This window comes from Hemicordylus capensis, chromosome 5 (genome assembly GCF_027244095.1).
Source record: "Hemicordylus capensis ecotype Gifberg chromosome 5, rHemCap1.1.pri, whole genome shotgun sequence".
In the NCBI taxonomy this organism is placed as follows: Eukaryota; Metazoa; Chordata; class Lepidosauria; order Squamata; family Cordylidae; genus Hemicordylus; species Hemicordylus capensis.
In genome coordinates this window covers 105,989,103-106,133,281 of record NC_069661.1, presented here as the reverse complement: position 1 = coordinate 106,133,281, position 144,179 = coordinate 105,989,103, and the positions used below count along the sequence as shown (strand labels likewise).

At 44.2% G+C, this 144,179-nt stretch overlaps 1 long non-coding RNA gene across 1 annotated transcript; it reads right to left on the bottom strand.

The window, feature by feature from the left end:
* Window positions 1-23,959: 23,959 nt before the first annotated feature.
* On the bottom strand, window positions 23,960-136,003 carry LOC128327049 (uncharacterized). Its single transcript, XR_008308426.1, has 4 exons — window positions 135,729-136,003; window positions 44,644-44,755; window positions 30,977-31,112; window positions 23,960-24,042 (listed from the first exon to the last, which is right to left on the bottom strand). It is a non-coding gene; the product is annotated as an uncharacterized LOC128327049 (long non-coding RNA).
* Between the last annotated feature and the right edge of the window lie 8,176 nt (window positions 136,004-144,179).

Genomic DNA, 144,179 nt, shown 5'->3' with positions numbered 1-144,179 from the left:
TTGTTTGCATTGGAATTGTGGTTTTTTTCATCATCAAGGTAAAGAAGAAGAATTCTTAGTGATTTGGTTGAACTTCAATGAACTGTTTGTGCTTCGAAACATAAGTCAATATCCTTGTAAAGGTGGATTTAAAGAAAATAAATCCTCCCCCCCCCCGCCGCCCACTTCTCCTGCGTTGGTTGTATTCTATCATGTTAAACTGTGTTAAGGGATTTCTTTTTCTTTCTTTTTTCTTCTAGTTATATTTACATGTATTATTATCATCCTTGATTATGTCTATATACTGTAACCTTATGGCAATTTTAAAAATGTGTGAGGGAGATATAGAACCACTAAAAATGTGTGATGAAATCCCTTCTCCCACAGACTACTCTTTTATGAGAGTGTCAGGCCATGGAGGCATGCATGCAGATGCAGAAGGCAGGTGCCACGCAGCCTGGTTGCTTGAAACAAGTGAGTCACAGGGACCTTGGCAACTGACATGAAGAAGCAGTCAAAGCGAGCCCTCTACCAGCCTGTACACTTTATGTTTTACCAGAATGGCTATACTGGGGTCACGGACAACTGGGGCTCTCCTCTCCCATGATTCCCCATGGCGGCAGATCTGCATATGCCACAACACTGGTCTGAACCCAGGAAATTTGAATGAAAGTAAAGATCTGTTCCCAGTCCTGGGGTTTCTCCAATCTGCCCACCCAGCTATGGCTGGAGACTTTGGATGCATGAAAGGCATCCCTGGAGAGGAGGGGGTTACAACATAACAGTTCTATCATTAACCAGAAAGAACAGGGGGCCCATGCCAGCAGGGACCCTTTATTTTTGATAGCTCAACTCATAAGGGTGAAGTTCAATGGAAGAACAAAGGTTTTTGAGCCAAAGAAACTCCCCAGTAGACTGGTCCTCTCATGAGAGTGCTAATCCTCTGGCAGGAAGCCGCCATGGGGGCAGGAGTGTGATTTGGTCTCCATGGACTGCTTTGCTGGGATGAACCATCACACAAGCATCCTTGGTCACAGCCCCTCAGCATCCCCCCCCCGCCAAAAATTGACCTTGTGTGAGATTGTTTTGTTTTCTCAGTGTGTCAGTGCAATCAGTTTTGTTTTGTCAGTGTGTCAGTGCAATGAACGGCTTGCATGGCATTTAAAATTATTTAAATGCCCTTTCCCTGCTATGAGTGGGGCGGACCATTCCATAAAGGCTTGGCATGACAGCTTGAAGTTTGTGGCCTATGGCCGGAGACATTTTGATGCCTTGCCTACAGTCTGGCGATGTGAATGGGAAGTGGCCTTGGCGGACCAGGAAGGGGGAGGGGCTTCCCTGTCCTGAAAACTGAGGTTGCCAGACTGTGGTTGGATGAACATCTGTGGTGCGATTCATGGTTAGAAAAATTAACTGCAGGTTTGGGAAGCTCCAGTTTCACTTTATGACCATAGTGTTGTTCAGTCTCTTAATGGCCATATCTTTGTCCAAAAATATCAGAACATGTGATTATTAGTTTGTTGTTGTCAGATTTAGCAGAGAACAAAGATCAAAAGGGCATGACAAACTACCTGTAGTTGCCTTTAATTTAAAAAAGAAAAGAAGGGAAAATAGGATTTAGAAAGAAATCCTAAGAAAGAAAAGAAAGGATTTAGATGCATTAGTGAACATTCTGGTGAATTTGAAGCATCTGTTACTTTTTCAGGACCTTACCTATTGATTAAAAACTTTTCTCCTCTCAACTGACAGCTAGCTATAAACACCAAAATTATCTTTTAAAGATAAGATTTATTGTTCAAATTCTTAGAAAGAGGTGAGGAAATACTTTGGCAGATACATGAGGCCACAAAACATTGCGATTTTTTCCGCAGATTATTTGCTGTTCCCTGTTAACATGAAAGTCACAGAAAAGCTATTTCATGTCAAGACTGGAGTGTTTGCTGCAACACTAAAAAAATTTAAAAAAATCCAGAAGGGGGGAAAAAGATCACAGCCTTGCTTGCACTTGAGCTGGAGGAAAATTCATAAACACCTCTGGTTTCAAATTGTTCCTGAAATGGAAACACTCTAGAAGGTGAGACTCTGAGAAATTAATTTACTTTTTAGAAGAGCTTAGAGAGGAAGTTCTCTAGCTTCATAGTTATTTTATAGCTGCTTCCTTTGTAAACAAGAGGAAAACATACTAGTTTAAGAACTGATTCAGACGCAACTCCATTTTGTTCCTTCTCATTTTCCTTCCTTTTCTTTCCTACTCCACTCACCCACCGCCACCCCCACCCACACTCTGTAGGATCCCCACTGGGACAAATATCCAAACAACAAAACACAAAAGATTACAAGATTAATACAACAATAGTAAACCTTTGTACATGTAAGGCCCAAACGAACTCTTCTAGACAGAGACCTACAGTATCTTATATTAAAATTGTGTTTGCCTTATTTTGCTATACAAAGCACTGTTCTTCATAGTAAGACCTGGAGGCCTTAAAGGTGGGCCTTAAAGGTGGACCTAAGTGTGCACTCCTGACTATTAGTTTATTGGGCCTGTGTGAAGCTTTGGCTGAAGCAGAATAACCTGCACAGCCCCCCTGGCACCATGTGGAGATAACCATTCCAACAGCACAGTGCTATGCTTTGCCCAGCACAGGTGGGATTCCTTTAAGGGAAACAGAGCCATCTCAAATCCTGCACCATCTTGGACGGTTATGCCACTGAGAGAATAATTGTTATAGGGCAGCTAACAAATTAATGGGACTCATTGTTCCACCCCAAGACTGAACATAGAATAAATGCCCAATGATAATCCTGAATATGTAGAAAATCAAATCCGCCTTCTTCATTAGGTAGTTGAAGTTTACCAAGTGAAAATCTGGATGGGTGTCCTTGCCATAAGAAGTCATTGAGGGGGGTCTCACAATCAGTAAGACCCACTTTTGCCGGTTTTGCAGGGAGAGCGGGCTAAGCCCGGTCTCCCCGCAGATGATCCGCACGGGAGCCCTGGGCGGCCAGATCAGCTGCCCACATGATTGCCAGCTCTGTAACAGAGCCGGCGGGGGCTGGGGGGAGCAGGGGCCGATCAGCCCCCAGAAGCTCCAGCATGTTCTGCGTGAGCATCAATCAATCAATCAATCAATCAATCAATCAATCAATCAATTTGTGCTCAATCCCACCTAGTGTAATACTTTTTATTTTGTCTGAGTCTCTGATAGCACAAGCCTGGGGTTCTAACACCATATTGAAAAGCCACATCTGGCTGTGGACATGGTATTCATTTCTGGCCTTTTCCAAATCTGCCCACCCAAAACTGCTCGGACACATCGAGTGGTCTGGACTCCTTTGAAGTCTGGAAGGTTTGAATTAAGCAGAGATACTGGGAGCCCCACATCAGTGGGTCCCCCTTTAGTTGGATGACCTAGTGCAGTCCAATGGAGAGACCTGAAGCTCATGGTGCTTCTGGTTCTCCCCAGTGGACCGGTTCTCCCCAGTGGACAGTTCTCCCCAGAGGTCTAATCACCGGTAGGATTGTGTACAAAACTGGATAACCTGGTTTGGTTTGAATAGAACCATACGCGAACTGAATTGGGTCCTGTCCAATTCTATGCACACTAGAGCTGGCCTGGTCTGCCTTAGTCTGAACCAAGGCCCAGCTCAGTGGAGGAAATTTTTTAAACATTTTATAAAGGTGGACTTACCACCATTGCTGGGCTCGGGGGAGGATGCTGTCACAGCTGCATGGGAGGTCTCCTGATGCCCCCCCCCAGTCATTTTGGCACTTTACAGGCCATTTTTGGTCCATTACGGGCCTGCCTGTGGTGGCAGTGGCCATTTTTTAGGTCATCGTGCATGACCAATGGACATCTGTGTGGCCTGAGTTATGGCATGAGTCATGGTAAAAGATTTGATAAGGGATTGCCAGTCTCTGGCTTATGCCCTTGTGGTGCAGACCTCCCTGAAATGGTTTCTCATGTGTTGTTATATTGCTCTCTTTACTGTGATTCCAGGAAAGAACTTATATCCCCTTTGCTAGAGCAATTTCCAGAGAGCCGACCCCTTTTATTTGAACTTCTGCCTTGAGGACCAAAATAATGAGGTCACTAAATTGGTGGCGAAATTCTTCTCTGTTGCTATTAGATTAAGATCTTGTTTAAAATCTAATTTATAGGAGCTTACTTTTTATTCTGTTTTATTATGTTAACTATGTATAATATTGTGTTTTAATGCTTTTTAATGTCTTTTGTATGGACTATGGCTGTAATAAAATTGATTGGTCATGGGGAGACCTCCCCTGCAGTTGTGTTGGTACTCCTGGACCACAGCTATGGTGGTAATGGTGATGACTTTGAGCTGAACCAGGCCCGGTCTGGCTTGAGGGCAAGCCCTCAAGCTGGGCCAGTTCAATATCAGACCAGCTCAAGGTCGAGCCAGTTCACACATCCCTAATCACTGACCAGCAAGCCAACATGGGGGCAGGAGTGTGTTGGGGCTTCCTGGACTCTTTGGCCTGGGTCTACAAGTCCAAGAGCATCCTTTGTCACAGTGGACCAAACCCCAGGATCCTTTGCCTGCCCTCATATACATATTCCCTCCTAGAAAGTCATCATGATCCCTTTCCAGACTAACAGAAAACTAGTGCCCCTCTCCATTCCCCCAGTACCAGTAATTGTGCTTGTGCAAGACTGTATGGCTGCAGGCCTCTTGCAAGGTGCAAGTAGTGTGAAGTGGTGCAAGTAGTGTTGGAAGCAGTGTGAAGAAAGAGTTTAAATGCCTTTTCCCTGCCGAGGGCAAGTGAACAGTGCCAAAAAGGCACAATCACACTGGGCACGCCCCCTCTAAGACTGTGGCCAATGGTTGCTGCTCTACTGATGCCCTGACACTTTGCCCGCAGTCTGGCAATGCAAACAGCATGGAGCTTGCTGGGATGCAGCCTCGGCTAACCAGGAAGAGGGAGGGGTTCCTTGGCCCAAAAGCCAGAGGTTGTGAAACTGCATCTGGATGACTGTCTGCAGGATGATTCCCAGCTTCACAGATTAACCACAGGTTCATCAACATGAGGTTTCATGCTATTTCTGAAGGTGCCCTCTGTTACATTCACCTGCCTACTGCAGAATTGCCCACTCCCAGTGGAGATGGGATGGAAGAATGCTAGGCCTGAGCCCTAAATCATCCAGAGATGTTGTTTTCAGTCTTTTCTATGGGTGGATAAGAACATAAGAACAGCCCTGCTTCATCAGGCCCAAGGCCTATCTAGTCCAGGATCCTATTTCACACAGTGGCCCATTAGATGCCTCTGGGAAACTCACAAGCAAGAGCTGAGGATATGCTCTTTTCCCTGCTATTGCTCCCCTGCAACTGGTATTTAGAGGCATCTTGCCTCTTAGGCTGGAGGTTACATATGCCCTCAAACTAGTAGCCATTGATAAACCTTTTGAGATATGTTGACCAGAACTGTACACATTACTCCAAATGTGGCCGCACATAGTTTTTTATAATGGCATTATGATATTAGCAGTTCTATTCTCGATCCCCTTTTAATGATTCCAAGCATGGAATTGGCCTTTTTCACAGCTGCCACTCATTGAGTAAACGCTTTCAGTGAGCTGTCCACCATGTCCCCAAGATCCCTCTCCTCATCAGTCACTAACAGCTCAGACCCCATCAGAGTATATGTGAAGGGGGGTTGCCCATATATGTGTCACTTTACACTTGCTAACATTGAATATCTTCCATTTTGTTGCCCATTCCCCCAGTTTGGAGAGATCCTTTTAGAACTCCCCACAATCGTTTTTGGATTTTATTATTTTAAATATTTTGGTGTCATCTATAAGCTTGGCCACCTCACTGCTTACCCCAATTTCTAGATCATTTATGAATACATTAAGAAGCACTCCCCTCAGTACAGATCCCTGGGGACCCCACTTATTATTTCCCTCCATTTTGAGAACTACATCCATTTATTCCTACTATCTCTTTCTTGTCCTTAAACCAGTTACCAATCCACACATGAACCTGTCCTTTTATCCCATGACTACTATGTTTTCTCAAGAGTCTTGGATGAGGACCTTTGTCAAAGGTTTTTGAAAGTCCAAGAATACTATGTCAACTGGATCACCTTTATCCACACTCTTGTTGACACTCTCAAAAAATTCCAAATGGTTGGTGAGGTGAGATTTACCTTTGCAGAAGCCATGGTGGTTCTCCTTCAGCAGGGCCCCACAGCGAGTGACTGATGGTTCCAAGTTCAAATTCAAGGGGTAGGAGGAACATACTAACCCCTTCACAACCCTAGACAAGTCAGCTGGATGTGAATTTGCAGAAACAATGCAGGCAGAAAAGAACCACTTCTTTGCCACCTGCACTGCCAGAACATAGATCTTCAAGTGTGTTCTGTATTGCGATCTGTTGGATTCACACTGAGTCTTCCTCCACTTGTGCTCTAGTAATATACCTTGCCACTTCAGCTCCCCTAGCTCTTCTGAATACCACGGGGGTCATTGTGAAGTAGGTTGGAGAGGATACTTAGGAGTGATTGTGTCCACTGCTCTAGTGAGTTCATTATTCCATGTTTGCACCAGAGCATCAACAGCATCACTAGCAGAGCCCATCACTAGCAGAGCCTACTCTAAACCCTTCCAAGGCTTTTTGGAATTCTATTGGATCCAGTAACCTTCTTGGTTTAACCCCCATATGGAGAATTAGGTTACATTTAATACCTCACCTGATGATTTGCAGTTTAAGAGCAGCTGTAGTTAGAGTTTGAATTTAAGACTAGCACTCCTTGGAATTACTTTTTTAATTATAAAGCTCTTTATCATCAATTCTATGTTGATATTTTATTCTTAGCCTATGTTTTGTGCTCTTTATATGCTGCAGTAGAAGCTAGAAATAAAATAAAATAAATATATAAGTAAACAAGTATTTTGTAGAAACTAAAGGTTCTAAAACTCTCCTCAACATCAGTTAGGGTACTTCATTTGGTTAACCCTTTCCTACCCCGGTTTCTCATTCCTCCCACTTCTTTAGGTTTAAGGTATTATATTCCCAGTCCATATGGAGTACACATTAAATCATTTAACAGATAAAAACATAATCTCTAACATAAGTTATGTGTTAATGCCAGAACATGCATTTCCATCTTGCATGTTTTATGACATGCAGAAACATCCTGCGTGTTTAGAAGATTCTAGCCTCTCTTTGTATTTAATAAAATGTATTTAATACAATTTCTTTGTATTTAATAGATTTTAAAATCTGTGGGTGTCAGTTTCTGGGGTTGCCTGTTTTATAAACATAGCCTCAGGAGCGTAGGGAAGCCGCCACAAGCCCTGGTTCAGTTCGCCGGCAGCAGACACCCCCTCAGCCACACCCCCTGCATCTGACATCAGCCATGTGCCCCATTTTCAAGCATATTTACCCCAGCACCACATTTGCAGTGAGGCCTGGAGCAGCTCTCCCTACTTTAAAATGCCGGGAACGCAGCTCACCAAACTGGTTTTGCTTTGCTATTTGGGGACTGAACTGCCATTCTTCCCCTACAAGATGCAGGGGGTGTGGTCAGGGTGTGAGCCATGGCCCCTGAGCGTGGCGGCCTGGGTTCTTTGAAATACAGTGGTGGTTCCACCTCTCATAGCCTCAAAGGTCCCAAGTTAGGTGTTGTCTAATGGCTCCCCATTTTCCCACTTCCTAACAGCAGATATGCCCAAACTGAGGCCTATCAAGTAAAAAACAGCTCATCAGATTTATGGTGGACTACTAGGTGATAAGGCCACTTTAAGGGGCGCAGCAAAGAAATGCTTGACTAACAAGCAGAAGGTTGCTGGTTTGAATCCCCGCTGGTACTATATCTGGCAGCAAAGATATAGGAAGATGCTGAAAGGCAATAGTAAACCCCTCCTGTATTCTACCAAAAGAAAACCACAGGGCTCTGTGGGTGCCAGGAGTCGAAATCAATTTGACAGCACACTTTACCTTTACTAGGTGATAAACCTCCTTGTTTTACTGTCCTGACAAAATTATGCAGACACACTTGTGCAATGGTACAGCCATTGGAAATAATGACTGTACCACCACCTAATGGCACAGTGGGGAACTGACTTGATTAGCAAGCCAGAGGTTGCTGGTTTAAATCCCTGCTGGTATGTTTCCCAGACTATGGGAAACGCCTATATTGGGAAGCAGCGATATAGAAAGATGCTGAAAGGAGATGATGCCTTTCAGCATCTTCCTATTTCGCTGCTGCCTATATCACTGCATGGGAGGAGGCATTGCTAAACCCCTCCTGTATACTACCAAAGACATCCACAGGGCTCTGTGGTCACCAGGAGTCAACACCGACTCAACGGCACACTTTACATCACTGTAAAACTTCTAGGTTTGTATAACAACACTCTTGTGTAACTATATGAACACTGCTGTTGTGAAGCACATAGTAGCTCCGTCATTGCTGACAACATCTACGAGACACTGCGTAGTATGTCAGCCACTGCCCCAAGGAATACTGTCTAAATTTTGACAGTGGGGGCAGGGAGAGGAAAAGGTAACAAACTGGAAAGATAGTAGAGGAAAGGCAGATGCAAGAAAACAGGGGATGAATGGTGAACAAGTCAAACTATTTAAAACTTCATTTCAGTTGGGAATAGCACTGACTGATTAAATTAAAGGCTTTATGGAACGGGGGGTTCTGAGGAGAGATTTACCAGGTGAAAGAGAAATTTTGCACTGTATAGAGATATTCTGGGAAGAAGTTCAAGGCACAAGGGGCAGCAGCGGATACGTAAATTCATCACAAATGTATCTGATTCTGATTGCAAATGAAATGTGCCTTGGGTGGATAATATTGTGGCTCAAGAAATGCTATATGTGGATTTTTCTCTTAACTATTTTAACATATCTTCTCCAGCCCACATTTGAGGATTGCTAATCATATCTGGAGCTGAGAATGGCTTAGTTTAATTTCTTTTATTCAGCCCTGGGGCCTTTTTAACTGCATGTAATTTCTTCAGCCTCCAGAGAAAGATGAATCTTTACCTTTTTGATTTGTTTCTATTAGCCCCCAGAAAGGCACTTTCAGATTTATTATTTCATCCTATTAATTAATGTAATTAATATATTTACTTCCATCCGGAGAAATGTATAAAGACTTTTTAATTATGCTGTGCTTCATATATTTTTCAGTCTTGGGAGACACAGACCTTATTTGAATAATGAAACTTCATCAATCTTCAAAGGACTGTGTCTCAGCAATGTCGACTGATGTTGTCAACACCTCAGATCCCACAACTAGGTTTGCATTCAAATTGTTCTTATGTCATCACCATATGCAAAACCCTAGTGGCCTGATCCAGATACACTCTGGAGTCTGGATTAATTTTCTGAGCATGTAGGGGATGTATCATAAATTAATTAAGGAACTCAGGATCCTAGGTCATGCTCTAATGGCACATGATACAGTTCGCTGGCTGAAAGTAAGCTAGTCTAGGCCTGGTCAGTGCCTAGATGGGGGACCATTTGGGAACTTCATATCTGCTACCTTGAGTTCCATTACAGTGATATGCATCGAAATGTGCATATCAATGTAATAAATAATAGCAATACTGAATCTTTGACTGAGGCCCCTGATTGTCCCTCCAAAACTTACTGTGGGGTTGAATCCTGGGACATATAGATACAGGTTAGTATGGCGCACATACTAAATGGGTAGTCATCTAGGAATCCCATGTATGCCACACTGAGCTCAATTATAGATAAAAGGCAGGGTTTAAATGTGTTTATGTGTTTACTAGGCCTTATTCCTGGAGCAAATTTGGAGGTAGTGGTTTGTAAATAAGAAGGCGCACTGAAGTTCACTCTTTATCCACAATCCATTTTACATGCTCAGACCGGAGGAAGAATGGTCAGAGACAGTAAGTTCAGATTCTTGCTTGTAGAATGACAGCTGCATTGACAGTTGGCAACATAGTATATCAGGCCTGCATAACATGTGGCCTACCAATCCAAGAACCTGCATTGTGGCCTGCTAGGTGCCTGGGTGCCACACACCACCTTTCCTGGTTTGTAGTCCATGTAAGGCAGGCCTGCTCAACTTTGGGTTCCCAGATGTTTTTGGACTACAACTCCCATAATCCCCAGCCAGAGTGGCCAATAGCCAGGGATTAAGGGAGTTGTTGGCCAACATCTGCAGGAGGGCCGAAGTTGAGCAGCCCTGCTGTAAAGCAACAAAAACAAAAGATTTATTGAAATCCTCAGGTAATGAAAAGGTAAAGGTTTAGCATTCAGGTTAACTTCAGCAATATGAGGCTGAATACCAAGATGGGCTGGTCTTTTAGAGCTACACTAAGTAGTCAGTTGAAAGAATGTTACTGGCTGCCATCCAGACTAGTGCTATGCTGGCACAACATAATTTTCTGCTGAATGAGGGTGTGTGTGATTTTCAGAGAGCCCTCCTCTCTTTAGCCCTCTGTGCCTTCTAAAAATATGTCCCCAAGCCTCAGAGACTGGGGCAGGGTTGGCGAAACTTATGGTCTCCGTCACACAATGGTAACCTTGTTGGATTGGTGTGGCGGTGGTTTGAAAATTCGCAACACTACAAAGTCAAGACAAATATTGGTTTCTTCATGTCATCTTCATACTTCTACTAGAGAGGGAAAGGGAGGATTGAAGAAAATATTTGGGGCTGTGGGATTCTGTCCTCAAACATCATTGCCAGTTGTAGTAGGCTGCTATTTTGCATCACAGATACTTCTGAGTACAGAAAACAATTATGGGGCGGCTAACAAATAAAGTTGGTTGTTGTTGTTGTTGTTGTTGTTGTTGTTGTTGTTGTTATCATCATCTCTCTTGTTTACACAGTCAGACAGGTGTTATTGACTGGTTTGTTTTATCCAGACATCGAGTCCTTCCCAAGGACCTGGGATGGCCGAATTTTATCATCAATACTGTTGGTTATTATAGATATCGTCACAAGATATAGGCTGTTCCCAGTAAAGCTGCTTTTTGTAATTGGCTGATGGTGATTTCTGTGGCTCCTATGGTGTTGAGGAGCTCTTCAAGGTCTTTTGGGACTGCACCCAGGGTGCCAATTACCACTGGGATTATTTTGGTCTTTTTCTGCCACAGCCTTTCAATTTCAATTTGTAGATCTTTGTATTTGGTGATTTTTTCTATTTCTTTTTCTTTTATTCTGCTATCCCCTGGTATTGCTATGTCGATTATTTTGACTTGTTTTTCTTTCTTCTCGACTACAGTTATATCTGGTGTATTGTGTGACAGATGTTTGTCTGTTTGTAGTCGGAAGTCCCATAATATTTTTACATCTTCATTTTCTTCAACTTTTTCAATTTTATGGTCCCACCAATTCTTGGCTACAGGTAGCTTGTATTTTTTGCAGATGTTCCAGTGTATCATCCCTGCTACCTTGTCATGCCTTTGTTTGTAGTCAGTCTGTGCGATCTTCTTACAACAGCTGATCAGGTGGTCCATCTGCTTCTTTACAAAGGCAGCACTTGCTGTTTTTGCTGACACCAGTTGTTTCTAAACACTTTAGTATCCATGTGTGAGGCAATGAATCGAAGGCTTTCTTGTAGTCAATCCATGCAACACTTAGATTGGTTTTTCTTCTCTTGCAATTTTCTAAAATCAATTTGTCAATCAGCAGCTGGTCTTTTGTGCCTCTGGTGTTCGGGCAATTTCCTTTCTGTTCAACTGGAAGCTGTTTGTTAGTTAATAAGTGTTGCATCACTTCATCTGCTATTATTCCAGTTAATAATTTAAACATGGTTGGCAGACAGGTGATCGGTCTATAATTACTTGGAACTGCACCTTTTCCTGGGTCTTTCATGATGAGATGAGTCTTCCCAGTTGTTAGCCATAGTTCAATATCACCACCTTTCATAATGTGATTGAACTGTTTTGATAGTTGTTTATGAAGGCTTGTTAGGTGTTTAAGCTAAAAGGCATGCAGTTCATTGTCGCCTGGAGCAGTCCAATTTTTAATTTTCTTTGCTCTTTCACTTATTAATTCTGGAGTTATTATTAGATCTTGCATTTGTTGGTTACATTTTTGACCTCTTTCATCCAGCCTGCCTTTTTATTATAATCTATTGGATTGTCCCATTATTTCCCCCAGAATTGCACTGTTTCTTCTTTATTTGGTGTTTCTAGGTTTCTTGCAGTTTTTCCTTCTATGCTTTGGTAGAAACGTCTCTGATTTGACTGGAATTGGAGATTCTGCCTGTGTTGTGTGATACTGGCTTCATATCTGCTAATCTTCTTTGACACTGCTGTTATTTGCTGCTTTATTATTTCCAGGACTTCTCTAATTCTCCTTGAATCTATGTGGTATTTTTGGATCAGATACTGTTTGGTGTTTTCATTCTTCAGCTTCTTGTCTTTCATATCTTTCAATTTACTAGCATCTGATCTAAGCCTGGAGATTTTATTTTCTAATCTAATCTTGCATTTAGGTGATGTACTACTTTCTTTTTTTACAGGTCCATTGATCTTATATCCGAGCTCTTGTGTTGTTATTGTTGCTGCACTGTACATTAGTTGGTTTGTTTCTTGTGTACATTAGTTGGTTTTTTTCTTGAGTCAGATGATGATGATGATGATGATTATAGCAAATAATGTATTCATTTGCCTGTGATTTGTTCTACACCACAGAGCAAATCTTTTCCTGATACATTATTTTTTCAGCACTGTGTTCTGTGGAATCCAAAGATCCCTGCCCAGAGATGAGACACCACAGAGATCCGGGATGTTTTGTAACTAATCAAAGGTGAGCTTTGTAAGGCTATCACTGGGCTGGTACAAATGATACAGAGTTTGAAAGATGCTATAAGGAAGAGTTCACACCAGTGTTGTACTCCAGGTCTCCTAGGGCAGTCTGTACATGCTCCGCATAAGCTCTAGGAGTCTGGCACAGTCTATCTTGGGTTCATATTTGTGTTGGCTGTTGAGAGAATTGAAAGAAACACACAGCAAATTCCTTTATTCATTTATTTAGAAGAAATAGAGAGAAGTGTATAATAAAAAGCCATCATGATGATGATGATGATGATGATGATGATGATGATAAGTCAGCTTGCAGTCCAACTATCCAGAACCAGGATGGGGAAAATACAAAAAGGAGGGAAAGAGCGATGAGGATAGATTAAAACATATTCTATTTCACATATCATATCAGGGCAACTGCTGGGCTGTTGATGCTTTGATGCCTTGGGGTAAGCAGCTTCACAAAAAGCGGGGCCTCTGGAGTCTGCAGCTTGGCAAAGTGATGAGGCTTAGCTTCCCCCTTGCTTCATTCAGGGATTCTCTCTCTCTCTCTGGTCCTCTACTTTTCCAATCACTCTTTTTCATACCCTTCTTCTATGCCGTATATCACAGTCTATGCCCACAGAGGTTTTCCCTCTGTTAGCTCCAGCATGCAACCAAATAAAAAATGCCCTTGAGAATAAAAAGTTCCTGGTATATCAATTCAGTGAGAAATTTGGGCAGAAAGGTGGGAGGGAGGGGTGTGGATTCCAGGAGTTGGGCATCTTGGCATGATGGCTCTGATAAGGGCAATAAACATATCAAAGAGGTGAAACCGGCCAGATGGCTTGGAGGCAATTAGGCAGTCACAGAGGCATTTACAGCCATCTCTCTAAGCAAGCAGTTTTCTTGACAGACACATCTATTTCCAACAACCCCCCCCCCCCCAAGGATCATGCTTCTAGCCATAGTTGAAATGATTCTGTTCACTTGGGGGGGGGTGTATGGGCTGGTCCATTTGTTCATAACACAAGAGACACCAGTGGAGGAGGTCCTGATTCAGTGCATCGCTGTATGGCATGGGGACTTTTTATCTGAATGGCCGCTCTACATACACTCCAAATATGCATTTGAACAGGGACAGGAATTTCAGGAAAGAGTCGGAACATCCTCTGTCAACATCCCTCCTCCGACATCATGATGGGCATGTTCTCAGCACACAACCCCTTCCTTATCATGTGTGCTGGGCTCTGTATTGTCCATACCAGCTCACTATGGTTCGGCCTCAAAGCTATGTCTGATCAGGGTCAGAGATCTGAAAGAAGAATTTTAATGTTCTTTAATGGTCAGTAGATGTTTTCTTAATGGGAGTGAGTTGTTCAGAGTAGTATTCAAATTATGAGGGGAGAGGTGGCGAGGCACTTAATGAAATCTGCAGGTCCTCCAGTCCTGCTCCTTTCCCCAATGTATACAAAATTTTACCCTCCTCTGCCATAGTTTTCTGAAAACAGTAGCTAAGCAGGCCCATAATTTGAGCACTATAATTTATTTATTACTTATTTTATTTAACATATTTCTGTATGGCCCCAAACGTGCATCTCTGGGTGGTTTACAATTAAAATCGTTTAAACATTAAAATCATTAACCTTAAAATCATTTAAAACTCAACCTTAAAAATATTAAGACTATAAATTAAAACCGCCCTGAGCCATTTTTGGAAGGGTGGTATATAAATCAAATAAATAAATAAATCTAATTAAAAGCCTGGGTGGATAAATATAAATTAAAAGCCTGGGTGAATTGAATGTTATTTCAACAGGGAGTGTATTCCAGGGGCAGCAATGGAGAAGGCCTATTCCTGAGTAGCCACCAAACAGGTTGGTGGCAACTGCAGATGAACCTCTCCATATGATCTTAACAGGTGATGGGGCTCATGGTGAAAATTTGGAGTCTCCAAATTTGAAAGATATTTAAAGATTTCTCTTGAGTGTTCACCATCAGGAAGTGACACCTATTCAGGGGAGTGATTGGTGTAATGTGCGTGGTGTGTGTGTGTGTGTGTGTGTGTGTGTGTGTGTGTGTGTGTGTGAGGGAGTGATGTCCTCCTGCCCTGAATGTCTGATGAGAGCTACTAGAAGTGCTTCCTGGTAGGAATGCAGAATCAGCATCATCATTTATTACACTCCATGGCCAGCCAGCAATTATAATAATCAACAGTTACAAACAACAAACTTAAAATACTCTGATGCACATGTTGCTTGTCTCTATCTACTGTGTACTATTATGTAAATGTTACTAAAATGCCATGAGTCTCCAATATTCTCTGATGAAAGGGAAATCAAAATCCAACTAGCATCCTAAATGCAACTACCTGAAACTTCTCACTACTTAGGGAAGTGAGACGCAACAAAATTATGGATGAAGCTGTGCAGAACTCCTCTTCCTCTTGGCAATTTCATGAAAACAGGGAAATAAAGATGCAAAATTAAAATAGGTGTAAACTGAACAAAGTTCACACTAGATGTGTATGATGTTGTCACAGTCTGGTAGTAACCGGCCCTTTGAATAAGGCGGAAGGCAAGTGAACCAATCTCTTGCTTTTTCCACCAAGTGGAAGTCTTTATTCCGACTCTGGCTGCCTCTACCAAACAGCCGATAGTTTCTTGTAGACCCCAACAACTCATGTAGAGTGGGATGGCAAGTAAGCATGGGCTGGGGAACAAAACTCAGACCCACAAGATATCTGAACAAAGTTATGTCTTTACTTAGAAAGAAAAATGAAATAATCCCATTTATATTCTTAGTCAATATTTTCTGAATATTTTATTTTTTAAAAAATAATGAGCAAAAAATATGAGCAAAAGGTTATAAAACAAAGTAGGAAAAGCACATCCTGCTTTTCTGTATAAAACTGTGTCTGAAATACAGCCAGCCTCACCAGTTCCTCCGACCTTTCAGCAGTTCTCTTCTTCCTGCAACATCTTTGATCCTTCTTCCTCTGGCTTTTTTCCTCTGAATTCTTCTAGCAATCTCCAACTCTGTCCTACTCAAACCCCTCTTCAGCTCTGTCTTTTATACCCTAGACCAGTATTTCCCAACCAGGGTTCCTCCAGATGTTGCTGAACTGCAACTCCTAGCATCCCCAGCCACAATAAATTTCAGCTGGGAGTGATGGGCGTTGTAGTTCAGCAACATTTGGAGGAATCGTGGTTGTGAACCACTGCCTTAGATACTGCATTTTTTGTTTATCTTTCTTGGGCTAACCTTTCCATCTCAGGAGGCAACTGGTTTCCTGGACTAACCTTTTTACTTGAAGCTATAACTGTTTTCCTAGGCTAACCTTTTCGCCTTAGTATATAACTAATTCCTAGGCTAACCTTTCAAACTCAGGCTGTAAACTATTTTCTGGGCTGCCATTTTGAAACATACAACAGAACCATAACAGAATGGAGGAATTAATCTCAATCCTTCACAAGTGCATCCTAATGAGGGCAATTAAGGCTTTATTTTTTACAGTTAGCAAGGGATAAAAAATGAACCAGGGATAGGCACTATGTAAACCCTAAATAATTAAATTTTTAAATAGTGATTCAGTTACTATAAAAAGTGCTAAATGTTTTTAAAAGAATATGTTATTATTTTCCTTTCATGTACTTAGACTAGGTTATAATATGGTAAAGGAACTAAGGGGTTGTGTGCTAAATAATGGGAATGCACAGCCCAACTGTTTAGAAACAGAAAGCTATTATGCCACACAAATAGCTATAAAGTATACTTTCAACCAGGGCTGCTATAGTTCAGGGTAGAATACTGTTCATGGTCTGGTGACTGGTGGTCAATATAGAAAACTGACCACTTTCTGTTGGACTGCATGAATCAAGCGCAAACAAAAAAATGGAAGTTCACTAATACTGTGAAAAACTATTCTAGTACCATGTATTTTGTAGATGTTAAAAATTTGAATGAATGCAATTATTGAGGCAAAAATTATCTTTGCTTACAATGATTTGATTTTGGGGTGGAGGCAATGGTTATTCTTGCTGTTTACCTCTGTTTCATTTCCTCTTTAGATTTAGATTGTGAGCACTTCATGCATGCATGCATTCATTCATTTTATATCCCACCCTTCCTAAAGTGGCTCAGGGCAGTTTAGATTAAAACCAAAAACACACAATAAAATAATTAAAATCAGAAAACATTTAAACCAGATTAAAACCCATTAAAATTAAAATTAAAACTAGACATCATCAAAAGCCAGGCTAAAAAGGTAGGTCTTTAAGGCTCCCCTGAAGGCCTCCAAGGAAGATAATCCTCTCATGTCTGTGGCGAGCAGATTCCACAACCTAGGGCTGACAACTGTGAAGGCCCGACCCCAATTCTCCTCAAGGAACAGGTGGAGTTGTTGAATCAATCGCAGCTGGTAAAAAGTGCTCCTGGCCACAGCCTCAACCTGAAACACCAAGGTAAGATCTGGGTCTAAGAGCACTCCCAAGCTATGAACCTATTTTTTTAAAGGCAGCGGGGGGGGGGGTATAACATCATCCAGAACAGGAAGTTCTATCCCATATTGCAGATTATGACCCCCAACAATGAGCACCTCCGTGCTCTGATTCGGCTTCAGTTTTTTAATCTTTCAGATTATGACCCCCCACAATGAGCACCTCTGTTTTGCTTGGAATCGGCATCAGTTTATGATCCCTCATCCTGCCCATTACTGTCTATAGGCAGGCATTTAAGGGGTTAATGCCATTTGGATCAGGTACCTGTCTTTTCATTTTTTGCATAGCACCCTGTATATGGATGGTACTATAAAATAATGATGATGATTATAGTCCTCATTTTCGTATGCGGAGACAAATTACTAGCATATGAATATGAACTGATTCATTTAAATTTGTTCTGCACATGCCTCAGAGCTGCAGGAAAAAGCATCATTGTTTGAAATAAGTTCTTCATAAGTGCCTTCATTACTGCTCCAGGGAATGTAAGTCTGTATAACATAGATTTTATGAATTTGAACTAAGATTAGTGCAATTTTCACTGCAGTGCCAATGAAAATGCCCTCATCTTAAATAATAAATACTTAATATACAGTTTCTTGTGCAGGTCATGAATGTAATTTGAATAAAATTTAACTTGCAGAGGACAGCTTCTTGGCGCTGAAATGATAATCACTATGAATGATATGTAATTTGTAACTGTAAGGACTTTTTATCCTTTTAATTTAAGCTAGATGCATAACCAGAATCATAAAACGAGCAGAAAGACTGATGAGCTAGTGTCATGAAACTTGGAATTCTGGTATGCTCCTTTGAAGTTCTCCTGATTAATACATTTATTTATTACATGCATTTATTTTGTTTATGAAAGGAAGATTTTTCTGCACTTAAAATGTTGCTAGGTTCTAAAAATATACAGAGTACCTAGCATATTCTTCACCCACACATCATTGCCAGTAAGCCTTTGTCTAAATAAACTTTCTCAGATAGATTGGCTATGCATTGGGGGGGGGGGTGTTGTACTGCTCAATGGAAAAGTGGAAAAATGATTTTGATTTTTGTGTGTTGCGGCTAATGACAGCCACACTGGAGAAACTGTCATCAGTATCCTTCAGAAATATGACACTGACATCAAAATTGTAGAAGACAGACATGTGAAAATGCAAGGAATATGAATGGTCAAGGGACTACAAGCTCACATAAAAGGAATAACCAACTACAATGGCTGACATCCTCACTGATGGTGCAGATGTGCTGTGTGCAAAGTGTCTCTTAGTAATCCAGAGTCCCACTCCTTGTGCAAAGAGAGCAAATTTCACTTAGCTCACTTTCCCCCAGAAACACTTTTCCACACACAGAAATATGTTCCTGAGGGCTGTGCAACCCCACCAGGGACACATAATCACGTGTTAAATTGCATTTCTGAGGGAAGGAGAGATCAGCAAAAATTGTGCACACTGCCTTGGCACTGTTATTGAGGATGTTGGTCCTTGTGTTTATGCCTTGTACAGTACATTCCTTGAACCTGTTTGGGAAGAACAGTGGCTGACATCCAGACTAGAACTGCATTGGTGCAGCAGTGCTGACTTCCACACTAATACTGTGGATGACCTGAATCGGGCTTGGAGGCTGTGGGCTAGTAATGGTGCAGATGAGACTGAATCCAGATAACTTGGAGGTGCTGTTATATAAAAAGAAATAATGCTGTGATGTGAAACAAGTGGGGAAAGGGGATGATTTTCAGCATCGCCCCACAGGAGCCAACTGTGCATCACAAAATTATGTCCCTAAGCAACCCTCAGGGACATATTTTCATGATATACAGTCAGCCTCAGAGGGAAGAGATGGCTGAAAGTCACTCCTCCTTCCTCTGCTCATGTAATAGCACAGCATTAATGTGGAAGTCAGCACTGCTGCACCAGTTTAGTGCTTGATTGTTAGCCACTATAAATGATAACCTTTATGCTGTGAAGCTGTTCAGGTTTCTTGAAGCTTTATATGCTTTGTTTTCAGCATGTACCCAAAGATGGAGACAATATTGGCCTTGCAAAAATGCTGGCTCACATATTGTATTCTGAAGTTCTGTGCACTGCAGGCACTGCAGCAGCTTCCAAATGCAAGTTGTGCCAGAGTGCAGATTGCAAATGCCAAAATTGTGTAAGGGAACAAAGGAACATGGGAAGCTGCCATATACTGAGTCAGACCATTGGTCTATCTAGCTCAGTATTAGGGGTGTGCAATTCAGATTTTCGGTGTTTCAATTCGGATCCGAATCGAAACACCCCTGATTCATTTTGTATCCAAATCTGGCCCTTACGAATCACCCCGATTCGATTCGGATCTGAATTAATCCAAATCCAAATCCAAATTGATTTGGATTAAAAATGGGTCCTGGGGCCAAAATAGTGGGGTGGGGTGGTAGTACCTAATGGGTGGAAGCCACCACCCAAATTGCAGAGGGATTGGGCAAAGGGCTGATTTTTGGTGAATTTTTGAAGTTTTAGTGTCTTTGGAGCATATTGGGGGCATAACGTGGGATCTGGGCCAAAAGAGTGGGGTGGGGTGGTAGTGCCTAATGGTTGGAGGCTACCACCCCAATTTCAGAGTGATTGGGCAAAGGGATGATTTTTGGTGAATTGTTGAAGTTTATGCGTCTTTAAGGTTTTCCCCCATTAGGTATAATGGAGGGTGTATCGCTTCATGTCAGGGGGAAAGGGGTGGCCTAGAGCAGTGTGGGGTTGGTGGTAGTGCCGGGTAGGGGCAAGGAAGCTACCTGAATTTTTTCAAAGGATTTGGGCAAAGGGCTGATTTTTGGTGAATTGTTGAAGTTTACGCGTCTTTAAGGTTTTTCCTGATAAGGTATAATGGAGCTTTCAGCAGCTCCATAAGTGAACTTGGGGGGTGCTGGGGTGGCCCAGAGCGAGTGGTGGTGTAGTGCACATAGGGTGCCAACCACCCCCATGGGATTCTAACCCATGGGGTACAGTGTTCTGTTGTTTCTGAGGTGTTCTGAGTGTAGATTCTATGATAGCAAATGAGAGTGGATTCATGGTGTCTCATTGAAAATCTCATTTGCTATCATAGAATCCACACTCAGAACAACTCAGAAACAACAGAACCCTGTACACCATGGGCTAGCAACCCATGGGGGTAGTTGGCACCCTATGTGCTCTACACCACCACTCTCTCTGGGCCACCCCAGCACCCCCCCCAAGTGCAGTTATGGGGCTGCTGAAACCTCCATTACACCTTATGAGCAAAAACCTTGAAGACCCAAAAACTTTAACAATTCACCAAAAATCAGCCCTCTGCCCAATCCCTCTGCAATTGGGATGGTAAACTCCACCCATTAGGTGCTACCACCCCACCCCACTCTTCTGCCCCTGGTCCCATGTTATGCCCCAAATACACCACAAAGACACTAAAATTTCAAATATTCACCAAAAATCAGCCCTTTGCCCAATCCCTCTTCAATTGGGATGGTAAACTCCACCCATTAGGTGCTACCACCCCACCCCACTCTTCTGCCCCTGATCCCATGTTATGCCCCAAATATGCCACAAAGTCACTAAAATTTCAAATATTCACCAAAAATCAGCCCTCTGCCCAATCCCTCTGCAATTGGGGTGGTAGCCTCCACCCATTAGGCACTACCACCCCACACCACTATTTTGCCCCTGGGACCTGAAATTCGAGTAGATGTCACATCAGACCTTTTTGCATTGAAGTCAATAGGAGGCAAGAAGACGGGAAATTCAAATAGACGTCATTGCTCAAAATGGAGGGGGAAGAAGAAGGCATTTATTGGCCACAAAATGGAGGGCCGAAACAACAGATATTTCTGAGCCAAAACGGGGGTGATTCGTTTCGGCTCCGAAAAATTCTGGAGGGCTAGAAGGGTGATTCGGTTTGGATCCTAATCACCCGAAATTGGCTGTTTCAGGTACAGATCGTTCTGTACCCAAAACGTTTCACATATCCCTACTCAGTATTGTCTACACAGACTGGCAGTGGCTTCTCCAAGGTTCCAGGCAAGAATTTCTCTCAGCCCCATCTTGGAGATGCCAGGAAGGGAACTTGGAACCTAGATGTTCTTCCCAGAGTGGCTCCACCCCTTAAGGGGAATATCTTACAGTGCTCACACTTCTAATCTCCCTTTCATATGCAAGCAGGGCAGACCCTGCTTAGCTAAGGAGACAAGTCATGCTTGCTACCAGGAGACCAACTCTCCTCTCAGGGAGTTAGGTGATTGCAGGTCCATTATTTCCAATGGCTGTTCAATTGCATGGCTGCCTTTCATGATTTTGGCATTTGCACAAGTGCGCTCTAGCTCAACTTGCTTTTGTAGGTGGGGGGGTTAGATTATGCAAAATATTGAAAATATCCATATGAAAATAGGAAGTCTGCAAAAATATTCATCATCTCTGACATGTATAATTGTGTACTGATCCCCGTGTTATGCTTTTGTATATACAGGTCCACACATATGTGCAGGGATCTGTGCATTCTTCTCCAGTCACATGTATCAAGACATGGATGTGGGATACCAGAGTTCTTATGTGTGCATTGAGAGAGAACAATGCACTGTGGCAGTTTCAAACTAAACACATCCTAGCATGCATGTATAAACACCTAATGTGATAACTGGCCCTAATTTAGAGTTCATCTAGATTATTGTTATTAATTCCCAATCTTTGCAATGTTTTGCACTAAAAAACTAAGTCCTCTTTTCTGATGAAGTATCCTTGCCACATCCTGTTATCTTGAGGAAACTTGGCCCACAAGACCTCTGCTGAGAATGCTACCGTAGTCAAAAGAAAATTCATAATGAATGCTGATTAAGGGGGTTTATCAGTTCATTAAAGATGCTCATATAACAAGTTTATGAACATCTTTGATAAACATTTGGATTTGTTGTGCATGACTTGCTTTTGAATAGTCATTAAACTGTCCCTAAGTTTATTCATTATGAATGCTTATTAATTTCTCATGAATTATTATAAAAATCAGGCTGCTCTGGCAAGCATTCAGATACAAAGAATAATATTCCATGGCATGGTTCACTTGCTACTAACATGAAATAATATCTTAGTCTATGTTATTATCAATATGAATTAGCTAATTGAAATATATATTATTGATGCAATAACATTATTGAATCAGAATTAACTTGATAAGTTGTAACCTAAACGGAGGCATATGGGGGAGTCTTGAAATAGCAATTTTGTCTGAATTATAGTTGAAAGCTAAGAATCAAAAACAAGGAAAAGTCCCTTGCACATGTTGTTATATTGATGCTCGTTCTCATGAAGGAGCTACACACTCCTTAGAGCTGTTCCCTGATTTCCATACACAATAGAATGACCACTGAAGTCTGTGCAAGATGTTCTATTGACTTAGAACTTAATATAGGCATTAATCACCTGAAAAAACTATTCACTATGGCCAATATGTTCCAGTGCCTTGTGGTAAGGCCCACTTTAAGGTCACTCACCAGTTCCAATGAATTTTACTTAGATCCGGTAAACTTCTCCATAATTTTTTTAAAAAACCTAAGTCAGGTACAGAAAGTGTCTAAATCCCCCTGCTCCCAAATTTCTTGATTCTTGAGATTTGTAAAACTGGAATTATGGGCCAATAAATAGAACCTCATCTGAAAATGCTGTCATTGGTCAATTTCATGAGGTCCAGGCACTAAACGTAGTCCTGACTAACAAAGTGCCCATGTTAGTAGGATCTGCAGGGGTGCAATGGAAGCCTTTGAGTGACTACCCAACTCCTCTTGCATGCACGGTGCGGCATGCTTAACACCTGCCTGAGCTCCGGAAGTGCTCTGTCAGAAGACATTGCTAAGGGTCAGTGACATGTTTCCACTCTTACCAAGCATTTCTATAGCACAGGTAGTGCTTGGAAGTGTTTGTGCTGTTGTGCAATACTGTGAGTGCAACAGGATGGAGAGAGTTGCACAAGGGCTCCCAATGCATCCAGCAGACTCTACTAACACACACATTTCATTAGTCAGGTTATCAGGCAATACCGTATTTTCGTACCAAGAACCTACAGGGAATATGATCTTTTACAAGAGTAAGTGGGGTGGGAACTTAAAACAGTGTGAGCTGTCTAGCTAAACATAAACATAATTTAAGAGAGCACCTTCTTCGGCATGAATCCCATCGCCCATTAAAATAATCAAGGGAGGTCTGGTTGCAGCTGTCACTGGCTCGTTTGGTGGTGAGCAGTGTTCCCTCTAACAGGGATTCCGAGATGTTGACTACAGTTCCCAGAATCCCTAGCTATAATGGCTTTTGCTTGGGCATTCTGGGAGTTGTAGTCAACAACATCTGGGAATCCCTGTTAGAGGGAACACTGATGGTGACCCCAAACCAGACCTTCTCTAAGGCTGTCCAGAGGCTCTGGAACACACTCCCAAATGAAGCTGGAATCTCCCCATCTCTGGTTGTTTTAAAACAACTTTTGAAAACACACCTGTTTTATCAGGCTTTTTGTTTATGATGTTTTAATTTAAAGTATTAAAGTTGTATTTATGGTAATTATATGTTTTTTAGGTTTTGGTTGGATTGTAAACCACCCTGAGATTTTATATAGACAAACAAACAATTTATTGTTTTATTTCTCTCTTTAGATACATGAATAAACACACAAACATATGATTCTCTCCCCGCCACCTCCATTGCTCTCCCCACTTCTTTGCTGTGGAGAGCAGCTGGATGGATGCAGGATTTCAAATTTCCTTTCTACGAGGATCCTCCTGAAGTGTGGGCTGTAGGCAGGTGCAGGCAGTTGACACGGGTGTGGACTATGTGCAAAAATACAGTATTGGGTAGACAATGAAGTATTGTGTAAAGACAGACCTATTTTCTAAAGTATGGTGGGAGAGTCCGGAGTTCAGTTTGAACCCTGAACTTGCATTAGCTACATTTCTGAGGCATCTGTTTTCAGGGTTAACCATGTTTTCAAAAAACCCATTTTGCTCATATTTACAAAGCGTGTGTCTACACTCTTACTCCAATCCCAAATGGAGATTTTATAAATCTACACTTTCCAAAGCAGTTGTGTGTGGTTGTAAATAAGGGCCCCAAGCCATCGTGTTACTGGCTACATGCTGTCATGCTCAGTCCTTGCTTCTTTGCTTCAGTCTTTGCTTCTCACCACTTTCAATGATGATAAAATTGAGATTAAAAACATCAGGCTATAAGCCCCATTTATGAGTCTTTCACATGGTTCGTAAATTACTCTACTCTAGCTTGTACTCTAGCTTGTACAGAAAGTTTGCCTACCTCTAGAAGCCTGATCTTGCCCCACTTATTTGTAGGGTGTACTTATTAATTGCCCCCCACATGCTTGGTGTCCTGGTTCTGTGTACAGAAAATTGGTAGGATAAGATACTGGATTTGCTGCACACCAACACCATCCTGAACATGTTCATTTTGAGCTAGGTGATCTTACCATGAAGTTGCTGGTTACATAGGAACATAGGAATCTGCCATATACTGAGTCAAATCTTAGGTCCATCTAACTTGTCTTCCCAGACTGGCAGCGATTTCTCCAAGGTTACAATAGCAATAGCACTTACATTTATATACCGCTCTATAGCCGAAGCTCTCTAAGCGGTTTACAATTATTTTTAGCATATTGCCCCCAACATTCTGGGTACTCATTTTACCGACCTCGGAAGGATGGAAGGCTGAGTCAACCTTGAGCCCCTGGTCAGGATTGAACTTGTAACCTTCTGGTTACAGGGCGGCAGTTTTACCACTGCGCCACCAGGGGCTCTTTACAGGCAGGAGTTACAGGCAGGAGTCTCTCCCAGGCCTATTTGGAAATGCCAGGGAAGGAACTTGGAACCTTCTGCATGCAAGAATACAGATGCTCTTCTCAGAGGGGTCTCATCCACTAAAGGGAATATCTTATATTGCTCAGATGTAGGGGCTACTCTCACAACCAGCCAGAATCGGGCTAGGAGAGCCTAGCCCGATTTTGGCTGGTTGTGTAAACCACCAGGCTCGTAGGCGAGCCCGGTGGCTTAAAAGCGGGTAACATGTTTTTTAGCCCTCCCCTTAGCCCAGGTTTGCGGAGCAAGCACTCCACAAACCCGGACTATCTGATCATGAGTAGCCACAGCGTGGCTCTGCACTGTGGCTACTTCTGAGTAGACCCCCGGAGGGGAGGCAAAAAGCTGCCTCCCAGCTCCGGGGGTCTCCGCAGTATGCCCTGCGTGTTTGCACGGGGCATACTGGGGCTTCCGGGGGCCGTGTGGCCCCTGAGCTCCCCAGCCTCCGCTGGCTCCATGGTGAGCCGGCAATCATGTGGGCGGCCGATCCGGGCTCTCTCCCCTCTCACGATTCTAAACCGGTTCTCACTGACCGTGAGACCCGGCTCGTAATCTCACATTCAAATGCAAGACAGGGCAGACTGTGCTCAGCAAAGGGGACAATTTCATGCTTGCTACCACAAGACCAGTTCTTTTGGATTAGTTAGTCCAGTTAAGTCTAGTGCAGAATTTTTATTAATTAATTAAATGTATATCCTGCTCTTCTTCCAAGGGATTCAGGGTGGCATATATAACTAAGAACAATTGCATTTCAGTTCCTTTCACATACATGCACTTTCACATACACTTTATCCCAATAATAACCCTGTAGGTTAGTGTTGTATTCTATTCATTAATCTTTTGCAGTTTGTTTGTTTGTCCCAAGGGGAATCCTGTAGGGAGTGTGGGACAGGAGTCAAAAGGAAAAGTGAGGGAAAGGAAGAGGAGGAAATAGAGTTGTTGTTGAATAAACTTTTAGTTAAATCTACCTCCTTGTGTTTATGAGGGTAACAGCTATAAAACACAAGGGTTAAATAAGAATGACTTATTTACTGAGGGTATTCTCATGATCAGTGGAAAGTGGGCTAAGGGAGCTTAGCCCACTTTCCACGGATCGTGGGAACCAGGCGAGCCCGGTTTCCCCAAAGTGGGTAACCCGCTTAAATACCCCTCCCCTGAAACGGGGTTAGCAGAGCGAGCGCTCCGCTAACCCCTTTTAAAAATTGTGTATTGCTGCAATGAAGCTCTGCACCGCAGCAACACACAAGCAGCCTCCCAGGCTCAGGGGTTTCTCCAGCATGCCCTGTGCACTTGTGCGGGGCATCCTAGAACTTCCGGGGGCCGCAGCCCCCACTGGCTCCATGATGGAGCCGGCAGTTGCCCAGGGCTGCAATAGTGGTTGTCTGTGGGGAGAGCGGGCTAAGCCTGTTCTCCCCACATACCCGATTCCCATGAGTCTCACTGATCGTGAGACTCACCTCATTGTATGCATTGGCTTTATACCCAAAGCAGATTGGGATTTCACAAAGGGTATCAGAGGTTGCCCTTAAATTTCATGTGTAGCAATTTTATCTCTTGATCTCAAGTTAGTAGAAGATAGTGAAAGAAAGCACGAGTCATTGCTTCTGCTTGATGGCCATTTAATAGTGTTTACTGGACTGTATCATTGTTACACCTTATCAAATAGCCTTTTAGTGCTACAAATGTGCTACTTTTACTATGTAAATGAGGAATTAGTACTTTAATATACTTTTAAGTATATAGGAGTCAGTTGCAATAAATATGTGGAGGCTGCAGTCAGTTGTGTGAACTGGTGGCAGAGGGCCAGTTCAGATGAACCTCAGCCTGCCACCCCTTTTACATGTGATTAGGCTGCAACCTCATCATGAATGCACCCACCTACATCACTCAAGGACATGCATAGACATTTTCTGTATATCCTTTATTCACATGTAAAGTGTGATCATCTGAATCACCACTCTACAAGCACACACTGCAAAACCTTGTTTAAACAGGGTTTTGCAGTGCATGTAGAGGGGCCTTTCAGATGATCACCCCTTCCATGCAAGTAAAGGACATGCTGAGAATGTGTCAGCACGTACTTGAATGATGTGGGGCAGGCATGTTTGCAATGAGACTCCAGCCTCATCACTAGGGATGTGTGAACAGGTTCAACTTTAGTTAAGTTCTATGTCAATCCTGTTTGGTTCGATGGTCTGGGGTCAAACCGAACAATCCCATGTTGGTCCAACCCCAGACCAAACACCCCTGACTGTTGGGGTGAGGGTTACAAACATTTTCAGTTAAAATAAAAAATAATAACTTTTTTTTAACTTACTCCCTTCAGTGGAGTTGCTGGAGGCAGCAGGGTGGTCTGCAGAGGTTCCCCCTCCCCCTGCCAGGCCATGCAGAGGCCAATCGCACAGGCTCACTGCCTCCAAAATGGCCACCACACCGAGCAGGGAAGGTCGAAAACTGGCCAAAGAAAACTGGCAGTACCGGCCAGAGCGGGCCATAAAGAAAGCTGGCGGGGGAAGGGGGATCCTCTGTGGACACACACACACACACACACCCGCCGCCACCTCCAGCAACTCCCCTGATGGGAGTAAGGACACACACACACACACACACACACTCTTAACAAAAAAATGTTCACAAAGCCCCCCCCCCCCGACTGGACTGAAACCGGGGGGGAGGGTTTGAGGGGCTGCCTAACTGGCCTGGTTGGGTTCGAGTCTGGTCCGGACTTGAACCGAACCAGGCCTGCTGGTTTCATGCACACCCCTACTCATCACATGTAAAAGGGGTGGCAGGCTGAGGTTCATCTGTATCAGCCCAGAGTCTGTTAATTAAATATTGAAAATGCTGGATGAGGGCTAGATTAACTCATAGGCCTATAAGGCTATACATGTAGGCCATCAAATCTTTTGGCCCTACTTTTTGTTCTCCATTCCAGAATTTAGGCCATGCATTCCAGTCCTTCTCTCTCATTAGCTTTAGGCCCCTCATAAGCTTAATGCCGCACTGATTAGCTAGAGAGAAATTCTTCTCCCTCTCACATAACACTAGAACCAAGAGTCATCCCATGAAATTGATTACCAGGAAATTTAGGACCAGCAAACCAAAGTACTTTTTCATACAACACATAATCAACTTGTGAAATTCTCTGCCACAAGATGCAGTGACAGCCAACAACCTGGATGGCTTTTAGAGGGGTTTGGACAACTTCATGGAGGAGAGGTCTATCAACAGCTATTAGTCAGAGGGCTATAGGCCACCTCCAGCCTCAAAGAGAGGATGCCTCTGTGTATCACTTGCAGGGCAGTAACAGCAAGAGGGAGGGCATGCCCTCAACTCCTGCCTGTAGGCTTCCATCAGCATCTGGTGGGCCACTGTGTGAAACAGGATGCTGGACTAGATGGGCCTTGGGCCTGATCTAGCAGGGCTGTTCTTATATTCTTATGATTAGGGATGTGCACGGAACTGGCTGGCCCAATTCGTTTTGAGTCCAGACCGGATTCGAACCTGACCGGGCTAGTTTGGTCCGGCACCTCTTCGAACCCCCCCGGTTCGATTAAGTCCAGGGAGGGGCCTCTGCGGACCCCCCCCCGCCACCTTAAGGAAATACCCCGAAGGGAGTAAAGGTACACTTTTTAACAAAACCAAACCAAACCCGAACAGTCGGGGGGTGTTCAGTCCAGGGTCAGACCAAATGGGGGTAGTTCAGTTCAACCCCAGACCGTCGAACTGAACTGGCTCAATGTTAGATTTGTTTGATGTCAAGCTGGTTTGCACATCCCTATTTATTATTACTGTTTATAGAAAGAAAGACTGACTGGTGATTTATGGACCAGCCTGAGTCTCCATATCAATCTAGACTGACTCCTGTGGCCCTGAAAATTTTGGTCATGATATCTGGTACATTTTGCTCAGAAGTATTCATTAGTATTAGGTATGTATAGAGAGTCTCTGATGTGTTTGTTTCATGTACATTTTGTTTGTTTTGTTGTCTCATGCACATTCTGCAAATTTAAAGGTTCAGTGCAATCTGCCAAGGTGTGTCTTGAGTGATCAGGAGGCAAATCTGTTCCTCATTCCCACCCCTTCACCCCCAGCTGGTGACCTCATATTGATGGCCTCATCCATCTTAGATCAGGTGTTCCAAACCTACAGTATGAAGCCTTTACTGCTAGGTGATGCGAATTATTACAGAGCCTAACCATCTGTAAGGTGGTGGTGGTGAATTGTTCCATCCCCAAGTTAGTGTTTGGAACAGTGCAGCCCCTGAATATACAGAAACTGGCCACACCTGATTTTTATGGGTTTTAGTTTTTTTAGGGTGTTCAATACATTATTGTGCTAATCCTTAAAACAACCTGGTAATTCGGCTGTCTCCATATTACAGATGTGTGGACGAGGCTGAGAGAATAATAGTTTGTCTAAAGCCACTGAGAGAGCTCAAAACTGAGGTGAAAATTTCCAGCCAGGGACTTCTGACTCACACTCCACCGCCACCTCTCACCCCCGTTTTAGTGTGTAATAAAGAATATATGCTGCAAAGAGGTAGCAATGCTGAACATAGACTGCAAATGGGCAGCAATGGCTCTTACAAAGCTCCAACTGTGAGATCACTTGCAGACTTTGTCTCCGTACATATGCCATAAATATGCTGATTGCCAAGGTTCCCTCTGGATAGCATGAGCAGATGCAACAACCAGTGATGTCGTTCAGACTGCATAAATACTGAAGTGAAAGGAATATGTCTTCCCTTAATGTTTGAGCTAAACATCCATTAATGTTAATGAGAACAATCCATGCACATCGAGGGAATGATTTAACCCAAAGCTACCTAATTTATGACATCGGGATTTTGTCTTATTATCTAATTATCTGTGTCTTATCAGAAATGATAATTGCACTTTGGTAAATGAGAAGATAGCTGAAAACTAAGAGCATGGATTAAATGCTGTTCTCCAACATTCTGTCTGCTGGAGGGGATTTCCTCGGCCCCCACCCTGCTTCCCCAAAGTAAATCTAAACTATTTCAGGCAGTGCATAGACAAAGGCCATGAACTAAACAGATTTAAAATAAAAATTAAGCTAGTAAAGTATGCAGATAGACTTGGTAGAAAGAAGAATGAACATTTTAAAATGAACTGTTCACTTCTTTTGGACTGTCAGGACTGAAGCCTGCACACAGAAGTCCCTGAATCCAGGATTGTAAAAAAAGTTAACGTTGGAATAGTGTTTGGAGATCTAGTCCAACTTCTGAGTCTGCTACAACATCCCTAATGGGCAGCTGTTAAGCCTTTCTTTGAAAACTCCTAGCAAAGTACAGTCCACGCTGCATGATGCAGACTCTTTTGCTGTTGAATGGCTCTTACCGTGTTTTTTTTTAAATCCTTCCTAATGCACAATTCTGCTTCCTTGTAATTTCAATCCATTGATTCTAGTCCTGCCCTCATTGGAACAGACATCAAGTCTGTGCCTTCGTGTTTGGCAGCCCTTTAGATATTGGAAGACTGCGATCCTACCCTCCATTATTCTTCTGTCCTCCAGGCTAACTATACTTAGCTCCTTGAACCATTCCTCATATGATTTGGTTTCCAGACCCCTCACCATCATTTTTGTCATCCTTGGATCCTGTTCTAGTTTATCAACATCCTTCTTAAACTGTAGGGCCCAGAATTGGATACAGTGGCTGACCTACAGATCAAGGAAGCACCAATCCAGGGAGAAGAGAGGCTTACAGCACTCCCCAAATAACTGCACCAGTGTACTGGGAAATAAGCCTGACCCCTTCCCCATGAAACCCTCTGGGCCACTGAAAAATATGTCCCCAAGGGCAGCCTGAAAGTTTCATCCTATTCTGACTTACAATAAAATATCTATAGACACTTTGGTGATTTATCATTCTTACCTATGGGACAATGAATTTGTTCAATAATGATGTACCAAAAGATTCATTCTGGGCTGGTACAGTTGTTAGATGCATGATTCGATCATCGCTTGCAGTAGAGTACAGTGGGATCCGATAATTTCAGCCATGGACAACCCTAATGATGATATCATGAAAAGAGGGAAGTTCTACTAGATGTAATGACAGCAGATAAGGAAACTGGTATATATGTGTGTATTTTAGTTGGGGGCGGGGGGTCGGCTGCTGTACATTTACCAGAACATCCAGTTTGGCCCTCACTTAGAGATCACAGACCCCAAAGCTTTGGTATCACACTACCACATCACTGCATTTGAGATGTTTCATTCCACTAGTTAACATAAATAACAGATACTAGCTGGGCCGGGCGCAGAGCATCTGCACCTCCGCTGGCCCGGCCAGCCTGCTTCTCCCTCCCTCCCCACTTCTCCCACCCACGCCCAGCCCGCTTCTCCCCTCACCTGCTCACTTCTCCTCCCGCTTCTCCTTCCCTGCCTGCCTGCAGTTTCTGGCCAGCCAACCAGCTTTTCCTCACCCCCCCCCCACCCGGCTGGAGCTTTCTGGCTGGGGGGCTGGCCTATTTTCTCCCCTGTCCCCATCACTAATTGGCAGCTGCTTGTGAACTCTTGCAAGAGCTGCCACACATGGGATTAGCGATGGGTACGCCTAGGAGAAATACATATAGAGATACTGAAAATTATCCAGAGGGTGGTGCCAGAGAAAGGTTAACAAAATCAAGCAATTGTACAGTTTTTTGGTGTCCTTTCTTATACCACAGATTAATGTACTTTCTGCCATTTGTTTTAACATTGCAGGAAAAAAATATATTTACATTCATACTGTTTGTTTCTTCAACCTATTTATTGGATAGCTTAGCCTCAAGTTGTTTTTAATTAGTTGATAAGGGAAGCAATGACTCTAAACTCCATGAACATTTTATTACAGCATGTTTGAGTATTAATTGCTGCCTATTCATCTGCCCCAAAGCACTCTACTGCTGTGGGGAAAGAATGAATTTATTATTGTTTGCTCTATATTTATGAGTGCAATCTCAACATCAGCATATTAGTAAACAAAAAATATCTTTTGAATATGAATTTTCACCCTCTTTTATTCACTGCTTGAAAAACAGACCCTGGTTGTTATCTTGTGCATTTAGCACCCAGAAACTGAATTTCATTAAGATTTCTTGATTCTATGTGCTTTGTGCCTTTGAAAACTTACTGATTGTTTGTTTTATTTGCTCTACACATGAGAGCCAGTGTAATCATCTATTACATCAGGGGTTCTTAGTGATAGGGTAATTCCAGGTGGCCCATAGAAAATCATTGCTGCACTGAGTTTAATTTGCTACCTGGTAAACCAAAACAGAGTTTGTGAAAATAACTCATGAGTATTTATGGTTTTTTTTCATAGATTTGCTGAACTTATGGAAATATATTATATAAATGAGGGGGTGGAGGTGATGGGTAATTCTTGAGGATCTGTAGGTACAAAACAGTTATGCACCCCTGTATTACATTAACCACAATCTGTTTCTGCAAGCAGAAGACACAGTATTGGTGTTTCCGGCTGCTGCTGTCCATTGTCACCTGTTGTATTTTTCCCCCCAAATTCAATTTTTATTAATTTTTAACAATAATATCCATAACAATCATAATAAACAAATGAACTTCCTGCGTACCTCTCTTCGTGAAGCAACAACTATACAGTTTACCCTTGCTATAGTATTAGTACAAGAAAGAGGTGTATTGTATTAGGATGCATGAAGAGGCTGCATCTTCAAGGTCAAGTGCTTTCTGAGCAGCAGTGCATGTATGCGTGGGGATGGAAGAATGAATTTCCCTTGTCCCGCCTTCCTCCAGAAGTGTTCTTTGTCTTCCAGAAATATGCCCCTGAGGGTCATACAGTCCTCAGAGAGATATTTCTAGAAGAACACTTCTGGAGGCAGGAGAGATAAGTGAAGATCTCTCCCCTCACACATGATCTCCATTGCTTGAAAGTCTCTGGCTGCATTAAGAGCAGCCTGTTGCTGCAAGGATGCAGCTCCTGCTACATCCTTGGTATGCTGTTCTGGTCATCAGCCAATGAAATCTAAAAGTGCATCATGATGAGCCTTTTATACAATTTATGTGAAAGCATATTTCTTAGGAAAGTGGGAATAATATATTGTAGAATAGTTACCGAGCTGTTTTATAAGGCCATAATCATTTCCTTACTGAACAAAAAATGCCTGCGAGACAATGCTTTCATATTTTATCCTGATTGTAGGAGGATTATTATCTTATGAAATCTTACAAATGGGGAAGTGAATGGTTTGTGGGGGGAGTGGGAGTAGTTTTTCTTCAGCCAAGATTTAAGTGCCATGCATTTTGCAGATACTTTCTTTTACCACATTTCCTTTTTTGTCTACAACTTCTATAGAGCTTGAGGATGCTCTTTCTTTTTAGCAAAGAAATTTCACATCACAAAAAAGACATGTATTAGAAAATAATAGTGCCTCTCCTCTGTGATCAAGAAGATCAGAGCTTCCTGATCAGTGTTGACAGCAGTTGAAAAAGAAGCAGCCGCCTCCTCAATCAAATATGGCCTCTCCCCTTAACTAGTCTGCTTACTTCTGTGCTTAAAATACCATATGTCAAATGTGAATATAATGTATGGTAATTTTTACCTTCTTCCCTATGTTACTCCTAATTCCAGCAAGACATAATTTGTGCCTGGTAATTTTTTAATAACTGTTAATTTACATATATATACATTATACATGGCAGGGCATACCAACACCCCAAGATATCTAGTCGATATATCAGCATCACTTCTCCTAATTGCAAACACTTGTGAGCAGGTTCTGGCAAACTTGTAAGCAGGTTCTTAGCTACAGCTATTTGGCATGTGTCCATGTATAGCAGACCCCTGCTAACTTGGCAAAGAGGCAACTTTTAACATGGTAATTCTCTTTATTTAGCAGGGGAGAGTAACTGGCCCTATCCACCCACAGCACAGTACCTCCAGTGACTGTGGCTGGTGTGTATCTCATGTTCCTTTTTAGATTGTAAGCCCTTTGGGGACAGGGATCCATCTTATTTATTTGTTATTTCTCTATGTAAACTGCCCTGAGCCATTTTTGGAAGAGTGGTATAGAAATCAAAATAACAACAACAACAACCCCAGTGAGGCACTACCTTGGCATGGTTGTGGGGCTTGTGTGCTCTGAGGAAGGTGAGAGCTATGCCAGAAGTCCAACCATACTGGACAGGTCTCACCAGAGGAGCCAGACAAAGAGTGCCTCTCCCATCAACAATATGGTGAGACGTAACTTTAATAGATCTATACCCGATCGGTCGTCGCCCGGATAAACAAGGACCGTGTCAGGTGCTGGAGTCCCTGGACATCTGGTGGCAGGTGGGCAACAGGACTCAGGATCTTCAGTTGAGCAACCAGGGCTGGAGACTGCAAGGTTACTGGAAGAAATGGCACTTAACCGAAAAAATATATACGAAAAATGCCAACAAGGAAATAATGATCTGCTATTACAAGTCTAATCCAATTAGAAGAGGTTATTTTAAAAGAATGTACCAAATTTGGAAAGAGAAGCATTCAGATACAGAAATAACAGAACAAAGGCTAGCAGACCAGAGAAGATTCATAATAAGAAATAAAGTATTAACAGAAGTTGAGCTGGAAGAACTGCAAAGAGCAACACAGACTCAAGATATGGAAGAAGAATTACCAGCAATTGAAGAAGTTACTCAGGCGCAGGTGGAGGAGGTGTTGGAAATAGAGGATGCCACTGTTGCTGAACTGTTTCAAAATCAAAACCAGGCAACCTTCCCCTTTGCCTTCACCTAAAAAACCCAAATGCAGTTTAACAGAAAAGCAACAAGAACTAAAGCAAAAAATAACTGAGCACGTGAACCAAACAACCACCAGGGTTCGACTTCCAGCTCTAAAAACAGTTGCCAAAAAACAACTTGCTCAGGTATTAAAAGATGTCAATGCTGCACTTGCAGAAATAACAACCAATAATTTGCAATAAACAAACCAACTAATGTACAGTGCAGCAACAATAACAACACAAGAGCTCGGATATAAGATCAGTGGACCTGTAAAAAAAGAAAGTAGTACATCACCTAAATGGAAGATTAGATTGGAAAATAAAATCTCCAGGCTTAGATCAGATGCTAGTAAATTGAAAGATATGAAAGAAAAGAAGCTGAAGAATGAAAACACCAAACAGTATCTGATCCAAAAATACCACCTAGATTCAAGGAAAATGAGAGAAGTCCTGGAAATAATAAAACAGCAAATGACAGCAGTGTCAAAGAAGATTAGCAGATACAAAGCCAGAATTACACAACACAGGCAGAATCTACAATTCCAGTCAAATCAGAGACGTTTCTACCAAAGCATAGAAGGGGAAACTACAAGAAACCTAGAAACACCAAATAAAGAAGAAACAGTGCAATTCTGGGAGAAATTATGGGACAATCCAATAGATTATAATAAAAAAGCATTATGGGACAATCCAATAGATTATAATAAAAAAGCAGGCTGGATGAAAGAGGTCAAAAAATGTAACCAACAAATGCAGGACCTAATAATAACACCCGAATTAATAAGTGAAAGAGCGAAGATTAAAAATTGGACTGCGCCAGGCACCTATGAACTGCATGGCTTTTGGCTTAAACACCTAACAAGCCTTCATAAACAACTATCAAAACAGTTCAATCACATTTTTCAAGGCAGTGATATTGAACAAGGGCTAACAACTGGGAAAACTCATCTCATAATGAAAGACCCAGAAAAAGGTGCAGTTCCAAGTAATTATAGACCAATAACCTGCCTGCCAACCATGTTCAAATTATTAACTGGAATAATAGTAGATTAAGTGAGGCAACACTTATTAACTAACAAACAGCTTAGAGTTGAACAGAAAGGAAATTGCCCGAACACCAGAGGCACAAAAGACCAGCTGATGATTGACAAAATGATTTTAGAAAATTGCAAGAGAAGAAAAACAAATCTAAGTGTTGAATGGATTGACTACAAGAAAGCCTTCGATTCATTGCCTCACACATGGATACTAAAATGTTTAGAAACTACTGGTGTCAGCAAAAACTTTCAGATATTTATAAAAAAAGCCACAAGCATGTGGAGTACACAGTTAACAATCAATGGCAAGACACTTGGACAGGTTAGCATTAGAAGAGGCATTTTCCAAGGAGACTCACTATCCCCTCTGTTGTTTGTAATCACCATGACCCCACTTTCACAAATTCTAAACAAAACAGGCCTCAGATACCAAACATCTAAAACATCAAGTAAAAGCAACCATCTGCTGTACATGGACGATCTGAAGTTGTATGGAAAGTCCCAGTCAGAAATCGAATCACTGCTAAACACTGTCCGTATATTCAGTAGCGATATAGCAATGGAGTTCGGACTAGACAAGTGTGCTGCATTAATAATGAACAGAGGAAAAATAAGAGAAACAGAAGGAATAGAACTGCCCAATGGAAGCAACACCAAGAACCTGGAAGAGAAAGAACATTACAAATACTTAGGCATTCTCCAGGCTGATAACATTGCACACACTGAAGTTAAAAGAAAAATTGGAAGTGAATACATCAGGAGAGTTAGAAAAATCCTCAAGTCCAAACTCAATGGCGGGAACACCATATAAGCCATAAACACCTGGGCTATACCTGTTATCAGATACACTGCAGGAATAATAGACTGGACCCAGGCAGAGCTAGAGATGTTAGATCGTAAGACCAGGAAAATCATGACCATCAATCATGCTCTGCACCCCCGCAGTGATGTAAATAGGCTATAGCTCCCTCACAGCTCAGGTGGAAGAGGAATGCTGTAAGTCCATCAAACAGTAGAGGAGGAGAAAAGAGGCCTTGAAGAATATATCAAGGAGAGTGAAGAAGATGCTCTTAAAATGGTCAATAACGCGAAACTTTTCAACACCAATGAAAGAAAGCAGGCCTACAAGAAAGAACAAGTCAGGAACGGAGCAGAAAAATGGAAAATTAAGCCACTGCATGTTCAATATTTGCACAATATAACTGGAAAATCAGACCTCACCAAGACCTGGCAATGGCTTAAGAATGGCAACTTGAAGAAAGAAACAGAGGGTTTAATACTGGCTGCGCAAGAACAGGCACTAAGAACAAATGCAATAAGAGCAAAAGTAGAAAAGTCAACAACAAACAGCAAGTGCCGCCTTTGTAAAGAAGCAGATGAAACAGTGGACCACCTAATCAGCTGTTGTAAAAAGATCGCACAGACTGACTACAAACAAAAGCATGACAAGGTAGCAGGGATGATAGACTGGAACATCTGCAAAAAATACAAACTACAGTACCTGTTGCCAAACATTGGTGGGACCATAAAATTGAAAAAGTTGAAGAAAATGAAGATGCAAAAATATAATGGGACTTCCGACTACAAACAGACAAACATCTGCCACACAATACACCAGATATAACTGTAGTCGAGAAGAAAGAAAAAGAAGTTAAAATAAGCGACGTAGCAATACCAGGGGATAGCAGAATAGAAGAAAAAGAAATAGAAAACAATCACAAAATACAAAGATCTACAAATTGAAATTGAAAGGCTGTGGCAGAAAAAGACCAAAATAATCCCAGTGGTAATTGGCGCCCTGGGTGCAGTTCCAAAAGACCTTGAAGAACACCTCAACACCATAGGGACCACAGAAATCACCACCAGCCAATTACAAAAAGCAGCTTTACTGGGAACAGCCTATATTCTGCGACGATATCTAGAACAACAGCAACAACATTGACCATAAAATTCAGCCATCCCAGGTCCTTTGGAAGGACTTGATGTCTGGATAAACAAACCAGTCAATAACACCTGTCTGACTGTGTAAATTAATTAATTAATTAATTAATAATAAACAGAATGCACTTACATTTCCCCTCCCCAGTTCCTTCTTGCCAATGAGATGCAAAGATTCTGTCTCCTTTCTACTTTCTAATTGTTTCTGTCTAACCCACACCTAAGCAGCTGACAAGTGCAGAGGTGCAGCAAGATAATTTTGGAGCTGAGACCTAAAGGCTTTGGAGACCCCTGCAAATTAAGTATCATCATGCTCCGCTTGTTGACCACACCATCCAGGGCAGACTAAAGATTATTTGGGGTGCCCCAGGGGCTGTGGAGGCCCTGGACTTTGGCCCTAACCACTACATGATCTCTGGACAAGTGTGTATTAGCTAGTATTCACCAGCCATCAAAGACCGTCAGTTCTTATTTAAGCAAGCATCTTCTAGCCATTAGTCTAGCTGTTATTGAAGCATGTTTAGTCATTAGATCATCCTGATTGACCATAGTCCAGAGCTAAAATTGTGCAGGATTTACATCCCCAAGAAATTTCCCTTGTCTAACTGATACAAGCTGACATACAGAGCAGGGATACACCAGTACAATGAGAGAACAGCCTAACAGATCTTCCCAGCTAACTGCACTGGTGATGTGGGGAAGTAGCAATTTCTGGTGCCCTTTCCGAGGAAGCCCTCTGTGCAACCCAAAAAATATCCCCAAAGCCTGCATAACCTTCAGGGACACTTTCACATGGCACAAAGGGTTTCTTGGGGAAAGTGAGGCATTAAAAATTGCCACATCCCTCCTGCACCAATGCAGTTAGTTGGGAAGTTCTGTTAGGCTGCTCCCTTGCTGCATCGGTGCTTCCTTGCTTTCAGTATCAGCCACTCTCTTTGTTTTTGGTGAAATTCCTTGGATATTACACCCAAGCAGGTACCTCCAACTTTGTTTCAAAGTATTGCTTCAGATAAGAACCTGAGGACCTTCTTTAGGGCGAAAGTGCAATGCTCCCCTGAAAAATCACATTGTTTGCAGACAATGGTTTACATGTTGCACACTGTTACAGATCTGTAATGCTGTGCTCCAGGGTAGGGATGTGCCCAAACGGGTTCGGGCAGTTGTGGGTGGGTCAGGGAGCAGGTCCCTTAAGAAGCAGGTAAGCAGGTCCTTACCTGCTCCGCTGCTGCCCCACAACTTTTCCAGGTGCATCACTTACTCTACCAAAGGCCATGTGTAGCTGCGATGCTGTGCTCAGTGGTGGCCATGTGCATGCCGACGCCATGAACAGGCTGCAGGCAACAGCACCACAGCCACGTGCGGCCTTTGGTAGAGTGAGTGCCATGCCTGGAAAAGTGGTGATGCAGCAGTGCAGCAGGTAAGGACATGTTTACCGACTTCTTAAGGGAACCACTCCCCGCCCCGCCAAACCAGTTCAGCTCTGAGTGACCTAGCCAGTTCGGTGCTTACCTAAGGAGGTGCTGAACCAGTTCATGCACATCCATACTCCAGGGCTTCTGCAAACTCTGAAGGCAGCCATGATGCTATTAAGAATAGGTAGTTGTGCAAGGAGTGCTAATATAGTTTCCCCCAATGCTGTGAACAGGAAAAACTCAGTGTGTACAGATGGCCATTCTTAACAGCATCAGGGCTACCTTCCAAGTCTTTGCAGCCCTGCGGGCCATGCTGCACTTTCATAACTGTAGGGAAAGAATGGCAGTTCAGACCCCAAGTAGCAGAGCAAAACTAGTTTGGTGAGAAAACAGCAAAGCAAGAGTTCTTGAGACAGTTCTTTAGTACTGACGAAGCATTTATTTAAAGAAAAGGTTACAAACAAATGTTTTAAAAGCCTGCAGCTTAATTTCAGCTGTAGCTCATGGCTGAAGAGAGAGACCAAAAGAAACAGCCATCTCTGGAGAGACAAAATGGAGACTAACATTGGAAGAACAAAGAGGGGAGCAGTCCAGCACTTTTACCCATGACCCTAAACGCCCCCAGTGGTCACTATGAGAAATTGCAGCTGAGAGCCCATGCTGCCAGGTTCCTAGCTCCAACAATAACACTGAAAGTGCACACCATGTAAGCCAATGGATTTGGGGGTGTTTGGAAGGATTTTCAAAAGTTTTCAGGGGACAGGGCAGTTTACTGATTGATGGTGATAGCAAAATGTCTCTTTAATTTTCTTTGAAACTTTTTAAAGTACAGAGGAGGTCTTTTTTCTGGATTGAAAAGGAAAATAAGGTGATTTCCACAGTGGGGGACACATTTTTAGTCCAGAATGCCCCTGGATCAATGCCATGCCATAAAGTAGTGTTGTCCTGCTAGCCATCTGGGATTACAAAAAATGGCAGCCACCAGTGCAGCCACCACCCTGAGAAGAGCCGCACTGCTTCTAAATAGTGAAATAAAAAAGTTAAAGAAAAAATAAAACAAACTGCTTCTACTGCTCTTGTCATCATTAATCAATAAGCCATCTAAGACCCCCATCCAAAACTTTTATAAGGATTTGAAAAAGCAAATATTTTTTTCTACCCCTCAAAATCATTTCCTTGGATTCAGGCCCCCACTTTTGTCCCACAGATGTCAAGATCAAAGTCCAAATTCTCCCATTTTTGGATGGGCCTGAGATGCACCCACATATTGAGTAGATTTTTTTTTTTACTTTTTCTTGTCTTGGAATGCCCAATATCAATTTTTATTTATTTATTTATTATTACTATTATTAGTTTATTTTATTCATTATATTTTTATACCTCCTCATCTAGATGGCTCTAGGTGGTCACAAAAACTATTTTAATACCCCTCTATTTCCAATTTGCTTTGATATGTGCCATTGAATGGATTAGTTTTCAGCAACACAAGTCCGTATCTCCAATGGGCATAAGGAATTAATTACATGGCTTTCTGGATCTAGGCCCATATATATAGCCACTCTGATCGTGCTTCATTACGGGGCCATCTAGATGGCCTTTCTGCCCCTGCGTAGGTGCCACTTTTCAAATGAAAATACACAGAAGTCCCAACCATTTGCTCTAACGATTATTTTCCCATTCCTTGCAATTGATACCATCACCACCACTCTGAGTATTATGCAAGCACCACTTTCACAAAGTATAGCAGTGAATCCTATTAAAGAAGACAGCATGCATCGACTGCAAATCTTAGACACCAGTCTACAGCTTTTCATTATAAAGTTTTCTCCACAAAACAAACAAGCAAAGCCAGGAAGAAGGGACATCAAAACCCAACATCATAGAGCTGTACAATGAATACCAGAAGGAGAGCAATTCAAGACAGCTGAAAAAAATATTATTCCTTATAGCTGACCTTGTGCAAATGTTATTTTCTATTTAGAAACAGTTTGCTTTGCAATCTCATTATGGCATGTGAAGCATTATACTTTTCCCCTAAGACTATGATGTGTTCAGAGAAGGATAGTGAAACTATGTTTCTAGGCACGTAAGAAAGCCAAATTAGAAAAGTGGCAAAGCTAAGCATCTCTGATGGGTACTATCAAAAGATTTTTTACATTTACTAGCTCTAATGAGCTAATGATTTCCTGTAGCACTGAAAAATGACAAGACACTCCAATGCAGAAAATGCAGCAGATAAGAATTCAGGGTTATAAAACATCAGAATAGTATTGCACACCCACCACAATCCCTGGTTTGACATTGTAGAAAGTCCTGTGCCCTGCCCATCCAATGATGCATGGCAGATTGGCCATGCATGCAGATCTAATACATTTCAGGATGGTGGAAGCAAGGATTTCATTGGATCTAGAAGTCCAGATTCTAGAGTAATGGTGCATTGAGGAAAATGAACAGAGGAGTGCATTATAAAATCAGTGGATGGATAAAGTATAGCTCAGTGATAGAGCACGTGATTTGAACAAGGTCCTCAGTTTAATCCTTGGCATCTCCAACTGGAAGGATCTGAAGTACCAAAGCTGAGAAAGACCTCTGCTTGAGAAATGTTTCAAAAAATGATGCAGTCACAACAGAGAGTAAGTGGTTGGTTGTTTGTTTGTTTGTTTGGTTGGTTGGTTGGTTAAGTGCCATCCGTCAAGTCAGTGTTGACTCTTAGCGACCACATAGATAGATTCTCTCCAGGATGATCTGTCTTCAACTTGACCTTTAAGGTCTCTCAGTGGTACATTCATTGCTGTCATAATCAAGTCCATCTACCTTGCTGCTGGTTGTCCTCTTCTTCCCTTTCCTTCAACTTTCCCCAGCATTATGGACTTCTCAAGGGAGCTGGGTCTTCCCATAATGTGTCCAAAGTATGATAGTTTGAGCCTGGTCATTTGTGCCTCAAGTGAAAATTCTGGATTGATCTATGATCCATTTGTTTGTTTTCCTGGCTCTCCATGGTATCCTCAAAGGTCTTCTCCAACACCAAAGTTCAAAAGCATCAATGCTTTTTCTATCTTGCTTCTTCAAAGTCCAGCTTTTGCCTCCATAGAGTGTCATGGGGAAAACCATTGTCTGAAAGATTCCAATCTTTGTAGGTATAGACACATCATGGCATCTAAATGTCTTTTCCAAGGCCTTCATTGCAACCCTACCAAGTGCTAGTCTGTGGCGTATTTCCTGACTGCTGGATCCTTTACTGTTGATGGTTGATCCAAAAAGGCAGAAACTACTCACCCTTTCAATGTCTTCATCAGTTCTGAGGTTGGTCACTGTACCCATTGTCATCAGTTTAGTCTTCTTTACATTTAGCTGTAGTCCCATTTTTTCACTGTGCTCCTTGACTTTCATTACTAGAGATTGCAGATCATCTGCATTCTCAGCTATCAGAGTGGTGTCATCAGTGTATTGCAGGTTATTGATGTTTCTTCCTCCAAATTTAAAATCACGCTCATCTTCTTCCAATGCAGCTTTGCTCAGTATATGTTCAGCATATAAATTGAATAAAAAAGGAGAAAGTATACAGTCTTGTCTTACTTCTTTGCCGATCTGGAACCATTCTGTTTCACCACGTTCTGTCTGGACTGTGGCTTCCTGTCCTGTGTATAGGTTTCTCATGAGAACAATGAGATGTTCTGGGATGCCCATTTTCCTAAGGATATTCCACAACTTGACGTGGTTGACGCAATCGATGGCTTTTCTGTAGTCAATAAAGCACATATTTACTTCTTTCTGGTATTCTTTGGCTTTCTCAATTATCCAGCTTGCATCAGCAATGATGTCTCTTGTCCCTCGGCCTTTTCTGAAACCAGCTTGAACATCTGGAATTTCCCTTTCCACATGGGGCTCTAATCTGTATTGGGTGATCCTGAGCATTATTTTGCTAGCATGTGAAATTAAGGATATTATGTGATGGTTTGCGCAATCTGTTAAGTCTCCTTTCTTTGGTATGTATACTGACCTTGTCCAATCTGTTGTTCTCCAAATATTTTGGCATAATATGGTTAGAGCCTTGACTGCTTCCTCTTCTGTTGCTTGCCATATTTCTGTAGCTATTCATAGAGTAATACTGAGTTTGAATGGCCTGATCCATTCAAATGGTATGGTTAAAGATTGAATTGAGAACAGGCAAGTCACTTCTCAGCTGAAACATTCAATGGAGAACTGCATATATCAGAAACATTGCAGGAAACAGCAACCCCATGTTGACTCCTCCCTGCCCTCTAACAGGTAGTACTGTGTGTCCTGTCATTGTTATGCTAATGGTTTGCTCCTGCCAGTAGTAAGCAATGATACAGAGGAGTAGCACAAGCTGATTTGTGTTTCTGTTCTGATAAACAGCTGGTATGTCGTATTTTGTGGGTGACCAAGGAGTGGAAAAAGAGTGCCACTAGCTTTATGCCAACTTTCTCTTGTGGGCAGAACTGTGTTCATGACAGGGAGGGGAGTGTAGGTCATGAATTAAAAGAATGTAGACATTCTTCTTTTTTCGTGTATGGAGAAAGTTTGTTTTAGGGATGTGCATGAAGCCTTTTGTGCACATCCCAGGAGGCAGAGAACAAGCGTTTTAAGAGGAGGAAAGCAGTCTTACCTGCTCCTCCTTGGCCCCTCTGCCATCCTCCACCACCCAGCGCAGCGGTGTCTGGATTAAACGCCCTGCTGCGTGGCTTCAGGGCAGTGCCCTGCAGCACGCAGGAAGGGTTGGCACAGAAATGGTGTCTGCACACATGCAGATGCCATCTTGAGTGGTCAGCATGGTGTTGCTTACCACTCAGGATGGCATCTGTGCATGCGCAGACATCATTTCCATGCCAACCCAGCAGCTGTGTGGCGGGGCATTTAATCCAGATAGTGCCACACTGGGTTGGTGATGGGCAGTGGAGGGCCCATGGAGGAGCAGGTAAGTCCTGCTTTTCTCTTTGGAAGTACTTGCCAACCCCACCAAAACGATTCAACAGGGGAAGCTCGAAGTGTTTCAGTGCCTCGAAACAGAGGCGCTGAAATGCTTCATGCGCATCCCTAGTTTGCTTGTCTCTTGTATAAGGCTTCTTCTTGAATGTATTCTGGCCTTGAATTAACTCCAATTCTATTGAAAAATGAATGTCAAATATACGTTTGGCAATTTAAAAAAACCCCTTGTTTTAATTTTCTTTATTTTTTGAGAAAAGACCTGAAGGTTGGTTACTGGTTGAATACAGGGGGTTATAACTGCAAAGAAACAGAAACAGCATATTTGAAGAACATTTACTGTGACTGGTAACACTCTATAATAACTACAACTAATCAATATAGACCTAAGGCAAAGAATCTCCCTGCTCCCCACACCTCGATTTTTACAACAAAAGAATATGCTTTAAACTAGGCACATTTAATTATACATGAACTTACTCTTATTATGCCCACTCAGTGTGAGTTGACCAGAGTTGCAGGTTCTCCTTGAAGCATAACTACAAATGTTGGTGGGATGATGTGTCTCCATCTGTTCTACATAACAATGCCCCTGTAACCATGAGAGATGAAACAATATTGTTAAAATAAACATCTGAAATGAACTGATGAATGTCATAGGCCAGCAAAGCAAGTCAGCAGAACTGTGCTAATTAAACCATTATAGCAATTTTTGTGTGAGAGATAAATCTACGAATGAGTCAGCAATTCTGTTTAATTGCCTTTGACCATTTATGCCTACCTAAGATGACTTAGATCATTATCCACTTAGATCTCTAGCAAAGGACATCTAACCTTTTGTTTTGTGCTTACACAACTGTGTGCTAGACCTCTGAGAATTCTAAGCATAACTGCACTGTGAACACACACCAAAGGTGAAAAATGTATCAATTATATTCCCTTAAAATCTCCCTTAAAATCTATACAACAGTGGAAATAGTAATTCCACTGATTCTCCTAAGAATATTTTTGTTTCCTTTGGTTTTTAGCGCGTACACTTGAATATTCTGGCAGTCTATTAATGCACACTTTGTCACAAAATCTGCATAAGTGAACAATTGGCGAAAATTCATGTTTGGGTGGTAACTGAAAGATTAGTGGCATGTGCACAGCCAAGGACACATATTTCCAGTGTGGGTCAATGGACAGCATGTTAACTGGAGACTGGCAATACCTTTTCAGAGAACTGAGTTGAGCCCTTGGCTTAACCTCTCAATTCTCATTCCTAATGAAACCAGTCTTCAAGGATATGTAAGTGTTATTTGCCCACATCCAATCCTTACTGTTGTTTCCCCATTGCCTCTTTTTGATCATATATGACCTGTATTTTTATTGATTGATTGATTGATTATTTAGCAAATGTATTGTCTGCCTGACTTCCTTAGACTCGAGGTGGTTTACATAAACTAAAACAACAACAAAGACAAGAGAAAAAGGGGGAAGAGGAGGAGAAAGAAAAGAAAAGAAAGAAAAAAGAAAAAAGTTATTATCTGTATTATTATTTTTAATTGTTATTTTTTTTATTTCTATACCACCCTTCCAAAAATGGCTCAGGGCGGTTTACACAGAGAAATAATAAATAAATAAGATGGCTCCCTGTCCCCAAAGGGCTCACATTCTAAAAAGAAACATAAGACAGACACCAGCAACAGTCACTGGAGGTACTGTGCTGGGGGTGGATAAGGCCAGTTACTCTCCCCCTGCTAAATAAAGAGAATCACCACGTTAAAAAGTGCCTCTTTGCCAAACTATGAAATGAATGTATGAATGAATAGCAGGAGAGCAAAAGCTCTTTTTTTTATAGACTGAGAGATCATAATCCTTTAAATAGCTGAAATGTCTGCAAACGTAAGGATGATAGAACTTAAATATTAAAACAAATACTACTACTATTACTACTACTACTACTATCTACTAATACTAATACTAATACTAATACTAATACTAATACTAATACTAATACTAATACTACTGATATAATTGCCTGTTGAGCACACACTAATAGGGGTGTGCAGAACTGGTTCGAGCCAAACCAGGTTCAATTTGAACCAGTTTGATCCAAGCTTGAACCAGCTTGATCCAAGTTCAAACTAAGTCGAGCCTGGTTCAAATTGAACTAGTTTGAACCAGTTCAGAAGTTCAAATGTGGTGGCCATCATTACTGTGGACTTTTTACAATTTTTCTCCCTGGATGATTGGTTTTTGGCCACTCTTTTCTGATTGGTTAGCGATCTCCTTTGCTCTGATTGACTTGTCATTCATATCTTTCTGTTGTCTGGGCAACTCTGCCCCCATTGGCCAGGGCGGTGGGGCAGGGGAGGAACGAAGCTTGGGGGAGCAAAATGAGGGAGTTTCAAAATGTATCTGGCTTCTAAGGAAGAGCTCTGGCTGTGCTGCTAATGGCTTTGAATTGCTGCTGCTGCTCTGTGCCTTGGTGGACTGTTTTGCTGCTGCTGTGGACACCTCCCCCCTCACGTCTGCTTCTCTCTGGACCCTGACCCTGAGCTGCTGATCCCTCCCTGCCTGCAAGCCTTGGACCCCTGCATGGACCCCTCACCCCTGGATTACCATTCTATCTGGATTACCTGCCCACTTTATTTGGAATTATCCCCTATTGGATTACCACCTGCATTCTTTAAAAAAATTACCCTTCCCAAGTTCCCATGGATTGCCTGCCCCGTCATCGTGTCATCTGATTGGTGACACACACACTTTTGTATTTTTTTCTGCTTGGTCTGTTCGTTATTTATGTAGTTTGGTTAGTTTAGGTTTAGAGTTAGAGAGTGTTTGGTGCTTGTGTTTTTCTGTGGTTAGGTTCAGTTCAGTTCTATTGATTGGATGTTGTTTTTAGCACTGTTGTTTTCTAAGTCTTGTTGGTTTAGTTAGGTTGAATAGTGGTTTTGGTTCAGATTTTGTTGGTTTTTGTGTAGTTTATGTTCAGTCTTTGGGTTTTTGTGCTTTGTTTTTGGTGGTGCTTTGGTGTTCCGTTGAGGGAGGTGATGTTTAAGAGAGTGTGGGGCAGGACGAGGAGCAGGGTTGAGGGCAGAGGGAGGGGTAGTTCTGGATTGGGGTGAAGGAGGTGAAAAGGGCATACTACCCAAATCGCCCAAGTCCCTCTAGAAGTCATTGCATGCATGTTCACATTACCATCGACACCTGCTCCTGCAGCTGACACCTGCTTCTATGGCAACTGAGGTGGAATAGTGGGGGGGAGCACCGTCAGGAAAGAATCTCTTCTTCCCTTGGTGGGAGAGGAAGGAGGTGGTGGCTGATAGTCCAGACAGATCCCGCACACTCACACTGATCCCCCTTCTCAGTGTGACCCCTGCCCAGTCAGAGACTGAGGAGGAGCAGGTAAATTCATTTCTGTTGTCCCTGGACCTTCACAGCCATGGGTGACAGAGGGTGGTGTAAGGTACTGGTGGTGGTCAACCAGCAGGCCCAGTAGTGCCACCAGCAACAAGTGGTCCAAGACCACTGGCAGCACTGTGTGGGAGCACTTTGAGTGCTGTCAAAGTGAGCCTACACATAGTGTCTGCATCCACTGCATGGCACAGGTCAGCAGGGGAAAGGACACCAAGCATCTGGTGCTGTCATCAATGTGGAAGCACATCAAACATCATCATCCAGGCATCCTCGTTCCTGCTGGCAGCTCTAGGCAGCCTGCTGTGCCCTTGACTAGTGGTGACAAGGGACGTGACCCTGCTCCTGCTCTCAAGCAGGGCACATTGCCTGTTACACAGTGGACACATATGGTGGGTGAGCAGTCTAGTCACCCAGAGGCATGTCTCATAACCTGGGCCATTGAAGAGATTATGACTATGGAAGAACAGCTGTTTCAGATGGTGGAGAACACGGCTTCCGCTGGTTGCTTCAGTTGCTTGTCCCCGAGTACCATAGCCCCTTACACTCCACCTTCCGTACGTGATGCACCACCTTCATCCCACCTACTGGGCATGCAGGGAGGTTGTGTTGGGGCTGCAGGAGTCAGTAGGGCCTGAGACCAGTTTGCACTTCACTGCAGATGTGTGTACCAGTGGTAGTGGAGTTCAGGCTGCTTTCCTGTCCCTCACTGGTGGGGCAGGAGATAGAGGGGAAGACATCTGCTGCTATTGGCATCGCCAGCACATCCCAGGCACCAATCCCAGGGAGTCTCTGCTGCATATAGAGCCTCTGGACACAGACCACATGGCAGATGAACTGTCAATGGTCATCAGGTGCCAGGTGGATGAATAATAATAATAATAATTATAATAATAATAATAATAATTATTATTATTATTATTATTTATTTTTTTATTTTTTTCTATACCGCCCTTCTAAAAATGGCTGTCTGGGTGGCCAAACCTCCGCAAGGGCTTCATGGTCATTGACAATGGTGCCACCTTGCTAAGGGTGGCACGCCAGCCGCATACACTGTATGGCACACACTGCACCTGGTTGTGATGGATGCACTTGGCATCAAGGAGGCAAGGGAACATAGGGGCCTCCCCTCTCCAGGGGCTGCTGCCACCACAGCTGCTCTTGTGGAGAAGTGCCACAAGATAGCAGCCTGGCAAGAAGGGTAGGCGGATGCTCCAGGAGAGGCATTGTGAGCTCAGCCTACCTGGACACATCATCTTTAGGGATGATGAGATGCGATGGGACTCCACCTTTCTCTTGTTCCTGCATCTGCAGGAGCAAGATGCAGCCATCTTGCGAGAAAACTGGCGAGAAACTGTGGCTGATTTCGGAGCTGATCTGACCCTTGAGTCATTCTTCCCTTGAGTCATTCTTCCTTGCAACGAGCAGCTTGTGTGCTGAGGCAGTAGCTCTGAGCCAGGCTTTGCCTGCAACTCTTCTCAACCACAAACAGCACCTCACATGTTTAAGAAATTCACACATTTTTTTAAAAAGGAACACAGCACACACACACACAAAAAAAGACCAAAAAAGAAACACTCACCCAGATTCTGCCAGCCACACAGTGCCAGGTGCCCTGCCTACTGACACATCATTGCCACAAGTTGCTCTCCAGAAACACACAATGTTTCCATAGCAGCAGCAGCAGTGGTACCCTTTTCACAAAAGAACATAAGAACATCCCTGCTGGATCAGGCCTAAGGCCTATCTAGTCTAGAATCCTGTTTCATACAGTGGCCCACCTGAGTGTACATCTAGAATGCCAAATGCACAGAGTCAGACCACCAGACCAGAGTCCACAGCATGCTACAAGGACCAATACATGCCATGGAGCTAATCTCACACTAAAAATCAATAATACCACAATACCAGCATCTTGCCGACCGAACCTCAAATCTCAGGAAGGAAGGGCAGGCAAGGCAACCAAGTTCTTCTGCCTTTGTCCATCTGAGATTCAGCAAAAAATAAGCAAAATAAAGTGTGTGTGTGTGTGTGTGTGTGTGTGTGTGTGTGTGTGTGTGAGAGAGAGAGAGAGAGAGAGAGAGAGAGAGAGAGAGAATGCTGAAATTAAAAAAAGAAACCCACATACTTGAAGCAAAGGCTTCTTTCTTCTCTTTGTGTCTGCAGCAAGTTGGCCAGGTTGGGCTGGGCCGGGCCCTGGTTAACAGCCTGCAGGCTGACACATGACAGGGAACCAGTCTAGACTCATCACGGCCCATGGGCAAATGCACAAGTGTGCGTGTGTGCATGTGTGTGGCTGTGCTGCAGAAGCAGACAAAACAATCAACAAGCAAAGCAAACAACACTTTAAAGCCAGCCAAAACCCCACATATGCGCTTCCATGGCCTCTGATGGCTGCTGGTCCTGGGCACTAGTCCATCAACAGCCTAGTGGTGGCATGTATGGGTGTCTGCATGTGTCTGTAGCACTAACGGGCACAATGTGACACATACAGGTTGGCCAGGGTGAGCTGGTGTTGACCATGGGGGTGACCATGAGTCACTCAGCCTCCACATCCAGCTCGGGATAGCCCCGCAGTGGGAGGTTTTCATTCAGGAAGACCAGTTGCTCCACCAAGCCAGCATCCAAGCACAAGCAATGGGGTATCACCACACCCCTGGCCATGAAGAACACACTCTAACTCTGGGCACTGGTCAGGGAGCAGGAGAAAAGCCTTTTGGCAACCTTTGCCAAGTCCAGCCAGACTTGTTGAAGTATTGCCCCAAACTGGACAAGATCCATCTCAGGGTCTGCCACTACTGGCTCCTGCAGGTACTGCAGAACACTCTGCTTGGGTGTGGTTGGCATCTCCCATATATCTGACAAAGTGCCAAGGCACTCCCATTTGAAGCATAGGGTGGAAAGAACGGGTGGAAGTGCCAGCTCTGTTGATGCTGCCAGGGAACAGTCCTGTGCTGTTGGATTGGAAAGCGATGTTGATGCTGGTCGTGGACCACACACTAGAAGTAGGCACCCCAGCACCCTTCTCCTGGTTTTGACCCAGCTTCCTCTCCTCTGCCTGCCTCACTTCTTGAAGCTGGAGTGCCCTCTCCTTGGGCAGCTCACCAGAAGTGACAGCACTGCCCTTCATGGTTGGGTCACTCAGGCAGGCCAAAACATGCTCTGCCGATTGACCCAATCTGGTGCTGAGTCAATCCACAACTCTAATCCTCAAATGACCTGCCAGGGCATGTGCCTTTCCAGTGTCAGAGTGGTCTGGAGCTTGCCTATCATCCTCTCCATGATGGAGAATAATGGGATAATTGAGAATAATAATGGAGAATAATAATGAAGAATAATAATTTGAAGTGGCCCATTATTCCCTATGAGTAGCACCTAGGCACACAAAAATGGGTTAGGTGATGCATCATGATGGTGCTACATACCATCCAACCTACAAAGCAATTGGGCAATTTTGAATTTTATCAGGGTTACTAGGTCGAGGGTAGACATACTGATGACCCCAAAATATTCAAAAATTCATTAAAAAATTGCCCGATTGCCCAGTTGCTTTGAGGTTTGGATGGTAGGTAGCAGTCATCATGATGCATGACCCAACCCATTTTGGTTTGCCTAAGTGCTACCCATAGGGAATAATGGGCCAGTTCAAATTCTCATTATTCCCTATTGCAGAACCACTTCAAACCAGTTCGACCCCAGTTCAAATTTGAACCAGACCAGCAGGCAGTTCAACAGAAGCAGTACTCAAACCAGGGCCCCCCGGTTCAAGTCCAGTTCAAACTGAATCACCAAATCTGGTTTTGTGCACACCCCAACACACTAATGTATTTGGTCAAAAAGGTTTATGGGGAAAACAGATCGTAAACAGAGGCTATGGTGCACACTCTGAGCAATGATCATGCCAGTATACCATACCATTCTGTAAGACAGATAGATCTATGGATTAAGTCAGACATGCTGTTAATTGCTTCTGACCATTTTTGCTTACCTAGGAAAAGTTAGATCTTTATCCACTTAAATTTCTACCGAAGCCCATCTAATCTTTCTTTCTCAAACACACAAAAAGGGGCCTGGACCCTGTTTTGAAGGCAGGGGCGTAGCAAGGTTGGAGTGGGCCCAGAGACAAGATTTTAAAATGCTCCCCCCTTTCTGAAGCTCATCTCATGAAGAAATCATTTAATCTTAAGTCAGAAATCTTAAATGAGGCTGAGTAGTGGTAACAAAAAACACAATAAAATTTATTATATCTATATCTATATCTATATATCCCATGTGCCACAACAGGACATCATCCTAAATTATTTTTAAAAAGGTTTTGTAAATTGTGGACGCTGCAAGTCATTTAATGGTACTAGAGAAAGACATGCTGTTCTGGTAGCTCCAGGTCTTAACACTCCCATCCATTTCGGAGGATGAATACAACTGAAGGAAGCCCGGGTTGTTGCATGGCTGGGGGATTCAGTCATGTGACTTGCCTCTGGGGGGCCCCCTAAGGCAGTGGGCCCCCAGACAACTGTCTCCCCTTGCCCTATTATAGTTACGCCCCTGTTTGAAGGCTCAGGATGCAGCAACCTTCCTGGATGGAAGCTTCCCCTGGACTTCCCTGAGCTTCAATCAGTCAATATTTTTTAAACTTTTCACTTCTCAAAGGAACTAGAGGTACATGAACTCGCCCCCTCCAATAAATATTACCAGCCTTCTCAAAACTATTTTGTCTTCCCTTAAAATTCTTCAGATATTTTTGCCAGAAGAAAACAACCTGCATCCCTTCTTACTTCAATCAAAGACTGCAGGCAACCAAGGGATTTTGCCTTTTCAGAACTCTTTGGGCTTCCCTCAAAATTCTTCACATGTTTTGTCTGAGAAGGAAATCCCAAATTAACTTCAAACTTCTCTTTAAGTTAATGTCTAGAGAGAAAAAAGTGTCTAACTTTAGACTTTGGGTCTGGAAGAAGAACACTCAAATCCCAGCTCCATTGTTATCATACTAAGTGGCTTTGGGTTGTATTTTTATTGCTCACAGAGATCAGTCTGTTCTTATTCCCTCTTTCAAGTGCAAAGAGATATCTGGAAAGAGTGATACATATTAAATATGAAAAACAGCAGGCTCCATTGGCTCCAAAAGAATGAAGCTCACTGATGTTCTAAGCTGAAAACAGAAGGTCCTATTGTGTAACTGATAACTTTGGGAACACACACATTTATCCTGCAGGTAAAAATGTAAGCACTATTTGGCCAAAAATTATCCATACATTCTGAAAGAAACTGTGTGTGGAGATCACAAAATAGGCTGTTGCCCTTAGTTTCAAAGTTACCGACAAAAAAAGCGGCGGGGGGGGGGTGGAGACAGATAGCTTCCACTGGGATTTGAAATTGATTAAAAAGAAAATGGCTGACATCCAGACTAAGGCAGTGTTGGTGCAACAGGGAAGGAACAATTTTGTCCAATCTCCCCTTCCCTCTGATGCCCTCACATGAACCTAAATGACAAATGCAGTCCAGGGGACACAAGAATCACTCCTCTGTAGTGCCAGCACTGCACTAATCTAGATGTTAGCCAATATTTTTTAATATTCCTATTTGTAAACTGTGGTGCCTTCTCTCAAAGAACACTGGGAATTTTGTTTCTGTGCTGACATTTCTTTATTAGAAGCTCATCATAGAACTAGAGTCTCCATTGCTGTTTGGAAAACATGATAGTTAAGAGCTTACATGTTCTAGTTACATAGTGTCCAATCTAGTCATGAAATTAGAATGGCAAGACTAGAGCCAACTCTGTTCTGGCATATACCATTTGGAATTGTTTCCTGTAAGCCTGCCAAAATTCTTCTCCATAGGTCTTCGGGAAACAAAACAATATTTATATTTAGGTCAACTTTGGGTGTGTGAACTGACTTTTTAAAACACAACTCTCAGCTCTGGAGAGCAGAAAGCAAGGTACTGTGCTTATTTCTACTACCCCCTGCTTTTTCTTGTGATTTTCAGAATACTTCAGTGTGCTTAGGAACCTAACCGTCCAATCTTGGGAGGGTTAAGGTCTCTTTATTCATGGTTTTGTTATCCATGGAAATAGGTGGGAATGGAACCCCCATGAATAAAGAGGGCCTCCTGTATAGACATGTCCTTATGCTCATTATACTATGGTAACTATTCTCCCCCACAGTACAGCCAGACAAATTAAGCTTAAAGTGAGCCAGTGTGGTGTAGTGGTTAGAGTGCTGGATTAGGACCTGGGAGACCCAAGTTCAAATCCTTATTATTATTATTATTATTTATTTATTCAATTTCTATACCACCCTTCCAAAAATGGCTCAGGGCAGTTTACATAGAGAAATAACAAATAAATAAGATTATTTCACTTGCTGGGTGACTCTGGGCCAGTCACTTCTCTCTCAGCCTAACCTACTTCACAGGGCTGTCGTGAGGAGAAACTTAAGTATGTAGTACACTGCTCTGGGCTCCTTGGGGGAAGAGTGGGATAGAAATGTAATAAATAAATAAATAAATAAATAAATACTTACATATATACATAAATTTACACAGATTTTCTGTGCTTGCTCCAGTGCACAGGTGGCCAACTTGTGGCTCTGCAGCTGTTGTTGGATTACAATTCCTATAATTCCCAGGTGAAACAAATTGCAGCTGGGGATGATGGGAATTGTAGTTCAACAACAGCTGGAGAGATAAGGCTGGCCACTCATGCTTTAGTGACCAAGCACATGCTTTATATTTATTAATTATATTTACATCCTGCCTTTCTTCCATCATGGAATGTAAGGTGGCCTACATGGAGTTCTTAGATAGATCTCACTCAGCCACTGCACAGATCTAGCCTGCACAAAATGGCTCTGTTATGTCCCTCAGACTATGCCCTGAGACCTGAACATGCCCCAAGACCCAGGCTCAGCATATAAGATTCCCAGAGACTCTAGCCAATAGTCAAAACAAATGCCACTCAAAACAACCATGGACTATATATATTTTTGGTAGTCTATTTTGATTTTGAATGAAAACACAGATAAAAAAGCAAGCTACTATGGTCTTTTTAACATGCTAATCCTTTGGCATGAGAGCTCCAGCAGTATTTCATAATGTAGGGGAATATGAAGCTTTCTTATGCATAATCAGCCCAGTGGTCTATAGCCCATTAATACAGTCTCATCTGACCACAGTTCTGCAAGATCGTTAGTGGGATGTGAGGTTTAAATCTGAGGTCTTATGCATGCAAGACATGTGCACTATTTCTCTGCTATGGTCCCATCTTACAGCATGTACTGTATCTAAGGAAGAACTACATAGATTTCTTACCTTGTGCTGACATTCAGTCAGATAGATAGATAGATAGATAAAGTTAGGTTCAATATATTCTAAGAGATATGTATGACTATTGGATCACCACATTCCTTTCCAACAGGGCTTTCAGAGTCTTGAATTTATTTCTGCCCTAAAGTTTCCTCGTCATTAAGTTTGGTTCTTTAAACTTTTGTACTGTTTCAGGGATTTAGGTAAACTTCCGTTAGCCTTTCCCTTTTTATGACAGCTGCGTTAAATATTGTCTTTCTACCTGCCCTCAAAGGATAGCTGTTGAATAACAGCAACAGTTGTGGCATATGTTAGTGTTACTGGATAAAGCTACACATTCGTTTGCCCACAAGTAAACCTTCGTGCCCTAGGACATCAAGCAAATTCTACTGCTGCAAATTATGGTCTCTCTTCTATTAGATGATTTCCCTGCTTGTCAAGAATTGTACTTGTCACTGTGCTAAGATGCAGTTTATAATGAAAGTGATAATGTACCATATGGCGCTTGCTGTAGGACGGCAGGAACACATTCAGCTACTCAGAGGCTATTAATCAAATCCTGGCGCACAGTCCTCTGAAACGACGCAATCTCGCTTCTGCAGTAGAAAAAATCACTCATCCAAATTCCTTCAAGGATCTCCGAGTTACTTATTGTACAAGTCCACTGAAGCCACAATGTGGCTGTCATGAACTGAGCTTGGCTTTCCTGAAGCTGATCTGTCAATAATGCCAGCAATTTATGCTTGCAATGGCGATAAAATGTCATGATTCAAAACATTTTTACAATGATCAACTTCATTTCATCTATCCACTCACAGGTAAAATACCACCTCCTTCCCCCTCCCCCCCCCTTGTTAGTGATTCAAAGTCCCATTCTTGTTGCTATTATCCACATTCATTGAATTGCTCCAAATCAAGAGCTTCATACTAAAAAATAACTCTCTCTTCTTTTTTCAGATTATAGCATACATGCATGTAGGCACAGCAGTGCATACAACTATGTACATTCACACAGATGTTACAGACAAAATTAAAAATTGATATGTAACATTAAAGTGTCTCTATTCCCTACAGCTTTGGGCCACACTCCATATTATATTAAATACATAGTCTGGCTCTGAATATTTATTTATTTTTTCTTTGCAAATATCAGCTGAAGAGGGAGGGGTCCTGATAAGCACTGCCGGGTTGGGGGGGGGGGCGTTTAACCAGGACTGCCGGGGTGGAGGTTAACTACAGCCACACTGTGGGCTTGATTAAAATCTCCCCATAGCTACTTTTTGTCCAGGAAGAAAACTGACATTAGCATCTAAAGCAGCTTTTATCCCAGGACAAATAGCTGCTTTGGGAGGTTTGGTTTTGTCTTCTTTAAAGATTACAGTGCAGGGGTGAATGGCTAAAAAGCCTTGCCCCCTCACCATGATTCCAATCCTGTTTGGGTCCTCCACAGCTGCTATTTACAAAGAAAAATATACAGGGCCAAATTACGCAAGTCATGTGATGTTTTACAATTTGATCCCTCCCCACCACACACACACACACACACACACACACTTTTCCTTACAAGTGAAACTGTGGGCATACCTTCCCCCCTATAAATAGATTAAAGTTTTCTAGGGATACCAAGGACTAGATCAAATGGCCCTGAGCCTTTGGGGTTCACATACAGCTCACAGGCAACCAGTTTCCTCACCCATTTTAAGCCTGAATGCTGCAATTACCTCACTGTTCTTAGGATCAGGTCAAAGTAACCCTCTTGGATGTGATTCCCAGTGGGATGTGAAGCCCAGTTTCTTTCACCCATCCCAATTCTGGCCTGCCCTAAGCTGTTCTTCCTTGCTCTTGAAATTTCCATCAGCCACAATCGTTGCATGGCTCTACTCATTGGGTATCAGGATTTCTGCCTCCCCATCCTTCCTTGATTAGGGCATAGCGCCCATCCTTAGGGCCTGTGATATATTCCTTTTTCACCATGGTTAGGCACTGGGTTGTCTTGTTGACTCTTGACAGCTGATTAAACGAGGTGTAAACATTACCACCACCACCCCACAATTTTTAAAAGATGGACTGACATGCAGCTTCTTGAACCAAGGGTCTCATGAGAAATGGGATTTTATTGTCTGTAGCAATTGCTGCTTTGCAATTTTTTTAATATGATAAATTCTACACTTGAAAAATAGTCTCATGTACAATGTAAAGAGGCAGGAACACCTCTCTTCCTAGAAACTATTGATTCTGCTGGCTAATCCTTTAGTTTTAACAAGCTTTATGCCTCATTGTCTGCTGTATTATCTTTCCTGTGTCTCACAGCTCATTTAACCATATTTACCTGGAGTGTCTGTATGACCCACATCTAATGGCCCACTTCATTACAAATGACCACCTTTGGGATTGTCTCTAATTACCCCATTTGCTTAAAACTGTCTGAGTGCTCTTGTCTGCTATTAGCTCAGGGGCAAATGAAGACCTGATTGCTTTTCTTTTTTTAAAAAACTGCCCTGGAAAGATTCAATTTTGAGCAGAAACATGAGGGGTTACTTAACACCCCCCCCACCATATTTTCACACCAAGAACCCACCCACAGCAAGTGCTCACACCTATTTAGAGCCCACAGTGTTGAGTGGCTCTTGTTAAAACTAAATTAGAAAACCTGAACCCAGGTGCTCTCTGCACCTTTCTTGCTTCTTCTTAACGATCCTAACCCTAACCTTTTCTGTACCTTTTACATGCTCGCGGTAAGGAAGCGGGAGGAGAAAGTGGGACTCCCCATCAGACAAACCCTGCTGCCACTCCCCACCATTTATTTATTTATTTATTTATTTATTTATTTATTTATTTATTTAACATATTTTTATATCGTCCAAAACTTACATCTCTTGGCAGATACTTAGTATCCAACACTATGAGGCAACCTGGAGTCCCCATCAGGAAGACTCCTAACAGGTTTGCAAAACCCAGCTAGGAAGTCTGGTCGTCTGTTAGTGTTGGATATTGCATAGTGCGGGGGGGGGGAGGGGGGACTGGTGGCAGAATTTGCCTCATGAGGAGTCCCACTTGCCTTTTAGTGTTGGCTACTAAACAGTGGGGGTGGGGCAAGGACAGCAGAGTGTGGCAGGACAGCCCAAACCCTCCTTTTCTTTTGGTTAAAAAAACCTATACAACCCGCGGGTTCTTAGTGCAAAAAGACAGTATTCCATTCATGTACCCAACACTTTACAAAATCCCCCCTCAGGGCTCCAGATACTGTACATATGATTGCATTATTTATAGAAACTAAACTTCTGGTTATCATTTGTCTATCATATGACCTACTAAACATTTCTTTACAAAAAAACCTTTCTATCCATCCTTCAGTCTAATGATACCCAAAGTCTTTTACATTTAAAAAAGCTATCGCAATCCTAAGTGCAACCATTTAAAGTAACAGGGAAATACAACCCACAAGTACAGAAAAGCCAAGCACAGAAGTAGCTTCAAGCTTATAAAGGTTCAAATGCTTTTTGAGATAAATTTCTTTTTCTATGTAAACTGCCCTGAGAACCTTTTCCAGGTTCAAGGCTGGGGACAAGTGGGACTCCCCATCAGGCTTGAACCTTTTCTTTTAGTTGAAAAGTGGTGTAGCAGTAGTAGTAAATAGAATAAGTTTGTTCATCGTCAGAAGGCCAGAAATTAGAGGGTCAGGTGGGCGTTCCTTGGGAGGGTGCTCCAGTATGGAGGTATCACAACGGAAAGAGCCCCATCTGCCATAGGAACATAGGATGCTGCCATATACTGAGTCAGACCATTGGTCTATCTAGCTCAGTATTGTCTTCACTGACTGGCAGCAGCTTCTCCAAGATTTAGGCAGGGATCTCTCTCAGCCCTATCTTGGAGAAGCCAGGGCGGGAACTTGAAAGCTTCTGCTCTTCGCAGAGTGACTCCATCCCCTGAGGGGAATATCTTACAGTGTTCACACTTCTAGTCTCTCTTTCATATGCAACCAGAGTGGACCCTGCTTAACTAAGGGGACAAGTCATGCTTGCTACCACATATCTGAATGCAGAACAGAGCCTGAGAAGTTACCCTGAGCACCCAGGCAGCTTTATATGGTGGAGATGATTCTTCAGCTCCAGATCATTTAGCTCTTTAAAAGCCAACTTCAGCACTTGAACTGAACTGAGAAATCCATCCATCTATCTACTCCACTTTTCATAAAATGTATTCCAAGGCAGTTTACAAAAGCTATAATACAACATTAAAATTCATTAAAATCCCATTAAAACAAAAAAATAATAAAAATACATACAGAAGAGCAAGCATAACATGCAGAGACAGAGTAGCAGAAGAGCAAAGAGAACAGCATCCCCTAAGAGGCTAAGGCCTGAACATGGTCTTTGGTTGCTTTTTGAAGGCTGCTAAGAAAATCAGAGAACAGACATTATCAAGAGAGCATTCCAAAACCTGGGGGCAACAGCAGAGAATGCCCTAACCCATGTGTATGACAACTGAATCTCCCTCAGCATCATCACATGGGGAAACATCTTCTCTGATGCCTCTGGATATGAGCAGACAGTCAATGAAGATGAGTTCCATTACTGTGCTATGCTCTACACAGTAGGCTTGTGCATTTCGATTCAGGTACAAAACATTTTGTGCCCGAAAATGGCAATTTCAGAGGTTTTGTAACCAAAACAAAATCAAGAATTAAAAAACAGAGATTTTTGTTTCCAAATAAAAATGACTGTGTTTCGGACAGAATGCTTTGTTCTTCGGAAATGCATTGTAATTCAGATTGACTTCTCTGACTCTCTCCACTCCAGCTGAGGCACTGAGAGATTAGCAGAAGATAAGATATGCAAAAAGCTGTTGAGCACGAATAGTTTCGTTAAGTGTTGTATTCAGTGTGATTGAAATGCAAACTGACCTTGCAAAGGGATTTGGAAGACAGCATTTTGAGACAGAAATACCCAAATATCTTTGGGAGCTCAATGCAATTCCAAAGCTCTTGCTAAAAGCCATGGTATAAATTGTGTGGAGAAGCTTTTCCAGAAGCTGGTTAGGAAAGTTCTGAAATTACAAAGGTTTTTCTTTCCAAAGGTTTAGAAAGAATCTCTTGACTTGAAGAGCTATTTTGTTTTTCTTCTGATTTTTATGAGTTATAGTGCTGTCTAAGTTTTGTTGCCCAAGTTGAGCAGTCTAATGTAATTTAGGCCACAATGTTATTTGGTGGGACATGATGTCTAAGCCAGGGGTTCACAACTTTTGCCATTGCAGGGACAGGTCATCCACATGGGACTACAGGAGACAAAAGGAGGGGGTGGGGAATACACTTGTCAATCTATTGACATCTCCAGGAATCTTAGTTGCTTCTCTCTTTCTTGTAACCATGATCCATGGTTTCGCACTTTCTTAAATGCAGTGATGATAAATCTCAACAATTCTGAACAGTAGGCTGAATTGTTTGGGCTATAGCTTGCTCCAGTTCAGTTAAATGAACATTTGAAGCTGTTCCATAGTACCAAGGCAATTTTATTTTATTTTTTTACATTTTACATCCCGCTCTTCCTTCAAGGAGCCCAGAGCAGTGTACTACACACTTTGGTTTCTCCTCACAACAACCCTGTGAAGTAGGTTAGGCTGAGAGAAGTGAATGGCCCAGATTCACCCAGCTAGTATCATGGCTGAATGGGGATTTGAACTCGGGTCTCCCCGGTCCTAGTCCAGCACTCTAACCACTACACCACGCTGGCTCATTGAGCTATCTTGCTATTTCAAATGACCTGTGGTCACTGTTCCATGGGGAGGGAGTGTTTTTATTGAAAGATTGCTTGAATCCACAAATGGGTTGTGCTGCTATGCTAGTGCCACAGGGACAGGCTCACACCTACTGCAAAATTCTCAAATAACGGTGCCAAAAAAATTAAGTGTTGTTGTTGTTGTTCATCATTCTCTTCACTCTTTCAACTTTTTTATGTGGGGCTTGAGGGGCAAAACAGTGGGTTGGGTGGCATTGCCCCAAGGGTGGTGCACCCAGATTCCAAATAGAGCAAAGGGCTGATTTCTAGGGAATTTTTGAGGTTTATGCATCTTTAAGATTTTTCTCCATAGGGAATAATGGAGGTTTCAGCAGCCCCATAACTCCACCTGGGGGGCACTGAGATGGCCCAAATCGAGTGGTGGTATAGTGCACAGAGGGTGCTACCACCACCCTGGATTGCTAACCCATTGGGGTACTGGGCTTTGTTGTTTCTGAGGTGTTGAGTTTAGATTCTCTGGTAGCAAATGAGATATTTTAATGAAAAACCGTGAATCCACTCTCATATGCTACTAGAAAATCTACTCTCAGAACACCTCTAGAACAACAAAACCCTGTACTTCATGGGTTGGCAACCTATGTGAGTGGTTGGCACCCTATGTGCACTACACCGCCACTTGCTCTGGGCTACCCCAGTGCCCCTCAAGTGGAGTTATGGGACTGCAGAAACCTCCATTATACCCCACGAGGAAAATCTGAAAGACACGAAACTTCATTAATTCTTTAAAAATCAGCCCTTTGCCAAATTCCTCTGAAAAAGTTGTGGTAGCTTCCTTGCACCAACTGGGCACTACCACAAACCACACTCCACTCTGGGCCACCCCTTCCCCCCACCCAGCGTGAAGCTATACTTTTCCTGAAACCAAAATCATACCCTATGGGGAAAATCTGAAAGACACGCAAACTTCAAAAAGTCACCAATAATCAGCAGTTTGCCCAATTCCTTTGAAATTTTTGTGGTAGCTTCCACTCATTGGGCACTATAACCCCCACCCACTCTTTTGACCAAATGACCCATTTTTTAAATCTGAATTAATTCAGATTCAGATTCGGATTATTTCGGATACAAAACAAAACTGGGGTGATTCCGAATGCTTAAATTTAAGACAAAATACAAAATAGGGTTGATCCAGATTTGGTACAAATCGAAACAGAAAAAATACAAAACACACAACCCTACCACACAGCACACACCAGTTAGCAGTCTGGCCAAAGTCATTGTAATTTCCAGACAGTTTTCAGAGGCAGCCCCACATAGAGTATATTGCAGTAATCTAGTCTGGATGTTACCAGAGAATGAATTACTGTGGCAAACTCTGTTATTTTGTAGGCAAGGGTGCAGTTGGCATATCCAAGACATTCTATACACTAATCTCCAAATCAACAGAAGTCCCATCCAGCAGAACTTCCTTCTCTTGTCTTGATTAAGCTTCAGCTACTAACCTCAGGAACTGCTTTTTTTACCTTCACCAGCTCCTTAGAATCAGATGGATAAAGACAGAACTGAGTATCGGAAGCAATTCTGATTTGCCCCCCACATCATTGATTGACTTCACCAAACAGCTTCATGTAGAGGCTGAATAACTGAAGGAATAAGATGGATCCTTATAATACCCCCCACCCACCAACAAATCCATCGCATGTGCCAACAGTTAACTTCCCAGCACCACTTCCTGATACGTACCCTCCACGAATGACTGGAACCACTGAAGTACAGTGTCCTTCAGTTCCATCCTGCTTTGGCAGCTCAGAAAGATACCATGATCAACAACATCAAAAGCCACTGAGAGATCCAGGAACATCAGCAGAAATGCACTCCACCCATCTATCTTCCAGCATGCATTGCCCACCAGAATAACCAGGGTAGTCTTAGTCCCAAATGGAACCAGTAAGAGTACTCATAGAATCATAGGCTGTCATCCTAACAAACACTGCAAACGTGACCCTCAGGGATATATGTACATATAGCACAGAATGCTTATGGGAGAAGGGGATATTGGCAAAAATCACACACACACACACACACACACACGAGCATCCATGCTTCAGAAGTGAGAGTGTGTCCATACGAGTTTCTTGTGGCTGCATTCACGCAGCATTCATTAGCTTGTCAGCCATAGAATTTTCAAGTTGGAAGGGACCTTGAAGGTTCTGCTCAGGTCAACAAACTGATGCAGCATTCCTATCAGATGGGTCATGATCCAGCCTCAGCCTCTGTTTGAAAACCTCACAACACTGCCTCTTGAGTACTTTGCCTAAGAAAGATATGCTTGACTCAGGTCAATAGTTGCCAGAACTGGTGGTTGGCTTATTATTCTATGAGGAGTCTTACTGGTTCCATTTGGTACTGAGACTGATGCTGGAAGATGGATGGATGGAGTGCATCTCTGCAGATGCTCCTAGACCTCTCCATGGCCTTTGATATTGTTGATCGTGGCACTGCAGAGAGCTTTTTCAAGAAAGCTTTCATGATGGCCTCTTTCATGGCCACTGGAACGACACTATACCTCTCCCTCTTCCACATGTTCTGAATTGCAACACTAATCACTTCCTCAGCCCTAATTTGACTCCACAAGCACACAATACCAAACTGTTACCCAAAGCAACTCAAGCAACTGTGCATTACCCAGGGTCTAACATTAAGAGTGCCAAGCATAAACCAAACAGCTATTAAAACAGCCTGATATTTAAACAGATCCACACAGAGATCCTCTGCACACAAACACCGGGCCGAGGAGGGAAAGGAGCAACCAGCAATCACATGTTTGAATACCTACTTTGGTGTCATCAGGGGGAGCGGAAAAAACAAAAATAAGTTTTGGAAGTCATGATTTATCTTCCAGCAGATATTTCTATAGTGAAGACATGTTTGAAGATGAATCTGTAGCAAAAAAGATGGCACTGGGAGAAAATCAATAAGCTAACATCAAATCCCTTTTGGAGATAAAGGTTCCATAGAAGGTTCCATAGAGTGTTCACAATAGACATGTTTGCTTGCAAATTTTAATGCTTGATGCAAAGCGAGAAATTACAGGAAAGCAGAGAAAATGGCACATTTGCTTTATCAAGGACATGATATAATCAGTTAAATGTGACGCATACCGTACATATACAATGCGGATGTTCCAAAACCAGCATCTCCAAGGTGAGCAGCCTGTGCCACAGCAGAATGTGTTAAAGATGTGCACAGACACCTTAGGAACATAAGAACATAACAAGCGCAATGCCTGCTTCATCAGAACAAAGGCCTGCCTAATGTAACATACATCCTGTTTCCCACAGTGGCCAACCAAATGACTTTGAAGCCCACATGCAGGGTATGAAGGTAATAGCCCTCCCCAACTGCTGTTCCCTAGAGCAACTTTCATGTTATGAGTTTCCGCAAACTCATCCGAAACATGGAACAGGAACTAGTGTGCATAATACTAGTATCAGTGCTATAAGCCATTCTATATCAGTTATATTTTGCCAATTCATGCATAATTGATTTAGGGGCAGTTCTAAAACATTTAGGGCCATTATATACTGATCTATCTGCATCAACGTTCCCCCTCTGCTTTTAGAGAACGGACTATCAGTATCATATGGGAGGTGACAAGGACCTGTAAGACTATTCCATCTGCCTGCAGGGACTTACCAACTGGTCCCTTTGCCTCCTGTGAAGCTTCCAGCCCAGATGGGGAGCAGCCTGCTTGTCTGCTGCCAAGTTCTAGCTGGCTGGTTGCCAGCCCCCAGACTGTTGAGGAGAACCACCTGCGGATTGTTCTAGGAGCTACATGTGAGAGGTGTAGCTTTCAGGGCTTGTTGGCTTAAAAGCAGGGAGGCTCGCCAAAGGCATAGCCATCGGGCCACCAAAGGGGGCCGGCCTTTGGGGCTGGGACTGAGGGCTGGTAGGTTGGGTTGTGCCAGGCCTTTTTCAAATATGTGTTTGGGCTCTCATGAGGGGGATGGTGCTGGGAGTGCTCCCAGCATTTCTGGGGCAGCTATTACTGTTGTGGTGGGGAATAGAAGAATTGGTGCTGGCAGAGCAGCTAGCCATTACAGGGGAAGGGAAATTAGTAATTTAGTAACTGTTTCCACTTCCAACTGCTCTGTCAACTCTTAGGCCTCGGGGAATAGCCCCAACGACCCACAGAGTCTGGCCTTGCTCCTCTGTAATGCCAGGTCAGTTCAGAATAAGACTGAAATTGTCCACCATTTGATCGTGGATGAGGGAGCTGACCTGGCATGTATAACTGAGACCTGGTTGGGGGAGGCGAGTGGTCCTGTGTGGGCTCAGCTTCTCCCACCAGGTTACTCTGTCATGGAGCAGGATAGAAGATGTGGGTGATGGGGGGGGTGGAGTGGCTGTGGTTCATAAGAATACCATTTCCCTTAACAGGGCCCCATGAGACAGCTGACTTATATCGAGTGCATATTTTTGTGGCTGGGAACTAGGGATAGATTGGGGATTCTGTTGGTGTACCATCCACCCCACTGCCCAACCAACTCCCTAACTGAGCTGACGGAGCTGGTCGTGGAGTTGGTGTTGGAGTCTCCTAGACTTTTAGTGCTGGGGGACTTAAATATCCACTTTGGGACTGGCTTGTCTGGTGCAGCTCAGGAGTTCATAGCGGCCATGACAACTATGGGCCTATCCCAGTTAGTTTCTGAACCAACTCACGTTGCCGGCTACACACTCAATTGGGTCTTTTGTTCATATCAGGGGGGTGTTCCGTGGGTGGAGGAACCTGTCATTTCCCCATTGTCATGGATGGACCACTCCCTGGTTAAGGTTGGTCTTACAGCTGCAATCCACCCCTGCAGGGGTAGTGGACCTATTAGGATGGTCCGTCCAATAAGTCTGCTGGACCCAGTGGGATTTCAAAAGGCCTTGGAGGATTTTGGCGTTGGTGCAGCCGGAGATTCTGTTGATGCCCTGGTCAGAACCTGGAACAGGGAACTCATCAGGGCAGTAGACACGATTGCTTCTAAGCATCCCTTCTGACCTGCTTAAAAAAAGGGGCCTTGGTATACTGAGGAATAGCGGGAGCTGAAGCGGTTGGGTAGGCAACTAGAGCGCAAGTGGAGGAGAACTTGGTTTGAATCTGACAGGATACAGCATGTGACCCATTTGAAGAGTTATGCAGTTGCGGTGCGTGTGGCGAAAAATAGTGATGTGCGGTTCGGTCCGGATCCGGCGGTTCGATCCCGGACCGAATCGGGCCCTTCTGGGACCGATCCGGACCGAATCCGAGTCGGTTCGGCTCCGAACCGGCTCGGGTTTCCTGAACCGGTTCGGGAGTTCGATTGAGTCTCTGGAGTCAGTGGAGTGTCCCTTTAAAGTTTGAAGAGTGTCCTCCATTTTGTGGCTCATTCCTGAAACTTTTGCTCCTAGCATCCATTTTGTGATGCTATTTTCAGGCATTGTATTGGCTGCGCTATTGATCCTTTGATTGGCCAGAATGAGTCCTTTGGTCTGGTAGGCTGCTTGGCTGTTGCACTGTTGAGAGCTGGCACCCTGTTGGCCGTGGGGGGAGTGCAAAGGTGGGGGCTCCCAAAGGAGGGAATTTCAAACCTATATAAACCCAAGCCTCTTCTCTGGAAACTTCTCTTGGCTGCAGTTGTGGGATCATCTCTGAGACCTTGCTTGCTCTTTTGCTGCTGGTGTCTGCTGTGAGTCCCTGCTGACTGTGTGTCACATTAGTGTGTGTCTGTCTCTCTGCTCTCTCTGTGTGTTGTTGTGTGCCACCTTGTCCATCTGCCCTCTGTCTGTCTCTGTCCAAACCTCTTTAATACTTTCCCCTCAACTTTTTCCAACTTTTCCTGTTGTGTTTTCTGTTCTCTTCACCCTTTCTCTCTCAACCCTTCTCCCAAAGTTTTGGCTTTCCCTCCTCCCCCCCCCATCTTCTGCATTGCTTTCCTGTTTTTGTGCCTTGCCTGCCTTTTGTTCCACTTTTTGAGTTTCATTCAATTATTGCTTCTGTGTAAATTTATATATTTGCTGATTTTGGTTTTTAATTAATAACTTCTGCTATTGTTATTGCTGGCTGCCTGTCTGAGTTGTGTTTCTGAGGATTTAGTTTATATTATTGCTGCAATTTGATTCCTTGTGTTCTGATTTTGATTGTTAATTTGTTCCCCTCTGGCCCTGCTCCTAGCTTCCCCCCTCCCTCCCTCCCACCCAGATAAGATTGTTTCCCTCCTGTGCTGCTGCCTGTTGAGCCTTGCATTCTTTGGATTTCTTTGTGGAATTAGGTTCTGGTTTTGGTTTTGCTCCCTGTGTGTGTCCCACCCACTCCCCCAGTCCCTCCCCCTGGTAGTTGTTACCCCCCCCCCCCGCCCTGAGACTTTCTGGCTGCCCTTTGGTTTCCTTTTTTTTACTTTGTGTATAGATTGTTCTGATTCAAATTTGATTGTTCCCCTGTGTGGTCCTGCTCCTAGCTTCCCCCCTCCCTCCCCTCCAGAAACCCACTCCCCCCACTGCCACCTCCTCCTCCTCCACTCCTGCCCTGCCTGCCCCCTCCCACCCAGACTGAGTGTTGTTCCCCATCCTCCCTGGTGCTGCTGCTGCTGCCTGTTGAGTCCTGTCTTAGTTACTTTGGTTTTTTGTGTGAAATCAATTAGCTTCTTTTGGTTCTGGTTTTGCTGTGTGTGTGTCCCATTCCTCCCTGCTGGTTGTTGTTGGTTCCTCTCCCCCCCCCCCCGCCCCAGACTTTCTGCCCATTGTTCCCAGGTGTTTTTTTGGTTTTTTTTTGGACTTTTTTTCATATTGTTTGGTTTGCTTTGATTGATTCATTGATTGTTCCCCTCTCTGTGTGGCCCTCTGCTCCCAGCTTCCCCCCTCCCTCCCCTCCAGAAACCCACTCCCCCCACTGCCACCTCCTCCTCCTCCACTCCTGCCCTGCCTGCCCCCTCCCACCCAGATTCATCCCCCTTGACGCATACTAATCCCCCCAAAACACACCATGCCCTCTGGTCTCTCCCCCTCTTGCCCCCCGACTCCCCGCTACATACCCCAGACCCCCTGAAACACACTCCACCCCCCAAACACCCTCTGTTGGTCTCTCCCCCTCTTGCCCCCCGACTCCCCGCTACATACCCCAGACCCCCTGAAACACACTCCACCCCCCAAACACCCTCTGTTGGTCTCTCCCCCTCTTGCCCCCCTGACTCCCCGCTACATACCCCAGACCCCCTGAAACACACTCCACCTCCCAAACACCCTCTGGTCTCTCCCCCTCTTGCCCCCCGACTCCCCGCTACATACCCCAGACCCCCTGAAACACACTCCTCCTCCCAAACACCCTCTGGTCTCCCCCCTCTTGCCCCCCGACTCCCCGCTACATACCCCAGACCCCCTGAAACACACTCCACCCCCCCAAACACCCTCTGTTGGTCTCTCCCCCTCTTGGGACCGTCACCGCTGCTGCTGCTGTCCTCCTCCCACACCCGAATCCCCCTCCCTGCTGCTACATTACAGCTCCTCCTCTCTTCTTCCTCTCTCTCTCTCTTTCTCTCTCCTCATCCCTTCACTTCTTCTTCCTCCCACAGCTGCAGCCACACAGTATCCTACCTCCGACCTCACCTGGAGGTCCCCGCCATCGGTTATTTTTCTTTTGAAAGTTGTTTTATTTCATTTGTCTCTGCTTGGGGGTGAGTTGAGCAACAACACATAAATAGTGTGGTCTCCTCACTTCTGCCCCTCCATCGTTGAACTACCCCGGTTGCCTGTGCCTCGTGCGGCCGCCCTGTTGTGTCCCAGCCCAGGGGGTTGGCTGTTGGCGGCGCATCCGTGACCAGCAGTGAGCGGCAGGAGAAGGACCGGAAGAAGAGGGGTTAGTGCGTGTGCAATTGTGCACCTTTTGTTGCCCCCTTTCTCTCCCTAGCTGGCGGTTTTAAATAGGGACACCCCTATCTTGAAATGCATTTGGGTGTGGGGAGGAGGGAGAGGAGATGTACCGTTGCAACTTGTGTCTTCATGCCCAATAAAGAAATTGCTGCTGCTGTGTGTTGCGTTGCATTGCATGCGTCTTGCAGGTGGTTTTTGAACAGGTGCCTTCTTCCAGAGTGTTTCCTTGCCTCTGGGGCAGTCTGAGTGGGGTCAGGGGATCGGATGCTGCCACTACATGCTGGGCCAATGCCATGCCAGAGTGCTTCCTTGCCTCTGGGGCAGTCTGAGTGGGGTCAGGGGATCGGATGCTGCCACTACATGCTGGGCCAATGCCATGCCAGAGTGCTTCCTTGCCTCTGGGGCAGTCTGAGTGGGGTCCTGGGTTCTGATGCTGCCACTACATGCTGGGCCAATACACACATATGATGATGATGTTCAATCCATGATGCTGCCATCAAGTGTTTGCTGCTGCTTGCTTGCCATGGCATTGGGCGGGCAGAGTCACAGAGTGGGTGGGTTCAACCTCTGTTTAGGTGTGACTGGGTTCTGGTTTTGGTTGTGTGCAATTTAGAGTCACTAAATAGGCTGCATTGAGTTTGATGCTCCCCCCACAGGAGCATTACTTGAGAACCACCCCCCAGAAGCCACACTTTGTGTTCCAGTTCACTAAATAAGGCTTTCCTCCTTTGATCTGCAGGTTCCCAAGCGTTGACTGCGTCCCTCCCCCACCCCCGGTAGGTGCTGTGCCCTCCCCCCATCCACTCTCCCCCCAAAAAAACTTAAAAACTTGCCACCCACACCACAACTACTCCACCCAACTGCCCGTGCCACCCACACCAGGGGTCCACCCTTTAACCCCCTATTTTTTAAAAAAACCCTCCCAGACCCATATCCCCAATTGGCTTGGTTGACTCCCGAGTCCCAAATTCTAAAAGGACACCCTCCCCCTCACTTCAATTGGCTTCCCCCCCCATCAAAAAGTCTTCCTTTCCCCCCCCCAATTGGCTTCCTTTTTTAAAAACAAACTCCCCCCCCCCGCCGTCTCCAAATCAGCTGCCTTTTTTTTGGCCCCTAAGCCCCTCCAAATTATTTTTTTGACCCTGTCTCTGGCCTTCCTCCTAAAGTCTCCCTCCTTCTGACCTAGCAGCATGTCTGAGCGCCGTGTGGCGGGCAGGGCTCGCTCAAGGCTGGCAGGCAGAGGTGGGAGAGGCCAGGTGCGGGGTGCGCCTGCGGCACGGGGAGGGAGAGGACGCGGGGAGCCTGAGGACACCCCAGTTCTCCCCATTGGAGAATTCTTTGCTCCGGCCCCATCTTTGGTGCGCAGGATTCAGTTCCCCACGCCTGCTGCCGCCAATCGCGGCAGAGGCAGAGGCACCGTTAGGGCTGTGGCGGGTCCCTCCTCGCCGGCGGCACCAGGTGCTGCTGAGCTACCGCCAGTTGTTGAGGTGGAGGAGACTGTGGAGTTGGAAGAGCAGGTAGAGGGCGGTGAGGACCGTGCGGCTGGCAGCGATGCAGCCAGGTTCTCCCTCCCTCTGGGGCCCCTTCCCCCTATCCTTTCGCCGCTCAGTGGGGCCCCCCCTCGTGAAGCCCGACACTCTGGTGGGGAGCGGTCTGGCGAGGTGGTGGAGGAGAGGCCTGCCTCTCCGATGCCAGTTGAGCCGGGCCCTTCCTCCGCTGTGGAGGGCGGAAGGGGCGGGTTGGGTGGCAGCAGTGGGCAGGCAGCGGCGCCCCCCCCCAGGACTGCAGCCACCCTGCGAGAAACGGCCTAGGACGGCGCCCAGGGCGCAGGAGGCCAAGGGCAGTGGTGCATGGGTGCATTTTGAGGTCCCTCAAGATGACCCATTCCACGCCCGCTGTGTCCACTGCAGGATGCTTGTCAGCTGTGGAAGGGACCCTGCGCACCTGGGTACGACGCCTATGTGGAGACACCTAGAGCGTCACCACCCAGGTCTCAGGGGACAGGCTGGCAGCGCTAGTGCGCCTTGTGCATCTGCCACTAGGGCGGGCAGCGGCAGTGTGCCAGCCAGCAGGCAGGCTACACTGCCCATCCAGCGGTGGACGCAGTCCTCGGGCAGCCAGCGTATTGTTCGCGTGGACCATCATCACCTCACCCGCCTCATAGGGGAGATGATTTCCACCGATGACCAGCCGTTTCAGGTGGTCGAGAACAACGGCTTCCGCCGGATTCTCCAATACCTGGCTCCCGAATACGTCATCCCCTCAAGGACGACGTTCAGCCGGAACGTGGTCCCCTCCCTGTACCGCCGGTTCAGGGAGCTCGTGTCGGCCGAGCTGCGTGCAGCTCCGGCCGGGACAAGCGTGCATTTCACGACTGACCTCTGGACCAGTGTCAGTGGGATGCACGCTTCTTTCCTGGCCCTCACTGCCCACTGGTGGGGACCGGAGAGTGAGGGGACCTCCGCGGGCGATGCTTCCGGGTCCGGCGCGGCTCCCGCTGCACTACGGCACAGGTGGGCCGTCCTGCACGTGGAGACGATGGACACGAGGCACACCGCGGAGGAGGTGGCGGCCGTACTCGACCGCCAGGTAGAGGAGTGGATTGGCGGGTGTCCACACCTCTCCCGCGGCTTCATTGTCACCGACAATGGAGCCAACGTTACCGCCGCTGTCGAGACAGTCATGGACTGTGTGAACATACGGTGTATGGCACACACGCTCCATCTGACCGTCAGGGACGCCCTTGGCCTTAAGGAGCTGAAGGCGTCCCAGGAGAAGGGGGCCCGCCCCATCCCAGCTGCTGTTGCTGCCACGGCCACGCTTGTGGATAAGTCCCGCAAGCTGGCCGCCCACTTCCACCGCAGCGAGAAGTCCAGGAGACTGCTTCGCCAGAAGCAGGATGACCTTGGCCTTCCTCGCCATCTCATCCCTATGGATGTGGAGACGCGGTGGAACTCCACCTTCCTCCTGTTCCAGCGCCTGTTGGAGCAGGAGAGAGCCCTTGTCGCCCTGGCGAGGGACGAGTCCTTGGATGTCTGCGACTTCTCGAACGCAGAGTGGAAGCAGATGTCCGAGGCGGTGTCGGCACTCGAGCCCTTCCAGCTTGCCACGAAGGGCTTGTGTGGCGACACCACTCCCTTGAGCCAGGCGCTGCCCACAGCTGTTGGTCTCGAGAAGCTGATGGGTGGACTCCATATCTCTCTGACCACGCCAGAGGGTCGTGCTCTGGCTGGGAGGCTGAGGTCTGGGGTTGACAAGCGGCTCGTTGATGTGCTGGGAGACAGGGAGGAGTATGTCCTCGCTTGTCTCTGTCACCCAGCCCTCAAGGGCAATGCCGTGAGTGCCGACGACTTGCCCAGGTGGAAGGGCATCCTGGTCGAGAAGGTTAGGGAGGAGGAGGCCGCTAGGGCCCGCAGAGACCAGGGTGTTGGTAGTGGTGCGGGGGCAGCCCTCGCGGCCCAACCCGCACCCAGCAGCAGCATGGGCGGCCAGCCGGCGTCAGCTTCCCCTTCCCCTCCCTCTTCCCAGTCCAGCAGCGCGGCATCCCAGGCGGCGCCATCGCAGCAGCCATTTGCTACCGACTCGAGATCCGCCCAGTGGTTTCAGCGGTTCTGCTATGGCGCCATGCCTGGTATGCGGGAGGCTCGACCTGCCAGGCCCCCCTCCAGTGCTGAGCAATGCGTTGCGCAGTACTTGGAGGAGCCTGTGGAGGGAGACGGCGTGGACTGCGCACAGTTCTGGGCGAGCCGCCGCCAAGTCTGGCCGGACCTGGCGGTGGTGGCTGTGCGCCTCCTCTCCTGCCCCCCAACCAGTGTCCAGAGCGAGCGGGTATTTTCACGTGCCGGGGACGTGGTGACACCCTCTCGCTCCCGCTTGGACCCTGGTCTGGTGGAGCAGCTGGTCTTCCTTAAGGTGAACCTCCCCCTGTTGGGCTATCCCAAGCTGCAGTTTGAGACGGGCGAGTGATTACCGTGGGTTGCCCCATGGTTGGTCACCTGCCTGGCTCGACCTCTGTGCTTATCCCTACCCTCCCCCCTTCCACCTCTAGCTGAGCTGACGTGACAGATGCTGAGCCGTGCCAGCCAGTCGCAGCGTGTAGTGTGCCCACACAGAGATGCAGTTGTAGTAGTAGTTGTAGTGCTGCGACTGGCCAGATGTTTACAATGCCCACGCCCACCTAAAAAGAAACCCAATGCTGACCAGCACAGGCCCTTTATCTATCCACCTGTCAGCATTTGGGGACCTGGCGTGGGCACGGCACACCCCCCCAAAGTAGCACAGCCCACGGAGTACTAGACTTAGCGGCAGCGGCGGGTATACGTTCTAAAATGCAGTGTAGATATGTAAATACTGTATGTAAATAAACATGTAAATAATTTTTTCTTTAAAAACCCCATGTCAAAATCAAGCCTCAAAATTATGCAAAAGAAAGAAAAAAAGGTGACAGAGGGAGAACAAAATGATGAATGCCAAATGAATTGATTTTATTGAAAATGTTGCCAGAAATCATGTGTGGGGGGCTTGGTTTACATGGAGAAAATGACTGGGTGATTTTTTCAAATGAAACGAATGAATTATTATCATCTTATGTTCATCTTGATTGTGGTCACTGTTGATGTTGGCTGATGGCAAAAAACCCAAAACCATCAGAATAGCAATGAACTGGCTGCCAACACAACATATTGATTGATAACTGTGCAGGGGGGGAATTGGGTCTGTGTGTGTGTGTGTGTGGTGCAGGCTCAGTCTGTCTCTTCCTGTTGTGTGTCTGTCTGTCTGTCTGTGTGAATGGATGCCTAGCACTGTCTCTGTGTGTGGATGCTTTCTGTGTGTAGTGTGTGTCAGTCTACATGTTTTTTTTCCTCCCCCCAACTCCCTCCCCCCCATGCCTCCCTCCATCCTTCCCCTCTCATCCTCTCCCCTTCCTCTTCACCACCTTCCATCCTCCCTCCCTTCCAGCCCACCACCGCCTCACCTGCCCCCAACCCCGGTCTGGCAGATGATGAGAGTCTGGTCTCTCCCACCGAAGCACACACGTGAGCACGTGTGTGCACAAATATGTGGCTGACCAACTCTGAGCCGGACCCTCCCCCCTTCAATCCCCTCTACATCCCTCTCCCCCTCCCCTTTCCTCCCCCCTGCCTCCCTGCCTCCCTCCCTGCCTCCCTCCCCCCTCCTAGCTAGCAGCGCACACATACACACACAAAACACCTGTGGTGGCAATCACCACCAGCACACATGCACTCACACTGGTGCCACCACCTCTGCCTTGGGCCTCTGTGTCCTTGAGCAGATATGTGGTGGTGGACCAGAGAAGCATTTCTTTCCAGCAAGGCAAAAGGCATGCACTCACTGCACACACACACACACACACACACGAAGAGGTGAAAAGACGAGAAGAGGCAACTTCTAGAACCAGCAGCAGCAGGTGAGTGTCGTGTAATTGTGTTGCTTCCCAAGGCCACTGCCCATGCTCAATGCTCAGTCTGCTGAAACTAAAGAACTAGCTACAATCATCCTTCCTCACACGCAGCTCAGCTGCACAGCACACTGACTAACTAGACACTACAGCTGGTGGTAGAAAAAACAGAAGTCTAGATTCTAGAAGATGTCCTGGTGGATTTTAAACTTTCAAATCTGTGCTAGGATTGCCTTGCCTCCTCCTCCTCCTCCTCCTGCCTGTAATTGTGCCCTCTCCCCTTGCAGTTGCGCCGTCGTGATGGGTTGGTGATGTGCGTGCGCCGTCTACTTAGCTCTCTCCTCCTCATGTTGGCTGGGCTTGCCAGGCACTGGCTGGCAGCAGCTGTTGGCTGTGTGCTAGGCTCAGGCTGTGGCGCGCGTGACTGGACTGGGAATGTTATTGTAGCGGCAACACTGGTTGTGGTGGTAGCAGTAGTAGCTGTTGTTGTTGCTGGGCTGGTGGCTGCTGGCCTGTGCTGACTCTGCGCACTTGGTCTGGTCTGGTCTGGTCATTGGGATGCAGATGTAGGGTGTGTGTGCATCATCCATGCGGAGCATCAGAGCAGAGCAGAGCAGGTTGGCTGGCTTCTGTCTGTCGGGCCTAGTCAGTGGCAGGCACTGAGTGAGGCGGTGGTTTCTTTGGGCATCACGTCACCCATCATGCAGAGCAGCAGGTCTGCTGCTCTGCTGCTCCGCCTCCTGCTTCTTCTCTGTGTGTGCTGCTCTTGTGCTTAGTGTGCTGCTCCGCTGCTGCTGCTGTGCTGGCAGGCAGCACAGCAGTGGCCTTTTTGTTAGATCAGAGAGTGGGTGTTGTCTCTCTGAGTGTCCTCCTCTTACTTGCTTGGATAGGAGTGGTGGTAGTAGGTAGGCATTAAGATGGACTGACTAGGTGTTACATGTTAGGGCGCCCAGAGAAAGGGGCCAAAAAGATGGGGTGGCAATTGTTGGGTTGCTCCTAGTATTATTGGTGAATTTCTGAAGAAAAAATTTTTTTCCATTGGCTAGAATGGAGGTTCGGGGCTGCCCCAGACCCGCCTCTGTGGGGTGGCAGCACCGCCAAAGTGGGTCCAGGGCCATGGCAAAAATGCCCTCAGTCCCTCCCAGCAATCCCCGTAGAGATAGGAGTGATGGTTCTGTTGTTTTTCTGAGGTGTTCTGAGTGAGTGTGGATTCTGTGATAGCAAATGAGAGTGGATTCATGGTGTCTCATTGGAAATCTCATAAGCTATCATAGAATCTACACTCAGAATACCTCAGAAAAACAACAGAACCATCACTCCTATCTCTACGGGGATTGCTGGGAGGGACTGAGGGCATTTTTGCCATGGCCCCGGACCCACTTTGGGGGTGCTGCCACCCCACAGAGGTGGGTCTGGGGCAGCCCCAAACCCCCATTCTAGCCAATGGGAAAAAAATTTTCTTCAGAAATTCACCAATAATACTAGGAGCCACCAATTGCCTTGGGATTTTTGGGGTGGAGGACACCCATGGGTGGCTACCACCCACCCCAGCTTTTTTGCCCCTAAGGGCTCCACATTGTGAGTTATGGGCAAAAATTTATTTTTTGAAAAAATTTGTAAAAAATCAGAGGAAGGTCCAATCGACTTGAAATTTGGGTGGCAGGTAGAACACAATGTCCCCTTCAAAACCAGCCACTTTTTGTGATCCGAACCGGTTCGGTTCAGATCCGAACCGGTTCGGATCCGAACCGGACCGGGGGGGTGGTCTGGCAAAACCAAAACCGAACCACCCCGGTCCGGTCCGGACCCGGTTCGGACCCGAACCGAACCGGGAGAACCGGTTTTATGCACATCCCTAGCGAAAAAGAGCTTTTCGTCTGCGCGCATTGCAGCTGCAGGTTCGCACTCAGCAGAGCTATCCCGGGTTGTGAGGAGTTTGATTTCTGCTCCTTCTACTTCAGATCAGTCCCCTGCTGTGATGCTTTTAATGGGTTTTTTTGCAAACAAGATCTCCTGTATTCAGGCTGACTTGGACTCCACTGTTTTTGCAGGGTCTATGGAGGAGGTGTCCAGCAATCTCTCTTGCAGTATTAGATTGGATCAGTTTCAATCTGTGACTCCTGAGGATGTGGACAAGCTGCTTGGGACGATGAGGCCTACCACCTGTTCTCTGGATCCTTGCCCAACTTGGCTGCTTCTATCTAGCAGGGAGATTGTTGGAGATGGCCTAGTTAATATCATAAATGCATCACTGAGGGAGGGTAGGGTGCCCCCTTGTTTGAAGGAGGCATTGATTAGACCACTCCTAAAGAAGCCTTCTCTGGATCCCTTAGTGATGGACAGTTACAGGCCAATCTCCAATCTTCCTTTGTTGGGCAAGGTGATTGAGAGGGTGGTGGCCGATCAGCTCCAAGCAGTCTTGGAGGAAACTGATTATCTAGATCAATTTCAAACTGGCTTTAGGGCTGGCTATGGGGTTGAGACAGCCTTGTTCGGCCTGATCGATGACCTTTGCCAGAGAATCGACAGAGGGAGTGTGACTCTGCTGGTTCTTCTGGATTTCTCGGCGGCGTTCGATACCATCGACCATGGTATCCTTCTGGATTGCCTGGGGGAGTTGGGGATGGGGGCACTGCTTTGCAGTGGTTCCGCTCCTATCTCTTGGGTAGATTCCAGATGGTGGAGCTTGATGACAGTTGCGCCTCAAAATGGGAGCTGGTATATGGAGTCCCCCAGGGCTCCATTCTGTCACCAATGCTTTTTAAAAACCGCTAGGTGAGGTCATCAGGAGTTTTGGTGCTGGGTGTTATCAGTATGCTAATGACACCCAAATCTACTTCTCCTTTTCATCATCAGGAAATGGCACTCATTCTCTAAATCCCTGCCTACAGGCCGTAATGGGCTGGATGAGGGAGAACAAATTGAAGCTGAATCCAAGCAAGACGGAGGTGCTCATTGTGGGGGCTCAGAATCTGAGGGATGTTAGATCTTCCTGTGCTGGATGGAGTCCAGCACTCCCCCAGAAGGAGCACGTGCACATCTTGCGAGTACTCCTGGACCCAGGCCTCACCCTGGTATCTCAGGTGGAGGCCATGGCCAGGAGTGCTTTCTATCAGCTTTGGCTGATTTGTCAGCTGCGCCCATTCCTTGGAGAGGATGACCTCAAAACAGTGGTGCATCAGCTGGTAACCTCCCAGCTTGACTATTGCAATGCGCTCTACATGGGGCTGCCTTTGTATGTAGTCCGGAAACTTCAGTTAGTTTAGAATGCGGCAGCCAGATTGGTCTCTGGGGCAACCCGGAGAGACCATATTATGCCTGTTTTGAAACAGCTACACTGGCTGCCAATATGTTTCCGGGCAAAGTACAAAGTCCTGGTTATTACCTTTAAAGCCCTGAACGGCTTAGGTCCGAGTTATCTAAGAGAGCGCCTTCTTTTACATGATCCCCACTGCACGTTAAGATCATCTGAGGAGGTCCGTCTCCAGTTGCCACCGGTTCGTCTGGTGGCGACACAGAGGCGGGCCATCTCTGTAGCTGCTCCTGGGCTGTGGAATGCACTCCCGGCAGAAATTCGTAATTTGAGATCATTGCTGTCCTTCAGGAGAGCCCTTAAAACCTACCTATTTGGCATGGCCTTCCAGGGTTTTAAATGATTAACTGTTTTAAATTGTTTTAAATTGTTGCCCTGATTTTCAGGGCTTTTAGCTGTTTTATTGGTTTTATTATGTTTTAATAGTTTGATTTTAATTGTTAATTTGTTTTAATTGTTTTTATCATGCTGTGAACCGCCCTGAGCCATTTTGGAAGGGCGATATACAAATCAAATCAAATCAATCAATCAATCAAAAAAATATGCCAAGAGCAGAAGTCCCTGGCTTTCTATGCCATGTATGCTTTTCCATTCCAAAGCAGCTACAGCAAATGCATCTCCTGTAGGAGACATGCCGTTTGGACAGTAATGATGCAAGCGAGGGCAAGAAACCAGGCTCACTAGTGCTTCTTGAAGTTACACATTAATGTGCAAAACTGCCCTGAGCATCTTACCATAAGACCTCTCTTATTTTCTGGCTTGGGAACTCTGGGATTGAGGTTAGCAAGGAACTTGTGTTTTAATATTTGTTAGATTTGATGTATTTCATTTTTATTTGTCAGTTTGATTTGTGTCTAATCACACCTTCAGACACAGAGGAATATGGAGGAATCAGTGGTGCGAGGTTCACAAAATCTGTTTCCCCCACTGATGGGCACCTGCCTGACAAACCAGTGCCTTGGCGAGAGCTTGTTTAACTTTTAAAAGGTTAAAAGTTGGTTTACTTTTCAAAAGCAAACTAACATGAGATTATGCAAACCAACCTTCTAGAGTAAGTGTGCTGTTTTCTTTTCTTTCCTGTAATAATGTCTGGGGTGGATGCTGCAACATGGATTAGCATGGGATGGGAGGCAATATTGGCTCCTTTTGTTTGGAGAAGTTCCTGTGTGTTGCAGATGGCTGCATTTTTATTATGTTGTCCCAAGTATACATGGGATCAGGCTTGAGGTGGGTGAGTTAAAATTTTATATGGGCAGGTGCAGCCCTGTTTCTTATGTCTTGTTTTTCACGTTGAGTATTTGGGGTGTGTTGTTTATTCCTACGAATAAAAAATACAATCAAAGAGAGAAAGCAAATACAATCAGAACAAATTAAAAAGAAATAATTGCAGAAGGCAGAAGTTCTGAGCGAATCCCATGATGCACATTCCAAAATGATCAGCTGAGTTGCCCAAGATTCCTATTTGTAAATTACAATAATATCAAGGGTGATCTCTTGAAAGGTTATTTGAACAAAATCATGACTAATTTCTTGCCAAATGTTCCCATCAAGTGATAGCAGAGTTCCTATTTGATTAAAATATCTCAAGAGGTCCCCTGCCTGTCAGAGATATCAAATTAATAGTGTCAGTTAAGAGAGAGTCATCAGTTACAGAACTTCCAGTCCTGTGATTGGAAAAATTGCAGTGGCAACTTCCCTTAAGACCGATATCATTATTTATATAAGACTGGAATTAATGAGACTCTAGAGGTTTGAACTGGTGACATGAAGCAAAGGAATTTGATTTTTTAAAAACTATCCCATAAACTGATCCAGAAATGATCTGCAGGAGAGTTGAATGGGGTGCCTGAATTTAATCCACACACCAAGCTAGGAAGAAGGTATCCAGGAGAGATTGGGGGTCATGCAGTTTGTTGCTGCATATGTGGATCTTTAGATTGGGCACAGGACTAGGAAGGCTGCTTGTTGGAGATTTTATCCATATGCAGCCATCTCTGGCACTCAGTGAAAAAAATCTGAATGTGGAAGTCATTTTTTCTGCAAATAGACCTTCCCTTGAGGCAGTAGAAAGAGATAGTATCTTAACACCTGTTCAGATATGGGCCACAATGAGCAAACATTTATATTCCACTGAGTTTAATGGCATGTGCAGTTCAATCCTATGCATTCAAAAGTAACTCCCACTGAATTCAGTGGGGATTATTTCCTAGTAAATTTGCATGGATTGTAGCTTGAATGGGTGACAATGTGTTTTGTCCAGGGAAAGTCCTTTTAAGTTCCATTAATGGACCACATGTTACACAATCTTATATCAGCATTCCTGATTGGTCTACAGAGGCACTCTTAGCCCCGGACCATGGGGCCCTGGCTCATGGCCTCCAAGGTCTGGGTGGCCTCCAAAGGTCCAGGGGGGGCTCCTACCACTGCAAACCTACCCCCTTGAGCCCCCTTGCCACCGCCGCAAGGCCAAACTGCCAATCTTTGCAAGAATTCTAGCTGCCAGTTGCCAGGGGAGTGGGGATGAGCCTGATCAGGTCTCCCCCCATGGCGGCAGGCAAAGTGGGAGCAGTCGCTGGGATGACCATCCACTCAAGGGTCTCTGAGGTGGACGGTCAGCCCAGTGGCCACTCCCTCTCTGTCTGTTGCCGTGGCGGGGATGGAAGGCCTGCTCAGGCTCACCCCCCATGTCCGCAGTGCACATGGTGATTAGAATACTTGCAAAGATCGGCAGTTTGGCCTCACAGCAATGGAGGGGAGCTCATAGCAGTGGGGGTGGTCCAGGCACCCAAATTACCTAGGCTGATGGTCCACACTGCTGTATGTCTAAGGAAGTGCTAGTTATCTTGCACAAAAGCACAACTGAGAAAAAATTCAGTTGCACACTGGCACTTTGGGAGCTCAGCTTGCATAGTTTTCATTGTAAGTTTGGGAATGTGACTTTAATTATTTGTGCACTTGTGCTAGAGTGCTAACCATATCATATTTGCCCTCAGCAGTGTGGGCTGATTGAAAATGCAAGTAACGCTGAAGGACTTATGGGCCAATGTCAATAATGAAGTATTGCCCATATTTCTAAATTTCCCCCTTTGAAATCAGTGGGAATTTAGAAGTGCTTAATTTTAATTGTAGCTGGATGTTGCCAATGAACATGCTTTTCTCCCCTATAAATCAAAGGGATATAAAAGAGCTTAACCTTGGCTGGATCAGGTCAATTAAACTAATGGATGGATTCAAATAGTTGACACGCAAAGGTATGTAAAATCTATCAGTATTTGGTGGATGATAGTCAGTGATGTTAAGTATTTGCCAACTTATGATGTTTCACATCTAATGCCAAAACCATTAATGGATGCCAAAAGGTCTGCAGCGCTCACATTTTAAGTTAAGATTTCACTTTTAAAATCTGAATATAAGTTTCAGAATTGAAAGTTCACCTCCAAATTTCATATGTCAAATTTGTTTCTTTTCCAGGTAGAATCCTACACTAGTAGTTTCCTACCAGATATTAGTCACATAAGTGTGGCTCACTGTACAGTGGTCCAAATGGCTTACCCTGCCAGAGTTGGCCTAAATTGATTCAGGATTATATCTTAAAAATGCATTTTGTAATGGATTGCTGCAGAATCATATCTTTATGCATTGATTTTCCAAGGTGTTCTGCCTGTAGAGTCTTGGATCAGATATATTTCACTACATCTAACTTCTATGAAGGAATGGCCACATTCATATTAGTTATTTCTCCCATCTTTCATAAACTTATTCAAAAATATTAAAAATAATAAAAACTTGGCATCTCCCAGATAATATTTTAAAGTTGGTGGGGTGGTGACCCGAGCTGAAGACATTTGGACAGGCTTTCTCTTTTTCTCCTGCAAACCTGTGCAATGAAATTCAACAGTGACAAAAATAACCCAATGCATTTTTTGAGTAGTTAACCCTCAGTCCCTTGCCATCTGTCTTGCTGGGTAACTAAAACCCAAGGAGTGAAGTGGGTGAAATTCTTCTCAGTGATGCAATAGTAATATTAGATACAAGGAGAGAGACATTTTTACTGCAAAGGCAATGTGGGTCTATAGCACTGTGATTGTTTCTTTGGCTTGTATTTTATGACATTATGGTAGGGCTAGACAACTTTGACTCTCCAGCTGTTGTTGAAATGCAGCTCCCATCATCCTCAGACACAATACATTTGGGGTCAGGATGATGGGGGTTGCAGTTCAACAGCTAGAGAGCCAAGATTGCCTACTCCTGTGTTACAGACTGGCCTTCTCAGAGAAGACAAAAGGGATAAGCAAGGGATCGAGAGAAAGAAATTGCTTGACGCCTGGGAATAGCCCATTGCTGGCAATGGGGATGATCCAAGCAAAGATATTTAGTTTCATTACTGTCAATGGGAGTGAGTTACCCAAGCACGTGTTTTTTCCCCCCATTGCGAAGACCTGAAGCCGGTTTAATGGCCAACCAGCCTCCCTGGGCCGTGAGAACCACAAGGGAGCGATTGTCCACCCAACCAATTAAAACTGCCCAAGGGTGCTTACTGACGTTAAATCCCCTTTTCTGCTAACCCAGCCCACACTGTCCCTGCCACCCAGGTGGGTTAGCCTAGCTTAACCCGCCGGCCCCAGACTCTCCAACACTATGCCAAGCCCCCTCCTCAAATTAGACAAATATATGTCACACCCTTCAACTGCTAATTGAACGCCATCCGGCTGAAATAGCAGTGGCTGGGCATAACACAGGCCTGGCTGTGGTATTAGTGACCCGCCAGCAGCCACCACCACTTTCCCAATTGTGGCAGAAGCTTTGCGCCTTGCCCTTTTAACCCCCCGCAAACTGCGAGCCCCGCACCAGACCCGGCGCTGAAGCCACTCAACCCACACAATGTGAGCCCCGGACATCCATGATTTTAACTTCAGAAAATCTGAGGAGGCCTGCCTTATGATGGAGAGCCCCGTCCGCTGACTCAAGTCATTTTCGCCTAAATGGAGCACCAAAATCTGAGGAGGGGGTCTCCTAGCTAAATAATCACCCAGCACTGGGTGTAACTGGTCCCAGAGCATCCCCCTCATCCCTAGCCAGTAGATCGCGGTGTGCTGGCTCAGCCCAACCTGGGTTCCGAACTTGGCGGTGCTGGCCCACTTGTAACTCCAAAGTCAGAGGTCACCTCTGATCCAATAACCGGTGACATTCAGTCAAAGCAGCCCGGCCCACCATGACAAAATCATCTAAAAAATGAGCTGTGGACCGCAAACCAGTCATTTGTTGCAAACTCCATTCCAAAAATGTGCTAAAGGCCTTGAATGCTGCACATGAGATCGAACAGCCCATTAGAAGGGCCCGATCAAAGTAATATTTGCCCTCAAAAGAAAACCCCCAAAGATCAAAGTCTGCCAGTACTGGCAGCAGGCAAAAAGCAGACTCAATGTCACATTTTGCTAGAAGGACACCCGCCCCACACCTGTGCACCACCAGCACAGCCTCATCAAAGGAGGTATACCGTACCGAGCACAAGTGGTTGGGGATGCCATTGTTAACGGATGCCCCCCTCGGGTACGACAAGTGATGGATAAGCCTAAACTCACCTGGGACCTTCTTGGGAATCACCCCAAGGGGGGACACCCTCAAATTAGGAAACGGGGGGGGGCATTGAAGAGCCCAAGCACCCTACCAGCCGTGACCTCCTTGTCTATCTTTTTTCTAACTACAGCTTCCATACCTTCAACAGAACGCAAATTCTCGGCCATAAAGGCAACCCACCTGGAATCCTAATCCAATGGAATCCTAAAGCCAACAGAAAAACTACTATAGAGAAAGGCCACCGCCCCCTGATCAGAGTAGTCCTGCAGCCACAATTCCAAAACTGGCAACTTAACTGGACTGGGGCCCCTTTCCCGTGGGGGGAGGTGGGTTACCCTTTCTGTTACCCCCTTGCCTACTCCTGAGACCAGGACCCCACCCCCTAGCTCGTGGGCAGGCAGAAACTGGGTGCTTTGCGCCACACAAATCGCAGGCATGACGGAACTTGCAGGGGGACCTGGAACATTTACCCCCAATATTGAACTCCCAACAGACCAGCTGGGGTTGAACCCTCTGCTGGCCCACACTGGCCTGGGCGAGAGTACCCGACGGTCGCGACAGCAAATGCCCGCTGTCCGACTGCTCACCCTCCACTGGGCGGGAAGGGGACATTATAAGAAGCCAAGCCTCCTGCAGGGGAACATCCCATGACAAGGCCGGGTCCAAGGTGGCACGCATGCAAAGATTTTCGTCACAGAGCAGCCATGTGGAGCCGGCAAAATCAGAAACAGCCCGGTGAATGATATCCAGGTACTTAACTAATGCTAGAGCTCTGGCTGGCTGTGCACGCAAGACCACCCCCATTTATACAGTATAACCAGATAGCCAATTATTCCATGTTTTTTCCATGGGTTTCCGCTTGGTAACCTCGTGGTCTTTACAGGACTCCCCCTCTTTGTGCTTAATCTCGGGTTCCCTAAACAGAAGGCTAAACATATCTACGTATTCGCCCTTCAAGATGTTCTCCTTGGTGGCGGGCAATAAATGGTCACCCAAGGGGAGACCAATGGCCCCATAAGGGGAATGCTGCGGCGAAGGCAAAACACCCATTGGGTAGAACCCCGCTCCTGCTATGGAACTTACCATGAGAGGTGCACCAGGGACCACCAAACCCTGCCATACTTGCTCAGCAACGCCTTGTGTACTGGCTAAAGTCCCTGGGAACCCATGTAACACCCCCCGTGCCATGTGTGCATCAGTGGCACCCATAAAGGGGGGGTGCCCCAGCCCCCAAAGGAAGGTATCAACCAGGGATACATAGGCCACGGGCCGGTACCTTCCAAGGTCAATGGTGTGGTTGTGTCACCTGGCATGGAACCGCACCCTCCACTAGGATCCGCAGGCATCAATGGGCCAGGGGTTGGCACCTCCACTGGCATAGGACTGGTCGGACTGCTGGGCTCCGCACAGGAAGGATCCCCTCCATCTACCTGCTTGACAGGCACTGCTCCGCTTTCCAGAGATGCAAGCCTGTCAGACAAAGACTTCAGCAACTGTGCTTTAACAGCCCCCCTGGTGCACTTACCAGGCCTGGCAGGCACCCCAGATGGACCCGCCCCTTTGTCCGAGGGATTCTGCTTGGCCCGCTCCAGCACCTCCATCCACTGTATAAGGCCCCTAATTTGGGCCATGTCCACATCATCTTCATCAGAGGAAGAAGGCTGGGGGACAGGTTGGTGAGGGGGCCTAGTTGGCTGACCCCCAGTCTTACCCCGGGCCTTCTTGGGATGCATTCTAATCAGCCCCAAATAGCCAATGCACAAAAGAGAAAGCCTTAAGGTGGGAGCACACCAATCCCAAAAGCACCACCCCACCCACTAGGCCAACTGGCCCACAAACTAGCAGCCCTTAAGGAAGGGCAGACTTGAACCCCCAGGCCCCAAACCCACCTGGAATAGAGCGCCCGAAGGAGGACCGGTCAGGCCAAAAGTCAAGAAGCCCCGAATGGGCCGGGCTGCTGCTGTTGCCCGCCCAATCCCCTATTGCCACTCAGGACCAACCCAAGCCCTGAAAGAAGGCCAATGTGCCCCCCCCGCCAAAAAAACCAGCCACACCAGTGTCTCCTTGGCCCCCCACCGGGCAAAGACCAGGCCCGTCACTGCCCCAAGGAGCCCCCAAACCGCTTTCAGGCCCTTCTGGGCCGCCGCCGGAGCTGCTCCACGGGTGCTGGCCAGCGCCGAGGATTGCCCCAAAACGCTCCGTAGTGAGCCACTGCCGCTCGCGCCATTGCCGCCCAGCCAAATCAACCCTCCCCCAAGGCCTAACAGCGGAGCTAAACAAAGAGCTCCGCTGCCGTCAAAAGCCAGGCACCGACTGACTGTTTGGGGCGGGGAGCAGCAGCAGCTGGAGACTAAACCCCGCCCCAATAAGGGTGCCTGGCCAATCAGGAGGCTTCTGGGGCTTGTGCACAGGCAGGGCTGGGACAAACGGCCCTCCTAGCAGCAGGAGGCCCCTGGGAATGACATTCTCTGAATTTTAAAACTTCAGCTCGGATGAATTTACATTTGCAAGAATAATAGTGACTTCAACAGCAAATTATTGCCCCAGAATTCAGATGTTTTATATGAAACTGAATCAGAACTTAGTTACAAAACACTGAATGCACAGAGATAGGTTTTATATCTGCTTCCCTCAAATTCAAAGCAATCATATGTTTGTTTAACTAAGCTTGATTCAGAAACAATTCCATTTTTCTCCATTTCCCTCTTTCCTTTCTTACTCCTCCCTCACACTCTCTACAGGATCCCTACTGGGACAAATGTCCAAAAGAATACAAAAGATTACTAGATAGAACACAACACATCCCTCCCCTTTATAACAACCCAAATTAAATTTACTTAAATTTTAGTGACAGTCTTGAAGTCTTTTAGGTGGTCTCCTGTCAGGCTTAGCTTAAGTCTTGGGTTCACTGGCAGAGGAGCTGTTTGTTCTTCTGATGGAAAGTGATTTCCATCACTTTCATCAGCCTCATCTGTGAGATCAAAACTGGAGACAAGATCATAATTATCTTCAGTTCCTCTCTTGAGATTAAGACTCTTGCCTCATAGTATGCATGCTGGAAAGTCTCAATCTGTCCATTTCTTTTCATCATCCAATATGACAAAATCTCTTTGGATTTCAATTATTTGTTTTGTTCCAGAATTTTGAGAACATTCCTTTATTAGGCCACCATACTGGAAAAAAGTCCCCCACTTGAAATGTCCACTATTTCACACCCCATTTCTGATCTGCATACAATTAATATTTTTGCTGTTTCTCCCTTACTCAGTCACAAATCTCTGCGTCCTGAGGGTGAGATAGCATGTAAAGCCCTCTCAGTTGTTGCCATTGGGTAAGTTTGGTGGTAGCTTTGCATCCTCTCAGTATTTCAAAAGGTGATTTTTCTGTAATAGAATGAGGAGTAATTTGATAAGAAAACAGAGTTTCATGGGTTGCCTCTTTCCAGGGTTGTTGTTGCATAGTATCTAGTTGTGAACTCTCCTTCACGAAATGTTCCACTAAGCTATACCCTCAAGAATGGTACAAGGAAAGAGTCTTGTTTTATCCCATGGTTATGCAAATATTGCCCCATTTCAAATGAGGTAAGCCGTGTCCCATTGTCAGTCACTAGTTCCTTAGAAATACCTTGAGGCTATTCTCATGATCAGTAAAAATCGGGCTAGGAAGCCTAGCCTGATTTTTGCTGGTCGTGTAAACCACCGGCTAACCCACTTACGAAGCCCTCCCCTTAGCCCATGTTAGTGGAGCAAGCGCTCTGCTAACTGGGATTTCTGGAGCAAGCACTCCGATAACCAGGGTTTCTGGATTGTGTGTTGCCGCAGCGTGGCTCTGCGCCGTGGCAACTCACAAGGAGACCCCTGACTTGGAGGCTAAAAAGCAGCCTCCCAGCTCGGGCGTCTCTTCAGCGTGCTCTGCGGCCTGTGCGCTTGCGCAGAGCATGCTGGAACTCCAGGGGGCCACATGGCCCCTGAATTCTCAAGCCACTGCTGGCTCCATGATGGAGCCGGCAGTCATGTGGGCAGCTGATCCAGCTGCCCAGGGAGTGCTTAATGATAGTCTGCAGGGAGAGCAGGCTTAGCCTGCTCTCCCCACAAACCCTCTGGAGGCGGGTCTCACCGATCGTGGGACTTGCCTCCTTATCTCACAAAAACTGCAGCCATGAATCTTGATCACATTGTTTGTTGTAATGTTTGCAGCAAATGAAACTTCTGGCCACCTGGAATACTAATCCAACATCACTATAACAAATCATTGTTTTGTAGGTTGGTTATCAAAAGGCCCCATTATATACAGAGCAAATTTTTCCCAGGGACCATTGAGATACTCTACTTGAGTCAAGGAGATGGTAAAAGTCCTCTGTGGTTTGTCACACAGAGCACAAGCCATACAGTGCCTGGTTACATCTAAAATGTATTTGTCCATACCTAGCCACCAATTTTAATCACTGATTCATGTTTTAGTCAAGCTCATGCCCAGGTGAGCTTCGTGGGCAATTTTGATCACTTTTGTTTGTAAGGAGCTTTACACCAAACTATCTGTCCTCAGCAGCAGCTCATTGAGAGTGGAAAGCAAACTCGCTACATGCATGTATGGTTGTAGATCAGGCCTGTTCAACTTCGGCCCCCAGCTGTTTTTGGACTACAACTCCCATAATCCTCAGCCACAGTGATCAATAGCCAGGGATTATGGAAGTTCTAGGCCAACATCTGTAGGAGGACTGGAGTTGAGCAAGTCTTTTGTAGATGCTCAAGTACCCTATTTTTTCATGGCCATCCATTAGTTATAAAAGGTTTGCGTTCAGTAAACAGTTGATCAGCACTGAGGGCTGCTTTCCATTCAGAAGACGTGATCACTCCATGAGTAGATGAAACTATTTGAGTGGATGAACCTACAATTACTACTCCTTCATCCTCTTCTTCTGTGATCTTCTCTTGGCCGTAAGTGTAAGTCGAGATAAACATTCTGCAGTTGTGTTCTGAAGACCTGGAAGATATTCCACCAGGGGCTTTTACACACAGCAGGTTTTACTGCGGGGTTTATGGGGAGGCTTAACTGCGAACTTGACGTTGTCCCCCAAACCCAACACAAATAGGTTGTAATAGGCCGAGGTTGTAACTGCAGTATGCCCAAAGATGTGAAACTGTGGTTACAGGCTGAAAGCTAACTCCATTTTGCCTTGCCAAACTTCAATGAGACCCTTCAGTTTTCTCTAAGCTTCACTGCCAAGAACTGTGGTTTTTCTGCCAAAGCATTACACCCAACAGCTGACTCAGCTATAACCATGATTTCACACGCATTAACAAACTGCAATCATAGAGGTAGTGGCGCAGACCCATCCAAGGACATGGCTGCTTCATGCTTTTGGCACTTCTCACTGGCAGTCTCTCAGAAAACTCACCATGCCCCTCCATGCAACGATGGAGTTGTCAGGCTACAGGGACAGCACCATTAGGGGTGTGCATGGACCAGTTCGGCCTCCACTAGCCCCATTTTCTACAATCGTGAGAACCACGATTTTGGTTCGCAAACCCGGCTCCGCAAACCCAGGTTTTTTAATCGTGAGTAGCCTTAGCGCAGCTCTGCGCCATGGTTACTCACAACTAGACCCCCAGCGGGAGGCTGAAAAGCAGCCTCCCAGCTCAGGGGTCTCCCCAGTATGCCCTGCATGCTCGCACAGGGCATACTGGAGCTTCCGGGCACTGCACGCCCCCCGAATTCCCCAGCCCCTGCCGGCTCCATCACAGAGCCAGCAATCGTGTGGGTGGACGATCTGGCCGCCCAGGGCTCCCGTCCTCATAGTCTGCGGGGAGAGCAGGCTTAGCCTGCTCTCCTCGCTGAGCTTCCCGAACCAGGTCTCACTGATCGTGAGACCCGGCTCTGTGCCTGCTCACAAGAGTGTCAGGCCATTGGTGCTCCCAGTACAGCTGTGTTGGTGTGTGTTGAGAAGCAGTGGGCAGGGGTATCCCAGAGACTACTTTCATGATCCAGGGGATGGCAGCCAAGAAGCCTCGGAAACAAGCCATCTTGTCTGGCCATTGGCAGAAATTCTGGGAATTCTGGGTTCATTTAATGAGCAGAGGCCATCACCATCCATCAGGTTCAAGCTTTTATTGGTCACAACATTCTGGGTGTCTCTCTTTCAAGAAGTGAGCACACCATCAGGCTTTTGGCAAGAGTCTTTTATACTGTTTACATACAGGCTATAGGACTGTGTACAGAGCCTAACAGAGGCCAAAGCTTCATGGTATACACCAATCATACTAGTGCAAGCAGAATCAAGCTTAGCCATTGGTAGATAAGGTGAACCAATTTCAAGGCAGAAACCAGCAAAAATGCACCAATCAGCTTTAGCTGTGCTTATCTTTAGTCAGGCTGGGCAAGGCATGGTCAACAGGTGCCTATCTCTAGTCAGGCAGGGCAGAGTATTGTTTCCAGAGAAAGGGGCCCTGTAACAGCAGGGTACATAAACTTGTGACGTTTAGGGCCTTTAATTGTGTAGGTTACACAATTAGGTGAAATAGAATAGAGGAATTTTCCTTCATCGCCATCTTGCCTGGCTTTCTGCACCTGTGCCCAGGTGTGCCCTTGCCTGCAGACCCTGCATTCGACCCCACTCCTCCATGGCTGGGGGAGATGAGGAAAGTGCCCTTTTCCATGGGTATGATTCTCCATGCCCACTTATCTGCATACGGCACCCAGATGGAGTAGATCTAGGATTTTTAAATTTGTGTAAATGTGCAGTCCTGTTGGCTGTGCACATGGGCAGGCTATGGCACATGGAGTGTGATCATGTCCTCTGGGATGCATGCAAGGATTCAGAGAGATTTGGAAAGAGGGAGGTAGTGGAGATTTAACAGAGAAAGTTGGAGGGCTTATGATGACGGGGGCCCCTTGGGTTCATTGGTGGTTATGTCAGTGGCTCAACTCATGAGCTTGCAGTCTGCAGGCGGGGATAGTGTCTTGGCGGGCACAGCATATCCTCAGTAGACTGGCCGTCTCATGAGAGTGATAGCCACAGCAAGCTGCTTGCAGTAGGTTTGTGATGGGTCTGGCTGAACCGCTCTTGTGACATCTTCCCTGGTCATGGTGGGACAGACTCCCCCAGCATCCTTTGCCCTCACCCATCTGCATATCTCATTCTACTGAATGTGGGTTTCCCCCTCCCCTCCCACACTGAAAGCAGGATTCCACACACACACACCCCGGAATTCAAGTTTGCATGGTGCCTTCAGTGCATGTGTCTACTTGTGCGGGGGGGGGGCATAGCTGGCAGAAGCAGCACTGGGATTGCAGGGCAGGGCTGCCAGTGGGCGGGAGGATCACTCTTGGCATGCCCCTTAAAGATCGTAGCCTATCACAGCCACCCCACTGACATGGTGACACTTTGCCTGGTCTGGCCATGGAGCTGGCTGGGATCGGGCTAGGGCACCGAGCAGCAGGGAGGGGCTCCCCTCTCCCACAACTGCAGTTTTGCTGGCTGCGATTTGTTGAACATCTGTGGGGTGAATTGGAGTTAGGAATTGTAACCCTGGCCAGGATTAACTGCAGTTATCCTGTATTAGGGGTGTGCATTTTGGAATTTTCTTGTTTCGATTTGTATCCGAATCGAAGCATCCCCGTTTTGTTTTGTACCCAAATTTTCTGAATCCGAATCAGCCCTGTTTCGTTTTGTAGCCAAATTTTCTGAATCCAAATCCGAATCGATTTGGATTTTTTAAAAAGGGTCCCAGGGCAAAAAAAGTGGGTGGTGGTGGTGGTAGTGTCCAATGGGTGCAAGCTACCACCCAAATTTCAAAGGAATTAGGCAAAGGGCTGATTTTTTTGTGATTTTTTAAAAGTTTACACATCTTTAAGAATTTTCCCATAGGGAATAATGTGGATTCCAGCAAATGTATCGCTTCAAATCAAGGGGAAAGGGATGACCCAGAGCAGAGTGTTGTGGGTGCTAGTGCCCAATGGAGGCAAGGAAACCTCCAGAATTATTTCAAAGGAATTGGGCAAAGGGCTGATCTTTTGTGATTTGTTGAAGTTTACGTGTCTTTAAGATTTCTCCCATGGGGAATAATGGAGGTTTCAGCAGCCCCATAATTCCACTTGGGGGGCACTAGGGTTGCCCAGAGCGAGGGGTTGTGTAGTGCACATAGGGTGCCAACCACCCCCACACCCACAAGCCTGTGGGGTACTGGGTTTTGTTGTTTCTGAGGTGTTTATTGTAGATTCTCTGGTAGCATATGAGATTTACAGTGAAAAACAAGAATCCACTCTCATATACTACCAGAGAATCTACACTCAGAACACCACAGAAACAGCAGAACCCAGCACCCCATAGGTTAGCAACCCTTCCCCTGGCCAATGTGTGATCAGTAAAGAGTGGGAAGAAGCAAAAGAGCCAATGGGGAACAAGGAGGGAATTGTCAGCAGGTCAGCCCATGATTTAGGTCACTGATCAGAAGGCTGGAAGGGTGGGAAATTCAAAGAGATGTCAAACACAAAATGGAGACTGACTCAGAGATCACCACAAAATGGAGGTCCAAAACAACAAAACGTTTTGTAGCCGAAACAGGGACGTTTTGTTTTGTATACAAAACTTTTGGATCTGGAAAATGGGTGTTTTGTTTTGTCTACAAAACACCCAAAACAGGCTGTTTTGAGTACAAAACATTTTGTATCCGAAAAGTTTCACACATCCCTATCCTGTATGTCTGAACATGGCCACAGAAACCAAAAGTCCCTTTGACTGTGCAGAACTAGTTTTTGAACATAGGAAATTGGCAAAGATATTTAGTCCGACCACTTTTCCATCAAGCCATGAACTATCTATTGGAAGCAGCTCAAAGGTTTCAAACAGAGGTCTCCTCAGCTCTGTTGGCTGAGGTTCTTTTAATCAAAGATGGCAGGGACTGGATCTGGGATTTTCTGCATGCAAAGCATATGCTTAGCCAATCCTGCTGAGCTATAATGGCCTTTTCCGCACCCAGGTGTTTATCTGTATTCTGCTTACACAAAAGCCTGGATTGTAGCCAACATATCTGCTTTTCTTTCATTCCCAAAGTGATATGCAATCATTTAAAGGATTTAATTAAGATGAATTAAAATATCTGTTGTTCTGTGTTTTCTGATATAAATCTGCTGTGTTTTTCATCACCTGTATTAAAGCTGCATAACTTTCACTAATTGTTATAAATAAATTGGCCCATTCATCAATGTCTCGCATATTTATGAATGAAATAGAATCATTCATAATGTTTTTTGACATTTATGTTTATAAAGGCTACAACCTGAACAAGGTGGCCTTAATCCAAGGAACCAGCTGTGCAACAGAGGGCTTTGTGGTTGATTAAGTGAACTTGTTAGTCATGGGATTGAAGTGTGGCTTAACTGGACTGGAAGCAAGATCTTTGAGAGGGCTCTACCAGCATCACATACTATTCTGCTGCACCCCTTCCACCAGAACGTTTTTCAAGAATTCTCCAGAAAGGTCTATTTCCAGACTGAGGCCACGAACAATAATGAGTAAGTTGGAAATCATACATCTTATGCAAGTAGGTTGAGGCAGAATACAGCTAGATAGCTTATCAGACATAAAAGCCATCTTAACATGTAATGTGTGTGAAGATTGAACTATAGAGCAGGCACATAACCAAGATTAGCAAAAAACCTTAAAGGAGAACCTGAGCCTGTGCATGTTTACTCAGAAATGAATCCAACTGAGTTCAGTGGGACTTACTCCCAAGTATAGTATCCAGGCATTAGTGGAACATGTCATTCATTCTCTCATACAAAGCTGCTATTTAATTAATAAAGTCAGAACAGGGATTTGTTGCTTACCCTTATAAAGTTCTTCTTCATGATTCCACCAGAATTAATATTAACAACAATAATGGATCCTATTATAAAGAAGTTTAGTCAGCTTACCATCTGTGAATGCCCCCATTTTTATTTGCCCTTATTCTGGCCTCAGACTAGAAGTACTTCTTTCAGCTCCTGGACTCCACATGTTAGAGGAAGAATTCTAAGCCAGGACTGCTTAGGCTTCTCATCAATGGCCAAATTTTTCACCCCACTATTCATAGGGAGCCTCTTTTCCCCTCACACTACCTTCCTTGTCCTTCTCTACCCTAAGCTGGGACCAAACTAAACATGATATTGAAGATATCAATATACCACCCTGAGCCACTTTAGGAAGGATGGTATATAAATCAAATAAGTAAATAAACAAATAAGATGGGAAGATGGGTCTTCTCTTACAGCCACTCAGTCTGGATTCCCAATGGTATATAAGCTTCCCTGAATACTTATTTGTCCACCATTACCATTACTAATCTTCCCCTGAAATGTGCAGAAAGTCTTGGGTATGTCCTAGGGAAGCACTCAGTTCACATGAAGTGAAGGCCAAACCAAAAGCCTAGCCAGTGCCTTGGCCAATGATGGCATCATTGGGCAGCTGTACAAGGCCCTCAGAAGAGACCTCTGTTGAACTCTGAAATTACCTCTTTGCCCATAGCACAGCAACTGTTTTGGAATTCACTCAGGCAGAAGGAAGCCTATTGCCAAAAGTACCCTGAAACTGAAGCTCATCTTGCTAGTGCAGTGGCAGCCAATGTGAGCCAAATGTCACACCCTGGTCTGCATTTGCTCCCTCTTCTCTTGCCACCTTTTTTTAAAAGCAGGGAGTGGGTGGGGGCATCTTGCCACCTTACTGCTGACCCAACAATCTGCTGCCTGAGGTGACTGCCTCACCTTGCCTCATGGAAGGGCCGCCCCTGTATCAGTGCCCCTTGAAAACTAACAATGCATCCTAGGATATGCTCCAGGAATCCTCTGCAAACCACAGAGGTTTGGGCAGTCATGCAGGTGCTCCTCAGCACACAAGTCAACATACAGTAGACAGATTTCCCTCAAGCAAGAAAGCACCACCCTGCAGGCATCAAAATGTAATTGTACCATTTGGGATCACTGAAGTATGGTATACTCACATTTACTTAATTATTCATTTCCCTTTAGTTACATTCAGCTTAGAATACATTTTTTGTGGCAGCATTAGAAGCCAAAACTATTTTAGTTTACTGAAAATACAGAGTGTAAGTTGACACATCCCTGGGTCCTCCAACTAAACACATAATAAGACAAAATAGAGCTTACATGTGTTGCAAAATATCCAACCCCCCCAAAGCTTGTGAAAAGAAATTAAAATACACAAACACCTGTTAAACTATGTTATGTTTTGTGATATGCTTTTGCAGATATCCTCCAGAGTCCTGATTTCCCCCCCGTTTTCTGATTCTTTTTTCCGAAGAACATTGCTCAGATTTAGTTACAGTCAATTAAATCAGATTGCCACGACTTGCTATAGAAATGCAGAACATAGGGAGAATTATTGGTACTATATCTCACTTCACTCTACTGCACATATTAATTTCAACACTGCTTTTACCATCTGTTCAGAACCTAATTTTAAATACAACATCAAACACACAAAAATACAGCTGGAAATGGCATGAGCCCATGTGCCGTGGGAATGAGTGGCTTCATAGGATGCACAGTGTATTTCAATGTATGGCATAGAGTATAAATTGCACTGGCGTGTAAATTATACATGAATATTTGTAAGAATTGTCTTTTATTAGTAGACTTGATTGCAAACATAAGTTCAGTTGACAAAATGTATATAATAAATTATACTGAGCACAATCCAGGTAAAGGTAAGCAATTTTAGATCATATTGATTTGGGAAGGAAGATAATATGGTGCATATAATCAGTGCTCATATTTGGCATGTTTATAGTAACTCTATATGTGAGAAGTTTACAAAATCCATGACAAAGGTCCATGTTGTTTGCCTCAAGCATGTGGTATTCAGAGATTTACTATCTTTGGACATGGAGGTTCCCTAGCTACCATGGCTAATAGCCATGGATAGAGCTATCATCCTGAGTGTCATCCTCTAATGTTACAGTGCAGAGTGGCTATGCTGCATCTTCTGATTATTGTTATTATTATTTACTTCTGAATGGAAGTCTCAGCAAACATTTTATCACACCTTAATTGATTTGGTAATGTTGCCGTGGGCAAAATGAAGTTGCCCAAAGGTCCAACTCTGACTACAAGTTTGTCCTTCCTATACTGAAGCCCTAAATTCTTATACAGAAATCAGTCTGAGGGATATACTTTTGTCCAGTAGATAGAGGGTTCTTCAGATGGGTGGATGCCATTTTCCATGGCTGTTAATAGAATGTGTTGGATAAGGGTCCGTTTAGAAGAACAAGCTGCCTTGTCCAGAAGGTCCTTGTGATACCAAATCTCATATCAGACCTTTCATAACGTGCAATCTAAAAAATGGGGAGTGGAGGGGGGAGTCCAAAACTTCAAAGCTGAAAAGACATATAGGCAGGTGTTGAAATGCCTCAGCTTCATTTTTTCAATTTCATTCCTCCAGACATTTGGATTGACATTTCTCTAAGCACACTTGCTTCAAGTAGTAATTTACTGGCTTTTGCAGAGTACACAGGCAAACGCTGAGTTATCAGAAACCTTCCCTCTGGGTTGGGGAGCTTGTGAAAACATGATTTACTGACAGAGGCTACACACTTGCAGAGGGTTTCAGAAGTTGGCTTATTCTACAGGTGAAGGGGAAATAAGGGCAGCACCAATATGGCCCAGAAAGCAATAACTTAGGTGAACCTAGGAATAGACTAATCTGTCCGTTGCCATTCTGTCCTATTGTTGCCCATTCTCCTTTCAGTTTGCTCCTTTTCTTATAAAAATCCCCATTTCTTTTTCCGTCAACAATAAATAAATCCACATTTAAATACGTATTTTTTTCCAAATATGTACATATACTTTCTATGTGATATGTTGGTGTGATATGTTACATAGGAACACAGGAAGCTAACATACTGTATACTGAGTCAGACCATTGGTCTATCTAGTTCAGTATTGTCTACGTAGATTGGCAGTGGCTTCTCCAAGGTTGCAGGCAGGAGTCTCTTTCAACCCTATCTTGAAGATCATACAGTGCAGGGTAACATGGGTGGTTCAGCACTGCCCGCACCCCTGCACTTGTCTAAAACACCGCCCTCAGTGTTGCAGAACAGCTCTGTTCTGCTCTGCCTTAAAATTGTGCAATCACTGTTGCGTGACACTGCCTGCATTGAAAAGAATGCAGGCAAGTATCACACAATTGTTGTTGCACAGTTTCAGGTCAGAGCAGAACAGAGTAGAAGTAGTGGTAATGGGGATGCTTTAGGCACATGCAGGGGCAATAGCTGAACCGGCCATGTTACCCTGCACTGTAGGTTAGCCACTGCTTTCCACAAATATATGAGCATGATTGAAACATTATGCTGTATGGGTGTAGAGATGTCTGTCCACTTGTACATGTGTCTCTGTGAATGACTGTATACCTATGTTTATTTCAAAAGTGAACCTAGATACAGGCCCTTCAAATAAATGATATAAATAGGAAGCGTACTTCTGTATCTGCTTTCAACATAACATGTGAACGACTGTACTTGTGTACAGATCTGTACCTGTATACACTGTACACTCATTGTACGAGGGTTGAACATAACATATAAATGTGCCTATGGAATGTATAGAATGCACAGAAATTGCTGAATCTGATCAAGTCCTGTCCATTGGGGAGCAGGAGGGATTTAGAAACATGTCCTTTTGCTAATTTTGCAACTGAGGGAATTTATTGCACCCCCATCTCAAATTAGTGCTGGGTGGAGAATGTATGAATGCTGAAGAGGAGGCAGACGCAGACAGCAGCGCTTTTTTAGAAAGCTGAAGGTAGTTTGAAAGTTACCCATGGAGGGAGCATTCATCTGATTTTGGTAGCCAGGTTTGTAGGCTCTGTTTATAAACTATTTTATAAGATGCAACCATAGAACAAAAGCAGCATGCATATATTTATTTATTTTATTTATTGTTGAATTTATATACAGCCTTTCATTAAAAACAACCCCAAGGCGGTTTACAAAAGTTAAAAAACAAACAAAATGACAATTAAAATATTAAGCTAAAAATATAAAATGAATCTAATTTAAAAACCATAAAATACAAGCATAAAAACTATAAATGAGTAAAAACACAAATAAACAGCAGTAGAAACAGTCATGTAAAAGCCTGGGTAAAAAGCCAAGATTTAAGAAGCTTTCTAAAAACTGTGATGGAGTCCGAGGAGCGAATGGCCACTGGGAGAGCATTCCAGAGTCTGGGGGCAGCAACAGAGAAGGCCCTGTCCCGAGTGCACGACAGACGAGCCTCCTTCATTGTAGGCACCTGGAGCAGAGCCCCCTCAGATGACCTTGTCAAGCGGGCAGCAACCCTTGGGAGTATGCGGTACCTCAGATACCCCGGGCCCAAACCGTTAAGGGCTTTAAAGGTCAAAACCAGCAGCTTGAATTGGACCCGGAAATGAACTGGCAGCCAGTGCAGCTCTTTCAGGATGGGTGTGATGTGCTCCCACTGGGCAGCTCTGGACAAAACCCTAGCTGCCGCGTTTTGCACTAGCTGCAGTTTCCGGATATTCTTCAAGGGCAGCCCCACGTAGAATGCGTCGCAGTAATCTAGCCGTGATGTGACTAAGGCATGGGTAACCGTGGCCAGATCTGCCTTCTCAAGAAAGGGACGCAGCTAGCGCACTAGTCAAAGCCGTGCAAAGGCACCCCTGGCCACCGCCTCCACCTGAGCTTCCAAAAGCAGAGCCGGGTCCAGTAGTAGCCCCAAGCTGCATACTTGCTCCTTCAAGGGGAGTGCAACCCCATCCAGAACCGATAAAATCTCCTCATCCCGATTGGCTCTCCTACTGACCAACAGTACCTCTGCCTTGTCTGGATTCAATTTCAGTTTATTAGCCCACATCCAACCCATCACGGCCTCCAGCCACCGATTCAGGACATCCACCGCCTCCCTAGGATCAGGTGACAAGGAGAGATAGAGTTGAGTGTCATCCACATATTGCTGACAACTCAGTCCAAGTCCCCGGATGACCTCTCCCAGCTGTTTCATGTAGATGTTAAACAGCATGGGGGATATACTCATATGCAGCATATACTCTGTACAAGTGATGTCCTCTCAAACCACTGTCATTCTTAAAAGCTATCACCTATCTCCAGCAAAGTGGAATGTCAATGTGCAGTACATTTATTGTCTAGGCGACTCCAAAGCAAACTCTTTGAGCCATTCATAGTAAAGTAATGTGTACAATTAAAAACAGAACAAGCAATAAAATCCCCTTATGACAATATCAAAAATAAAAAAGATACTTCAGTGATTAAAGTAATAACTTGAAGAACATTACCGAAGGCTGCAATGTTCAACTGATTTAGAACTTCATTATTGATCAGGCAGCAGAATTTTAAGATTATATTATTGCTACTATTACCACTGCCACTATTCTTATACAAACCACAGAAGATGAGAGCCCAGGAGGAGGGGGTTGAGTGACAGCTCCTGGTTGATACATCCTTCCTGTTTTTGCAGCTGTAAATATGAGCACTGCCTAACAGCTGAATGAAGCTATGGCCTTGGTTTAAAGCCCAATTCTCACTAAGATGATATACTTGTTTGGGCTATATAACTTGACACTGCAGATTGGGCATTATATTCTTAAGTTCTCCCCCCTACAAAAACTTGCATGTCTTTTGAAGTCTAGATGTCAGAGGACAGGGTTCTTGGGGAGGGCATGTTCTGTATGGAGGAACAGTTAATCACAAGAGTCCTGACTTCCAATCGAAGCGAAGAGTTGAAACACAATTTACTGCTGCTGGCTGCTTACTTCTGTTTTGCATTATAATCATATCACATTCTATCTCTCTTTTCCCTTTCATACGATTGAAATTCACATCATTGCAGTAGTCCTTTTCCAAGCCACTGTAGTATGGGTGCTACTGATAGATGTTTGAACCAGAACAAGGGTGGCTAGGTACTCGTTGCCAAAAGAGAGGAGGAAGAACATTCATCACACACAAAAAGAGGACACAAATATGCTTGTCAATTGCATATGTATACTGTATATGTAAATCTGGGAACAAGATAATGTGAATATAAATAAAGATCACCACAGAGGGGAAGGCAGAAAAAATAGTAAAGATTCCTTCCTGAGAGTTCCCATTATAGGGCCCTGAGAGGTCCCTCTACTGATGTGCCTCAGAGCAGAATGGCTGACAAGAAGAGGGTTACCTCACCCTGGTCCTGCACTCCCACCTTGCAGAGGCCATGCATCACCTGGTGTCTACTCCCTCGTTAGGGAACTCAGGCACTCTGGCCAGCCACCTCATTCCTGGCACAGGTAAGCTTCAATTGAATTACAGTCTCCTCATGCCCCTCCTCCTCATATCTGCTGCCTGGGCCACTCATCTGGTTGTATGCTTCATTCCATTCCTGATTCCCCTTGGCCAGCAGCCAGTTGCTGCCACACCTGCATACATTTGACCTCCCTCAGTGGCTCATCATGGACTCGGACAGAGTTGCCCAGAACAAAAGTGAGCTTAGTGCTGCAGCGGCAGGAGCTAACTGCCTTTGTCCAGTATTTATCCAGGATGGGGCTGTTCCAGTCCTGGACAAATCCCAGACAAAAGAGCCCACTGGACAAATCTCAAAATGCCCTTAAAAATAGAGAACTATCCGGGATAACAGAGAACACCTGGCCAACCTAGACAGAATATACACTAGTCAGGATTCCCTCTCACTCTCATGGACCCTATGGATGTTTTTCTGTCCATGAGAACTGCAGAGAACACAACAAACATGAATTGGGAATATTTTAAAAAAGATTTAATACTAGTAGAGAAGATACTGTTTTTCTAGCAACTGGAGGTCATGCTCCTAAGAGGCTTACCAAGAACAGGATCTTGCACCACCCTATTGCTGCCTCCCAAGCACTGATTATTTGCATTTTAAGCTGATCAAGGGACACAATGAAAATTGATGGTTTTCCACTCACATTGCAAACATCATACATTCACTGTTACAGAAAAGTTAGATTTGAGATCATCGTTTATTTGCAAAAACATAACGACTGAATGTGCAAGGTGATGTATAGTTGTGTCAATTGCACATGTGCAAAGTGCAACAGTGGTTTAGATCAGGATTATAGTGCTTAGAGATAGGTCTCTGCTTTTAAATGGGGAACATGACATAACTTTAAGTCAGTTGTAGATAATGATATGCATATGGTACACAACGCTTCTGATCCACATTGCAAAAACTGCATGTCTGATTTTGTGGATAAATGTCCTGAACACAAGATACCACCATGCAAGAAGAAAGAAATAACCATGGAAACATATTCTTATGTTGATCAGTTATGGTAGTCTGTTGTTTTGGTCTTTACAACATCCTTGCCTTACAGTCAGAAGTACATAAAGTGCTAATGTCTGCTTCATAGGAACCAGATGATGTGATGATGCACTGAATCAGCATGCAAGTGTTCAGTGAAGCAATTATGTTTGATAGTGCAGATGTGCTCAAATTACCTTGCCTTCCTGACTCAAAAAATCTGCGTCAGGGAGACTAACGGGAGCATTTCTTCTCTTATTAAAAATAAATTACTTGCAAAAGAGCACCATGATTGGGGCCATTCCAACATTTTAGTGTACCAGAGGAAATGAAAAGAACAGAAAAGAAAGCACACGCATAGCACTAACAACTATGAGCACTACAGTTTGGATCTTCGAATATATAGTAGGGGTGTGCAAGGTCCGGAGGCCCCCCGGTCCGGCACAGGGGGCCTGTTACTTTAAGCGGGGGGTGGTAGTACTTACCCCCCGCCTGCCACTCTTCCCCCTCCGGCGCTGTTCTGTTTAAACATCTTCTTGGGGCGGCAGAGTTCCTCCCTGCCACCCCTGCCCCCGTCGTTATTCCTGAAGGCTTAAAAGAGATGAGCACTAGCGGCGCGCATGCGCCCTGCGCGGCGCGCGCACTCGTCTCTGACACTGGCACGCGTGCGCTGCATACGTCACAGTCCGGAGGTCTGTAACAGTGTGCCGGACTGAACCATGCACATTACTAATATATAGTTCTTAAACAGCACAGATGTAACCCGGAGTTTCTGACTGGAATGCATCCTTCTTACCCAAAGCTAGCGGGAATGGTGGTGAGTCATGTAAGAATCAGTGTTCCCTCTGTTTTTCATCTCTGTGGAATGATTTTTGTTTTGAACAGCAGTCTCAAGGAAGTATGTGTGCACGTGCATTCAGAGGGGGACCTTCCTGCATCAACCTGAGCAGGATCTAAAATAACTGAGTGGACATCAAAAAACCACGTGAACCTGCACACACCTTAGAGGGAACACTGGTCTGAATCTTCCTTCCTGTTGTGCTAGTTTTGCATTGGCAGGGAAAGGTTAATGTGGCATCTCTTTCAAATGAGTAATTCCTCCATGTACACCCAAAGCTGAATGATACTGAGTGTTAGAATCATCCATAAATCATAGGAAAAGGCTAGGAGAGCTAGGAAGGCTAGTATGGCTGGCCATTCTTTTTCTTTAAAAAAAATGAGAAGGTTTTATTTTATTTTATTTTATTTTATTTTTTTATTTTATTTTGTTTGTTTGTTTGTTTATTTAACTTTAATACTGCCCTATCCATCCAAAGGCTCTTGGTGGTGTTCCAAAACCAAAACCAAACAACCATTTAAAACAATCAGCCTAAAACAATATAAAAACAGATTCTAAAAACAGTTTAAAACCAGTTAAAAACATTTTAAAACAATTCAACAACCTTGGAAGGCTGGGCCAAACGAATACATTTTCAGGGCTCTCAAAGGCCAACAATGAGCCCAAATTATGAATTTCTGCCAGGAGTGCATTCTACAACCCAGGAGCAGCTGCAGAGAAGGCCCGGTTCTGAGTCACAGATGTACTGGTGGTAACCGGAGATGGACCTCTCCAGATGACCTCAGTGGGTGGTGGGGATCATACAGAAGAAGGTGCTAATTAAGGTAACCTGGACCTAAGCCATTCAGGGCTTAAAAGGTAATAACCAGCACTTGGTATTTTGCCTGGAAACATATGAGAAGTTCCCTCATTTTATTCAACTTCCCCCTCAACCAAAGCTACTAACCCATATCTTCAAACCCCAAAACATATATCCCCCCACAAAATGTCTCCCCCTGGGAAAAAATTTTTTAGTGAGGAGTTGCTCCTCAAATGTTCCCTTTGTCTGCTGTGCATTGAGACAATATGGCAGAGGGGACAAAACATACATATACTGTGATACTGCATGAACCAGTATTGCACCTGTTGATGGTCATACATACAAGATGGAAACAAAATAGACAGGCCTTCCCTCTGCACATTTATGTTGTAATGATCATGAACATTTTTCTATATCACAAGGGAAGCAGAAAGTCACTGCTCAAGAGACATGTTTTGACTGAGAAACAACATGTACCTGATCAGCTGCTTTGACTATCATTAAAAGCTCAGGTCCTCCTACTTTACAGCACAACATTTTTACAGGAGACTTGATTATCTTTTCTGTCTGGCATCTCATATATAATCAGGCTCATCAATGTGGCACCAGGGAGCATAATTTCAAAGCCCCAAGCTGGGATTTAGCAGTGTGGTTACCATTGGCATTAGAGGAGGTCATGCAGCTAAATCCCCACAAACTTGCTTTGAAACACGCCCCCCCCACACACACTGCCCAGTTATTTCAGGCAAATAAGTATAGCTATTACAATGAGGAGTGTGTGTGTGTGTGTGGCGGGGTGGGGGAGAGATAGTATTCATTAAAGAGAAGAGCATCATTAAAGGAACAGGGATAATAACACTTTGCAAGAGTTGCATGCTAATTTCAGCTAGCAGGGTCACTAGCACTTACAGCCCTGATCTAAGGAGCTAAAGGTTTTCTGTATGTATATCACTATTGGATTGAGAACAATGGGTGTAAATGAGATCAGTATCCAAATGCACATTAGAACAAGTTAATAAGAACTAATCAGCCTACTTTCCTTTCACTCTCTCTACAACTGGACTAAATTTGGTTCTGATTGAGGTCTACAAGTTAGATCGCTTGCACCTCAAATGTTCATGTGCCCACCATCTTGGATTGGGGTGGATGACATCATCACAGACTATACCATTGAGGTGTCCCTCTGTGTCACTAACTATAACTGTAACAAATTTGGTTCAAATTGGTTAAGCAGTCCTCAGGTTAGTGCACTTGCACCTCAAAAGTTCACACGTCCACCATCTTCAATTGAGGTGGATGACATCATCACAAACTATGCCACTGAGGTTTCCCTGTGTGTCACTCACTGCAACTGTACACATAGGTTAGCCCACTAGTGCCTCAGATGTTCACGCGGCCGCCATTTTGAATAGGAGTGGATGACATCATGACACAACATGCCATTAGTGCATCCCTATATGTCCCTGATCAGATTTGGTTCAAATTGGTTAAGTGGTTCACAAGTTAGCCCATTTACACCTCCAAAGTGTATGCGCCTGCCATCATGAACTGGTGTGGATGACATCATCACAAACTATGCCATTGAGGTGACCCTGTGTGTCATGCATTGCAACTGTACCTAATTTGATTTAAATTGGTTAGACAGTCCACAAATTAGCCCGCTTGCGTCTCAGATGTTCAAGCAGCCGCCATCTTGGATCAGAGGGGATGACATCATCACAAACTACGCTGTTGAGGTGTCACTATGTGTCCCTACAGCTGCATCAAATTTGGTTCATATTTGGTCCAGGCATTGCAAAGTTGATGGGAGGGGACACATGGATGGACACACGGACACACACATAGAAAGCCAGGTGATCTCATAAGCCTCGGAAAGTAGGCTAAAAATGACATTCAAACATTCATGTCATTCCTTTCAAAGGATTACTTCCAATTGGATATGCATTTGAATGAGAACATCCACATTCTGGGACAACTAGTTCCTTTTTAAATGCAATATGAATCAGGATACAGTTGTCGTCAACCTTGTGAGAGACATACATTCTATTAAACTGAGAAACTCCAAAGAGCTTCAGCATATGCAAGATTAACATTAGAAAATCCAAGAGAGAATGACAGCCCGATTTTGTGAGTGTGTTTACTTGGAAGCAAGTCCCACTGACTTAAACAAGATGTACATGGTGGAAGCAAGTGTGTACAGGAGCACAGTTTGCACAGGAGCACTTTCCACAGGCTTTCACCATGATTTACCCTCTGATAAAACAAACAAAAATAAAAATAAACAGGACAGAGCTCTTTGAATTCATTCAATCTGTGTTACTAAGTGAATTCTCATTAAGATGCTGTATAGGTGAAAAGGAAATTTAAGAACAATTTGCTAAACTTGATTTGCAAGTTCAGATCTAATGACTAGCAAGCAGATCAAATTTTGAAATATCTAGTAGCCTGGATTTAGTAAAGCATCTGTATTTAACATCCACATAAACAGAGATATGGTGTTGAATAATCAAGGAATGAGAATTTAAGTGATGTACATACCGTGTTTCCACGAAAATAAGACAGTGTCTTATATTAATTTTCGCCCCAAAAAATGCACTAGGGCAATTAGCAGTACATCAGAAATTACTGCTAGGTCTTACTTTCGGGGTAGGTCTTACTTTCGGGAAAACAGGGTACATGTATAAATTAATCTATTTTATCTTATCTATTTTCTGATACAAAATAAAGGTCAAAGCAGACTCCAAGCAGCAGGAGGAAACTTCAATATATGTGAAAACATAAGCATCCTCAAAGTGCTAACCATCTAAATTTAGACAGTATTGGAACAAATAATAGTACTTATCATTTATATGATGCTTTTGAATGTCCATAGCACATCACATAAACTATCTTCTTCTAATACTTACAACAATCCTGTAAGGTAGACCAGTATTACAGAAGGGGCTCTGAGAGACAAGAGCTTGCCAAAGGCTACTGAGTGAGTTCATGGGAGCAGGTAAAGATAAATAGTGCCCTGGGCAAGGGGGGGGGCTTGTACCCCCATGGGGCCAGTTCAGATGGCACTATTCCAACCCACATGATTATAAGGGGGACATGCTAAGAGTGCACCCATCCTGATACCTTTCACAGATGTCCTAATGTCCTCCATTGTGGTGGTGCATTTTTTTAATCATCTAAAATGGTGCATTCTTTTATCATCTGGAAGATCTAATTCATCCAAAATGGCACCATATATGCAACCAAATGTTAGTTTAAACAAATATTCGGGTTAAGTGTAAAGTGGTGATTCAGATGAACTGATCTCCATGCAATAAAGAGATAAGCCAGTAGGATGTCAGGACTGTTGTAGCTAGGACCCTGGCAGCATCAGCTCTCAGCTGCAATGTCTCATAGTGACCACTGCACGGGGTGTGTGTGTCTGTGTGTGTGTGTGTGTTAGGGTCATGGATAAAATTGTTGGACTCCTTCTATCTTTGTTCTTCCAGTGTTAGTCTCCACTTTATCTCTCCAGGTCTCTTTCTTCAGCCATGAGCTACAGCTGAAATAAGCTGCAGGCATTTCCACATTTGTTTGTAATTTTTTCTTTAAATAAATCCTTGTAGTTCTAAAGACCGATGCACATTGCAGGTCACACACTTGATTTGGTCTTTCACTCTGATCAGGGTAGTGTTCCGTGGGTGGGGAATCCTGTGATTTTCCCATTGTCATGGACAGACCACCATCTGGTTAAGGTTGGACTCACAGTCACACCCCACCTTTGCAGGGGCGAGAGACCTATTAGGATGGTCCACCCGAGAAGGTTATTGGATCCCATAGGATTTCAAGAAGCCTTGGAGGGATTAAATGTTGGCTCTGCCAGCTATCCTGTTGATGTCCTGGTGGAGAATTGGAAGAGCTAAGTCACCAGGGCGGTAGACATGATCACTCCTAAGCGTCCTCTCCGACCCGCTTCAAAACTGGCCCCTTGGTATATGGAAGAACTACGGGACCTGAAGCAGCAAGGTAGACGACTGGAGTGCAGGTGGAGAAAGACTCGGCTTGAATCCAACAGATTGAAACATAAAGCTCATTTGAAGACCTATGCTCAGGTGATACGTGCAGCAAAGAAGCGATTCTTTTCTGCCTGTATTGCATCCGCAAGTTCATGTCCAGCGGAGCTGTCCATGGTTGTGAGAGGGCTAGTATGTGCCCCTCCTCCCTTGAATCAGAATCTGGAACCATCTATTACCCACTGTGATGTGTATAATGAATTCTTCGTGGGGGGAAATCTCTCGTATTCAGGCCGACTTGGATTTCGTCTCCATGCTTACTTCAGTATCTGATGTGGAGGTATCCAGTGACTCCTCTTATGTGGTTAGGTTGGATCAGTTCCAGTTTGTGACTCCTGAGGATGTGGACAAGCTGATTGGAACAGTGCAGCCCACCACCGGTCCTCTTGACCCTTGCCCGACATGGCTTGTTCAAACTAGCAGGGAGGTTGTTGTAGAAGGCCTGGTAGAGATCATAAATGCATCTCTGAAGGAAGGTAGGATGCCTCCTAGTCTTAAGGAGGCAATTATTAGACCGCTTCTAAAGAAGCCTACCTTGGATCCCTCAGAGCTGAGTAACTACAGGCCTGTCTCCAACCTCCCATGGCTGGGCAAGGTAATTGAGAGGGTGGTGGCCTCCCAGCTCCAGACAGTCTTGGAAGAAACAGATTATCTAGACCCATTACAAGCTGGCTTCCGGGCTGGCTATGGGGTGGAGACTGCCTTGGTCGGCCTGATGGATGATCTCCAACTGGCAATTGACAGAGGAAGTGTGACTCTGTTTGTCCTTTTGGACCTCTCGGTGGCTTTCAATACTATCGACCATAGTATCCTTCTGGAGCATCTGAGGGGGTTGTGGGTTGGAGGCACTGCTTTGCAGTTGTTCCGCTCCTACCTCTCAGGCAGGTTCCAGATGGTGTCCCTTGGAGACTGCTGTTCTTCAAAATCTGAACTTTTGTATGGTGTCCCTCAGGGCTCCATATTTTCTCCGATGCTGTTTAACACCTACATGAAACCGCTGGGAAAGATCATCAAGAGATTTGGTGCAGGGTGCTGTCAGTATGCTGATGACACCCAAATCTATTTCTCCATGTCAGCATCATCAGGAGATGGCATAACCTCCCCAAATGCCTGCCTGGAGTCAGTAATGGGCTGGATGAGGGATAACAAACTGAGACTGAATCTGGCTAAGACGGAGGTACTCATTGTGCAGGGTCAGAACTCGAGAGACTATTTTGACTGCCTGTTCTGGATGGGGTCACACTTCCATAGAAGGAACAGGTACACAGTCTAGGGGTGCTTCTGGATCCAAGTCTCTCCTTGGTGTCCCAGGTTGAGACAGTGGCCAGAAGTGCCTTCTATCAGCTTCGGCTGATACACCAGCTACGTCCGTTTCTTGAGTTAGATGACCTCAAAACAGTGGTACATCTGCTGATAACCTCCAGGCTGGATTACTGCAATGTGCTCTATGTCGGGCTGCCCTTGTACGTAGTCCGGAAACTACAGTTAGTCGAGAATGCGGCAGCCAGGCCTCTGGGTCACCTCTGAGTCATCCAGGAGAGACCATATTACTCCCGTATTGAAGGAGTTACACTGGCTGCCAATATGTTTCCAGACAAAATACAAGGTGTTGGTCATAACCTATAAAGCCCTAAACAGCTTGGGCCCCGAGTTTTTAAGAGAATGTCTTCTTCGTTATGAATCCCACCGCCCATTGAGATCATCAGAAGTCCGTCTGCATTTGCCACCAGCTTGTCTGGTGGCTACTCAGGGACGGGCTTTCTCTGTTGCTGCCCTAAGGCTTTGGAATGTGCTCCCCAATGAAATAAGAGCCTCCCCATCTCTGACATATTTTAAAAAGTCTCTAAAGATGCATTTCTTCACCCAGACTTTTAAATGATATTGTTTTGATTGTTTTAATGTTGTTTTTAGAATATTGTTTTAAAATTTTAAATTGTGTTTTAAGTTTCTTGCTTTTAAAGTTTTTGTTTTTGTTTTTAATTAATGTTTTACTTTTGATCTTGTTGTAAACCGCCCAGAGATGTAAGTTTTCAGCTGTGTAAAAATATGATAAATAAATAAATAATAGATAAACAATACTAAAGAACTTTCTCAAGACCTCTTGCTTTGCTGCTTTCTCACCAAACTGGTTTTGCTCTGCTATTTGGGGACTGAACTGCCATTCTTCCCTTACAAAGGGTTATGTGCCCAGAAGCCAGTAAATAAAAGCCTAGAGAGTTAAATAGAAAGCAAAGCAAAGAGAAAAGCTTTGAAAATGGAGCCAGCACAAGGATTCTAGATGATTGAAAAGTTTCAAGGACATATAAAGTTTTGGAATCTAACTCTGAGAAATACAGCAGTGGCATTTGCATTGACTCAGGTGCTACAAGCAACCTGACTGGAGAAGTGAGAGATTTAAAAACCTTGATTGATTGATTGATTGATTGAGTGCCATCAAGTTGGTGTCAACTCTTAATGACCACATAGATTCTCTCCAGGATTATCTGTCTTCAACTTGCCCTTTAGTCTCTCTGTGGTGCATTCATTGCTGTCGTAACTGAGTCAGTCCACCTTGCTGCTGGTCATCTTCTTCTTTCCTTCAACTTTCCCCAGCATTGTGGACTTTTCAAGGGAGCTGGGTCTTCGACAAGTTGTAAAATCCTTGTATATTTGGCAGATGGAAAATGCAGCTTTGTATGTGCCTACTCTAGACACAAGTCTGATGTCTGTAAAATATGCTACAGAAAGGGGTTATGAAGTAAAATTTAAAGGGAGGCACTGTTTCATTACTCATGAACAGGAATTGCTTATGAAATCAGTTTTACAAGATAATGGATTGTTTGAAACAGCATGTGTGATTGAAAAGAAGTGTTCTCTTATGGAAATGACCAGATGCATGCTTATAGATGCTGGTTTGATTACTAAATTTTGGGGAGAGACAGTAATGAATGCTACTTATCTGCAGAACAGATTGCTAACAAAGGCTACAGGAACAATGCCATATGAGTTATGGCATGGCAACAAGCCCACTTTGAGTCATATAAGAATGTTTGGATCTAAAGCATTCACATATATACCAAAAGCCAAAAGGACCAAACTCAACTGTAGATCTGAGGAAGGAATATTTGTTGGCTATTCCATAGGATGTAAATGATATAGGATTTTATATCTTGCCACAGAAACAATTAAAATATATAATATAGCATAATTGGGTGAAAATGAAAAAATCAACCACTAGTGAACTTCCAAACTTAGAGCCCATTTTTCAGTTGGAGAAAGAATCAAGGCAATATGACTAAAAGGAAGGATCCACTGAAAGTTTTACACCTGGCAGCGATTCAGCAGAAGAGAATGCTGATGATGAAAAAAGGATGTGGCGTTCAACAAGACAAAATAAAGGAGTTCCGCCTAAGAAACTCTCCTAAATTGCAAAGGGATAAAGGTTTCAAGAACCAAGCACATGGAAAGAAATTGATAACTTACCTGCAACTGAAGCACAAAACTGGAAGGAAGCTGCAAAAGAAGAAATGGAATCATTGCACAAAAATCACACATGGACACTCACAGAGCTACCAGAGGGAAGAGAGAATGTGGGATGCAAATGGATTTAAAATTAAGCAAAATGCAGATGTCCAGCATTTCAAAGTGAGACTGGTGGCAAAGGGATTCTTGCAGATATATGGGGAAGATTATGATGAGACATTTGCTCCCATTCTAAAACGCACCTCAGTAAGGACACTCCTAAGCATTGCAGCAGCAAAAATTCAAGTGGATCACATAGACTTGAAAACTGCATTTCTTCATGGAGACCAAAGAAGATATTTATATGGAGCATCCTCCAGGATTTGTGAAACCTGGTAAAGAAAAACTTGTATGTAAACTACAGAAAAGTATCTATGGACTAAAGCAGGCTGCAAGAGACTGGAATGTCAAATTAAACCAGTTGCTAGTCAATGAGGGATTTACCCAAGGAAAAGCTGACCCTTGCCTGCACTCGAGGCTCAAAGTCAACAGATTGCTCTATATACTTAATTACGGTGATGATCTGATAATTTGTTATGAAAATAGAGAGGACAGCCTTGAAATAATAAAGCATCTGAATAGTGAGATAAATGTAAAATAACCTGGGCATATTTCACACTATTTTGGGATACACATAGAAAGAGAAGAGGATGGAAGCTATTTGCTTAACCAAAAATAGAAAATAAATGATTTACTAGAGTATTTGGGACTTATAGAGGCCAAAGAAACTAGTACACCTATGGAAACAAGTTACCTAAAACAGAGGAAAGGAAGTGAACTTCTGCCAGACAACAGTGAGTAAAGGACAGCGACTGGAAAACTTTTATATGTAGCTATGATAATAAGACTGGATATAGCTGCATCTGTGGGAATCTTGAGTAGGAAAGTAATCAAGCCCAGCAAAGATGATTAGATTGCAGTAAAGAGACTAGGTGGGTACCTAATAGGGATAATCCATCTAAAATTAAAGTTCCCTGCTAGTAGTGGACCCAAATTAGTAGGTTATATGGATGCAGACTGGGCTGAGGATAAAAAAGACCGGAAGTCAGCCAGTGTTTATGTATTCTTTTATAGTGGTGGAGTAGTCAGTTGGCATAGCTGCAAGCAATCAATAGCTGCTCTCTCATCTACTGAGGCAGAATATGTATCTGCCACTCAAGCATGTCAAGAGATAGCGTGGCTGCACCAGCTAATGTCGGATTTCAACACAGATGAACAAAAAAAACCCCATGAGATGTTTGAAGATAATCAAAGCTGCATCCAGATCTCACAAATGGAGAAAATTAAATTCAGAACAAAACACATTGAAACAAAATATCATTATGAATGGGGTGCACAAGAAAAAGAACTTGTAAAATTGATGTATTGTCTGAGTGAACAAATGGTAGCAGATGTGCTAACTAAGCCATTGCCCAGGGATTGTTTCAAAACCCTGAGGGAGAAGTTGGGAATTACAGACTGCAGGATGAGCCGATGAGGAGGAATGTTGGAGCTAGGACTCTGGCAGCATCAGCTCTCAGCTGCAATGTCTCATAGTGACCACTGTGGGGGCGAGGTTAAGGTCATAGATAGAAGTGATGGATTCCATTCCTATTTGTTCTTCCAGTGTTAGTCTCCATTTTGTCTCTCCAGAGATGGCTCTTTATTTATTTTGGACTCTCTCTTCAGCCATGAACTACAGCTGAAATAAGCTGCAGGCTTTTAAAACATTTGTTTGTAACCTTTTCTTTAAATAAATCCTTGAAGTTATTCAATACTAAAGAACTGTCTCAAGACCTCTTACTTTGCTGCTTTCTCACCAAACTGGTTTTGCTCTGCTATTTGGGGACTGAACTGCCATTCTTCCCCTACAAGGCCATCCACGAAAGAGGTCAGAAATCAGTGTAACCTCTAACAAGGATTCCCAGATGTTGTTGACTACAACTCCCAGAATCCCCAGCCAAAGGCCATTGCAGCTGGGGATGCTGGAAGTTGTACTGAACAACATCTGGGAATCCCTGTTAGAGGGAAAACTGGTCAGGATGAGCTTACTTTTGGTATGTGCCCATTTCAGTTGTGTGGGCCGGAAACATACCCTCTGAACCAAGACATGATTAATTTATCTGTGTTGTTGCTAAGTTGGGCAGCTTGTGCAAGATTGCAGTGTAATAGGGCTCTGCTGCCCTGCCTTGTAGTACTGCTCAGAATTTTCCAGCAATGCTCATTTAAAAGGCCCAGAATTACCTCTCAGTAATTTGCTCCTTTGCTGCCAGTGCTCTCCTGCTGCAGTTCTGGGATCTATTAGCAGCTGCTGCTGCTCCTTCTCTCCCTCCCTCTCACTGTAGGGGAGAAATCAGACAGAGAAAACTCCTTACTGGTTCTGCTCCCCGCCTCCCCCTCCGCCAGCTCGCTGTAGACAGTATACTCAGCAAGCCACCAAGCTTAGCTTGGTGCCCCCTTCAGGCAATCATCCAGCTCGCCTTCAGGCAATCATCCAGGCCAGCCCTGCACGGGGGGAAAGGATTTGAATGGGGACATCCTGATTTCTTGCTAAAAGAATGTGCTTAGTCCCACTACACTAGCCCTATAGAAAAACAGAAAGGGTAAGATGAAAAGACAAGAGAAACAAGGGATTTACATGTGAACAAATGAAATTACATGCACTTAGACTTTGTTTTTGTTGGGGGTGAGCACTGAGAGGTCAAGCCACCATCATGAACCAAGTCCCATGTGCTGCTAACACCACCCATTGTAGAAACATAAGTGGGAAGCTCTAATGCAGGTTGTGTGTTCTGTACCTCTTTATTATTCCACCTCCAATTCATGGGAAAGCAGATATGGGTGAGTGCATATAATATTTCCCTGGCATACAATTTCTTTACAAGTAGAAAAAGATGCAGTGGGTACTGATAAGATTCATATTTATAAATATATATATATACACTTTTCAAACAGAAGCAAATATGCCAACCACGATTTCTTCCCTGGATGTCAGATCCTCTTATAGAATTAATGAGTGGTTTAGTAAGACTTACAACAATGTAATGGGATAGAAGTTAAGACTAATTCAACAGAAAATAAATGGATCATTTATTGAATATTCTCATGTTAAGATCTGAGACAAATAATGAAAGGAAAAAGAAAGAATTATGCAGTCTGAAATAGATGAGCTGAACGCACTGGTCATTCACCCATATGGATTCGGTAGAATTACAACCTGGCCTGAAGTTAAGGATGGGGAAATTGCTTAACGAAATAGTGTATGGAGGGAATACAACATCATTATAACCTGTGCTATATTTAACAACCTTCTTTAGCCTCATTAATATATATATGCCCGGTGATTGGCCAGCAAAATCTTTTATCATAGCTGCGCCATTCACTCCTCCACAGTTAAGCGCCTGTCATTGCTTCTATTATAAACCCCTTTTTGAAGAGATTTATCATCTGCAAGTTTCACCTTGAGTTGAAAACTTGGAATGAAGATTCCAAATGACTGATTCTAAGAGGCCTTTGAGTCCTATAGTGGGGAAGGAGATCAGAAACTACAAGACCTGGAACTTTTCCCAGAAACAATTATTTTCTCTTCACAAATTTCTTCTCTGTCTCTTATACCTAGGGATACCACCCGTTCACAATTGTTAAAGCATTGTTCATATTATGGGAGCCCCATCATCCACAGAAAGAAGGAAATCTTAAAGGGATTTAATAGAGAACTGGTGTAATGTACCAGCTTAGGGTCAAATTGTATGTGAAACTAAAGGTTGTTGCTGTGTCCCCATCTTTCTTCCTGGTGGTTTTTTTTAATAGCAACTGTGGGACCCCAATCTGGATTGAAACTGAGATCTTTCATCACAGTTTCTTTAAGAACTGCCAGGATGGGTTCACCCTCCTTCAGTGAGGCATTAATCACTTTTGTGACCCAGTACGGCTGTTCTCATGACTGCTCAAATGTGGGCTAAGGGAGCCCAGCCCACTTTCGAGTGGTTCAACAGCAGCTAGCCCGCCTAAATAAAAGTAAAGTGTGCCATCAAGTTGATTTCGACTCCTGGCACCCACAGAGCCCTGTGGTTTTCTTTGGTAGAATACAGAAGGGGTTTACCATTGCTTCCTCCCACACAGTATGAAATGATGCCTTTCAACATCTTCTTATATCATTTGCTGCCTGATATAGTAGGAGCGGGGATTCAAACCAGCAACCTTCTGATTGTTAGTCAAGCATTTCCCCACTGCGCCACTTAAGGTGACTAGCCTGCCTAAATACCCCTCCGCTAAAACAAGGTTAGCAGAGCGAGTGCTCCGCTAACCCCATTTCTGTGATTGTGACTCACCACGGCGCAGCTCCACACCACAGCGACTCACAAGGAGACCCCCAAGCAGGAGGCTAAAACAAGCCTCCTGGCATCGGGGGTCCCCCCAGAATGCCCTGTGCACTTGTGCGGGACATTCTGAACTTCCGAGGCTGGGCGGCCCCTGATCCCTGCAGTCCCAACCAGCCCCATGACAGAGCCGGTAATCATGCTCCCTAGTGCCCTGATAGTCTGTAGGGAGAGCGGGCCCGCTCTCCCCACAGAACCCTATTAGGCTCTACACACCAATTGTGTGTAGAGCCTCAGTCTCTCAGTCCTAGCATGACTGATTTAATAAGCCAGATGGGCAAGGATCAAGTGTACTTGCAGTAGGTCTAACCCCCCCAGTTATCTTGTTCAAATCCTCAGATTTACAAACTGAAAAATACTGAGAATTCGTTATGGATTCTAAAGACAGACTATGCTCTCAGGTATCATGTAACTTATTAGGCAGAGATGTTTGTTGTTTGGTTTGAATTAGCCGAGAGAGGGAATTAAACTGGAGCCAGTGTCCACTCAAGCACCAGCACCACTCAACGTACTGCCAAGAGACCACTGAACGTGCCGCTTGATGCTGGCCTTGCCCTATGATGGCAACAGCAGCATCAGGGGCCAGGACCACCCCTGCCGCCCTTTTCTATGCTACCTTTCCGCATCTCCGCACTGCCTTAGCTTTGGGGCATGCAGGGGGTTTTTAACTACAAGTCGGATGCGGCAGCGAGGGAACATCATATTACAAGATCTTCAACCAGTTCTAAATGTTTCATGTGAATTGCTAAATGGGAAAAGCTAATCTTGAAAAACTAAACTCCTAGCAACTGGATGCTTGGAGTTGAGCAGGGGGCCTGGATTCAACTCCTCTTCCCTGATCAGTAATTTTTGTTCCACCAAAATACCTTCTTGCACTTAGATCTGGCTGCTTCGTGTGTGCTCCACAGCACACAGTTCGGGAATTACACTAAGCTGTGGTGGGCCCAGAAGAGATGAGTCAAGAGACTTTAATCTTGCCAGGGGCTTTTGATTCACATTCAACCTCTAATGAAGTTTAAGCTTCTTAAGGGGTTGTTACCTCAGAACAACTGATCATGTGATAAAACAGGGAGACCAGAGAGTTTGCTTCTTAGTAAACCTTTGAATTAACACACTTAGAATTTCCATTACTATCCAATGCTTTTTGCAAATCGGCAATGAACAATGAAAAGATTAAAAAGCATGAAAGCTGATTTAGGAACCTACAGATGTTATGCAAAATATATTTATATATTCCTTTCCTTGGCTTGCTAGCCATGATGGTAAACAGAATGTACCACTAATAGGTCAGCTATGGGGAGTTTGCAACAGTATTCAAGTTCAGATATAATATGAATTCTTCCAACCTAATATTGTTCTGTATCCTTTCTGATAAGGTTCTAATTTTCTGGAGGATGCCAAGCTAATCTCATCATGCTTGAGCTGCTTCCATTGTGCCATAAAAAGCATGTATCTGCAAACAGAATGCATCTGGGTTTTTTCTTTCTTTCTTAGAGAGAGAGAATGAGGAATGAGCATTATGCAATTTAGTCTTCTTTAGATCTCTCACTAGATCACTATTATCAGTCTCCGGACCGTAGAACAGCCATTTTGGAAAAGCCCAATGCAGTAATACAGCAATACATTTCAGCAGCTGCCAGATATTTTTTAAAAGAAAGAAAAAGACCTCTGGAGTCCATAGCAAAGGACGGAATGCCGCTATATTCTTGTTCCAAGCCTCTGCTGCCAATGAATCTGAGACTAGTTGCCATTCACAGCCACCATTTCGTACAGAATGATTTCATGTGCACAGTGCACTGCTTCTCCTTCAGGAAAATGAGTTATCTTCCATCTTCTCTTTCTAAGCTGTGTTCCATGCATGGATCAATTAATTGGTGCCATTTATTCAATCAATGCAGGGATTATAGATTGAAAACTGAAGGCACACTCCTGTCAGAAGTTCAGGACCTTAGGTCCAATTGATTTCAGCAGGAAATACTGTATTTAAGCATACACTTAACTCTCCTATTGATATAGTAACACTTCTTTTCAGATGCATCATAACCAGAATAAAGTTTATATTTTTTAGGTATTAGCTGTGCCTGTAAATAACAGAGCTGAAGCACAGCTTATTGGGAGATGGAAACATGTCTGCATTGCATTCAGGTGAACATCTGAAGGTGCAGCAAGATTGTGCTCTCAAGCATGATCCTATCACCAATGTGTTTGTCAGTGGTGCTCCCCAACAAACATCTCTTTGGCATCTCTCTCGACATGACTTGGAATGTGACCAATCAGGATTTCACATTAAGTGGAGGAACCCTTACATGTTTCACTCTGCCCTTTCAAGGAGAGGAGCAAGTGCCCCCTCAGAAAAGAAGTTGCCCCCTACCTGCCCCCCTCATTTCTGTTCCCAGAAATGCACCCTCTAATCCCCCACACTGTGCCATGTGCAGACAAATACTAAATAAGTGGTTGGGGATATGAGGCTGGCAGGTGTGTTGGTGGTGAGACAGGGGTTGGTTGTGAGACACGGACCAAGGTTTGTGGTCCAGTCCAAATTCGGTCTGGACCATGGTTCCACAAACTAGTTCGGTCCAGTTTGGCCCAACCGCGAACCGGACTGGCAGTTCAAGGGCTAATTAGGGCAGTACTAGGGGATAAATAAGTAAGTAAAAGTAAGTAAGCAGGTCCTTACCAGCATGACCACAACTCCAGGCAGATTCCTGGTGCAGAAGTGCTCCCCCAGAATCCTGTGTGCTGCGGCAGCACAGCTTTGGCATTCACTTGGCTTCCGCGCATGTGCAGAGGCCATTTGTATGGTGTTGACCATGCTAGAAGAATAGATGAGATTCCAGAAGAGTGGCCAGTGAGTGCTAAGCTTATAATAGTCTGAGAATGGAGACAGGAAAATTGGATGGGGGTGCTCTATTGAAAGCATTGTGTTGGCAGTAATAAGAAAAATCCATCTGTGGTGTTTGATCTGTGATGGTTCAGTCACACAAACAAGCCATCACAATGTTGCAATCATCAAGTGATCATCATGCATGTGTGAACCAGTTGCAGAGGATCTGGTAAGGAACTTCAAATGTTTACTAGTAGGCAAGATAGATAGATAGATAGATAGATAGATAGATAGATAGATAGATAGATAGATAGATAGACTCAAACACACAAAAAGAGAAAGTGTGAGCCAATCCAGCAGGAGTTAGATTCCAGTAACTTCCTGGAAAAGAAGCCTGCTGCAGAGAAAGAGGGCATCTGCTGAAAGGAAATGTGGTATTGATGGACTGCCAAATGAGAATAGGCTAGTTGGAGCAAAAGAACTGGCACTTGAAGCCTACAGCTGGGAACAACTAGGAAGCTGCTACTTGATCTGGTGGCTCAAGCAATCAGTTGCCAGAACAATGAAAGCTGAATTTGAATTAACAGGCTAACAGTCTCTAGTCTTCTAAGCGCCAGAAGTCCATAGATTTGGTGTGGGACACCAACTACTGCAAATCCTCTTCCAAAGAGCTTGTGGGGGGAACTGGCTACAGTCAGGTCCCTACATTCTTAGTCAAGGTGAAATGAGGACATTGCTGTGTGGCTATTCTTTTCCTGAGAATTATTTGGCAAGAGTAATTTGGATTTGTAAGTAGGATAGCCATGCAATTTTAGCTAAAGCAAAACTAGATGAATTTCAAGTTTCCTGCTCAGGAAAAAACATCTATCTCTTCCATTTCTCCCTATACTATAATAACACGTACGACATGCCATTTGTAGGGTTTGCAAAGCACATCACATGTAGGGCTGTGCACAGGCCCAATTATCAGCCCAATCCCGATTTTGGCCATTCTGACATCCTGCTAATGATGCAGAAGGTGACCAGGTTCGCACCAAGCGGACAACTGTTATCAGTTCAATGCTGAATTGGGCTTGTGTGTGGAGGGGGTGGGGGGTGGGTTACCTTAAAAGAAGAACTGGCTTTTGTGAAGAAAGCAGCTGCCTTCTGACAGCCTCAGTGGTGCCATTTTCCTCCTGTACCTTGTAAGGCAATATTACCTTGTAAGGCAATATTCCCATATGGCAGCTTGGGAGCTAAAGCAAAGAGGAAGTGGCTTGTCTGAGGCCACCTACTGAGTTCATCTTGTCAGTTGGCAGAGGTGAAATTTGAAGAATTCACAGCTTGGCTTCCTAGCTGCTATGCTACACCAAGGATTCATAATATTTTTAAACAAGTGCACAGCAGGGAAAGTAACTTGCCTAGGGAGCAAGAGGTCCCTGGTCGATTCTCCCCTGATATGTTTCCCCAACTATGGGAAACACCTATATTGGGCAGCAGTGATATAGGAAGATGCTGAAAGGCATCATCTCATACTGCACAGGAGATGGCAATGGTAAACCTCTCCTGGGGCTCTATGGTCACCAGGAATCAACACCGACTTAACGGCACAACTTTACCTTACCCATTCTTTCACATACATTCAGCTCAGGCACCCCATAGAGATGTTTAGTATTTGTGTGCACGTACACATACAAATTGAAATGTTACAGTTATGGAAACAGGCTGCTCCCATCACTGGCTTACATCCAGACTAAGTTACTAAGGAGTATTCCCACTGAAATCAATGGGACAAGTAAACTTCTCCAATTAATTTCTGTAAGACTGTTTATGAGTGAGTAACTTAATCTGGTGTAAGCCAGTAACTGGAGTAGCACGTCTCAAAACTGTGACATTTAAATGTGTGTGTGTGTGAGAGAGAGATACATGTATAAATATTTTTAAAAGAAATTTAATTGTTACAGTTTTGAGACAGACCACTGCAATACTAGCTCATAGCCACACTAAACTACTCATAAGGAGTTGTATAGAAATTAATGGGGCACGTTTACTCCCTGTTATAGTTCTGTTAATTTCAATTGGAGTACGCAGTGCTAATTTTCTGAAGCTTCAGTCAGGCTGAGGGGAGGGGTATACTGAGCTTCAGCACATAGTCAACCTATCAGATGCAGAGGAGAAGGAAGGTCTCACACCCTTTCAGCAGCAGACACAGAGCTTCATGCTGGAGATCCTCAGGAAACAAATAATGTGGCTGCAGCATGAGGAGGCAGGAGGGCTCTGAGTACCCCCTAGGAGCTCTAGCCTAGACTGTACTTTTAACTTGGATAAATTCTGGGCCCTACTGCACACTATGGTGACAACTCAGCATGTATGCAGCTGTGCTTGCACTAGGAGGACTTGTACCTCCAAAAAATGTTTGAGAGAACTGAAGACATTTTCATGCCATTTGTGAGATAACTTACATGGTTTTCACATATTCCTACCTGAAACAACTTTGTGGTGAAGCAGTTATTATTTATGTATTGCTCCCTCACTTACTTGGTCCCTCACCATGCTCCCTCACTTACAATGCTCCCTCACTTACTATCACTTACTAACCATGCTCCCTCACATACTATCTTATTGAGACAGCTGGCTGCTGCCCTTGTTATAAGAACATAAAAATGTAAAAACAGCCCTGCTGGATCAGGCCCAAAGCCAATCTAGTCCAGCATCCTGTTTCACTCAGTGGCCCACCAGATGCCTTCGAGAAGCCCACAGGCAAGAGGTGAGGGCCTCTCTCCTGCTGTTGCTCCCCTGTAACTGGTATTTAGAGGCATCTTGCCTCCGAGGCTGGAGGTGGCCTATAGCCACCAGACTAGTCACCATTGATAGATCTGTCCTCCATGAATTTGTCTAAGCCCCTTTTAAAGCCATCCAAGCTAGTGGCCTTGACCACATCCCATGGCAGAGAATTCCATAGATTAATTATGCAATGTATGAAAAAATACTTCCTTTAAATTAAATCTCAAATTTCCTGACCATTAGTTTCATGGGATGAACCCTGGTTCTAGTGTTGTGAAAGAGGGAGGAAAAATTTATCTCTCTACACTCTCTCAATGCTCACATTTCCACCCTTTCCCTTGACTTTCATTCAGAAGCAAGCCGCTCGCCACCTCGTCAGCGGCACAGCTTATTTGCCCCAGCCCTCTTCCCCTGGAGCACCCGGGGGCTGGGAGCTGGCTCCCATTGGTCCCCACTGCTTCTGGGGGCGGGGCCGGAATAGCCATGCCGGCAGCGTGCCTGCGCCGGCTCAGTCCGCCTCTGGTCTGGCTGCAAATGACTCTTTAGTTTTCTTTGTTCTTGAAAATAATCAAACTATATGTCATGACTGTTTCCAATGTCATTGAGTTCCACAGATCACTTGGAAAAATGGTAATGGCTATGTAATTGTTCCATTTGCATACATACTAATGAAATATGCTTTTTCAGGGTTGAAAGAAGTTTGTTGTACATGCTTGAAAGGAATCAAAGATTTCACCTAACTCTCTGCAATTTTATACCTGTTCATACCACTTTTGGGTGAGTTGCAAACAGTTGGTGTCAAATTGAACACTTTTCCAGGGTTGGAAGTGTCTCTCTTCAGGTTATTTGAGAACCACGGCTGGATGCTGTGAGAATGCAGATATACTGTATTCCATCGGACCTCTGAAAAGTATAAGCATGCATATGTATTCAGTACTTGGTTTGGGCCCCTTTTGCAGCAATTACTGCCTCAATGCGGCGTGGCATGGATGCTATCAGCCTGTGGCACTGATGAGGTATTATGGAAGACCAGGATGCTTCATTAGCGGCCTTCAGCAATTATGCATTGTTTGGTCTCATGTCTTTCATCCTTCTCTTGGCAATGCCCCATAGATTCTCTATGGGGTCAGGTCAGGCGAGTTTGCTGGCCAATCAAGCACAGTACACTGTATACTTTTCAGAGGTCCGATATTGTTCTATTCTTCAATCCTTGTCTTATTGGTTCCATGTAATATTCTAATTTTCTGAGATTGTGGATTTGGGGTTTTCATGAGCTGTACGCCATGATCATCACAATTATAACAAATTAAGGCTTGACTTATCTCGCTTTGCATGTAATGCGTCTGTCTCATATATCAGTTTCACCTTTTAGTTTGCATTACTGAAATTAATGGACATTTGCACGATATTCTAATTTTCCGAGTTTCACCTGTACATGGTACAGAAGTGAAGGTGACCATCTTAACTTACAATTTCCATAGGCCTTAAAAGCATGAAAAAATTCTTACTACTTCACTTTTTGATATTTAATTTTTCTTTTGTTTGGATCCTCCAAGGCTTTTATTTGATGGCAATGCTCTAACTGGAGGCATTGGGCCTATGAACATTGGCACCAAACACTCTTTTACATGTTTTTTTCCATGATCTCATCTTTCAGAATGACTCCTGGGATTTCTATGACAATCACTCAATGAAAGAAGCCATGGCTCCCAAATTAAAAGCTTCATGGATAGCCAAATATATGAAAAAGAGCCTTGCAAACCACTGTGGCACATTCACAGCCGCTTTATGCTTTTAATTTATAATCACTTGAATGTATTGATGGCTAATTGCTTTGCACTTGTCTTCTTTTAATAACATTTTATTTTTTCTACAGAAACACATTTGCAGTATGTTTTGATATTAGTCAACTAGTGATAGGTGTAATCTCTCAAACTGAATTGGCTCAGATTAAGCTTTTCAGATTAAGCTTCCCCGCTGCCCCTGCATTGGGGAATAGCTCAGTTTAATCAGAGCCAATCAGGGGTGCACAACTCAAATGCCCCAGCAGGCCAGAACCAACCACAACTTGGCATGCAGGGGCTGAGGTCAATCTTCAGACCCTGACACAGCCTAATCAGGAACATACCAGAGAGTCTGAACCCTGCCTCCTTTTCACCTGCTCGTTATTTCACTTCTTGCAGTAGCCTCTCTTTTTTATTATCAGTTTGCCATTTAAATCCCGCTATTTGACAACATCCTAGGCAATACTCAGTATTCCCAACAAAGCACAAACACAGCTAGCTGTTGCACATCGCAGCATTGTAAGGCAGTGGCAATTGGGCTCTCATTTCCCCATGGAACACATAAGCTCTGCTATGTATTTTCTCATCGTTGTGCTAAGTTATAGCTGTTTTCCCCCTCACAGAAAATAATGGTTAAAAACCCATCAAATACTTGTAAACCTGTTGGTTGTTCAGGATACTTATACACAAAAGTGAATGTGCTGTGGCACTGCCCATTACTATAGCTGCCTGCTTCTGCCCTTCCAGCATCTCTCCTTTGCACCTCAGTCTAGTGGAAAGTGAGTTCAGTGGCACCACAAGTCTCTCGGCTGCAGGCTCACTCCTCACTGGGAATCACCCTTCTCACTGGCAATCACATGATTGCCACTGCTATCTTCTGCTATCTTCTCTGTAGCACTTCCTGCTCTGGCGTCAAACACCTGCCAACAATCTTCACAAGGCTCATGAGAGGCCGGCATTCAGCCACCAATCCCCCTCTCACTCTCTCCTGTTGAGTCTTCATCCCTACTCTCGGCATCTGTCTCACTGTTCCATTATTCTATTTCCTGTTGCTCTGCTCACTTTACCTGCTTCCACCTGCCACCTGCTTGTTCACCTCACACCGGTATTTATTTATTTATTTATTTATTTATTTATTTATTTATTTATTTATTTATTTGAGGCATTTAATATACCGCCCACTCCAAAGACTCCGGACGGTGCACAACAAGATGCAATCAGGCAACATTAAAAATTACATTCTAAATTAAAAACTAAAATAACTACCAAATAACAGAAAAATAAACTACAGGGCAAAAGCCTGGCGAAAAAGAAAAGTCTTCAATAGCGATTTGAAGATCGGTAAGGAAGAGGCTAGCCAGATCTGTAGGGGGAGAGAGTTCCAAAAGAGCGGGGCAGCCACCGAAAAGGCCCTTTCACGGGTCCTAGAGCCCCGAACATCATGTACATCAGGGATCAACAGAAGGGACATCTGAGATGATCCAACTAGATGGGATGTAACTGGATGGGAGAGGTGGGTCTGTAGGTCGACAGGCGACAGGCCCTGCAAGGCTTTGAAGGTCAGAACCAGGACCTTAAATTGAGCTCAGAAGCTAATAGTCAACCAGGGCAATGACTGTAGGAGAGGTGTTGCCCTGTCATTTTTTTCTGGCACCCATGAGTAGGCGAGCCGCTGCATTCTAGACCTGCGGCAGCTTCCCGATCGTCCTCAAAGGTAACCCTAGATAGAGAGCGTTATAATCTAATAATCTAAACAGGAGATAACAAGGGCATGAGTCACTGTCATTCATGACTGCCGATCAAGGTAAGAGAGTAATTGGCAAACCAGATGAAGCTGGGCAAAAGCACTTCTGGCCACAGCTTCCACCTGCTGCTCAAGCAGGAAGCACAAGTCCAAAAGGACCCCCAAATTGTGAACATGCTCTTTTGAGGGCAGCGCCACCCCATCTAAAACAAGGTTCACATCCAGCTGTTGGCCGTTACGAGGGCTGAATAAAAGTAATTCAGTCTTAGTGGTATTAGGTACTGCTCTCCCTTGCTCCCATCAGTGGTCAGGGTTGCACCAGAAACTTCAGGAGCAGAAAATAAATTTTTGCTTCAAGAGCAGAAAAATCACAAATATCTGTAGCATTCCTAATCTTTTGATCTTGCAGGTATGAACAAGCATGTCTGAATGAGCCTTTCATTTGTTACTGGTCGCCTCCGTTAAGCCAGCATGGTGTAGTGGTTAGAGTGCAGGACTAGGACTGGGGAGACCCGAGTTAAAATCCTCATTCAGCCATGAAACTAGCTGGGTGACTCTGGGCCAGTCACTTCCCACTCAGCCTAACCTACTTCACAGGGTTGTTGTGAAAGAGAAACTCAAGTATGTAGTACACCACTCTGGGCTCCTTGGAGGAAGAGTAGGATATAAATGTAATTAATAATAATAATAATAATAACAATAATATTCCCCCAGTGAGGCACTACCTTGGCGTGGTTGTGGGGCTTGTGTGCTCTGAGGAAGGTGAGAGCTATGCCAGAGGTCCAACCATACTGGACAGGTCTCACCAGAGGAGCCAGACAAAGAGTGCCTCTCCCATCAACAATATGGTGAGACGTAACTTTAATAAATCTATACCGGATCGGTCATCACCCGGGTCAACAAGGACCGTGCCAGGTGCTATAGTCCGGGGACATCTGGTGGAAAGTGGGCAACAGGACTCAGGAACTTCAGTTGAACAACAAGGGCTGGAGACTGCAAGGTTACTGGAAGAAACCTCGTTTAACCGAAAAAAATATACGAAAAATGCCAACAAGGAAATATAGATCTGCTATTACAAGTCTAGTCCAATTAGAAGAGGTTATTTTTTTAAAAAATGTACCAAATTTGGAAAGAGAAGCATCCAGATACAGAAATAACAGAACAAAGGCTAGCAGACCAAAGAAGATACATAATAAGAAATAAAGTATTCACAGGAGTTGAGCTGGAAGAACTGCAAAGAGCAACACAGGCTCAAGATATGGAATAAGAATTACCACCAATTGAAGAAGTTGCTCAGGCGCAGGTGGAGGAGGTGTCGGAAATCGAGGATGCCACTGTTACTGAACTGATTCTAAATCAAAACCAGGCAACCTCCCCTTTGCCTTCACCTCAAAAACCCAAATGCCGCTTAACAGAAAAGCAACAATAACTAAAGCAAAAAATAACTGAGCACATGAACCAAACAACCACCAGGGTACGACTTCCAGCTCTAAAAACAATTGCCAAAATCAAGTCGCTCAGGCAGAAATAACAAACAATAATTTGCAAGAAACAAACAAACCAATGTACAGTACAGCAACAATAACAATACAAGAGCTCGAATATAAGACCAGTGGACCTGTAAAAAAAGAAAGTAGTACATCACCTAAATGGAAGATTAGATTAGAAAATAAAATCTCCAGGTTTAGATCAGATGCTGGTAAATTGAAAGATATGAAAGACAAGAAGCTGAAGAATGAAGACACCAAACAGTATCTGATCCAAAAATACCACCTAGATTCAAGGAAAATTAGAGAAGTCCTGGAAATAATAAAACAGCAAAGAACAGCAGTGTCAAAGAAGATTAGCAGGTATGAAGCCAGAATTACACAACACAGGCAGAATCTCCAATTCCAGTTGAATCAGAGACATTTCTACCAAAGCATAGAAGGAGAAACTGCAAGAAACCTAGAAACACCACATAAAGAAGAAACAGTGCAATTCTGGGAGAAATTATGGGACAATCCAATAGATTATAATTAAAAAGCAGGCTGGATGAGAGAGGTCAAAAATGTAACCAACAAATGCAAGATCTAATAATAACACCAGAATTAATAAGTGAAAGAGCAAAGAAAATTAAAAATTGGACTGCACCAGGCGACGATGAACTGCATGGCTTTTGGCTTAAACACCTAACAAGCCTTCATAAACAACTATCAAAACAGTTCAATCACATTTTGCAAGGAGGTGATATTGAACAATGGCTAACAACTGGGAAAACTCATCTCATCATGAAAGACCCAGCAAAAGGTGCAGTTCCAAGTAATTATAGACCGATCACCTGTCTGCCAACCATGTTCAAATTATTAACTGGAATAATAGCAGATGAAGTGATGCAACACTTATTAATTAATAAACAGCTTTCAGTTGAACAGAAAGGAAATTGCCCGAACACCAGAGGCACAAAAGACCAGCTGCTGATTGACAAAATGATTTTAGAAAACTGCAAGAGAAGAAAAGCAAATCTAAGTGTTGCAAAGATTGACTAGAAGAAAGCCTTCGATTCATTGCCTCACACATGGATACTAAAATGTTTAGAAACAACTGGTGTCAGCAAAAGCATTCAGATTTTTTTTTTAAAGCAATGAGCATGTGGAGTACATAGTTAACAATCAATGGTGAGACACTTGGACAGGTTAGCATTAGAAGAGGCATTTTCCAAGGGGACTCACTATCCCCTCTATTGTTTGTAATCGCCATGACCCCACTTTCACAAATACTCAACAAAACAGGCCTCGGATACCAAACATCTAAAACATCAAGTCAAATCAGACATCTGCTGTACATGGACGATCTGAAGTTGTATGGAAAGTCCCAGTCAGAAATCGAATCACTGCTAAACACTGTCCATATATTCAGTAGCGATATAGCAATGGAGTTTGGACTAGACAAGTGTGCTGCATTAATAATGAACAGAGGGAAAAGAACAAAAACAGAAGGAATAGAACTGCCCAATGGAAGCAAGATCAAGAACCTGGAAGAGAAAGAACATTACAAATACCTGGGCATTCTCCAGGCTGATAACATCACACACACTGAAATTAAAAGAAAAATTGGAAGTCAATACATCAGGAGAGTTAGAAAAATCCTCAAGTCCAAACTCAATGGCGGGAACACCATACAAGCCATAAACACCTAGGCTATACCTGTTATCAGATACACTGCAGGAATAATAGACTGGACCCAGGGAGAGCTAGAGATGCTAGATCGTAAGACCAGGAAAATCATGACCATCAATCATGCTCTGCACCCCCGCAGTGATATAGATAGGCTATACCTCCCTTGCAGCTCAGGTGGAAGAGGAATGCTGCAAGTCCATCAAGCAGTATAGGAGGAAAAAAGAGGCCTTGAAGAATATATCAAGGACAGTGAAGAAGATGCACTTAAAATAGTCAATCACAAGAAACTATTCAACACCAATGAAACAAAGCAGGCCTACAAGAAAGAACAAGTCAAGAACCGAGCAGAAAAATGGAAAAATAAGCCGCTGTTTGGTCAATATTTGCACAATATAAGTGGAAAATCAGACATCACCAAGACCTGGCAATGGCTTAAGAATGGCAACTTGAAGAAAGAAACAGAGGGTTTAATACTGGCTGCACAAGAACAGGCACTAAGAACAAATGCAATAAGAGCAAAAGTTGAAAAGTCAACAACAAACAGCAAGTGCTGCCTTTGTAAAGAAGCAGATGAAACCGTGGACCACCTAATCAGTTGTTGTAAAAAGATCGCACAGACTGACTACAAACAAAGGCATGACAAAGTAGCAGGGATGATACACTGGAACATCTGCAAAAAATACAAGCTACCTGTAGCCAAAAATTGGTGGGACCATAAAATTGAAGAAGTGGTAGAAAAGGAAGATGCAAAAGTATTATGGTACTTCCGACTACAAACAGACAAACATCTGCCACACAATACACCAGATATAACTGTAGTCGAGAAGAAAGAAAAACAAGTTAAAATAATCGACATAGCAATACCAGGGGATAGCAGAATAGAAGAAAAAGAAATAGAAAAAATCACCAAATACAAAGATCTACAAATTGAAATTGAAAAGCTGTGGCAGAAAAAGACCAAAATAATCCCAGTGGTAATTGGCACCCTGGGTGCAGTTCCAAAAGACCTTGAAGAGCACATCAACACCATAGGGGCCACAGAAATCACCATCAGCCAATTACAAAAAGCAGCTTTACTGGGAACAGCCTAGAGGTGAAACTCGGAAAATTAGAATATCATGCAAAAGTCCATTAATTTCAGTAATGCAAATTAAAAGGTGAAACTGATATATGAGACAGACGCATTACATGCAAAGCGAGATAAGTCAAGCCTTAATTTGTTATAATTGTTATGATCATGGCGTACAGCTCATGAAAACCCCAAATCCACAATCTCAGAAAATTAGAATATTACATGGAACCAAGAAGACAAGGATTGAAGAATAGAACAATATCGGACCTCTGAAAAGTATAAACATGCATATGTATTCAGTACTTGGTTTGGGCCCCTTTTGCAGCAATTACTGCCTCAATGTGGCGTGGCATGGATGCTATCAGCCTGTGGCACTGATGAGGTATTATGGAAGACCAGGATGCTTCATTAGCGGCCTTCAGCAATTCTGCATTGTTTGGTCTCATGTCTTTCATCCTTCTCTTGGCAATGCCCCATAGATTCTCTATGGGGTCAGGTCAGGCGAGTTTGCTGGCCAATCAAGCACAGTACACTGTATACTTTTCAGAGGTCCGATATTGTTCTATTCTTCAATCCTTGTCTTCTTGGTTCCATGTAATATTCTAATTTTCTGAGATTGTGGATTTGGGGTTCTCATGAGCTGTACGCCATGATCATCACAATTATAACAAATTAAGGCTTGACTTATCTCGCTTTGCATGTAATGCGTCTGTCTCATATATCAGTTTCACCTTTTAATTTGCATTACTGAAATTAATGGACTTTTGCACGATATTCTAATTTTCCGAGTTTCACCTGTATATTCTGCGACGATATCTAGAACAACAGCAACAACATTGACAATAAAATTCTGGCATCCCAGGTCCTTGGGAAGGACTCGATGTCTGGATAAAACAAACCAGTCAATAACACCTGTCTGACTGTGTAATAATAATAATAATAATAATAATAATAATAATAATAATAATAATAATAATAATAATAATAATAATGATATTGCTAATTCAGTTACTGGTCTGAAAACCAGGAGCATCAAGCTTCTAAGGAAACATGCATTCATCATAACTGTTTGGCAGATGTGATGATAGAAGACAACTGTAGTCTTAAGTTAAAACTTCCTTTAGATGCATTCTATAATCCCAAATATGCAAAGGATTAGTCATTGCTTAATTTATGTTTGATGCAGAAGGTCAGTTATTGCAAATCATCTTGCCAGTAGTATTTTAATTTACTTCAAAACATGGCTTTCATTAACAGATTGACAAGTACATTGCCAATATTTTCCTTGGCCAGTCCTCTGTGCATCATGTAATAAAAGATGTATAAAATGCTTCCATTTGTATTAAGCACAGTGATCCAGGCCCATCCCTGATGAAACATTACAGCAGCCAAAAGAAGGTCTGTCTGGGATTCAATCTGGCTCATATACACAGAAGGAACAGCAGCATTTCATTTTAACATATTGTAATATCAGGTCATTTAATGCAGCCCTCTGCATTAGGTGGTTGTTTTCTACACATACATTCACATATTACGACACAACTCTCTACATGCATACATGCAGCAGAATTTGGGGCTTCCTTCAGATTCCTGCTTAGATGAAAATTTCTGAAGCTATTACCACAATCGGTAGAATGCATGCTAAGGGAGCCTAGCCTGCTTTCTATTGATCGTGGGAACCACCGGTTCCCAGGTGGCTAGCCCACGTAATTCCCCCTCCCCTTAAACAAGGTTAACGGGCGAGTGTTCCATTAACCTCATTTTATTGCTTCTGTGCCACCGCAGCATGCAGTGACACACAAGCAGACCCCGACAAGGAGGCTGCAAGCAGCCTCCCAGGCTCGGGGGTCTTCCCCCCCCCCCGAATGCCCTGAGCACTCATGCGGGGCAACCTGGGACTTCTGGGGGCTGAGTGGGCCCTGATCCCCACAGCCCCCTCTGGCTCCGTGACAGAGCCATGGGCAGCCAATCTGGCAGCCCAGGGCTCCGGGCATGATCATCTGCAGGGAGAACGGGCTAAGCCTGCTGCCCCCGCAGACCTTGTCAAGGCACTTCGCAGCAATCATGTGAAGCACCTCACTGAATAGTTTTAGGCAAGTCGCTATCACTCAGTTTAATATCAGTGCCACAAAAACATTGTAGCCAAAATAGCCTAAGTCATACTTGCCATGCTTCTGAGGGCACCTAAAGGCATTTTCACCTTCCAGGAAAGATTTCTTAATGGATTGATTACATGGCCACTGCAAAAATAAACAGGAGCCCACTTTTCTCTGTCTCTGTCTCTTCCCAAACCAGTGTATCTCTAAGGCAGATGTCACAGTTAATATCATTTTTGCAGCACTCCTCTTACTACTGGTGTGATTACAGAGCCCTTGTTACTGCCTCAGTTTAATATACAGACCCTTCATTCTTTTGCTACACTATTTTATACTTACTTAGGTTAAATAGTCGTACCCCATCTCTCTTGTTGCTTGAAGTAGCTTATGGAAACAGTAAAACACTAAAAACAGTCACAACTCCTAACTACACATAAACCAAACCATAATGAAACCCACATTATCAGTCATGATAACAGCAGAAGCTACCCAGTGATTTAATGAGGCTAAGGGAGCCTAGCCCGATTTTTCCTGACTGTGAGAACCACCGGGCTTAAAGGCGAGCCCGGATTCTCCTAAGTGGGTCACCCGCTTAACTACCCTTCCCCTAAGCCCAGGTTGCTCCGCTAACCCGGGCTTTCAGATCGTGTCTTGCCACGGCGTGGCTCCACGCCACGGCAACTCACGAGGGGACCCCTGACTGGGAGGCTAAAAAGCAGCCTCCCGGCTCGGGGGTCTCTCCAGCATGCTTGTGCACTCACGCAGAGCATGCTGGAACATTCCGAGCATGCTGGAACTTCCACTTCCAGCTGAGGACGGCAATGGGGCAGCAGAGAGGTACACTGCCACCCCGAGGAGCTTTGATACAATGGAGTGCCGGCTGGGGGGATGCGGCAGGAGGGGTAAGTGGACCTCCCCAGCCCTTAAGGTAGCACCTCCACCACCTCCGAAACGTAGAGAAGTGGTTCCGGGCATATCCCTAATTGTGTGTTGGTACACAGCTCAGCGTGCCACCTGCACACAAGTAGCCTCCCAGCCTGTATCAGGAGGCTCCCCACAATGCACCGCACACTCGTGGGGTGCATTGTGGGAGTTCCGGGGGCCTCCTGGCCCCCAAACCACCTGACTGCCAGTAGCAGCCGGTGAACGTCTGGCCGATGGATCCGCTCGGAAAAGGACAGTCTGTGGGGGAGGTAAGTATTTCGAGACTTCCTCCCCTCACTCCTTTTGAGCCCTTTCTCCCATTGTGAGAAAGGGCTCAAGGTGTCGTGGCAGTTCTGTGTCTCTTAGAATGCCAAGTTCCATTCCTACTATCAAACCAATTCATAGATAGTAAAGATCTACATAACACATCTTGATAAACTTCCACCATTGCCCTGGGTGCAGCTGAATTGTTTCACCTTCTCTGTACTGTAACAAGGATGAATGCCATCCCTAGAGGAACTGTATTATGTGTGTAGCAGCAACAACTAATTCTGTAGTTGAAGGCAGCTGTATTTATGCAGATAAAAATCCCTTACTTAACAATACTGCAGTGCCTCCTAAAGATCAGCTGTGGATTAAACAGGCTTTTCTCCTGCTCTGCTGAGATTTGGGGGTTTTTTTCCCCCACAGGAAAGAATCTTCTGCTATTTGAAAAGGATAAACTTAAATGGCTGTGATAATTTTAATCGCTGGCTTTGCCATTAATTTTTTTTTAAGACGACAGACTTTTTAAAAAAGAAAGAAAAGAAAAAAAGATATGTGCTTTTGAGCCATGAACTTGTCTCCCTGATCTTCATCTGCCTGGATTGCCATGATAGCTGATTAGCTCCCGTGGATGCCCAATTATAAGCTTTAGAAAATCAGTCAAAGAAGCAAATTAATGCTTGGGGGAGCATTAGAGAGAAGAGAAAGTTTTAATCTTTTCAGAGTTGTGGATGTACAAAATATCATCGGCTTTTCAGGGCATTAACAAGAATATCAGTATGGACTAAAAGAATCTATAGCATTCTTAGTTTCATGAGGTATGTATTAAAATCTGAAAAACCATACATATTCTGATTATTTTGACTTATTAAGACACTCTCTTGTTGTTAGTATTAAACATGCTGCTTATTCAATGCATGTAAATACTTTCATTGCTCTCCATCTGAAGATATTGCTTATTTAGTAAAACTTTCATCTGGGGCTTAGGTAAATATTTTAGATGCCTTTAGAACAACATCTATGTGGAATTCAAACTGAAATTAGTTTGTTTTACTCTGAGCATATACATGAATATGTTTATCTCTCAGAATGGTCTGAAAGCATTATGGTACCATAAGAGGAAATCTACATAAATACCCAGGTAGACCAGTCCTCCGAGGCAGGCTGATACGCTAAATCCAGAGTGGAGGGCTGGTCAATCCGCTGATCGCAATCAGTAGACCAGCTCTCCTGTTTTACCAGAGAGAGCTGGTATACCAATTGGTGTTGATGGGTAGACCAGTCTACCAAGGTGGAAAGATGCACGAAGAGTGGAGAACTGGTCTATCCACCAACCCCAATTCATAGACCAGCTCTCCCCAGAAATAGTGCCATCTTGAGGCCTGTTTTTCTAGCAAAATTATTATTTATTATTATTTATTTGATTTCTATACCGCCCTTCCAGAAATGGCTCAGGGCAGTTTACATAGAGAAATAATAAATAAATAAGATGGATCCCTGTCCCCAAAGGGCTCACAATTTAAAACAAACATAAGATAGACACCAGCAACAGTCACTGGCTATACTGTGTGGGGGTGGATAGGGCCAGTTACTCTCCCCCTGCTAAATAAAAGTTAATCACCACATTAAAAGGTGCCTCTTTGCCAAGTTAGCAGGGGTTAGCAGGAGTTAGCAGGAGCAAATGGGATCAAAAGGGTGTTTGAATCACTTGAATTATTTTGGGTCAAACTGGGGGTGATTTGCTTTGATCCTGAATTGGGCCCTCTATTTTTATATATTATATTTTATAATGAATAATGTTTGAAGATGAAATCCTACAAATCTCAAACTGTAATTTTACTTCCCTTTTGCAAGCACATTAATAAAAATTCCTATTACATATATTTAACTTCTTGAACTTTCCTATTAGTTTGATAAATGCAAAATGATTTGACTGGTCAATGGTGGGTCTCACCTACTAGTGTGCATGTGTGTGTTGGTTGGTTAGTTTGTGAGAAATCAAATCATACCTCCCGATGAACTAAAGATACCAAATTTCGCATACACGATCAGCCACTGAAATTATCTGAATGCATTACTTTTTACATTGGAATATGATTGATGAAAATATTATTATTATTATTATTATTATTATTATTAATTAATAATAATTCTGAATACCATACTTGCCAGTTACCTACAGATAATAAATTTTGCTTGAACAATTCTGCCACTTTAATTAGCAGAATGCACACTTTTTATACCAGAATATGTTGGAGCAAAGGTTTAAATACTTTTAAAAAATATTTTTAGAAGAAATTCTGAATATAATCATATTTTAACTGTTATTGCTCTTAACAGATTTTAAACAATCAATAATCTGATCAATAATTTCAAAATGACATCATGCCCAAGAGAAGCAGATCTTTCTCAGATTCAAATTTACTATGATTCAATAAAATCAATGAAGCTTGAAGTTGAAATCCTACAAATTTCAAACTTTTATTTCCCTTTTGCAAGCACATTAATCAAAAATTCTATAACATGTAAGTGTAATCTATGCAAAATTATCTAGCCCGATCAATGATGGGCCTCAACTATTTGTGTGTGTGTATTAAAAAAACTGGGGGCGGGGGGGCGGGAAGAAGAATCAGACAAGGATAGAGGCAGAGGCCTCGGAGACCTGCTTCAGCTTGACTGTCTCACCCCTATATGGCGATTTAACATCAGTTGTCCTATACGAGAGAAGAGAGGCAGGCAAAGATATCATATGCCTGCTCCACCTAGACTTTCTCCCCATCACCCACAGGGTTGTTTAAGATCATCTGCTTTGTGAGGGAGCAAGTCTGAATTTGTTTTGTTAAATCTGAAATTTAACTGTGCATTATATCGGATCTGACTGCACTGTTGGATCTGACATTGGCCATGTCAGGATATGTCGGAATTAATCTAACATGGCTGTAATTAGCTTCTATTATGTCAGAAATATTGGAATAGGCTTTCATTATGTTGAATTCTTGTTAAAATTGTTAGAGCTCTTGGAATTAAAAAGAGCAGTTTAAGGGATTCTGGAAGCAAAACAATGCTGCCAAAGTGAAATGTCTTTGAAGATGTTGAGGTGGAAAGAAGGAAGATTTTTGGTGTGACAGATGAAGCTGGTTATTAGCAATTCATCATGTCAATATAGGTGAGTTTATTGCCTTCAAATCACAGTGCCTCTGGGGGGAACAAAGATTCCTTTATTATCCTTGCTCAACTGCTTTTCACCCTTTACTTTGTGGAAATAATGTGTTCACATAATATATCACTAGGGTCACAGCTGGAGCTAGAGGTGCTTAGTGGTTAATAACACATTACTTAGGAATGGGATGGAAAAGGGGTAGGGGTACTACTCTTTTCAGGTGAAGGCAAGGAACAATTTCTTCCAATGTAGGCATGCTTAATTGTCATATATGAAGCTTTGGTTTCTGCACATTTTGCAATGTTCTGCCATAAACGTTTAGGTTTTAATTTCTGGTATATTTTTAAATTGTTAAATTGTTTTAAGTTTTTGTAAATGTTTTTAACTTGTTTTATGCTATTGTTAACTGCCCAGAGATGAAAGTTTGGGGCGGTGTACAAATTAGATAGATAGATAGATAACAAAACGGTTATAGCAGTTTAAGAACTTTTTAAAAAATTGAGTGACCAGGGACCATCTTGCTCTGAGGGGAGCAGAGAAGTGAAACTAAGGCCCAAGTAAAGATGTAAATGTGCGGCTTGATATATTGTGATGATGATGATCACTGAAAGTGTGAAGAGTGATATGAGTTCTGATAATGATTTACAAGAGCCACTATCATTTTCACTGATCCACCTAACTTTTATTAGCATCTTCCACAAAGAGTTAAAGACCTATATTGAAAAAAGAAATAATTCCTTCTTTGTTTACATTTCACTGCCAAAACTTCCTTTTGAGTTCACTGGGCTTATGAAGAACCCTCCTGCTATCCCTCAGGGAATATATATCTTTTCCTAATACAACATGAAACAGGAATTTTTGACATGTCTGTAAATAAAGTCAAATCATACTCTTCCCAAATGACACCTTCGGATATACATGGAAGCCTGTAACAAGTCTACTGAATCAAACATGAAGTGATGACCAGAGAATAAGTACTTTTTATGGCTAGTCCCATCTTTGGTTAGCAAGCAATGGGGAAGACATACATATCCAATAAAACCAGATAATGTTTTTTTGCTCTGTTCCCATTGGCATTCTGATGCTATGAATGGAGCTACTGTAGATTTGTTGAGCTAATGCACCTGATTTGAATCGCATACACTAAAGCTGGAAATATATGACAGATGCACAGGAAAACAGTGGACACTCACAGCCTACATCCATGTTGCCCAAACCTCTGAAGCTATGGCACACTTTTTTTATCTCTTAACATGTGGAGACACATTTCAGTCTCAAAGGTTTTATTTTAGAATGTGCAAGAGTGAGAATGGCCTGTTTTCAGAGGAGTTCACTCCTGTGTTTCTCTTGTGGGTGTTGCGAAAAACAGCTTATCTTCGGGCTGCAACCAGCACCCCTCTCTATGATTTGGAACTGTGGAACCACAGCTTCCATATTGGGACACCTGAGCTCAGGGGATTGTGAACTCTGCGCATGCCTACATTTGGCAAACTATGTAATTTGGTCACTTAGCACAAGCAAGGCAAGGAACAATGCTACCCAAGTCACCATAACAAAGGACTGAAGGGAATCATCCCCCAAACCTCTTTTTGAGGCTCTACACATGATCCATGTGTATCCGGGTGCTGTGGGGAGAAAGGGCTTAGCCCACTCTCCCCACAGACGAGCAGGGAGCTTGCCCTGGGTGGCCGGATCGATCACCCACACGACCACCGGCTCTGTCACAGAGCCAGTAGGGGTGGCAGGGATCGGGGGCCGCCTGGCCCCTGGAAGTCCCAGGATGCCTCGCGCAAGTGCGCGGGGCATTCCGGGAAGACCCCTGAGGCCAGGAGGCTTGTTGTAGCCTCCCGGTTTGGGATCTACTTGTGTTGCCATTGTGCAGAGATGTGCCATGGTGGCACATGATCAACTAAATGGGGCTAGTGGAGCACTCACTGCTAACCTCACTTAAGGGAAGGGGTATTTTGTGAAGTTTGCTGCTGGGAGCCACGTGGCTCCTGCTTCAGTCCCTCCAGCAAGGGTTTGTGACTTGTGCATGGCCCCAGGGCACAAATTTGCCTACTTGTACCTCAGATCCAAATACATGCACTCAGAACCTATATTGGAATCTATACTGGAAGCTGTATTGGGACCTGCACAGTGGTCTGCCTGGATTTACACCATACTGGTTCTTAAGACTGGGTGGGGTAGCTCTACGCCACTTACCTTTTCATCTTCCTGCTTTTCTACTGCAATGAGAAGACCTGATTGGCTGCCCATCTACAAGTTCACCGGACACACCACCAGATCAGGATTAGTAATACTTACCTCCTGCTCCTCTGAATCTCCTCGTCACCGTTCTCTTTCCTCTCCATCTCTGCAGCCAAAGCCCTTTTCTATGGCAAACCTTAAGCTGATTTATTTACAATTTGAACCTTAAGCTAAAATTCCTCCTTGTGAGATTCTTGTTAAGACTGCTAATTAAGGTTTGATTGCCAGCCTAACCAACCTTTACTTTCCTGCATCCCAATTTCATCCCCAATAACTCTGTTGTACTGCATCTATGTTTCTTTGTTACTTCCATAACCCAAACTCTGCTCAAATCAATACTGTAATAGACTGCTCCCCAACAGTCAAGCAAATTTCCTCATGCTAATCCCAAAAGTATAGTAAAAGTATAGGAGCCCCTGGTGGCGCAGTGGTAAAACTGCTGCCCTGTAACCAGAAGGTTACAAGTTCGATCCTGACCAGGGGCTCAAGGTTGACTCATCCTTCCGAGGTCGGTAAAATGAGTACCCAGAATGTTGGGGGTAATATGCTAAAAATCATTGTAAACCGCTTAGAGAGCTCCGGCTATAAAGCGGTATATAAATGTAAGTGCTATTGCTATTGCTATTGCTATTGCTATAGTTGGAGTGTCCTAGCCAAGCACTCCAGAGCAGATTTCTTAACATGGGCTTGCCGCTTCTGAAGGCAGGAATTCTGCTGCAGCTCTGTATCCGGGAGTGACTGAATGATCCAACGGCACCTGCTGAAGAGAAACAGTAGAATTCTCAATCCCAGTAGAGGCTGATTGGAAGGAGACAAGGGCAGAGTAGGAAATCATGCCGAGACAGAATGGGCAGCTTGCTCTGTGTGTGGGTAGTTTGGGCTAGATTTGTTGAGCATTTACTTTATGAGCATTGAGTTTATACATTAAATTATTTATTTATTGCAGGGCATTATGTTTTACTACACACTAGTATGCCCTGAACACAGTTTGGGAAGAGTTGGCCTAAATATCTCTGAGAAAAGGCCTAATGCTTTCTTGTCTTCCCTAACAAGAAATACAAACACTATACGTCATCACTGAACCTAGGGAGGTTACCAGCCCTCCAGCATGGCCTGGAGTCTCCGGGAATTGGCATCCATCTCCAGATGACTATTGACGGCAATGCTGGAGATGTTAATGGCTAGATATTGTCAAATGTAAGTGGGGGGGTGGGGGTTAGAGAGGAAAAACCCTCCACAAATCTCTTCAATCAGAGTTGGCAATCCTATCAAAGCCCAACCCAGGGCCAGGGACCTGATTCACTTGGTGGGAGTTCTTCGTGTGATAGCTGCTGGTGTGAAAACAAGGAGAGTCCTAGATCAAATGACAATGAGACAAGGAACATATTCAGTAGGCCTCTCCATGGGTTCAATTTTTGAATATCCTGGATTTTTTAATTGCACGTGTAGGCCTTTTCAAGACTGATGCATGGTCTGCATGCATGATTTATCCCTGTCATATAAGATGATAAATGTGTATGCATGGATCTGTAAATATGTTTATTCATGCTACTACATATATTTATTTATTATTTATTATATAATTCTTATATAAGCAATGAAAATAAACTTGTTTCCTATAATCTTGTTGAAGCTTCTAAAATATTAATATTGGGGTTATCTTTTTAACGAAAGGCGGTATATAAATGCAAAAATAAAATAAAAAAAATAAATTAAACACAACGGAAAATGGCCAGCCTGCCACAGGCAGTGCTGTGACTTGCCTGTCCCTAAATCTGATTCTGCTAAAGTTCCACATACATTGGTCAGTTTAATCATTCAAGCAAAGCCATTCTGTTTTGGCTGGCTTCACTTGTGCAGTTAAACATGGCTCAAAATGAGGAGTACTTCACACAAGTGGCTAACCACGCAGAGCAACATCCACGCAAGTCAGGTGCATGGCATCAATTCCACTGTCAGGGTAGTTGATACCTTTATTTTTCTACCTCTCTCTCTCTCACACACACACACACACACACACACACACACACACACACACACACACACCTTTATTCAATCACATTCTAATTTTGTCAGCTCACTGGTTTCATGGCAGATATGTCATCTAATAGTTCACATTTAAGATTTCATATTATGTTTGCTTCCCATCCAAATTAAAAGCATCTTTTGAGAGATTCCATCTATTCATTCTCTTATAATGTAGCTGTCAAAATGATAATTTCATCATTAAGATCCCTATATTTATGTATATCATAGACATCTTGGCAGCGTGCTTTTGTTATGCTTCCTTTTCAGTCAAATATTGTGGGGGTTTTATTACAAGATTGAAAAGACACAGTTTCATTATGGCCATTTAGGCAAAAGCTCAGTTGCAACAGGCCACAGTTCTGTAACCCATTAATCGAGCTAATAAAAGCACAAATCTTTATTCTATTTTTCCAGCCCAAGCCTTATTCAAAACAATATGAGAATCCTATTAGTGCCAGTAAAGGACCTGTTAACTCGTTCTTGAGAATAGATCTACAAAAGTTTAGGAGAGACAAAAGGAATTGCTACAATATACAACACATATTCTTATTTATTTATTTGATTGATTGATTTCTATACCGCCCTTCCACAAATGGCTCAGGGCAGTTTACACAGAGAAATAACAAATAAATAAGATGGAACTCTGTCCCCAAAGGGCTCACAATCTAAAACATAAAGATTAAACATAAGATAGACACCAGCAACAGTCACTGGAGGTACTGTTCTGGGGGTGGATATGGCCAGTTACTCGCCCGCTGCTAAATAAAGAAAATCACCATGTTAATGTGAAATCATGACATGTGGGATCTATCAATTCGTGCGTGGACATGGCAGAGAATGAGGGGTCCTGAATGTCTGTCACTCCCACAATCAGAGAAGGGATGAGTTTCTTGTTGCAAATGTGTTAAAGTATTATTGGAAGTGGTTTTAGAGCAAGCCAATTACATTCTTATTAATTTCTCAAATGCTATGACCTCCTCTAAAGCTTATTCATGCACAGTGTGCCACTTAATTACCTTTCCCCCATAAGTCTGCCTCCATTTCAACACAAAAATTATCTGCCCATCCAACAGTTGAAGACCTAACATAAAAGCTATGCCTCCTGCATAACAAACTCATTTCCCTGCCATGACTCCTCTTGCATGCCCCACTAATGTTAATGAGAAAGAGCTGCTGAGCCACGATAAGACTCCTATACAATGGGCTCCCATCAAGGTCCCGTCACATCTATCAATGTAAATAATTTTTTAAAAGGTAATGTAGGAAAGCAGCTTTATTGCATTGTAAGACATCATAGTGAAACTATTATACTTCTGAGCTATATACCTTCTGAAAGCTTTCAGGTCAATTTTCAGCACACCGTGCTGTTAATTTAGATTTGTGTTCAACATATTGTTATGTGCTACCCACTTCCCCAAGCAGTGCGAAGTTCCAGTGAAAGGTATTAGGGGTATGCACAGACCATTTTCCGTGGTTTGGTTTGGATTCTGAATTCGAATTATAGGTCACTGGCCTACTGACCCAGATAAAATTCAAAAATTCATTAAAAATTGCCTGATTGCCCAATTGTTTTGTGGGCTGGGTGGTAGGTAGTACCACCCAGCTGGGTGGTAGGTAGTACCACTGAACCTGCTTTAGTGTCCCTAGGAACTACTCTTGGGGAACAATAGGGTGGTTTGATTTCCCCATTATTCCCTAAGGGTGAAACAGTGCACTGCGCACAATACACATGTCAGACAAGTTTTGGAACACAGTAAAAAAGAGAACCTCAATCTGTCTTTCCCAACACAGCACACGGCACATACAGTTCAAAAAAGAATCACTGGCCCAGAATTCACTGCCAGCCACTGTGCCTGCCTGTGCTGCATTATGACTCCTTACTAACTAACATTGCAGCTGCCACAGCATATAGCTGCCCACAAACTCAATTACAGCAACTTCAGCCACTTTTTGAAAGAGCAGTGCACCTTGTGCAGAATCAGATTGCAGAGCAGACCAGAGCAGTGAGTGAAGCACAAGGACAGACATGGAGTTCACAGCCATCACCAAGAAATATCAGAGAGAGAGAGAGCTGCCACTGTCCATCTCTTGCCACAACACTATCCCACAAACAAAGCAGGCACCCAAGTTCTGCTTTTGTCCATCTGAGATCGAGCAAAACCAGATAATCATAGCAGCAATAGCACAGCAAGCACACCACATTATAATCAGTGCTGAGAAAAGAAAACCACAAACTTTCTTCTCCAGCAGCGCTGTGAATGCATATCCCATGTGTGTTGTGTCTGGATAATAAGCCATGGCCTCAGATTGGCTGGGCCCCGGCTGACAGCCTGCCTTGCTGACACATGTCAAGGAACCAGTCCACCTCCTTATCACAGGCCATGGTTGGGGGTTGCATGCATGTCTGTGCTACTTGGAAAAAAAGTGGACACAAAATCAAATCTGCCTGCCTGCTCCACCATAGCCTCTGATTGGTGCTGGGCTTCTGGGCACCAGTCCATCATTATCACGGATCATGGTGGTGAGTTTGTATTTGTGTCTGCATGTGTCAGGAGCACTAATGGGCAGACTGTGATACATCTGGTTTGGGGGGTGGCCAGTGTGGGGCAAGCTGCCCATGGGGTTGGAGTGGGTGGGAGCAGAACCTCCAGTGACTGTTGCTGGTGTCTATCTTATGTTTCTTTTAGATTGTGAACCCTTTGGGGACAGGGATCCATCTTATTTATTTGTTATTTCTCTCTGTAAACCGCCCTGAGCCATTTTTGGAAGGGCGGTATAGAAATCGAATTAACAACAACAACAACGAGTCACTCACTCTCCGTGTTTAGCTCAGAGTAGCCCAGTAGAGGGAGGCTGGCTTTCAGGAAGACCAGCTGCTCCACCAAGCCAGCATCCAAGTGCAAGTGATGGGATGTCACCACGTCCCTGGCCATGAAGAACACCCTCTTGCTCTGGATGCTGATTAGTGGGCATAAGAGGAACTGTCGGGCAACCGTCACAAATTCCAGCCAGACTTGGTGATGTGTTGCCCCAAAGTGGATTGGTTCCAGCTCCAGGTCTGCCACCGGCTCCTGCAGGTTCTGCAGAACAGATTGCTCAGCACTGCCGCAGGGCTCAGTGTGCTCCTCCTGTAACCCTGACAAGACACCAAAGCACCCCTGTTTGAACCACTGGGTGGAGCAGCTGGGCAGAGCTGCCACCTGTGTTGGCACTGCCAGGGACACCACACAGCTGGACCAGGAAGAAGTGGTGATGCTGTTGCTGGGGTGGACTGTACTCTTGGCACTCCAGCACCTTCCTCCTGGTTGAGACCCAGCCTCCTGTCCTTGGCCTGCCTAACCTCTTGAAACAGAAGGTCCTTCCACCTGGGCAGCTTATCAGGGTTGACAGCATTGCCCTTCATCATTGGGTCACATATGCAGGCCCAAACATGCTCTGCCATTTGACCAAACAGTGTCCTGAGCTGCTCCAACACACCATTCCTCAGCTCACCTGCCAAGACACTTGCTTTCCCAGTGGTCAGCATGGTCTGGAGCTCACTCATGGTCCTCTCCAGGAGAAGAGCAGTGGGCAAAACCTGTCTCAATGTTGCTGCCTTGGCACTGAAGCTTTTCATGGCAACAAGGAACAGCTCAAGTGTCCGGACAACCTCGGAAATGAGCTTCCAGACTGCATTGGATAGCTTACACACTCCTGAGTCACACTTCCTTGCCAGACAATGCTCTTGCTCCTGCAAAACTCTTGCTCCTGCAAGAGAGTTATCAAGCTGGACTAGTAGCAGCTGACACAATCACCTCTCCACTCCCACAGGAAGAGCTTCTTTCCTGAGAGGGGAGGACCTCCCCATAATTCTTGCACAGCCAGTCGAGCCAGCAACTGCTCTGAAGGACCCCCTTGTCCTCTGAATTGGAGAGCCTGCATCTGACACCAGCAGTGGGGACACTAGGCCTGCCCACCACCACCCACACCCATGCCCCCCCTCCCTCTGCCTGCTACTCTGCTCCTGGCTCTGAACTGTACCCTTCTGGATGACATCTTGTGGGTTTTAATTTAAAGCCTTAGCTGTAGGGGGGTGGAAGCACCTTTACGGTGGGTATTTAAAAAGGGTTGTGGGGTTTGGTGGTCTACTTATGCTGTGTGTGCCACACACAGTGCTATCTATAGCACAGTGGTGCACACACAGAAGCTAGAAAAATTAATTCCCCTCAAATGAAGCAGGCTTTATGAGGGGGGCTTTAGGGGGAGCAAACAGCAATGGGGCAAGTCTAAGGGAAGGGAGGGTGAAGGGATTGTGGTGGCCTAAGCTACCCTCCTAACTCTGCTGCCTACGCAGTCCTAGTACCTACCTTCCTAAATCCCTTCACCCAAACTAGGCCTTATTTAAAAGAAAGAACTCTAACCTAATCAAGAGGATTTGTCGGGAGGCTCACCAATCCAAAGTCTTCTTCCAGTTTCTTCATCTGTAGTCTGACCAGGAATTCCAGGCAATCAGGTCGAGCACACACTGGCACTCAAAAGCTGGGGGAGGGCAGATGGGGGCCAGAAGGGGGGCCAGAAGGTGGGCCACCCACCCAAATAATCAGAAAAGAACAGAAAAGGCAGTGGGGGACACCAGCAGCAGAAGAAGAAAACACAGCAACCAGTTAAAGTAACTTGAGTACTTGTAACTTAGGAAAACAAAAGCAGTTGGTACTGCAAAATAAAAATGAGAGAGACCGATAAGCCAAGGCTCTCTCTCTCTCTCTCTCTCTCTCTCTCTCTCTCTCTCTCTCTCCCCAGCAGCAGGCCCATCAGCGTCTGCTGCAGTGCAGAGTGATTCAGCTAGCTAGTGAAGTGATTCAGCTAGTGAAGTGATTTCCCCTCTGCAGGGATTCAGCAGCTCCTGGGTGATTCAGCTCCTCTTCCTTTTCCAGATCTAGAGGCAGAATTAATCCAGGCACAGCAGTGTCTGCCTGGACTTTAAATACAGTTTGGATCTCCCTCCTTTTTGCTCCCTGCCTCATCCATCGTCCTTCCCCCAGCTCCAGCCAATGGGGACAGAGTTGCCCTGACAACACTTGATTTTGAATTATCACAACCTAACCAAGAAGAAAGCCAATCAGAAGGCAGTGGCAGAAAACCAATCATCAAGGGGAAAACAAGACAACAGCCTTCCAAAATGGTGTCCAGGGCCACCACAGCTGCGTGTACTGTCGAACTCGTTCACTTTGAATTGGGTTTGATTTGGACCAGTCTCGGACCAGCCTCCTTTCTTGAAGGGTGGCTCAGTTCCTCAATCGAACTGCTTAAACCGGCCTGGTTCACAGTGGACTGGTTCGTGATCAAACCATTCTGCATATCCCTAACTTAGTTATACAGGCTTAGTTTCCTTTTCTGGGCAAATAAATAAATAAATAAATAAGGAGATTCAGCTGCTTCTGCTGCCGCAGGCCCCCCCCCCCCCCCAGCAGTCAAAACAAACAGCATCCATCTGAAGTTCCCCAATCTCCTTTCTCCATCTAACTGCAAAACTCAGATCTGTTTCCCAGGCTGGCTAAATTGCAACTTCCATGCTGCTTCCTTTGCTAATACTAATCTCAGCCTGACTCTGCTGGCAGATGTGTCTTGGCTAGTCGTACTAGCCAGATGTGTCTTGGTCAGTCATACTAGCCATTAAAGGACCATTAAGATATCTTCTATTATTATTTTACATTTTATTTTACATTTATATCCCGCTCTTCCTCCAAGGAGTCCAGAGTGATGTACTACATACTTAAGTTTCTCATTCACAACAACCCAGTGAAGTAGGTTAGGCTGAGAGAGAAGTGACTGGCCCAGAGTCACCCAGCTAGTTTCATGGCTGAATGGAGATTTGAACTCAGGTCTCCCCGGTCCTAGTCCAGCACTCTAACCACTACACCACGCTGGCTCTCTCTTCTTCTTCTGAGAGGCACGAGGGTGGAGAGGAATTTTTAAGGGCAAATTTCAAGTTTTCCCCCCAAAATGAAACATCTAAAGATTTTTAAAGGCAATGAAGAGTATCAAGAGGCAGATGCACATCCCCTGCCCCATATATCTCTATATATCTATATCTATATTGTGTGTGTGTGTGTATGTGCGTGTGTGTAGAGGAGAGAAGCAGCTTTGTTCCTTGATTATTCATAAACATTCCTTACATGTTGCCTTTCTTTTGTTTGTTTAAAATAAATGAGTTTGCAACCTACATTCTGCAAATGGAAGAAATAGTCCACCTATTCATTTATCATTAAATTTTATATTTATTTTGTTTTTATTATATCTAAATTTTTATATCTATGTCTCATTTCTATGTGCTTTCAGAAGTGATACTTCATGTCCATTTAGCTGTGTCCCATTCAGAAAGATATACAGAAGAAGAAAAAGAAAATGGCACTTAATACTCAAAGAGTTATAGCATGCCTTTTCTTCTAATTCCACACAAGAGTCCTTCTGAGACCACATATATGCTTAATTGAGCAGTGT